The sequence below is a fragment of the Quercus robur genome, chromosome 11 (genome assembly GCF_932294415.1).
Source record: "Quercus robur chromosome 11, dhQueRobu3.1, whole genome shotgun sequence".
NCBI classification, from domain to species: domain Eukaryota; kingdom Viridiplantae; phylum Streptophyta; class Magnoliopsida; order Fagales; family Fagaceae; genus Quercus; species Quercus robur.
Window position 1 is genome coordinate 48,787,367 of NC_065544.1, and position 128,318 is coordinate 48,915,684.

Genomic DNA, 128,318 nt, shown 5'->3' on the forward strand with positions numbered 1-128,318 from the left:
TCATTTCATTTAAGATTTCACTTTCATTTTCATTTTTCAAATAAAGAGAGAGCGACTGAGAGAGTCAAAGAGAAAAAAAAAGAGAAGTTATGAAATACCTTGAGGTTGAGGGAGCACCGAAGCAAGTAGAACGACGAGTGACGAGCAACAGAGCAAGCAACGAGCGACGGAGCAAGCGACGTGACCGAGTTGAGCGACGAGAAATGGAGCGAGTGATGTGGCCGATCGGCGATCTCCGATCCAATCCAGTGAGTGATCTCCAATGCCCGAATCCCGATGCGATGTGTTCTGGACTGGAGCTCGAGTTGTGTTCGCTGACCGATCTTCGATGCAGCGATGCTCGATCCATCTGTTGGCTTGTGTTGCAATGTTGGCTACGTTGCTTTGTTGATGTTTTTGTCTTTAGGTTTGCTTTAGTGATATCTGATTTAGTGATTTGAGGTTTCCGATTTAGTGATTTGCAGTGTATATTGGGTTTTGGTTTTTTTTTTTTTTTTTTTTTTTTTTTTTTTTTTTTTTTTTTAATTTGAGAGTGTTTCTCATTTTGCTTGAGGGTGTTCCTCATTTTTTTTTTAAAGGTAAAAAAATAAAAAAAAAATTAATTATTATATATAATTTTTTTTTTCATGTCAGGGTGTCTAACTCCAACGTGGTGTCACCACTGCAAGTAAATATGAAATAAATTAAAGATAAAATTATGGCGTGTTACAAATTTTATCACAGCCTAAGGTATGAGGATCTTTGAATCATCTAATCTAAACTAGGTACCATTATAAGCAGAGAATGTGCCCGTTTGTTTCCACATTTTGAGCCCAAAAAGGGCTTTTTGAAAAAAGCCAGGCCTAAAATTGCGTTTGGTTAAGCCCAAAACGCGTACTAAACGCGGAGATTTTATGGACCTTTGAGGGTCCGTAAATGAAAACGCGCATTGCGCGTTTTGATGGGTTACCGTTGCTGAAGATAAAATTACGAAAATACCCATGAATTTATTCAGTTCTCTCAATGCCTAACCTCACGCCCCTCATCTCATCTCTCTACTACAGAACAAACACTACAAACACAACAATCTTTCTCTCAAACATCTCTAAACTCAAGCATAATCAGATTACCAGAATACAAACTCAAAAACAAAGTTTTAAAATTAATCAAATCATAACAATAAAAGCAAAAAAAAAAAAAAAAAAAAAAAAAAGACAAAGGACAGAAGCCAGCTGACCCATCTAGACTGGGTTGGGGAGGAAGATGAGAGCTCCCTGGAATGTTCTTAAATGAGGGAGAAAAGGAAAATTTTCTTATCACAGAGAGAGTTTTGGAATCAAGTAAAAAAAAAAAAAAAAAAAAGAGAGAGAGGGAGCTGGAGAAAGAAAGAGCTCCTGGAACGTTCTGATGAATGAGGGAGAATGAGGGAGAAAAGGAGAGCAAAAGAGGGGTAGAGATAGTGGAAAGTGTGTGGAGGAGAAAAAAAAGAAGTAAAACGTATGGTTGAAAGTGAAATGAAAAAAGGGAAAATAATATAAAAAATAAAAAATCCTAATTGAGAAATGCTACTGTAATATTTTCACAATATTTTCATAATAAATTTTAAGTAACAGATTATTATTAGTTAATATTGGTTAGTAAAAAAATAATTTTAATTGTGGGTTCAAATTAGAACTAGTAACAACTTTTCACATAAATTTTGTTGTGAAAATATTGCGAAAAATGTTGTGAACGTAACACTTCTCATAATAAATTTTACATAGTAATTTGTTATTGGTTCTCATTTGAACCTACTAATGACATTATTATTTTTCTTATCTACCATTAACAACTTGTCATATAGACTTTATTGTGAAATTTTTGTAAAAATGTTGTGTCCATAACTTGCATTAAGAAAAATAATTAAAACAAAAAATTCACTTTTATATATATATATATATATATTGTCCTTTTTGGTAATTTATAACTTAAACCTCCACTTTTATAAGTGCTAGCTAAATGCTCAGCTTTTTCAAAAAGCACTTTTTAACAGTTTTTACCAAACACTGAGCTTTTTAAAAATGCACTTTTTCAATGTGCACTTTTTTAAAACTCCATTTTTTCATTATGCACTTTTACAAAAAGCTTAACCAAATTCACCCAATAACGTTTTAGAAATCTCACAAAATGCACCAGACATATGTATATATGTCGGTACCTCGTCTTAATTGTCCCTTTCAAAGTTTTCCCAGTGATAAATATAGTTGAAATATTGGTTTTGGCTTTGTCTGGTCGATCTTATTCTTATGTCCAAGTTATCATGCGCTCGTTTAAATAAAGTGATGCAAACAAAGTGACAATGATGGTTTTGTTGCAAGGTGAATTGTAAGATAATAGAAAATGTATATATATATATATATATATATATGATATTTTTAAAAATCATATCATATCATGTACTATACTATATAATAAAAGTTAGGCTTATAAGCCTTGGTTGCAGGATTATATACATTATAATAAAAGTTAACAAGTCGTGATTGCAGAGATATATAGTCTATGAACTAATTTTCTAGCTAATTCATTCCATTTACAGAGATATACAGGTGATGAGTGCACGTTTCAATTTGCGGAAATTTCTATTGAAGGAAGTGCCAGTTAAGACTTAAAAAGATCAATAATCAAATTGTCAATATTGTTCATTAATTAATCTATTAAAACTATATTATTCCTAGATTACGGAAATTAAATATTAAATTAATTTTAATCACATTAATAACTATGTTGATCATGCCCATCTTCACTTTTCAAGAAACAACAACATGAGAATGGAAATCAGGAATCCAGCTTCGTTGCTCTTTGCACCGTCGATCTCACTGCTGATCATCACCAGCAACTTAATCAGCACAGCTAACGGCCACGATTTCACGATCGAAGAGGCGAGCATCGAGGAGATCCAACGAGAATTCACAGAGAACAGACTCACATCAAGGCAGTTAGTTGACTTTTACTTGGACCGAATCGAGGAGCTGAATCCGCTGCTTCGCAGCGTAGTGGATGTGAATCCAGACGCGCGGGATCAAGCGGACGTGGCTGATCGCGAGAGGGGAGTGAATGGTGACCGTTCGATGGTGGCGGCGTTGGGGGAGTTGCACGGAATTCCTGTGCTACTGAAGGACACGATAGCGAGTAAGGACAAGTTGAACACGACGGCTGGGTCGTACGCGCTGCTGGGTTCGGTGGTGGCTCGTGACGCGGGTATGGTGGAGAAGCTGAGAAAAGGCGGGGCTGTCATATTGGGGAAGGCTAGTCTTACTGAGTGGTAATCTTTTCGTTCTTTGGGTCATGTTCCTAATGGTTGGTGTGCTAGAGCTGGTCAAGGCGTGGTGAGTTGTCACCTCTCTTTCTCTCATTATTATTATTTTTTTTATTTGCAACTTTTCCTAGCATCAATAAAAGTTAAGAGTTAAAAAAATAAAAATAAAAAATAAAATAAAAATTGCGAACTTAATTGTTGTGTATCAGTTTGAGAATTTCCTATTTTAGCTAACTTATTTGTATAAAATGAGATTAAAAAAAAAAAAAAAAAGCTAAAAATTAACTTATTTTGAATTAGATTATTTGAAATAAAGTTAAGATAAAAAGTAATGTAAGATTCATAAATAGTGGATAATTTAAGCAAAAAACTAGTTTATAATTGGTTGCAAAAAGCTAACTTATAATTTAAGTAATATTTCTCTTATAAATATGGTGATAGAAAGATGATAAATATAATAGATGCACGCATGAGATAATTATTGCTAAAAATAAGGATGTGTATTTAATTATTTTTATAAGTCTTGACGGAAGCCAATGTCTTTGGATGGTTTGACTTTAATGTGGGTTAATGAGTTAAGTTAGGCTATATATTTTGTAACTTAGGTTGGGTTAGGTTCGAGATAGCAAAATTTTCAATAGAAGTGTTTGACCCAATTCATTTTATCAATAGTGTTAAAAAATATATGTATTTAAAAAAAAAATTATTGTTTTCATTTCATTTTGATTTTTGAAATTTAGTTCAAATATGTTTTTTTTTTTTTTTTTAATGATTTGTTTAAATATGTTACTAGTAGGCAAAAAAAAAAAAAAAAAAAAAAAAAAAAGTTACTAGTAATTGATATATTTTAGTATTTTGAAATTTAGAGCGCGTTTGGATTCGGCTGAAAAAAACTGCGTTTGCGTTTTGTTTGTTTTTTTTTTTTTTTTTTTCCACGCGTTTTGGAGCGTTTTGGGTGTTGCGGCTACTGTTCATGCACTGTTCAATGAACAGTAGCCGCAAACTTTGACTTTTCAAATTTTTTTGGACCAATCACAGCACATCGTGTACTGTTCACGGACCCACAAATTTCACTTTTCAGCAACTTTTTCATTAAAAATGGGTCCCACGATACTATTCACACATTTAAAAATTATTTCGCTACAGTGTTTTTCAGTTTTCAGTTTCAGTTTTCAGTTTTCAGCTGTATCCAAACGGACCCTTAGTCTTGATGAGGTTAGAATATTAGGTCATACTATGTACTAATTACTAATCATTTATGAATAATGAACTTAATAGCTCAAAAAAATAATAAGCTCAAATAATTGAATGAAAATCAATTTTTATAATAGTTCTTAAAAATTTCCATAACCTGATCACAAAATTCGACTTGATCCCTACAATTTGGATTAAGGATTGGTGCAATACCTAACTGGGTGCAATTGGTATCAAGAGCTAAGATTAAAAGTTAGAAATTAATTTTTCTTCTTTTTTTTACTTAGTAATTGGATTAGAAAAGTATTGCATCGGAGCTCAACCCTTACAAGTTAGACTGGGATAGTTTTTAGATCTACAATAGGTTAGGTTGTGGATTTTTCAACATGAGGAACTTGAATTGGAAAATACTCCAAACCTAATCCAATCCAATTCCTACATGTATGTTGCATTAGGTCAGACTGTAAATCAAGAGTACATTAGTACATGAATGTTGCATTCAAGTTGTTCATCCTAGTTTCATTTTATACAAGTGACTTGGATAGCCATGGATAGAAGATAATTTGAGATCATTAATTGAATCAAACTGATTTAGATATGGAACACGTGCAGAACCCGTATGTTCCATCAGGGAATCCATGTGGTTCGAGCAGTGGATCAGCCATTTCAGTAGCTGCAAACATGGTGGCAGTGTCACTTGCAAGTGAGACTCATGGCTCCATCCTCTGTCCAGCTGATCATAACTCTGTTGTAGGGTTCAAACCCACTGTTGGGCTAACTAGTCGAGCCGGCGTCATTCCAATATTAACCCGCCATGACACAGTTGGGTAAGATCATATGTGCTTGTCTAGTCAGCCTGCACACACTTCAATATTATAAAATATGATATTTGTGCTAAAATGGACTAGTTAATATGGTTTACTTATCATGTTGGAGTACATGTATGTATGAATTGTAACATCTGGATTGGGCTGTAATGATAATTGTTCATAATGGTAAAATTATAGGACAATAAGCAGAACAGTGTCTGATGCGGTTTATGTGCTTGATGTAATTGCGGGTTTTGATCCACAAGATTATGAAGCAACAAAAGAAGCAGCCAAATTTTTACCTGTTGGTGGTTATAAACAATTTCTTAACCCAAATGGGCTGGAAGGAAAGAGATTGGGGGTCGTTAGGAATCCATTTGTGAGCTCCTTAAATAAATCCTCTGTTATTGAAGAGTTTGAACGCCATCTGAAGACAATAAGGTATAAATTTAATTATTAAAAGCAAGCAATTCTTTGTGTTTTTCCTAAGTTAAGAAGCCTTTGAATAGGTACTCATCTTGTGGATAAATTCTTTGACATTCTAGACAAAGAGGTGCAACTGTAGTGGACAATCTTGAGATAGCAAATATTTATGTAATACTAAGTTCTAAACGAAGTGGTGAATTGACTGCAATGCTGGCTGAGTTCAAGTTGTCCTTCAATGATTACCTGAAAGACCTCATCTCTTCTCCAGTGAGGTCACTTGCTGACATTATTGCCTTCAACCAAAATAACCCTGATTTGGTAAGCAGTTTATTTTCATATTGTAATTAATACAACAAAGTAAATTATGAGATTGATTGACTTACAAGTAGTGTATCGGTACCAACTCTTTAAAATTTGCATTAGTTTTCATGTTCATTCTTTGTTCTTTTGCTTAATGTAGGAGAAGACTAAAGAGTATGGTCAGGCCACTTTTATTGCATCAGAGAAAACAAGTGGGATTGGAGAAAAAGAAATGCAGGCATTTGAATTAATGGAAAACCTGTCACGAAATGGATTTGAGAAATTAATGATGGAAAATGAATTGGATGCATTGGTGACACCCGGTACAGGTGCCATTCCTCTGCTGGCAATAGGAGGTCATCCGGGAATTACAGTCCCTGCTGGTTATGACAGTACCGGAATGCCATTTGGGATCTGTTTCGGTGGCATCAAAGGTACAGAACCAAAGTTGATTGAGATAGCTTATGCTTTTGAACAAGCCACCATGATACGGAGGCCTCCTTTTTCCAAATCATTTGAAATGAATAACGAAGTTCACTTTGGAAGTGCCTAGTAATTTTCGTGTTAGTTTGTAAAAAAGGTAATTTTTATTTATTTACCCAAGAAGAAAAATGTAATTTCTATTTGGTTCAACTGTGTAAGTAGCTCTATTAAGAAAGAAGAATTTAGCTCTGTTCTTTTTGATTTCCATGTGATTCTGGTGAAAGTTTGGATAAAATGGCAAGTGTTTGCATAGATGATAATGACTAACAAGGGCCTGGAAGAACTGCAACTGCAATCAAAATAGAGTGACCAAACATCTTATAGAGAATTGCTTTAGGGTGTATGCTTGAAGCCTTTTATATTACAGCCATGGCTTCTTTTTTTCTTTTTTAAACAAATATTTGATCCTGATAAAAAGATAAAGTAAAATATCATTACTATACAGAATTACTTATGGTTTCTATCAGACAACTTCCAAGTAAATATCACTTTAGCATTTTCTTTCTTAGTACACTTGGAAGGAAATAATTCATGCATCTCTAAAAAGATGATGTATGCATCTTCCGTTGAGTTTACTTTTGTAGTGGTGTTGGGGAACAATGTGCATATCGTACAGATATAGTCAACAATCGTGTCAGTGAAACTACTATCCCATCTCCAATTTGGTGGTTACTTTATCCTATAGTGATGTATATGATTAAAAAAAAAGAAGAAGATAAATACAATGGTTGATAGTGTGATCTGATAGTGGGGGTGCTGTTGGTGATTATGGTTATGAAGAATGTGACCATCTTGCATATGCATACAAAACCAATTCAACCCTTTCCACAGCAAGATGCATTGCTTTAATGGCTGCCAGTTCAGCACTAAGCTTCTCTATCTTCTCATCCCTGATTCTGATTCTTCTGCTTACAATACCATCTGGTTCATGCCACCAAATAAACTTCTCTATCAAAGAAGTCACCATTCATGATCTCCAACTCGCTTTCAAGCAAAACAAACTCACTTCAAGGCAACTGGTTGAGTTCTATCTTAAAGAGATTCGCAGACTCAACCCAATCCTTAAAGGGGTCATAGAGGTGAACCCAGATGCGCTATGTCAAGCTGATAAGGCTGACTATGAGCGCAAGGCTAAGGTTCCAGGGTCACAATCTAGGTTGCATGGTATCCCAATTTTGCTCAAGGATAATATTGCAACCAAAGATAAGCTTAACACCACAGCTGGCTCATTTGCATTGCTTGGCTCAGTTGTACCTCGGGATGCAGGCGTGGTGTCCAAGTTGAGGAAAGCCGGGGCCATCATCTTGGGGAAGGCAAGCTTGGGCGAGTGGTCCCATTTTAGGACTGCTAGGGGTCCGCTTGCTTGGAGTGCCAGAGGTGGCCAAGGCAAGGTGAGTCCAGGATCAGGTCCGTAACTTCTTAAGAAGTACTATAATTTTGATAAAAGTGGACAGGAGTCAAGTTTCAAAGACAATGTATCTATTGCATTTATAATATAAATCATGCCTCTTTTACTTTTTTCTTTCTTGCTGAACATATTAAATCATGCTCTGCTAGCGCAGAAAGTATTTCAATTTGGGTAAGCAGTTCTATACGACTTGGAAATTTAATTGTCAAGTAATTCTCTTTTGATACTTTTTCCTGCTTTCCTTACAACAAGTGGGGAGGGTGGATGTAAACCCAGATTCTCCCCATGGGAAGAATTGGAAGTATTACTGAACTACAAAACTCTTGGCGTTTTGATTTAATTACAACATGTTACTAATGGAGAAAATTAGATAACAGTACCTAAGTCCATAAGAATGGCCCTAAAATCTTTTCGAATACAAGCACCGGGATATGTTATTTGTTGATGTTTTGGAAGGGTGTCAACTTTAAAGTATATGGCTATTTAATTTCTACAGGTAAATTTTAAATCAAATAAAATTCTACTTGATCATTTCAATAAATGGATTATATAACGACTGGCATGAATTATACTTACAAAACAAGGACTATGTTTTTGTGATGGTGTGCAGAATCCTTATACATTAGGAGAACCTTGCGGTTCAAGTAGTGGATCATCAATATCAGTAGCGGCAAATATGGTGGCAGTATCACTGGGGACTGAAACTGATGGGTCAATTATATGCCCTGCCAGTTTTAACTCAGTAGTTGGCATCAAACCAACGGTCGGTCTCACTAGTCGGGCAGGGGTTATCCCTATATCTCCAAGACAGGACACTGTTGGGTAGGTGATCTATATGTATTTGTTGTTTTAAGCAGAACACAATGTGTTTCCAAGTTCTGCAATTGCTGTAAGTGACCTGCAAGTAACATATACACCTTTTATAACTTAGCGTTGCCAACATTTTCTTAGCCTTTTTGCCTTTGGTTTGTTTAATATTAATGTTGTCAAATTGTTCAAGACAGCTCTAAATTTCTATTTTATTATGACATATAGTTATAACCTCTCTAAGTATTGTTTTGGATGGAATAGGCCCATTTGTAGAACAGTATCAGATGCTGTTCATGTTCTTGATGCCATTGCTGGCATTGACAACAATGACAATGCAACTTTTAAAGCATCAAGTTACATTCCAAGTGGTTGATACGGGCAATTTCTAAAGGTTGATGGGCTTAGAGGGAAGAGATTGGGGATAGTGAGAAATCCTTTCTTCGATTTTGGGAACAATACTTACTTGAATCAAACTTTTGAGCTACATTTTGACACATTAAGGTAACATTACACATTTTCCATATTCCAAGGACCAATTTAGGCTTCTTTAGTAAACATGATACAAAGGCTTCCTGCAAATCAGGCAAAGAGGTGCAATTCTGGTAGACCATCTAGAAATAGCCAACATTGAGATGATCTTTGATTATAAAGCGAGTGGTGAAGAAATTGCATTGTTGGCAGAGTTCAAAATATCGTTAAATGCATACTTGAGAGAGCTAGTATCTTCTCCAGTTCGAACCATGGCTGATGTGATAGCCTTCAACAACAAAAACCCGAAATTGGTAAGCCTACAAGCATAGTTTCTCTCTTTCATTTATATTCATGTAAAAAGCTCACCCTTGATTATGACCACTTTGGTGGGGTGGCTATGTAGGAAATGATCAATGAAATTGACCAAGATCACTTTTTAAGTGCGGAAGCCACAAAAGGAATTGGAAAAGTTGAGAAGGCAGCATTGTCAAATTTAGCAAGACTGTCAAAAGATGGATTTGAGAAGTTGATGACAAATAATAAGCTAGATGCCTTGGTGACTCCTAGTTACTATGCTTCTAGTGTCCTTGCAATTGGTGGTTTCCCAGGAGTAAGTGTTCCAGCAGGATATGACACAACAGGGGAGCCATTTGGCATTTGCTTTGGGGGGCTAAAAGGTTCAGAGCCAAAGCTGATTGAGATTGCATATGGCTTTGAGCAAGCAAAAAAGATCAGGAGGCCTCCTCTATTCATGCCTTGAAGCTTGTGATCGAGTATTAGGGATTTTAAATAGTGATATGCCCCAAGACAATGTTAGTAATAATGGAGAATTAGGGATTTTAGTAAATTTATGAAGTGGGTATTCAGTTGAAGTAAATAATGGATCCGGCCGAAAGAAAGTTGGCACTAAGAAGTTGAATTCGATAAAGAAATGAGATTTTATATTTTGCTTCTAATAGAAGTAATGATAAGGATAAATTTACACTTTTTTTTAGTTCCATACCTATAATTTCAACCATGATCTATACTTTTTATTTTTATTTTTATATTGATGTTCACATTTAAAACATAAATTGGATAGTGAAGCCGCACCACAATGGCTTTGACATAACTACTCCAATACAACCGAACCGCCCTCTCCCTATTTGCCCCTTCTTTAATTAATTTTACTTTTGGGTGGGGGAGAATCAGTATCAAAATAATTCAACTTGAACGAAGTTTAGCTCCAAAAATATTTCCAACTCATATAGTGGTGATTAATTGATTATTACTATTTATGTATGTTATTAATTTAACCCATTAAGTGATGATTTTATGACTATTTATGTATGTTTTTTAAACAAGTAACATGATGATTAAAAAATTCATGTGGCTAAAATTATAGATAGATGACCTCTTCAATTGCCACATCCTTATTTCAATCTTCCACTATTGATCTTTTTTGCTTGATGATGAAGACAAAATGTACACACATTTAGTATTCTCAAAATGGAATTGTGACGTAATTAGTTTAATTTCAGCATAAGTGACCTTAATGTAATATGCTTTTAGACAAAAAGACAACAATCACACATTGTTTGAACAATAATTCATAGCTTCTTGAAGCTTTAATTATTGGCTAGACATTATAACTTCTTGCAAACCAATAGCAATTTTCTACTACAAAGTCATTCTTATAGTAAAGAATGAATCTTTGTTTTCTAAGGTAATACATTTTTTTTTTTTTTGAAACTTCCAATTTCATATTTTTTTTGAAACTCTAAGGTAATACAATTTGATATATAATATATAATTAGAAAAAAAGATATATAGTTTTTTTTTTTTTTTTTTGAGAAACCAATAAGACATATAGTTAGATGTCAACGAAACATATTTGGAATTTTTTTTAAAATCCTTTAGTCGTATATTATAATAGCATTTCTAATTTATTACTGTGCTACAATACACATATTCAACACATTTTAATGTCTTTTAGGTTATTCTAAAAAAATGAAAACATGCTTTTTAGGCTACCCAATAAAAAAAAAAAAAAAAAAAAAAAAAAAAACTAGGTGAAAAAACTTAAAGAAGAAGAAGAAATAAATAAATATAAAGTAGAAAAGAAATTTATGGAATACTTAAAAAGAAATGTTATGTTCACAATATTTTTACAACAAATTCTATGTAGCAAGTTGTTACGAGTTGTTATTGGTAGGGTAGAAAAGTAATTTCAATGGTAAGTTCAAATTAAAGCTAATGACAACTAACAACCTATGATTTGCCGGTTTTATATGTGTCATCGTTTAATAAATTGTCAAAAGAATACTAGATTGATTGATTGATTTGAGAGCTCCCAATAGATCACAAAGCAAATATCCAATGAAAAATTAAAAACCACCATTGATTATACATAACTGTATGAACTATTTGTGATAAATAAGCTATTAACCTACTGCAAACTAATTTGAATACAAAGCAAATATCCAATAAAAAATTTTACATAGCTCCATGAACTTTTTGTGATAAATTAGCTATTAAGCTGACCAAATCAAACTGGAAAGGTCCTACTAGTACTAGTGGAGACATGTAGCTCCACTGTCTGTCCATTTTCCTCCTCATCAATCTCTCCTGTCAATTCCTCCAACGATTTTCCCTTGGATTCTGGCACCAAGAAGGTAAACAACATTCCAAAGAAGTTGATGCACCCAAGCGCGATAAGTGAATTCCTCATTCCAATACCTGTTGGGTAACCTGCATCAGTTTTGGCCGGGTTGGTGCTTTGTGCAGCATACAAAAATCCAAAGGCCCCAACAATTGCACCAGCCTTTCCAGCTGCTGCTGATATTCCATGACATGTGAACCTAAGCCTTGCAGGAAATATTTCTGCTGGTATAATAAATGTGGTTGCATTGGGTCCAAAATTTGCAAAGAAGAAGGTAAGGGAGTACATGACAACAAACCCTATTCGGTTTTCACTTAGAGTCCAGTGATGGTAAGGGATAGCAAGAGCAAACATAAAGACAGTCATGAAAAAGAACCCCACAATTTGGATTGTGCGCCGTCCCAAATAATCAATGAAAGCCACTGTAAACCAATACCCAGGAATAAGACCACACAAAACTATTAGTGTTTGAGCTCTTGCAACTGTAAAAGCCTCTTTGAGAGCACTCATTGTTGGTGCCGCTGGAATCCAACCAATTGCGCTAAATATATCCTTCTGGAAAAGATTTTGGCTATAGAAGGCAATGTCCAACAAGAACCAACAAACAGTGGTTCCAACCAAGTGACGCCCGTGGCGTTTCATGAATTGCTTGGAGAACAAGCCAAAGGAATTCTTGCTTTTCTCTTGAGCAGGACCCTCTATATCTGTCCTGACTTGTTCAAATTCGGCTTGCAGATCCACTTGTAATACCTTTGACATGTCTTGTGCGGCCAGTTTTGCATCCTTGGCAACCAAGGCAGTATAACGAGCAGTCTCTGGCATTTTCATACGCCAATAGTAAGTGAGAGCAGCAGGGATAGCTCCAAACATTAAAATTATCCGCCAGACGTAATCAGCTTGCGGTGGCAATGAGGCTGCAGGATTAATATTATACGCAGGACCCCTGTATGCATGATCAAAGGCACTTGAAACTATCAAAGCAACAATCCCACCAGTCAAATTTCCAAATCCTTGCATAGCAAAAACTGCAGCAATGAATGCCCCACGAGTCTTTTTGTTTGCGTATTCAGACATGATTGTAGCTGAAAGGGGATAATCGCCGCCAATACCAAAGCCAAGCCAGAATCGGAAGAAACACAATGTGGCCATGACACCCTTTGCTGAGTGACCAAAGGACAGCCCTGAGGCTAAGGCACACACAACCATGAGAATAAGGGTTATTCCATACACCCTTTTGCGGCCTAACTTGTCACCAAGCCAACCAAAGAAGAGCTGTCCAGCTAAGGTGCCACAAAATGCAACACCATTCACAGCATTTGCTACGTTGGGAGGCAATGTTCCAGGCTTTAATGAACCTGGAACTGTGTAGTATATGCGGCCAAGTAACTTGGTTACCAGGGAAATGCAAAAAAGATCATATGCATCAGTAAAGAAACCCATTCCAGCAACCAGAATTGCCGTAAAATGGTACCATTGGGTCTTCGCAGCGTCCAGTGCCTTGAGAACTCCTAGTTGTTCTCTAGCCATTGCTAGAAATCTTCACAAGTTTTGGTGTCCTCTGTTAACAGTCGCTGAAAATTTTCCTGCATAAAGAAAAGAAAGATATCAACAACTATCTATCGACCAAAGAAAAGAAAGATACAAACTATATAGAAAAAAAATTCTCTTCGAAAAATGCCAATCGATCATTGCCCATGTATTTTCAAGTTTATTCATTAATAATATAATTAGGATAGGAATAATATTACAAGTGATAGGCAAGGAAGTAGAAGTCGTCAAAACAAACTAACAATTTGAATTAATAGTCATAAAAAATATTATCACCAAAATTACCAAACTTTAATATCAACAACAACACACACAAAAAATAAAAATAAAAACACCCAAAAACACAATTAAAAAATAATAATAATAACACACCAAAACACAATAAATTACTTGAAAAATACCTTCATTCTCTTTGAAGAAAAAAAACTACTAGACAAACTTCAAATAAATTTATTTTGGTATTCCACTAACATACTCTAAACCATACTAAAACTTTTCAAAACTAGTCAATTTGATCCGTAAAACCAACTTAATCCCTAATTAGGTAGTTATTTTTTTCTCATCTGTTATAGGGACTAAGTTGGCTTTGGGACCAAATTGATTAATTTTAAAATGTTTTGAACTTGATTGGCAATACCCAAACCTCATGATAGGTTAATGGAATTTACCCAATTTATTATTAAAAAATCAATAGCATCTTTTCAAATCTATATTCAACTTGTGATCCACTTCAAATATAATAATATTTTTTTTCTCTTGAAATATATGTAAACTCACCTATCTATGCTATTCTCTATATTTCACCGGCCAAATAAACCTGCAGCCTGCCCTTTATTTATATAAGGGCACTATATCTACTAATTTTAATTGAATTAGATATCTATTTTATGTGGTAACTTCTGTCTCCTAATTCTAATTGAATTAGGTTTCCATTTGATTTGTAGCTTCTTCTCCTAATTCTAATTGAACTTCTCTCCTAATTGAAATTGAATTAGGTTTCCATGTAATTAACACGGTTACAAATATAATTTTGCATTTTTTTTAATCATATCATTCTACTTAAGAATATTAAAATAAAAAAATTACAATGGGGATGAGTGCACGTTTCAATTTGCGGAAATTTGTATTGAAGGAAGTGCCAGTTAAGACTTTTTTTTTTTTTTTTTTTGGGGAAACAAGTGCCAGTTAAGACTTAAAAAGATCAATAATCAAATTGTAAATATTGTTCATTAATTAATCTATTAAAACTATATATTATTCCCAGATTACGGAAATTAAATATTAAATTAATTTTAATCACATTAATAACTATGTTGATCATGCCCATCTTCACTTTTCAAGAAACAACAACATGAGAATGGAAATCAAGAATCCAGCTTCGTTGCTCTTTGCACCGTTGATCTCACTGCTGATCATCACCAGCAACTTAATCAGCACAACCGACGGCCACGATTTCAAGATCGAAGAGGCGAGCATCGAGGAGATCCAACGAGCATTCACAGAGAACAGACTCACATCAAGGCAATTAGTTGACTTTTACTTAGACCGAATCGAGGAGCTGAATCCGCTGCTTCGCAGCGTAGTGGAGGTGAATCCAGACGCGCGGGATCAGCGGACGTGGCTGATCGCGAGAGGGGAGTGAATGGTGACCGTTCGATGGTAGCGGCGTTGGGGGAGTTGCACGGAATTCCTGTGCTACTGAAGGACACGATAGCAAGTAAGGACAAGTTGAACACGACGGCTGGGTCGTACGCGCTGCTGGGTTCGGTGGTGGCTCGTGACGCGGGTGTGGTGGAGAAGCTGAGAAAAGGTGGGGCTGTCATATTGGGGAAGGCTAGTCTTACTGAGTGGTACTCTTTTCGTTCTTTGGGTCATGTTCCTAATGGTTGGTGTGCTAGAGCTGGTCAAGGCGTGGTGAGTTGTCACCTCTCTCTCTCTCATTACTATTACTATTATTATTATTATTTTTTATTTGCAACTTTCACTAGCATCAATAAAAGTTAAGAGTAAAAAAAAAAAAAAAAAAAAAATCAAAATCAAAATTGCGAACTTAATTGTTGTGTATGAGTTTGAGAATTTCCTATTTTAGCTAGCTTATCCGTATAAAATGAGATAAAAAAAAAACTAAAAATTAACTTATTTTTAATTAGATTATTTGAAATAACGTGAGACTCATAAATAGTAAATAATTTAAGCAAAACGCTAGTTTATAATTGATTGCAAAAATCTAGCTTATAATTTAAGTAATATTTCTCTTATAAATATGGTGATAGAAAGATGATAAATATAATAGATGCATGCATGAGATAATTATTGCTAAATATAAAGGTGTGTATTTAATTATTTTTATAAGTCCCGACGCAGCCCAATGTCTCTAAATGGTTTTACTTTTATATGGGTTAATGAGTTAAGTTAGGGTATATTTTTTGAAACTTAGGTTGGGTTAGGTTCTAGATCGCAAAAGTTTCAATCGAAGTAGTTTGACCCAATTCACTTTATCAATAGTGTTAAAAAATATATGTATTTAAAAAAAATTAATTGTTTTCATTTCATTTTGATTTTTGAAATTTAGTTTAAATATGTTTTTATTTTTTTATTTTTTTTAATGATTAGTTTAAATATGTTACTAGTAGGCAAAAAAATCAGTTACTAGTAATTGATATATTTTAGTATTTTGAAATTTAGCCTTGATGAGGTTAGAATATGAGGTCATATTATGTACTAATTTTTAATCATTTATGAATAATGAACTTAATAGCTCAAATAATTGAATGAAAATCAATTTTTATAATAGTTCTTAAAAATTTCCATAACCTGATTTTGATCCCTGCAATTTGGATTAAGGATTGGTGCAATACCTAGTTGGGTGCAATTGGTATCAAGAGCTAAGATTAAAAGTTAGAAATTAATTTTTTTTCTTTTTTTACTTAGTCATTGGATTAGAAAAGTATTGCATTGGAGCTCAATCCCTACAAGTTAGACTGGGATAGTTTTTAGATCTACAATAGGTTAGGTTGCAGATTTTTCAACATGAGGAACTTGAGTTGGAAAATACTCCAAACCTAATCCAATCCAATTCCTACATGAATGTTGCATTAGGTCAGACTGTAAATCAAGAGTACATTAATACATGAATGTTGCATTCAATTTGTTCATCCTAGTTTCATTTTATACAAGTGACTTGGATAGCCATGGATACATGATTGTTTGAGATCATTAATTGAATCAAACTGATTTAGATATGGAACACGTGCAGAACCCGTATGTTCCATCAGGGAATCCATGTGGTTCGAGCAGTGGATCAGCCATTTCAGTGGCTGCAAACATGGTGGCAGTGTCACTTGCAAGTGAGACTCATGGCTCCATCCTCTGTCCAGCTGATCATAACTCTGTTGTAGGGTTCAAACCCACTGTTGGGCTAACTAGTCGAGCCGGCGTCATTCCAATATTACCCCGCCATGACACAGTTGGGTAAGATCATATGTGCTTGTCTAGTCAGCCTGCACACACTTCAATATTATAAAATATGATATTTGTGCTAAAATGGACTAGTTAATATGGTTTACTTATCATGTTGGAGTACATGTATGTATGAATTGTAACATCTGGATTGGGCTGTAATGATAATTGTTCATAATGGTAAAATTATAGGACAATAAGCAGAACAGTGTCTGATGCGGTTTATGTGCTTGATGTAATTGCGGGTTTTGATCCACAAGATTATGAAGCAACAAAAGAAGCAGCCAAATTTTTACCTGTTGGTGGTTATAAACAATTTCTTAACCCAAATGGGCTGGAAGGAAAGAGATTGGGGGTCGTTAGGAATCCATTTGTGAGCTCCTTAAATAAATCCTCTGTTATTGAAGAGTTTGAACGCCATCTGAAGACAATAAGGTATAAATTTAATTATTAAAAGCAAGCAATTCTTTGTGTTTTTCCTAAGTTAAGAAGCCTTTGAATAGGTACTCATCTTGTGGATAAATTCTTTGACATTCTAGACAAAGAGGTGCAACTGTAGTGGACAATCTTGAGATAGCAAATATTTATGTAATACTAAGTTCTAAACGAAGTGGTGAATTGACTGCAATGCTGGCTGAGTTCAAGTTGTCCTTCAATGATTACCTGAAAGACCTCATCTCTTCTCCAGTGAGGTCACTTGCTGACATTATTGCCTTCAACCAAAATAACCCTGATTTGGTAAGCAGTTTATTTTCATATTGTAATTAATACAACAAAGTAAATTATGAGATTGATTGACTTACAAGTAGTATATCGGTGCCAACTCTTTGAAAATTGCATTAGTTTTCATGTTCATTCTTTGTTCTTTTGCTTAATGTAGGAGAAGACTAAAGAGTATGGTCAGGCCACTTTTATTGCATCAGAGAAAACAAGTGGGATTGGCGAAAAAGAAAGGCAGGCATTTGAATTAATGGAAAACCTGTCACGAAATGGATTTGAGAAATTAATGATGGAAAATGAATTGGATGCATTGGTGACACCTGGTACAGGTGCCATTCCTCTGCTGGCAATAGGAGGTCATCCGGGAATTACAGTCCCTGCTGGTTATGACAGTGGTGGAATGCCATTTGGGATCTGTTTCGGTGGCATCAACGGTACAGAACCAAAGTTGATTGAGATAGCTTATGCTTTTGAACAAGCCACCATGATACGGAGGCCTCCTTTTTCCAAATCATTTGAAATGAATAACGAAGTTCTCTTTGGAAGTGTATAGTAATTTTCGTGTTAGTTTGTAAAAAAGGTAATTTTTATTTATTTACCCAAAAAGAAAAAGGTAATTTCTATTTGGTTCAACTGTATAAGTAACTCTATTAAGAAAGAAGAATTTAGCTCTGTTCTTTTTGATTTCCATGTGATTCTGGTGAAAGTTTGGATAAAATGGCAAGTGTTTGCATAGATGATAATGACTAACAAGGGCCTGGAAGAACTGCAACTGCAATCAAAATAGAGTGACCAAACATCTTTTTTAGGGTGTGTGTTTGAAGCCTTAACATATTACAGAAATGGCTTCTTTTTTCTTTTTTAAACAAATATTTGATCCTGATAAAAAGATAAAGTAAAATATCATTGCTATACAGAATTATTTATGGTTTCTATCAGACAACTTCCAAGTAAATATCACTGTAGCATTTTCTTTCTTAGTACACTTGGAAGGAAATAATTCATGCATCTCTAAAAAGATGATGCATGCATCTTCCATTGAGTTTACTTTGTAGTGGTGTTGGGGAAGAATGTGCACATGTACAGATATAGTCAACAATCGTGTCAGTGAAACTATTATTCCATCTCCAATTTGGTGGTTACTTTATCCTACAGTGATGTATATGATTAAAAAAAAAAAAAAAAGATAAATACAATGGTTGATAGTGTGATATGATAGTGGGGGTTCTGTTGGTGATTATGGTAATGAAGAATGTGACCATCTTGCATAGTCATACAAAACCAATTCAACCTTTTCCACAGCAAGATGCATTGCTTCAATGGCTGCCAGTTCAGCACTAAGCTTCTCTGTCTTCTCATCCCTGATTTTGATTCTTCTGCTTACAATACCATCTGGTTCATGCCACCAAATAAACTTCTCTATCAAAGAAGTCACCATTCATGATCTCCAACTTGCTTTCAAGCAAAACAAACTCACTTCAAGGCAACTGGTTGAATTCTATCTTAAAGAGATTCGCAGACTCAACCCAATCCTCAAAGGGGTCATAGAGGTGAACCCAGATGCGCTATGTCAAGCTGATAAGGCTGACTATGAGCGCAAGGCTAAGTTTCCAGGGCCACAATCTAGGTTGCATGGTATCCCAATTTTGCTCAAGGATAATATTGCAACCAAAGATAAGCTTAACACCACGGCTGGCTCATTTGCATTGCTTGGCTCAGTTGTACCTCGGGATGCAGGCGCGGTGTCCAAGTTGAGGAAAGCCGGGGCCATCATCTTGGGGAAGGCATGCTTGGGCGAGTGGTCCCATTTTAGGACTGCTAGGGGTCCGCTTGCTTGGAGTGCCAGAGGTGGCCAAGGCAATGTGAGTCCAGGATCTGGTCCATAACTTCTTAAGAAATACTATAATTTTGATGAAAGTGGACAGGAGTCAAGTTTCAAAGACAATGTATCTATTGCATTTATAATATAAATCATGCCTCTTGTACTTTTTTCTTTCTTGCTGAACATATTAAATCATGCTCTGCTAGCGCAGAAAGCATTTCAATTTGGGTAAGCATTCTATATGACTTGGAAATTTAATTGTCAAGTAATTCTCTTTTGATACTTTTTCCTGCTTTCCTTACAACAAGCAGGGAGGGTGGATGTCAACCCAAATTCTCCCCATGGGAGGAATTGGGAGTATTACTGAACTACAAAACTCTTGGCGTTTTGATAGTAAATTACAACATGTTAGTAATGGAGAAAATTAGATAACAGTACCTAAGTCCATAAGAATGGCCCTAAAATCTTTTTGAATTCAAGCACCGGGATGTGTTATTTGTTGATGTTTTGGAAGGGTGTCAACTTTAAAGTATATGGCTATTTAATTTCTACAGTTAAATTTTAAATCAAATAAAATTCTACTTGATCATTTCAATAAATGGATTATATAACGACTGGCATGAATTATACTTACAAAACAAGGACTATGTTTTTGTGATGGTGTGCAGAATCCTTATACATTAGGAGAACCTTGTGGTTCAAGTAGTGGATCATCAATATCAGTAGCGGCAAATATGGTGGCAGTATCACTGGGGACTGAAACTGATGGGTCAATTATATGCCCTGCCAGTTTTAACTCAGTAGTTGGCATCAAACCAACGGTCGGTCTCACTAGTCGGGCAGGGGTTATCCCTATATCTCCAAGACAGGACACTGTTGGGTGGGTGATCTATATGTATTTATTGTTTTAAGCAGAACACAATGTGCTTCCAAGTTCTGCAATTGCTGTAAGTGACCTGCAAGTAACATATACAATTTTTATAACTTAGCGTTCCCAACATTTTCTTAGCCTTTTTGCCTTTGGTTTGTTTCAATATTAATGTTGTCAAGTTGTTCAAGACAGCTCTAAATTTCTATTTTATTATGACATATAGTTATAACCTCTTTAAATTTTGTTTTGGATGGAATAGGCCCATTTGTAGAACAGTATCAGATGCTGTTCATGTTCTTGATGCCATTGCTGGCATTGACAACAATGACAATGCAACTTTTAAAGCATCAAGTTACATTCCAAGTGGTTGATATGGGCAATTTCTAAAGGTTGATGGGCTTAGAGGGAAGTGATTGGGGATAGTGAGAAATCCTTTCTTCGATTTTGGGAACAATACTTACTTGAATCAAACTTTTGAGCTACATTTTGACACATTAAGGTAACATTACACATTTTCCATGTTCCAAGGATCAATTTAGGGTACTTTAGTAAACATGATACAAAGACTTCCTGCAAATCAGGCAAAGAGGTGCAATTCTGGTAGACCATCTGGAAATAGCCAACATTGGGATGATCCTTGATTATAAAGCGAGTGGCGAAGAAACTGCATTGTTGGCAGAGTTCAAAATATCGTTAAATGCATACTTGAGAGAGCTAGTATCTTCTCCAATCCGAACCATGGCTGATGTGATAGCTTTCAACAACAAAAACCCGAAATTGGTAAGCCTACAAGCATAGTTTCTCTCTTTCATTTATATTCATGTAAAAAGCTCACCATTGATTATGACCACTTTGGTGGGGTGGCTATGCAGGAAATGATCAATGAAATTGACCAAGATCACTTTCTAAGCGCGGAAGCCACAAAAGGAATTGGAAAAGTTGAGAAGATGGCAATGTCAAATTTAGCAAGACTGTCAAAAGATGGATTCGAGAAATTGATGACAAATAATAAGCCAGATGCCTTGGTCACTCCTAGTTACTATGCTTCGAGTGTCCTTGCAATTGGTGGTTTCCCAAGAGTAAGTGTTCCTGCAGGATATGACACTACAGGGGAGCCATTTGGCATTTGCTTTGGGGGGCTAAAAGGTTCGGAGACAAAGCTGATTGAGATTGCATATGGCTTTGAGCAAGCAAAAAAGATCAGGAGGCCTCCTCTATTCATGCCTTGAAGCTTGTGATCGAGTATTAGGGATTTTAAATAGTGATATGCCCCAAGACAATGTTAGTAATAATGGAGAATTAGGGATTTTAGTAAATTTACGAAGTGGGTATTCAGTTGAAGTAAATAATGGATCCGGCCAAAAGAAATTAGGCACTAAGAAGTTGAATTCGATAAAGAAATGAGATTTTATATTTTGCTTCTAATAGAAGTAATGATAAGGATAAATTTACACTTTTTTTTCGTTCTGTGCCTATAATTTCAACCATGATGTATACTTTTTTTTTTTTTTAATTATATTAATGTTTACATTTAAAACATAAATTGGATAGTGAAACCGCACCACAATGGCTTTGACATAACTACTCCAATACAACAGAACTACCCTCTCCCCCTCCTACTACAACAAACTTGATTTGTTTCAACCCACTTTTCTCGAGGGGTGACTAAAAAAGTGCCGAAACCATCAACAAAAATTGGGATGGGTGGAGAAGTTTGATTAGCTTTATTCCGAGGGTCATTAAAACCCTCGAAATAAACCTATAAAACCCTCGGAATATTCTATTTAAATTAGGCGGGCTAGTGTGCTCCAGCGCTAATCGTAGCTCCAAATTTAAACATTTATCAACGCATCCTATCACAACCTTTGAAAAAAGATATCTCAAAATATCCAACCCTTGAAATAAAGTCCAAAATTAAAATACAAAAAGGAAAGCTCATTTTTGTTCTCGCTCCACAATCAGAAAATTCTCTCAAAATCGGAGCTATCTCAGAAAATTCTCTCAAAATCGATTTGAGCTCATCTCAGAAAACTCAAAGATCGGAGCTCATCTCATCTCCGACGGGTTGATTTGCGGTGGTCAGATATCTCATCTTCGACGACAAGCGAGCGGTTGATAGACTGAGCACTCTTCGCCACCCCATTTTCCGATTACAGGTCTGTCTTTCTTTGTTTGTTTCCCGAGAAATTATGGAAATTACATAGCAGAACTATCCAAACAATTTTTGGTATTCTCTCTCGTGTTCTCTCTCTCCATCGGTAGATATTTCTCTTCCTCACCATTGGTATAATTTGGGGGATATAGGATTTGGATTACATGTCCTTTGGTATAATTTGGGGGCTAGGGTTTGGATTACATGTCCCTTAGAATCTGAAGTATGGATTGGATCTAAGAGGCTTGAACATATTATATTGAAGAAATGCTTAAAAAGGAGTTTCTAAGTGTTAATGGTGTGGTATAACAAAGTATCAATTTAAGTATGGGTTGGATCTATGAGGTTTCTGGTGGTGCTATGTTTGTTATTTTTTGTTTTCCAGTATTTTATCTAAGAGTTTGAAGCTGATTTTGAAAATTCTATGTGTATGTTAATTATTGAAAATCAGCTATCATATAGGTTTCCATAACCATTTTTATTGGTTTTTTGTGTTATGGAGTATAAATTAGAGTTTTTTGAGTTCCCTAATTTTGAAAGGATCGGACCATGTGATATCAAGAAGTTGCTACAAATTTATAATTTATACATTTGAAACTTGTGTTAAAGAGTACTCTTTCTCTGTAGGAAATTTGGAGTATACACAAAGGCTGCCAAGTCCCAAGGCATCATAGTTGGGGCTTTAAATGTTATAAATCCCAGAAACCCAACAGGCCAGGTGTGCTATTAGTAGGTTTGAAGAAGTAGAGATTTGTCTAGCAAAGTACCTAAAGTTCACGTAAAAGAGAATGCATTGCTATGTGTCTATTTTTGTCCCTGTACATTATATGATTTTTCTGTTGTACCTGCAGGTTTCGGGTGAGGAGAACCAGCGTGACATTGCGGAATTCTGCAGGAAAGGTCTTGTGCTACTGGCAAATGAGGTTGGTAAATTCTTATTAGCAAAAGATGTTGAAACATCATGCAACTCTAGTAATAAATAGAGATTTGAGTACTTGTAGGGAACTAAATTTGGTTTTGTTTGCTCTTTATTGATTCCCTTTGCTTGCTTGGAGCCCTACCAAATAGATCTGATTTGATTTGCTATGTTAAAGTTACGACTTATGTCCAATGAACTTTATACAGGTATATCAGGAAAATGTTAATTGTGAATAGATCATGTGTAATGTATTTGATTTTTGTGGAATTTGAAATTTGGATTAAGTGTCAAGTGTTAATACCATGTTCTATTACTTGGAGATTTAAACTGTATAATAAGGTGTTCACTTGTTTGTAAACTTGGTTCAAAGCCATTATGATCTACTTAACAGCTGTGAAATTATTATTTTCTAATTGAATCATTTGTCTTTAAGATCAACAAGATTATTCTGGTGCTCATACATATGAAAGGATTGATGTGGAGGGATCTTTCCATACCGAATGGTTCAAGCTTTCCAAACAGTGTAAGATAAGTTTTGGAGGTATTCCACTTGAATGAAACTCAAAATAATCCTAATAAATTATGATGCATGCTGTTAAAGGTGTTGGGTAAAATAGTTTATTGGTTTCAAAATTCTAAAGTTAAAAATTACTATAGAATTGTTATAATGAATGCCTTAAGAACCCAGCTGCCCACTTAAAATGGTTTAGTAAAAGGAGGGGTAACATGTCTTTGTCCTGGGGTTCACTTCATTCATTGTAACTAAAAAAGTGTAAGTTTCTGATGGACTGGCACTCTGATAGGTCAACTGCTATCAGTGCTGCTAGAAAGATCCAAATTATAATGCACTATCTAAAACTAAGTACTTTCATATTTGATATGGAATGCACCATATATTTTTGGTAAATTTTAAAAAGATGTGGATAGGATCTAAGCTTATCATTAAAAATTGGTCTGGTCTAGTTGGTTAACAACTGGGAAAAGATGAATTATTTTTCTATGTATTACATTTATCAAATTGCTTTATATGTGACAATGTTTAACCTCTGTGATCATATGAGTACCTGTGTTCTACCCATATTTTTCTTCTCATTTTGTGCACAAAGGTGATTATAGCAGTTCTGTCATTGAGGTATACTGGTTTGTTATTTCAGATGTGGATTGGTTTCCCTAACAACTTGCTTCTTTTTAATGTTTGCTCTACTAACAGACAAAACAACTTGATGGGAATCTTCCATCTGAACTCGAGGAGTTCCTGAACAACAATCAAGGGGTTGAAATGGTAGTAAAGTTGGGTAGAGAGAATACTAATTGTCAAGTGATTCTGTTACAAAAGATCAGGGGCCCTATCCTTCAGCTAAAACCCAAGAAACAACAGTGGTAGGTCTTTTCGCTACAAATAAGCCCAAGGTATAAAACTTGATTGGACTGCCTCTTTGTATGTGTGAGTTTATATGGACATTAATTTCATCAATCAATAGTAGCCTGCATATGAAAGAAACCATTACATATATGTTTCTTGTTAAAATGGTGTGAATAGGTTCATCAGGTGAATGTAATCTTTGTCTGGATAATGGATGATTTTGGGGCTTTACTGTCTTGAGTGTATCACTAGAGCATTATGTTTCTTGTTTGCATCCTTGAATCAAGAATGTTGGTTGGTTTTTATTTTAAGAAGCAAGGTACCACAAGTATGTGCTTTTATGGTTCTTGTCCCTCTCAGGTTTCCAAATGCACTTGGGGCTTTTATGTATCCAATTTATGGCCATGGGGAACTACCACAGGCTTTTTGCCGTCATGCTTCTGTCAAAGGTTGCATTCATGTAAATTCTAGTCAAGGGATTCACAGTTTAGTTTTCTAAGAGCATCATCATTTGATAATTCCTTACCATTTTTACATCCTGCTGAATACTTGTTAACGTCTTGTGCATTTTGTTTATGAGGAAATAGGTATGTGCATGTTCATACTTGTCTAATCTTATTTCAAATATCCTCCCCTTCCTTCATTAATTTTACTTTTGGGTGGGGGAGAATCGGTATCAAAATAATTCAACTTAAATGAAGTTTAGTTCCAAACTTTTTTCCAATTCATTAAGTGATGATTAATTGATTATGACTATTTATGTGTGTTATTTAACCCATTAAGTGATGATTTTATGACTATTTATATATGTTTTTTAAACAAGTAACATGATGATTAAAAAAGTCATGTGGCTAAAATTATAGATAGATGACCTCTTCAATTGCCACATGCTTATTTCAATCTTCCACTATTGATCTTTTTTGCTTGATGATGAAGACAAAATGTACACACATTTAGCATTCTCAAATGGAATTGTGATGTAATTAGTTTAATTGCAGCATAAGTGACCTTAATGTAATATGCTTTTAGACAAAATGACAACAATCACACATTGTTTGAAGAATAATTCGTAGCTTCTTGAAGCTTTAATTATTGGCTAGACATTATAACTTCTTGCAAACCAATAGCAATTTTCTACTACAAACTAATTTGCATCCAAAACAAATATCCAAAGTAAATAAACAAGTAAATTTAAACCATTATTGCATATTTACATAGCTTTATGAAGTACTAGCTAAATTCTCACATGATGTAACTTATCATTAGTTTTCTCCAATATTTCAATAAGTTTTACTAAAAATCTTGTAGCTTCCAATAGAGACATTCATGATTTAGATTCCCCAACTATCGATGCATAAAAAAAAATTTCAAAAAATTTCATTGTAGTAATTGTAATCTTTAGTTATTTTGTAAACAAAATAGAAAGACACTAAGAGTAGTGTAGTCATTTTTTCCCTAATTATATATCTGAAATAAAAATTGATTATAAGGATTTTATCATGTGTCATTTTCATATGCTTTGAGAAAAGTAGATGTGTCATCATTGTATATATGCAGTCTCATATTTCCCATTTAAGATTAATTACATATTTCTAGCTTCATTTTATTCTTTCTTTTTTACTTGAACTACTAAAAAAGTTAGATTTTATATTTTCATGTCACTGTTATTATTATTATTTTTTATTTGGACTATGAAAAGTATTTACGAGAAGAAATTAACTGGTTTCACCATTGTCGTCCCATGGAATATAATATGTAATAATTCAAAAGAAAATGAATTAAAGATAAGATTTTTAGGTTTTTTTTTTTTTTTTTTTTTTTTTTTTTTTTTTTTTTTTTTTTTTTCGGCGGACATTGTCGATAATTAGATATATAAAACTTTCACTTATATTCTCATACACACACGAAATTTTATTTATAGTAATTATTTGATATTTACATAATTAAATCAAGATTTTAAAAGAATTATGTTGAAATAGAAAAAATAGAATATATATATATATATATATATGTTCAAAATATAAATTGAGTGGAAAGTTGAAATCAAGTGTGCAATAGTAATATTTATTATAATGGATAAAAAAATACAAATTGAATGGATGTGTTGAAGAAATTTATAGATTAAATTGTATGCATAATTCAAAAAGATAAAAGTAAAATTTTATAATAATAAATAAAATAAGATCTGCATTTATCTCAATAATCTGTTTTTGAATTCAATGTCCATTTGCTTAGCCAAAACTTTTTGGATTTTTATGTAGATATGGATGAAATTAATTAATAAAGAAGAAAGCTTGAAAATTTAGAGAGATAAAAGAGATAAGAAATAGGTGTTTAGGAAAAAAAAAATTAATTTTTTTTAAAACTTATTTGAAAGTAAAAATTTTATTGGTTAAGGTTCATTTTGTGAATGGCCAAAAGAAAAATCTTAACTTAATAAACTACCATTATTTTAAAGAATAACGAAATATTTATATATATATATATATATATAAAGATAACATAATTTATCATATTATTCAAACAAAATTTTAACAATAAATCATTTAAATTGGCCATCAAATATATGACATACATGTAAACATAGCTTTTGCAAAAACAATGAATTCAATTTGACATAATAAAAATAAGTTTACAAAAATGAAAGGAAGACACACCATTGAATAAATCTTTGTACAGGTTATGGTTTGCTCATATATATAGGTGAGCAAGAATGTAATTATTATTTGAATGGTTATTGTGACTTATGGATAACAATTAACAAATTAAAACCTAATTTTTTTTTTTTTTTTGGGAAAATAAAAGTTCATTCTTAGAGTAAAGAATGACTCTTTGTTTTTTAAGGTAATACAATTTGATATATAATAATATATAATTAGAAAATAAGATATATAGTTTTTTTTTTTTGAGAAACCAATAAGATATATAGTTAGATCTCAATGAAACACATTTGAAATTTTTTAAAAATCCTTTAGTCGTGTATTATAATAGCATTTGTAATTTATTAAGGTACTACAATACACATATTCAACACATTTTAATGTCTTTTAGGTTATTCTAAAAAATGAAAACATGCTTTTTAGGTTACCCAATGAAAGAAAAACTAGGTGAAAAAACTTAAAGAAAAAGAAAAAGAAAATTAAATAAAAATAAAGTAGAAAAGAAATTTATGAAATACTTAACGAGAAATGCTAAGTTCACAACATTTTCATAATATTTTCACAACAAATCCTATGTGGTAGGTTGTTACGAGTTGTTATTGGTGAGGAAGAAGGGGTAGGTTTAAATTAGAATCAATAACAACTAACCACCTATAATTTGCCAACTTTATGTGTCATTATTTTATAAATTATCAAAAGAACACTAGATTGATTTATTAATTTGAGAGCTACTAATAGCTCACAAAGCAAATATCAAATGGAAAATTAAAAAACACCATTGCTTATACATAACTGTATGAACTATTTGTGATAAATAAGCTATTAACCTACTGCAAACTAATTTGAATACAAAGCAAATATCCAATAAAAAATTTTACATAGCTCCATGAACTTTTTGTGATAAATAAGCTATTAAGCTGACCAAATCAAACTGGAAAGGTCCTACTAGTACTAGAGGAGACATGTAGCTCCACTGTCTGTCCATTTTCCTCCTCATCAATCTCTCCTGTCAATTCCTCCAACGATTTTCCCTTGGATTCTGGCACCAAGAAGGTAAACAACATTCCAAAGAAGTTGATGCACCCAAGCGCAATAAGTGAATTCCTCATTCCAATACCTGTTGGGTAACCTGCATCAGTTTTGGCCGGGTTGGTGCTTTGTGCAGCATACAAAAATCCAAAGGCCCCAACAATTGCACCAGCCTTTCCAGCTGCTGCTGATATTCCATGACATGTGGACCTAAGCCTTGCAGGAAATATTTCTGCTGGTATAATAAATGTGGTTGCATTGGGTCCAAAATTTGCAAAGAAGAAGGTAAGGGAGTACATGACAACAAACCCTATTCGGTTTTCACTTTGAGTCCAGTGATGGTAAGGGATAGCAAGAGCAAACATAAACACAGTCATGAAAAAGAACCCCATAATTTGGATTGTGCGCCGTCCCAAATAATCAATGAAAGCCACTGTAAACCAATACCCAGGAATAAGACCACACAAAACTATTAGTGTTTGAGCTCTTGCAACTGTAAAAGCCTCTTTGAGAGCACTCATTGTTGGTGCCGCTGGAATCCAACCAATTGCGCTAAAGATATCCTTCTGGAAAAGATTTTGGCTATAGAAGGCAATGTCCAACAAGAACCAACAAACAGTGGTTCCAACCAAGTGACGCCCGTGGCGTTTCATGAATTGCTTGGAGAACAAGCCAAAGGAATTCTTGCTTTTCTCTTGAGCAAGACCCTCTATATCTGTCCTGACTTGTTCAGATTCGGCTTGCAGATCCACTTGTAATACCTTAGACATGTCTTGTGTGGCCAGTTTTGCATCCTTGGCAACCAAGGCAGTATAACGAGCAGTCTCTGGCATTTTCATACGCCAATAGTAAGTGAGAGCAGCAGGGATAGCTCCAAACATTAAAATTATCCGCCAGACGTAATCAGCTTGCGGTGGCAATGAGGCTGCAGGATTAATATTATATGCAGGACCCTTGTATGCATGATCAAAGGCACTTGAAACTATCAAAGCAACAATCCCACCAGTCAAATTTCCAAATCCTTGCATAGCAAAAACTGCAGCAATGAATGCCCCACGAGTCTTTTTATTTGCGTATTCAGACATGATTGTAGCTGAAAGGGGATAATCGCCGCCAATACCAAAGCCAAGCCAGAATCGGAAGAAACACAATGTGGCCATGACACCCTTTGCCGAGTGACCAAAGGACAGTCCTGAGGCTAAGGCGCACACAACCATGAGAATAAGGGTTATTCCATACACCCTTTTGCGGCCTAACTTGTCACCAAGCCAACCAAAGAAGAGCTGTCCAGCTAAGGTGCCACAAAATGCAACACCATTCACAGCATTTGCTACGTTGGGAGGCAATGTTCCAGGCTTTAATGAACCTGGAACTGTGTAGTATATGCGGCCAAGTAACTTGGTTACCAGGGATATGCAAAAAAGATCATATGCATCAGTAAAGAAACCCATTCCAGCAACCAGAATTGCCGTAAAATGGTACCATTGGGTCTTCGCAGCGTCCAGTGCCTTGAGAACTCCTAGTTGTTCTCTAGCCATTGCTAGAAATCTTCACAAGTTTTGGAGTCCTCTGTTGACAGTCGCTGAAAATTTTCCTGCATAAAGAAAAGAAAGATATCAACAGCTATCTATCGACCAAAGAAAAGAAAGATACAAACTATATAGAAAATAAATGCTCTACGAAAATTGGTACACCAATCGATCGTTGCCCATGTATTTTCAAGTTTATTCATTAATAATGTAATTAGGATAGGCATAATATTACAAGTGATAGGCAAGGAATTTACCCAATTACAAAATCAATAGCATCTTTTCAAATCTATATTCAACTTGAGATCCACATCAAATATAATAATTTTTTTTCTCTAGAAATATATGTAAACTCACCTATCTACGCTATTCTCTATATTTCACCGGCCAAATAAACCTGCAGCCTGCCCCCTTTATTTATATAAGGGCACTGTAACTACTAATTTTAATTGAATTAGATATCTATTCTATGTGGTAACTTTTGTCTCCTAATTCTAATTGAATTAGGTTTCTATTTGATTTGTAGCTTCTTCTCTTAATTCTAATTGAACTTCTCTCCTAATTAAAATTGAATTAGGTTTCCATGTAATTAACACGGTTATAAATATAATTTTGCATTTTTTAATCATATCATTCTACTTGAGAATATTAAAAAAAAAAAAAAAAAAAAAAAAAAAAGACTATGAAATAAAGTCATCAGCTTTAATTTTAATTCATTAATAGAAAAAGTTTTGAAAGGTTTGGATTGAAAGTTGCTTACATAACTTTGAATCTAAATCCATGAAAAAAAATTTAATTTGAAAATAGTAAAAAAGTAAAGATTGTTGTGAGAGAATTTAACAGAATATGAAGGCATCTTTAAAGATTTTGCATAAGTACCAAGAAATATACTCACACATACTATTAAAGGAAAAACATACACAAACATAAACCATTAAAGGAAAAACATACTCAAACTACTATTAAAGAAAGAATTGCACAAACACAAACCATTAAAGGAAAAACATACCGAAACTACTATTAAAGAGAAGAAATACAAAAACTAAAGAAAGAAAGCGATGAAAACTAAAGAGAGAAAGAATTTACGTACCTTGGGGATGAGAAAGAAGTGTTTGTAGAAACAAAAGAATAGTTTGCAGTAACACAAATAGGTTTATATATATATATATATATATATATATATATAGAAGAGTAAGTTGGCACCTCCTTTATATGAAAGAGTTTGCATTGCATACAAACATGATTTGGAGACATCCACGGCCAATAAAATCTCATTCCTAATGGGAGTCTTAATACATGGACACCGGCTTTATTTGGGGTTAATCTAACTATATACGTATCTATATGATCTTCTAATATCTATCTATATAAGACTATTACCCTTATCATTTTAATTTGGTTTTATTTTTTATAATTAATTATTATTATCGTATTCTCAAAGAAATAGGAGTGGTCATTAATGAATTACGAGGAGTTGTTGAAACTGTGGAAAGCTTTGTTGAATGATCATTAGTTATGTTGTTTAAACTTGCCAGCTCATCATGGTTGAAAAATACTTAGAATCAGTAAAAAAAAAAAAAAAAAAAAAACTGATGATTTGCATTAGAATATATGAATATATAAGATCATGAGAATGGAAAGATTTCATTGGATCATGTTGACGAGGGGAAACTTTTGCATCTCGAGAAATTTTTTGATGAAATTTTGATTTGTGATAATTGGTTTTGGTTCAATAGGGGCCATATTTGAAGGCTAATTTGGGTTTGAATTTGAGATATTTCATCTGAATTCTGATTCTTTCAAATAAGTAATTTTTAGAATGTGTGCTTAGTCATGACTATTCTTGATTTAGGTTTCGAATTAAGGCAACCTCTGCTTCATTCTTTCCAACATGTATCCCATGTACCAAATCCTTTAAGTATTTGCGCCGAAATAATATGTATTTGACTATATATATACATACATACATATATATATATGATACATTTATGATTGCGAGTCAATTATTTGATCAATGTATTACAATTTGAAGCATCTTGATTTACTATGATATTCTATTATAGATTCGCAGAACCTTGTAACTTAGGGTTCAAATCTTCCTTCTTCCAAATAGAATGTCATGGTAAATCAAGATGATTAAAAAATTATCATTGTAGATATCATCAATATATTACTAAAAGCTGAAGCGTAGCGTTTAATGTTGCTGCGCTCACGTTGAGCCACGTCAACGTCCACGTCATCATATTTTTTTTTTTTTTTCCCATTTTCTTATAATTATTTATAATTTTTTTTTTTATTTCATATTTACACTTCTCCAACCTTTCTTCCTCCCTTACCTTTTCATCTCCCCACTACTTCTCTAACCTTTCTCCTTCTCTCATTCTCTCACCTTCTCATCTCCCCACTACTCTCTACATTAATATCATTCTTCATCTTTCCCTTCATCTTCCTCTATTTTTGTCTCTTCTAATTCACACTTTCTTACTATAAATTTGTCACTATCTCATTCATTTCATGCATAGTTTTTCCTTACAAAAAAAAGGTTCTCTCTCTCTCTCTCTCTCTCTCTCTCTCTCTCTCTCTCACACACACACACACACACACACACAATTTTTGAGTGGATTTTTATTTTTTATTTTTCTTGCATCTTCGCTTTAGGTTGATAATTTTTTATATTCTTTAATCTACTTTAGGTTAATGCGATTCAGTTCTCTCTCTCTCTCTCTCTCTCTCTCTCTCTCTCTCTCTCTCTCTCTCTCTCTCTCTTTGATTGTTAAATGTTATCCTATTGCATTATAAAGGATTAAATATAAAAATATAATATTATTCTAATACATAGCATGATTTGGATAATTTAATTTGGTAGTTACTGTAATTTGATAGCATGATTTTTATAGTGCTCAATTTAGATGTTAAACTATGAGACTTTAATCATTTTTGTTTATTTTTTAATCCTTTGTGGTAGACAAAGTACTCTATAATGCAATTTATTTAGAGAAAAGCAAAGGTTGGCTAAACAAAAGTTATTGGATGAGAGACAAATTTTATCTTTCGCAATTTTACTTTAATTATTATTATTATTATTTTATAACAATGCATATATAAAAATTTAATTCTTAGATTTTGCTAATAATTGATTATTTGATAATATGTTTTGGGTGGACGAAATTACAATTTCCGCAAAGAAAATAACCTTAGTAGATTATAAATAACAATTTTTTTTCCTAATTGGTTCAATTAATCATAGTTAAGTTTTATTAATTTTTTTAGTTACTTTTTTCAGTGTTTTGGATTGTAGGCAGAAAAAATAAGTTTGAGAAAGTTTGTTTAAAACTAAAAGAATAATTTCTAAATTTTATTTTCTTTTTAATGATTCACAAAATGTTATAAATAACTTTTATTAAAAAATAAATATTTTCGTTAAATTGCCTTTTGAATTTTTGAGAAAAATTGTATTTTTTTTCATTTTAGTACGGCAAAAATTATTAAATTTATGATTTATGATTGTTTCTATATTACATTTATGATTATTCTTATAATGAATAAAAATATAATTACAAAATACATTACTCTTTATTAAATTAGTTTAAATTGTATAAAAAAAATTTAATAAAACTACCATAAAAATAATTATCATGCGCAACGCGCAGGTTTGTGGCTACTCTATATATATATATATATAAAACCGAAATCTTTGGAGCTCCCACAATTTTCCACGTCATCACTATTTTCTTTTTCTTTTTATTTTAGATTCTTTTTATTTTTGGTTCAATTTTCCACGTCATCACTATTTTCTTTTTCTTTTTCTTTTTATTTTGGATTCTTTTTATTTTTGGTTTTATATCTTATCAAGTATTACAATAGTTTAGTTTAAATAAAATTCTATTAGATATATGTTTCAAAAGCTTGAAAATAACCTTTGGAACTCCTACAATTTTCCACGTCATCACTATTTTCTTTTTCTTTTTCTTTTTCTTTTTCTTTTAGATTCTTTTTATTTTTGGTTTTATATCTTATCAAGTATTACAATAGTTTAGTTTAAATAAAATTCTATTAGATATATGTTTCAAAAGCTTGAAAATTCTATTTCAATTAAAATTCTATAACAAAAATTTTCACAAATATAAACTTCTGCCAAGGTCGAAACCCTTCATACTCACTCAAATTTTCACAAAGAAAACACACATATCAAATTGAAGCCATAGCAGGAAGCAAGTTGATTCTTCAACAAGAACAAATCCTGTAGTACAAAGGCCACCTAATTGCTTTTAGTTTTGAACTCGATTGTCTTATTAACAACAAAGTCTATGAATTGCAGTGATGGACAGCCGTCCACAAATAACATCCACGCAAGGGCTTGATGTTCTTCTTAATTATCTCATATAATTCTAGGAATTATTTTATTTAATTTTTTTTGGAATTAATATATTTAGATGGTTGGCATAGCAGACAACGTAAAAACAATTTTCTGTCATTTATGTTGCCTTCTGCATAACCCTAAATCAATGTTGAAATGTTGTGTTTTACAACCATCTGACCTTGGTAACCAAACCTTGCACCTATGATTGTTTATGATTATTTTTGTTCATTATTTGTAGTTTAAACCCATTAAAACTTATTGGCTGATGGTATTTCATGGTTTTTTTTTTCCCTTTACTTTTACTTTCAAGGTTGCTAGGAACACAACCTAACATGTGATTTTTTTTCATTGTTTAAAGTTTAGACCCATTAAAATTTAAAACTAATTACTTTATAGGTTCATGTACTTTTTTCTTCTTCTTATTTTTCTCTTTTGAATAGTCATATTTTTTGTGTTAGTTTTTGCAATATTTGAACATGTTTAGCAGATTTCAACAACTATACCATGTATTATTCTTTTGAAGGTAATCAATTTTTCTTTTATATTTCTCTATTATAAAATCATATATATATATATATATATAGTTTTGTTTCAATAATTTATAGGATGTAAATCTTATGATTCCTTAATATTTTTTGGCCTTTTGGAAGTTTTAACATCTGACTTTTTGAGTTATATTTTTGTAATATCCAAAACTATCTGGAAAATTTCAATAATTATAACCATGAATTATTATTTTGAGTGTAACCAATTTTTCTCTTATATTTCTCTGTTGTGTAGTCACACACACATATATTTTTATAATTTTTAAGCTCTTAATCTTTTGATTCTTTTCAATAGTTATAAGTTTATAGTCATGAACTATTCTTTAATATTTTTCGTAAGTCATTGCACGTTCAAACAATGACTTCTTTATCAAATTGTAACACAAATTGAAGTTATACAAGAGCAATTCATGCAATAATATAGTTTCTTAATCAATTTAAAATTTTATAAAATCAATTTAGTTTACCACATAAATAGGTAGGTTCCCGTGCATAGCACGGGTTGGCGACTAGTTATCATAATGAACAAAACCTAAATATATCAATCACACACAAAAATACAATATAATGTATTTAAAAAACATTCTCTTGCTCTTTGAAGGAAAAAACTTCAAGGCAAATTCCAAATTAATCTATTATTATAAAATCGATAACAATATTGAGATTTCCACCAAATATAATAATATCTTTTTTCTCTAAAAATTTAGATAAACTCAGCTGAAAATCAAGTTCAGTAATAGTAAATTACTATCTCCTGAACTAGGTGCAGTTATAGTTATGGTGTTATATATACACGACAACGTTCCTGACCCATGAAAAACTTATTCTTTTAACAAAAAAAAAAAAAAAAGGTTAGCATAAGGAATTGTAGACTAGCTATAAGGAGACCGTGATTGCATGGTGCACTAGTTTTGGAGTGATGCAACCTATTCACGCACATTGAGTTAGTAAGTTTTCATTGATTCTTATTTGGACCTATTACTAATATATATATATATAAATATATATATATATATATATATATTTTATCTACCACTAACAATTTGCCTCATCAATTGGTGTCAAATTTTTTGTCAAAACTTTTGTATCTTTAGATTTTCTCATAGTTTTGAAAGATTTGGATTGAAAGTTGCTTTTGTATCTTTGGAGGTAATCCTTTGAATAAATAAATTTGAAAAAGAATAAAAAAGTAAAGGTAAAAACTTGTTGCATACACATTAATGCACACACTTTTACACAAACACAAAAAAGCAATTGAAAAAATGACTTAACATGTGTGTAAAACTAATAAACACTACTCAAAAGTAAAAATTGTTGAGAGAATTGCACTATGCTATAACCAAGTGGTATTGCACGGGATATCAATCCCCTCTAAGGATGTGTGTGGATCGATGATGTTTAAGGATGTAAAACTGTTTCTTAAAAAAAAAAAAAAAAAAAAAAAAAAGGATGTAAAACTCAATTAACTAGGGGCACGCATGGGTTGAGTTGGAGGGTTGTTTTTAATAAGAAATATTTTACAACCCAATCCAACCCACATTGTTCGAGTTGGGTAAGGGTTAGGTAGGGTTCTTGAGTTGTGCACTTTTATACATGTTTCATATCTTATAAACAAATTAGGAATTCTGTAAACTATTTCAGTATTTATTTTCAATAAACTATTATAATTCACATAATATACTTAAATTATATTCCAAATTTCTAAAATTATCAAAACTAATTCTCAAACAACCAAAATAAGTCTTACTGAAAAATGAAAATAAAGATAATAAAATAAACTAATATATATATAGTTGGATTCAAATTATACTTGGTGTAACTCTAAGTAATGTTACACCACACAATAATTTGTTATTGAATTAATATTTTGAAAATCTAATTGTTGAATTACATGTTCTATATGTTCTTAACATGTATGCCAATTTTCATATCAATCGGATGCTATTTACCATTTGATCCATAAACTCATCTTTTATGCATTATTTTAAACTACAAAAAATTGAATTTTAACAATTAATTGATGACATGGATATTAATTTTTGATCATTTTGAAATTTTGCAAGCATAAAGAATATACAAAGATAATGTAATCTAACTGTAGATTTGTCAATATTCTCATCTAATTAAAAAATATTGAGTAGTATAACATTACTTAGAGTTACACCAGTATTATTTGAACCCAACCCATATATATATATATATATATATAGTATCAAAGCCACTCTTTTATGGCCGGTGTTAGTGTTGTTGTGTTCTTTATCTCTTGTCCGTGTCTACCCGAACGCTTGATATTCCGTTGTTGTGTTCCCTTCTTACCGTCATTGGCGCCACCCTAGTCGTAAAGTGAATTCCTAGAACCTAGTTGTAAGGCCCGTTTGAGCCAAGAGAGGGCGTGTAGGGCATGAGAGGTATAAGGTTGGTTAGGGTATGTGTTACGAAATGCAACGGTTGTGAGAAAAACATGATAACTGAGTGTTGAACCTAGGTTAGTATGGATAAGTTGTGGAGATCCAACTCCTCTATTAGCTCCAGGACTAGTTGTCCTCCTGATATTGTAAATGAAGAAGATCACACTATTGATGATAATGAGTTGATCCCTGATTTTTGTAAATGGACTATTCCCAAAGTTGATACTAAAACTATTTATAAAACTAGTTTTGTTGAAAGTACTTTTCATTCTGCTTACAAAACTAGAACTGTTAAACAAATTTTCTTTATTTCAAGAGTTCATGAAAAATGCTGTTTGTTCACTAAAAAGAATATTAATGACTTCCTTGCTGCTAAAAAATTCAGTTATTTGCATATTGGTATGATTCAAGTTGCTATTAAACCGCTTACCCGAAAAGGTATTAATGCTTCTGTTCTCATGTGTTTAAGAGATGCTAGATTTAAAATTTTCAAAGATAGCATCCTTGGTATGATTACTGCTTCTATGTATGATGGTCCTGTTTATTTTAACTGTTATCCTGATCTTACTCTTGCTTTGGATGATCCTAATATTGTTAAAGCTTTGACATTGAATATTGCCTCATCTGGTTGTCACATGGAAGAGGGTAGTAAGCCTTTTGCTTTGATCTATCGCATTTATTATAAACTAATGGGTACTCAAATGAATCCTTGTGCTATGATTCCTAGAGAACCTTCAAGTAAAACCATGTTAATTCAATGTTCAACTCCTGATGCTAAAATTCAAGTTTCAAAAATGATTCAATGGCAAGATGTTAAACTTCCTAATGATTGGTTGTTAGAACAAGAAACCCCTCCTGCTAAACCCATTTTTGATGAACTTGATCTCATCCATATTCAACAATATCTTGATGGTACTGTTAAAATAAGTTTTCAAAACAATCCACCTTTGAGGATCAACGAAGGAAGACATTCCTTTGCTGGATCTGAAAGTATTTCAAAAAGAGATCGAGAGATCAATGAATTTTTGAAAAAGAATTTGGAAACATCCTCTGATTTAAAACTAAAAGGTATTTCAAGTGATAAATCTCAAGTTAGCTCTGTTTACTATTCTACTAAACCTGAAACTTCCTCTCCATTTAGTAAAACTGCTAATGAAGATGAGGAAGACTCTGTTTCTGTTACTCCATCTGATTTTGATTCTCCCCCTATTGAAAATCCTCCTGTTTACCAAAATCAATTAAGAGTTTTGACTGTTTTAAATGATGATTTTCAAATTGATTGGGATTCTCTGTACAATGAGTTTATGCTTGCAAAAAACATAACCAAAAGAAAATATTTCCAAAATAATTTTGCTCAGTCTGAAAAAGACCGTGTTAAAGGAAAATGGTTGGAAAAGATGAATCAATTGAAAAAACATATTTTGTTTTTTGATTTTCTTGAAAACTATTATGTTTCAGAAGATGAGGTTTCAAAACAACATTTAAATGTGATAAAGAAATCAAATTTTGTTAAGATAGATAAAACCATTATTAGGTCTAGTCATCCTCCTCTTGACTCAATTTTGATAACTACTAAGAAAGATGAAGTGACAAAAGAGGAAGTGAAGGCCTCTCCTTTCAAAATTGCTGATGATCAAACTCCTATTGTTAGCCTTATTGAACAAAACAATTTTACTAATCAATCTTTGCATATTATTGGTCAACAGCTTGACCATATTGAAGAAAAAATTGTTGAAAAATTTGTTTCTGTTTCTGAAAAATCTATTCCTGTTAAAACTAAGAAACCTTTGATTGATTTACCCAGTCAAAGGGAAAAAGTTATGTTTAAAACTTCTCAGTCCAAGACTCTTGAAATTGTTGAAAAAATGCTTTCTGACTTAAAGGTTAAAACTGAGGGTACTTCTACAAGTACTCCAACTGCTCGAACTATTTCCAAAAAAGAAATTGTTTCTGAAGAAAATACAGATTCTGATACTGTTTCTTCTGTTTCTGCAAAAAGAATCTTTGATGATGATTTCCCAGAAATTAAAAGATTTGTTGGGAACTCCAAACCCATGTCATTTACTAAAAACTGGTATTCAAAACCTACTCCTCCTGATATGCAGTTTGAAGAGAGATCTTTTCAAACACAGTTTTCTGTTTCTGCTGATAAGCTTTATGAATAGAATATTGATGGTTTGTCTGAATAGCAAATTATTAATAAAATGAGTCACATGTCTATGGTTGGTATTGCTTATCAAAATAACCATGATCTTGATCAACCTGAAATTGTTAATTTACTTGCTACTGGTTTTTCTGGTACTCTTCGTGGATGGTGGGGTTCATACATTACTGAAGAATCCAAAGAGTCTATTAAACATGCTGTTAAAAAGAATGATGAAGGTTTGCCTATTTTTTATGAAAGTATTGGTCGTGGTATTCTTGATGGTGTTAATACCTTAATCTATACTATTCTCAAACATTTTGTTGGTACTCCATCCAATATTTCATCTCGTGTTTCTGATTATTTGAATAATTTGAGTTGTCCAACTATGTCTGATTACAGATGGTATCAAGATGTTTTTACTTCCAGAGTGATGCTCCGAAAAGATTGCCATAAGCCTTATTGGAAAGAAAAGTTTATTGACGGTCTGCCTCCTATCTTTGCTCATAAGGTAAAACAAGAATTAATTGGTAAAAATGATTCTATTGATTATGATAATTTAACCTATGGTGATATTTTCAGTACTATTAAAAAACTTGGTATCAATATGTGTAATGATGAAAAATTGCTAAAACATCAATTAAAAAATAAAAGAAAAGCTAAATATGAAATGGGAAATTTCTGTGAACAATATGGTTTGCCCCCTATTGCTCCTTCTAGGCAAAAAGGTAAAAAAACATGATAAAAGCCATAAAAAATATAAAAAATACAAAAATAACTTTGTTAAACCTAATGATTTCTATGATAAGAAGAAAAATGTTTCTAAAAAACATGTTAAACAGAGATCAAGTAAAGGTAAATGTTTTAACTGTGGTAAACCTGGACACTTTAGCAAAGACTGTTAGGAAAAACTTGGTAAGTTAAAAAACAAATTTAACATGTTGATGATAAAGAGTAAGAAAAATTATTCAGAATCCTTGAATCAAACAACACGTCTGATTCTTTGGAAGATGATTTTTCTTCTTCATCTGATTCTTGCTATCAATCTGTTGATGATTCTTCTGATTCTCCTAATATTAAAATTGGTTGTAGAGATTCTTGTTGCAATGTTGTTAATACTGTTAATGCTCTCACCAAGACTGAAGAAGATGAAAAAATTAATAATTCAACTAATAAATCAAATTCAAAATCCTGAATTGCAAAAAGAATATTTGGATAAATTTAAGAAAAATTTGATAAGAGATGAAATTGGTAAAAAACCAAAATCAACCATAAGTTTTGAAGAAACTTTGGAAAGATTTAATAAAAAGAAATCTAAAGAACTAACTGTTAATGATCTCCAACATGAAATTCATATTGTTAAACAAGAGATAAATGAATTAAAACATGAATTTAAAAGCATGAAAAGTGATAACAATAATCTCAAACAAGAATTGACAATGTTAAAAATTGATAAAGATCTTAATAAATCCGGTAATGAACAAAATAAACAAAATGAGCACAGTGATGGAGATGAATCCAGTCAACAGGCTCTTCTTTCTGATAAAGGTACTCCTGATACTTTCACTAATCCCCAACTTGCTTTTGTTAATAAATTACTTCCTCCAAAATGGTTTACAAAAGTTAAAATTGTTGTTTCTCCTGATTATCATTTCACTGTTATTGCTATGATTGATTCTGGTGTAGATATGAACTATATCCAAGAAGGATTAATTCCTTCAAAATATTTCGAGAAATCTACTGAAAGATTGGTTTCTGTTAATGGTTCTCAAATGAAAATTAAGTATGAATTGAATAATGCTCATGTGTGCTATGATAATGTTTGTTTCAAGATTTCTTCTGTTCTTGTCAAAAATATGACTGATAAAGTGATCCTTGGTCTGCCATTTATTAATGCTTTGTATCCCTTTCTTGTTGAACATGATGGAATTACATAGCAGAACTATCCAAACAATTTTTGGCATTCTCTCTCGTGTCCTCTCTCTCCATCGGTAGATATTTCTCTTCCTCACCATTGGTATAATTTGGGGGCTATAGGATTTGGATTACATGTCCTTTGGTATAATTTGGGGGCTAGGGTTTGGATTACATGTCCTTTAGAATCTGAAGTATGGGTTGGATCTAAGAGGCTTGAACATATTATATTGAAGAAATGCTTAAAAAAGAGTTTCTAAGTGTTAATGGTGTGGTATAACAATAGTATCAATTTAAGTATGGGTTGGATCTATGAGGTTTCTGGTGGTGCTATGTTTGTTATTTTTTGTTTTCCAATATTTTATCTAAGAGTTTGAAGCTGATTTTGAAAATTCTATGTGTATGTTAATTATTGAAAATCAGCTATCATATAGGTTTCCATAACCATTTTTATTGGTTTTTTGTGTTATGGAGTATAAATTAGAGTTTTTTGAGTTCCCTAATTTTGAAAGGATCGGACTATGTGATATCAAGAAGTTGCTACAAATTTATAATTTATACATTTGAAACTTGTGTTAAAGAGTACTCTTTCTCTGTACGAAATTTGGAGTATACACAAAAGCTTTTGTAGCTGAACTTCCAAAAATCATTAACAATGTCATATCTAGCTCATCTCCTAGTGTAATCTATGATTAAATCACAAAACAATCTTCATTTGTTTGTCACACATGATTCAGATCATAGGCAAAGCCTTTTAGATTTTAATCATTTTGCCAAAAGATTAACTTATACAATATGGATAGATTATTTATGTTCAAAATATAAATTGAGTGGAAAGTTGAAATCAAGTGTGCAATAGTAATATTTATTATAATGGATAAAAAAATACAAATTGAATGGATGTGTTGAAGAAATTTATAGATTAAATTATATGCATAATTCAAAAAGGTAAAAGTAAATTTTTTTAATAATAAATAAAATAAGATCTGCATTTATCTCGATAATCTGTTTTTGAATTCAATGTCCATTTGCTTAGTGAAAACTTTTTGGATTTTTATGTAGATATGGATGAAATTAATTAATAAAGAAGAAAGCTTGAAAATTTAGAGAGATAAAAGAGATAAGAAATAGGTGTTTAGGAAAAAAAAAAAAAACAAATTAATTTTTTTTAACTTATTTGAAAGTAAAAATTTTATTGGTTAAGGTTCATTTTGTGAATGGCCAAAAGAAAAATCTTAACTTAATAAACTATCATTATTTTAAAGAATAACCAAAGATATATATATATATATATATAAAACAAAATTTTGACAATAAATCATTTAAATTGGCCATCAAATATGTGACATACATGTAAACATAGCTTTTGCAAAAACAATGAATTCAATTTGACATAATAAAAATAAGTTTAGAAAAATGAAAGGAAGACATACCATTGAATAAATTTTTGTATAGTTTATGGTTTGCTCATATATATAGGAGAGCAAGAATGTAATTATTATTTGAATGGTTATTGTGATTTATGGATAACAATTAATAAATTAAAACCTAATTTTTTTTTTTTTTGGGGAAAATAAAAGGTCATTCTTATAGTAAAGAATGACTCTTTGTTTTTTAAGGTAATACAATTTGATATATAATAATATATAATTAGAACAGAAGATATATAGTTTTTTTTTTTTTTTTTTGAGAAACCAATAAGATATATAGTTAGATCTCAATGAAACACATTTGGAATTTTTTTTAAATCTTTTAGTCGTGTATTATAATAGCATTTGTAATTTATTAAGGTACTACAATACACATATTCAACACATTTTAATGTCTTTTAGGTTATTCTAAAAAATGAAAACATGCTTTTTAGGTTACCCAATGAAAGAAAAACTAGGTGAAAAAACTTAAAGGAAAAGAAAAAAAAATTAAATAAAAATAAAGTAGAAAAGAAATTTATGAAATACTTAAAGAGAAATGTTAAGTTCATAACATTTTTACAATATTTTCACAACAAATCCTATGTGGTAGATTGTTACGAGTTGTTATTGGTGGGGAAGAAGGGGTAGGTTTAAATTAGAATCAATAACAACTAACCACCTATAATTTGCCAACTTTATATGTGTCATTATTTTATAAATTATCAAAAGAACACTAGATTGATTTATTAATTTGAGAGCTACTAATAGCTCACAAAGCAAATATCAAATGGAAAATTAAAAACCACCATTGCTTATACATAACTGTATGAACTATTTGTGATAAATAAGCTATTAACCTACTGCAAACTAATTTGAATACAAAGCAAATATCCAATAAAAAATTTTACATAGCTCCATGAACTTTTTGTGATAAATTAGCTATTAAGCTGACCAAATCAAACTGGAAAGGTCCTACTAGTACTAGTGGAGACATGTAGCTCCACTGTCTGTCCATTTTCCTCCTCATCAATCTCTCCTGTCAATTCCTCCAACGATTTTCCCTTGGATTCTGGCACCAAGAAGGTAAACAACATTCCAAAGAAGTTGATGCACCCAAGCGCGATAAGTGAATTCCTCATTCCAATACCTGTTGGGTAACCTGCATCAGTTTTGGCCGGGTTGGTGCTTTGTGCAGCATACAAAAATCCAAAGGCCCCAACAATTGCACCAGCCTTTCCAGCTGCTGCTGATATTCCATGACATGTGGACCTAAGCCTTGCAGGAAATATTTCTGCTGGTATAATAAATGTGGTTGCATTGGGTCCAAAATTTGCAAAGAAGAAGGTAAGGGAGTACATGACAACAAACCCTATTCGGTTTTCACTTAGAGTCCAGTGATGGTAAGGGATAGCAAGAGCAAACATAAAGACAGTCATGAAAAAGAACCCCACAATTTGGATTGTGCGCCGTCCCAAATAATCAATGAAAGCCACTGTAAACCAATACCCAGGAATAAGACCACACAAAACTATTAGTGTTTGAGCTCTTGCAACTGTAAAAGCCTCTTTGAGAGCACTCATTGTTGGTGCCGCTGGAATCCAACCAATTGTGCTAAAGATATCCTTTTGGAAAAGATTTTGGCTATAGAAGGCAATGTCCAACAAGAACCAACAAACAGTGGTTCCAACCAAGTGACGCCCGTGGCGTTTCATGAATTGCTTGGAGAACAAGCCAAAGGAATTCTTGCTTTTCTCTTGAGCAGGACCCTCTATATCTGTCCTGACTTGTTCAGATTCGGCTTGCAGATCCACTTGTAATACCTTTGACATGTCTTGTGCGGCCAGTTTTGCATCCTTGGCAACCAAGGCAGTATAACGAGCAGTCTCAGGCATTTTCATACGCCAATAGTAAGTGAGAGCAGCAGGGATAGCTCCAAACATTAAAATTATCCGCCAGACGTAATCAGCTTGCGGTGGCAATGAGGCTGCAGGATTAATATTATACGCAGGACCCCTGTATGCATGATCAAAGGCACTTGAAACTATCAAAGCAACAATCCCACCAGTCAAATTTCCAAATCCTTGCATAGCAAAAACTGCAGCAATGAATGCCCCACGAGTCTTTTTGTTTGCGTATTCAGACATGATTGTAGCTGAAAGGGGATAATCGCCGCCAATACCAAAGCCAAGCCAGAATCGGAAGAAACACAATGTGGCCATGACACCCTTTGCTGAGTGACCAAAGGACAGCCCTGAGGCTAAGGCACACACAACCATGAGAATAAGGGTTATTCCATACACCCTTTTGCGGCCTAACTTGTCACCAAGCCAACCGAAGAAGAGCTGTCCAGCTAAGGTGCCACAAAATGCAACACCATTCACAGCATTTGCTACGTTGGGAGGCAATGTTCCAGGCTTTAATGAACCTGGAACTGTGTAGTGTATGCGGCCAAGTAACTTGGTTACCAGGGAAATGCAAAAAAGATCATATGCATCAGTAAAGAAACCCATTCCAGCAACCAGAATTGCCGTAAAATGGTACCATTGGGTCTTCGCAGCGTCCAGTGCCTTGAGAACTCCTAGTTGTTCTCTAGCCATTGCTAGAAATCTTCACAAGTTTTGGTGTCCTCTGTTAACAGTCGCTGAAAATTTTCCTGCATAACGAAAAGAAAGATATCAACAACTATCTATCGACCAAAGAAAAGAAAGATACAAACTATATAGAAAATAAATTCTCTTCGAAAATTGGTATGCCAATCGATCATTGCCCATGTATTTTCAAGTTTATTCATTAATAATATAATTAGGATAGGAATAATATTACGAGTGATAGGCAAGGAAGTAGAAGTCGTCAAAACAAACTAACAATTTGAATTAATAGTCATAAAAAATATTATCACCAAAATTACCAAACTTTAATATCAACAACAACACACACAAAAAATAAAAATAAAAACACCCAAAAACACAATTAAAAAAAATAATAATAACACACCAAAACACAATAAATTACTTGGAAAATAATTTCATTCTCTTTGAAGAAAAAAAACTACTAGACAAACTTCAAATAAATTTATTTTGGTATTCCACTAACATACTCTAAACCAATACTAAAACTTTTCAAAACTAACTAATTTGGTCCGTAAAACCAACTTAATCCCTAATTAGGTAGTCATTTTTTTCTCATCTGTTATAGTGACTAAGTTGGCTTTGGGACCAAATTGATTAATTTTAAAAAGTTTTGAAGTTGATTGGCAATACCCAAACCTCATGATAGGTTAATGGAATTTACCCAATTTATTATTACAAAATCAATAGCATCTTTTCAAATCTATATTCAACTTGAGATCCACTTCAAATATAATAATATTTTTTTCTCTTGAAATATATGTAAACTCACCTATCTACGCTATTCTCTATATTTCACCGGCCAAATAAACCTGCAGCCTGCCCTTTATTTATAGAAGGGCACTATATCTACTAATTTTAATTGAATTAGATATCTATTTTATGTGGTAACTTCTGTCTCCTAATTCTAATTGAATTAGGTTTCCATTTGATTTGTAGCTTCTTCTCCTAATTCTAATTGAACTTCTCTCCTAATTGAAATTGAATTAGGTTCCCATGTAATTAACACGGTTACAAATATAATTTTGCATTTTTTTAATCATATCATTCTACTTAAGAATATTAAAAAAAAAAAAAAAAAACTTTATGAAATAAAGTCACCCGCTTTAATTTTAATTCATCAATAGAAAAAGTTTTGAAAGGTTTGGATTTAAAGTTGCTTTCATAACTTTGAATCTAAATCCTTGAAAAAAAAATTTTAATTTGAAAATAGTAAAAAAGTAAAGATTTTTGTGAGAGAATTTAACAAAATATGAAGGCATCTTTAAAGATTTTGCATAAGTACCAAGAAATATACTCACACAGACTATTAAAGGAAAAATATACACAAACCTAAACCATTAAAGGAAAAACATACACAAACTACTATTAAAGAAAGAATTGCACAAACACAAACCATTAAAGGAAAAACATATAGAAACTACTATTAAAGAAAAAAAATACAAAAACTAAAGAAAGAAAGCGATGGAAATTAAAGAGAGAAAGCTATGAAGAGAAATTTACATACCTTGAGGATGAGAAAGAAGTGTTTGTAGAAACAAAAGAATAGTTTGTGGTAACACACATAGGATAGGTTTATACATATATATAGAAGAGTAAGTCGGCACCTCCTTTATATGAAGGAGTTTACATTGCATACAAACATGATTTGGAGACATCCACGGCCAGTAAAATCCCATTCCTTATTCCTAATGGGAGTCTAATACATGGACACTAGCTAAGTGGGGTTAATCTAACTATATACGTATCTATATGATCTTTCTAATATCTATCTATGTAAGACTATTACCCTTATCTTTTTATTTTGGTTTTATTTTTTTATAATTAATTATCATTATCATATTCTCAAAGTAATTGGAGTGGTCATTAATGAATTACGAGGAGTTGTTGAAACTGTGGAAAGCTTTGTTGAATGATTATTATTTATGTTGTTTAAACTTGCCAACTCATCATGGTTGAAAAATACTTAGAATCGGTAATAATAATTAAAAAAAAAAAAAAAACTGATGATTTGCATTAGAATATATGAATATATAAGATCATGAGAATGGAAAGATTTCATTGGATCATGCTGACGAGGGGAAACTTTTGCATCTTGAGAAATTGTTTGATAAAATTTTGGTATGTGATAATTGGTTTTGGTTCAACAGGGGCCATATTTGAAGGCTAATTTGGGTTTGAATTTGAGATATTTCATCTGAATTCTGATTCTTTCAAATAAGTAATTTTTAGAATGTGTGCTTAGACATGACTATTCTTGATTCAGGTTTCGAATTAAGGCAACCTTTGCTTCCTTCTTTCCAACATGTATCCCATGCACCAAATCCTCTATTTGCACCGAAATAATATGTATTTGACTATATATATATATGATACATTTATGATTGCAAGTCAATTATTTGATCAATGTATAACAATTTGAAGCATCTTGATTTACTATGATATTCTATTATAGATTCGCAGAACCTTGTAACTTAGGGTTCAAATCTTCCTTCTTCAAAATAGAATGTCATAGTAAATCAAGGTAATTAAAAAATTATTAAAAAAGAAATAAAAATTACAATGGGGATGAGTGCACGTTTCGATTTGCGGAAATTTGTATTGAAGGAAGTGCCAGTTAAGATTTTTTTTTTTTTTTTTTGGGAAACAAGTGCCGGTTAAGAGCATCTCTAGCAGTCTCTCCAAATTTTTACCTAATTTTTGCCTGTTTAGAGAATGAACAGTGATATTTAGCTTTTAGCTACCCACTTTTTCAAATACACTTTCCAACAGACTCTCTATCACATTCTCTATCTCATTTAAATATTATATCTTCATTCATTCTTTATTCTTTTTTTATCATCATTTATTCTTTCTATATTCATTACCAACAATTATATTTTTCAATGAAAAGTATTATATTCACAACATTTTTCGTAATACTTTCACAAGAATCACATCAAAATCTTATGTGAAAAGTTGTTATTAGTTCTAATTTGAATTCACCACTGAAATTATATTTTTACTCACCAATATTAGCTAATTACTTAAAATTTATTGTGAAAATATTGCGATAGAATTTCTAAACGGTTATTTCTTATTCTTTTCCTTCCTTTCATCCACACGCTCCCTTTTATTTTTTTTATTTTTTTTTTCTCTTGGTTTTTCCTCCACCACACACGTATCCCACTATCTCCACCTACCCTTCTTTTTCTTTTTCTTTTTCTAGATCATTCCGGATCACTTGTGTGGTAGCCTCCAGAACAAGAGCATATCTCCACTTCTCCCTCCCTGTTTCTTTTTCTTTCTTTCTCTTTCTCTTACACAAACACACAAATTTCTCTCCCTCTATCTCACACAAACAAATTCTCTCTCATACACACATAGATCACCGGCAGAGAAGTGGAGATTGGCGTTCTACACAGATCGGCGTTCTACATTTTTTTATTTTATTTTTTGTTTGATTAGTTTTATTTTATTGCTCAGATTTCATTAGGCTTATGCGAAATATTGTTTTTGTGTTTCAAATCTTTCGATTGGGTTTTGTGTTTTTGTTTTGATTGTGGTATGTTACCGTTGAGATAGAGAAGCACGAGAGAGTGAAGAACGAAAGAGAAAAGGAATGAGAGAGAAAGAATTATTTTTTTATTCAACCGGGTATTATTTTAAGGGGAAATATTCTTTAGATGATGAACAGTGATTGTTACAGTGCTATCCATACCTGGAGAGCTACTGTAGCAACTCTAAAAAAAAATTTGGAGTTGCCGAGTCTGTTGGAGTGCTTATTTTGCGTGAATAGTGTCTGTTGCCCTCCAAAATTTGGCTTTGCCGAGTCTGCTGGAGATGCTCTAAGACTTAAAAAGATCAATAATCAAATTGTAAATATTGTTCATTAATTAATCTATTAAAACTATATTATTCCCAGATTACGAAAATTAAATATTAAATTAATTTTAATCACATTAATAACTATGTTGATCATGCCCATCTTCACTTTTCAAGAAACAACAACATTGAGAATGGAAATCAAGAATCCAGCTTCGTTGCTCTTTGCACCGTTGATCTCACTGTTGATCATCACCAGCAACTTAATCAGCACAACCGACGGCCACGATTTCAAGATCGAAGAGGCGAGCATCGAGGAGATCCAACGAGCATTCACAGAGAACAGACTCACATCAAGGCAGTTAGTTGACTTTTACTTAGACCGAATCGAGGAGCTGAATCCGCTGCTTCGCAGCGTAGTGGAGGTGAATCCAGACGCGCGGGATCAAGTGGACGTGGCTGATCGCGAGAGGGGAGTGAATGGTGACCGTTCGATGGTGGCGGCGTTGGGGGAGTTGCACGGAATTCCTGTGCTACTGAAGGACACAATAGCGAGTAAGAGCATTCCCATCAGCTCATGTATACTCTTCTAAAATAGAAAAAGGTGCAAGTTTTACACATTTTGAGCAAAATAACACCCACATTAGTGGGTGTAAAGTTGTGTATATTTTACACCCGACCGTGTAAATGAACAGTAACCGTGTATATATACACGGTTACTGTTCACCGTGTAAACCATTTTTTTATTTTATTTTCTCTCTCCTCTATCAAACTCCTTTCTTCCCCAACCATTACAACAACCAGCGCGCCAGAATCAACTGAAAATGAACCAAACACATCTACTGAAAATTAACCAAAATCAACCCAGTATCAACTTAAAATTAACCCAAAATCAACAGAAAATTAACCCAAACACATCTACACAGACAAATCTACACAGAGATAAACTTGCTAAAAAAAAAAAAAAACACAGAGAGATCGGAGCTTATCGGAACAATCAATGCTTGACTGGAATGATCAGAGCTCATGGGTCTCGCTTGATCGGAGCTCGTGGGTATAGGTCTTGCGTGCTTGTGGATCGGAGCTGTGGAGATCGGTGCTTGCCTGATCGGAGCTATGGATCGGTGCTTGTGACCGAGATGGTGTGGATTAGACCGAGACGGAGAGTTGATTCAGAAACTAGTTGAATATAACAGGACAAGTTGTTCTTGTTGATGGGTATAGAGATGGAGATCGGTGGATTGGAGAGGCGTTGTGGTGCTTGTGATGGCTGTGGTGTTGATGGAGTTCTTTGGTGCTTCCGGGTTTTGACCGTGAGAGAATGGTGTTGATGGAGTTCTCTGGTGCTTCTGGGTTTTGATCGTGAGAGAGGGTTTTGATCGTGAGAGAATGGTGTTGATGGAGTTCTCTGGTGCTTCTGGGTTTTGACCGTGAGAGAGGGTTTTGATCGTGAGAGAATGGTGTTGATGGAGTTCTCTGGTGTTGATGGAGTTCTCTGGTTCTTCTGGGTTTTGACCGTGAGAGAAAGAAGAGGAAGAAAAGAAAGAGGAAACGGCAGAGACAATGAAAAAGAAAGAGAGAAGAAAGAAAATGAGGTAATGGAAAAAGAACGCGTAGGTGAAATAATATTAAAAAAAGAATATAAAAATATTATTTATATAAAATATCTTGTATAATAGATGATCTGATGTGGGTGTTTTGTAAAGATAGATGTGTAAAATAGAAAAAGTAACTTTTTTCGTGTAAAATAAATGATGGATTTACATGAGCTGGTGTGGATGCTCTAAGGACAAGTTGAACACGACGGCTGGGTCGTACGCGCTGCTGGGTTCGGTGGTGGCTCGTGACGCGGGTGTGGTGGAGAAGCTGAGAAAAGGTGGGGCTGTCATATTGGGGAAGGCTAGTCTTACTGAGTGGTACTCTTTTCGTTCTTTGGGTCATGTTCCTAATGGTTGGTGTGCCAGAGCTCGTCAAGGCGTGGTGAGTTGTCACCTCTCTTTCTCTCGTTATTATTATTTTTTTTATTTGCAACTTTCGCTAGCATCAATAAAAGTTTAGAGTTAAAAAAAAAAAAAAATCAAAATCAAAATTGCGAACTTAATTGTTGTGTATCAGTTTGAGAATTTCCTATTTTAGCTAGCTTATTTGTATAAAATGAGATAAAAAAAATAAAAATTAACTTATTTTTAATAAACAAAGTTTAACTACAAAAATTTCCATAACCTGATCACAAAATTCAACTTGATCCCTACAATAAAAGTTAGAAATTAATTTTTTTTCTTTATTTTACTTAGTCATTGGATTGAAAAAGTATTACATCAGAGCTCAATCCCTACAAGTTAGACTGGGATAGTTTTTAGATCTACAATAGGTTAGGTTGCGGATTTTTCAACATGAGGAACTTGAATTGGAAAATACTCCAAACGTAATCCAATCCAATTCCTACATGAATGTTGCATTAGGTCAGACTGTAAATCAAGAGTACATTAGTACATGAATGTTGCATTCAAGTTGTTCATCCTAGTTTCATTTTATACAAGTGACTTGGATAGTCATGGATAGAAGATAATTTGAGATCATTAATTGAATCAAACTGATTTAGATATGGAACACGTGCAGAACCCGTATGTTCCATCAGGGAATCCATGTGGTTCGAGCAGTGGATCAGCCATTTCAGTAGCTGCAAACATGGTGGCAGTGTCACTTGCAAGTGAGACTCATGGCTCCATCCTCTGTCCAGCTGATCATAACTCTGTTGTAGGGTTCAAACCCACTGTTGGGCTAACTAGTCGAGCCGGCGTCATTCCAATATTACCCCGCCATGACACAGTTGGGTAAGATCATATGTGCTTGTCTAGTCAGCCTGCACACACTTCAATATTATAATATATGATATTTGTGCTAAAGTGGACTAGTTAATATGGTTTACTTATCATGTTGGAGTACATGTATGTATGAATTGTAACATCTGGATTGGGCTGTAATGATAATTGTTCATAATGGTAAAATTATAGGACAATAAGCAGAACAGTGTCTGATGCGGTTTATGTGCTTGATGTAATTGCGGGTTTTGATCCACGAGATTATGAAGCAACAAAAGAAGCAGCCAAATTTGTACCTGTTGGTGGTTATAAACAATTTCTTAACCCAAATGGGCTGGAAGGAAAGAGATTGGGGGTCGTTAGGAATCCATTTGTGAGCTCCTTAAATAAATCCTCTGTTATTGAAGAGTTTGAACGCCATCTGAAGACAATAAGGTATAAATTTAATTATTAAAAGCAAGCAATTCTTTGTGTTTTTCCTAAGTTAAGAAGCCTTTGAATATGTACTCATCTTGTGGATAAATTCTTTGACATTCTAGACAAAGAGGTGCAACTGTAGTGGACAATCTTGAGATAGCAAATATTTATGTAATACTAAGTTCTAAACGAAGTGGTGAATTGACTGCAATGCTGGCTGAGTTCAAGTTGTCCTTCAATGATTACCTGAAAGACCTCATCTCTTCTCCAGTGAGGTCACTTGCTGACATTATTGCCTTCAACCAAAATAATCCTGATTTGGTAAGCAGTTTATTTTCATATTGTAATTAATACAACAAAGTAAATTATGAGATTGATTGACTTACAAGTAGTATATCGGTACCAACTCTTTAAAAATTGCATTAGTTTTCATGTTCATTCTTTGTTCTTTTGCTTAATGTAGGAGAAGACTAAAGAGTATGGTCAGGCCACTTTTATTGCATCAGAGAAAACAAGTGGGATTGGAGAAAAAGAAAGGCAGGCATTTGAATTAATGGAAAACCTGTCACGAAATGGATTTGAGAAATTAATGATGGAAAATGAATTGGATGCATTGGTGACACCTGGTACAGGTGCCATTCCTCTGCTGGCAATAGGAGGTCATCCGGGAATTACAGTCCCTGCTGGTTATGACAGTGCCGGAATGCCATTTGGGATCTGTTTCGGTGGCATCAAAGGTACAGAACCAAAGTTGATTGAGATAGCTTATGCTTTTGAACAAGCCACCATGATACGGAGGCCTCCTTTTTCCAAATCATTTGAAATGAATAACGAAGTTCACTTTGGAAGTGCCTAGTAATTTTCGTGTTAGTTTGTAAAAAAGGTAATTTTTATTTATTTACCCAAGAAGAAAAATGTAATTTCTATTTGGTTCAACTGTGTAAGTAGCACTATTAAGAAAGAAGAATTTAGCTCTGTTCTTTTTGATTTCCATGTGATTCTGGTGAAAGTTTGGATAAAATGGCAAGTGTTTGCATAGATGATAATGACTAACAAGGGCCTGGAAGAACTGCAACTGCAATCAAAATAGAGTGACCAAACATCTTATAGAGAATTGCTTTAGGGTGTATGCTTGAAGCCTTTTATATTACAGCCATGGCTTCTTTTTTTCTTTTTTAAACAAATATTTGATCCTGATAAAAAGATAAAGTAAAATATCATTGCTATACAGAATTACTTATGGTTTCTATCAGACAACTTCCAAGTAAATATCACTTTAGCATTTTCTTTCTTAGTACACTTGGAAGGAAATAATTCATGCATCTCTAAAAAGATGATGTATGCATCTTCCATTGAGTTTACTTTTGTAGTGGTGTTGGGGAACAATGTGCATATCGTACAGATATAGACAACAATCGTGTCAGTGAAACTACTATCCCATCTCCAATTTGGTGGTTACTTTATCCTATAGTGATGTATATGATTAAAAAAAAAGAAGAAGATAAATACAATGGTTGATAGTGTGATCTGATAGTGGGGGTGCTGTTGGTGATTATGGTTATGAAGAATGTGACCATCTTGCATAGGCATACAAAACCAATTCAACCCTTTCCACAGCAAGATGCATTGCTTTAATGGCTGCCAGTTCAGCACTAAGCTTCTCTATCTTCTCATCCCTGATTCTGATTCTTCTGCTTACAATACCATCTGGTTCATGCCACCAAATAAACTTCTCTATCAAAGAAGTCACCATTCATGATCTCCAACTCGCTTTCAAGCAAAACAAACTCACTTCAAGGCAACTGGTTGAGTTCTATCTTAAAGAGATTCGCAGACTCAACCCAATCCTTAAAGGGGTCATAGAGGTGAACCCAGATGCGCTATGTCAAGCTGATAAGGCTGACTATGAGCGCAAGGCTAAGGTTCCAGGGTCACAATCTAGGTTGCATGGTATCCCAATTTTGCTCAAGGATAATATTGCAACCAAAGATAAGCTTAACACCACAGCTGGCTCATTTGCATTGCTTGGCTCAGTTGTACCTCGGGATGCAGGCGTGGTGTCCAAGTTGAGGAAAGCCGGGGCCATCATCTTGGGGAAGGCAAGCTTGGGCGAGTGGTCCCATTTTAGGACTGCTAGGGGTCCGCTTGCTTGGAGTGCCAGAGGTGGCCAAGGCAAGGTGAGTCCAGGATCAGGTCCGTAACTTCTTAAGAAGTACTATAATTTTGATAAAAGTGGACAGGAGTCAAGTTTCAAAGACAATGTATCTATTGCATTTATAATATAAATCATGCCTCTTTTACTTTTTTCTTTCTTGCTGAACATATTAAATCATGCTCTGCTAGCGCAGAAAGTATTTCAATTTGGGTAAGCAGTTCTATACGACTTGGAAATTTAATTGTCAAGTAATTCTCTTTTGATACTTTTTCCTACTTTCCTTACAACAAGTGGGGAGGGTGGATGTAAACCCAGATTCTCCCCATGGGAAGAATTGGAAGTATTACTGAACTACAAAACTCTTGGCGTTTTGATTTAATTACAACATGTTAGTAATGGAGAAAATTAGATAACAGTACCTAAGTCCATAAGAATGGCCCTAAAATCTTTTCGAATACAAGCACCGGGATATGTTATTTGTTGATGTTTTGGAAGGGTGTCAACTTTAAAGTATATGGCTATTCAATTTCTACAGCTAAATTTTAAATCAAATAAAATTCTACTTGATCATTTCAATAAATGGATTATATAACGACTGGCATGAATTATACTTACAAAACAAGGACTATGTTTTTGTGATGGTGTGCAGAATCCTTATACATTAGGAGAACCTTGCGGTTCAAGTAGTGGATCATCAATATCAGTAGCGGCAAATATGGTGGCAGTATCACTTGGGACTGAAACTGATGGGTCAATTATATGCCCTGCCGGTTTTAACTCAGTAGTTGGCATCAAACCAACGGTCGGTCTCACTAGTCGGGCAGGGGTTATCCCTATATCTCCAAGACAGGACACTGTTGGGTAGGTGATCTATATGTATTTGTTGTTTTAAGCAGAACACAATGTGCTTCCAAGTTCTGCAATTGCTGTAAGTGACCTGCAAGTAACATATACACCTTTTATAACTTAGCGTTGCCAACATTTTCTTAGCCTTTTTGCCTTTGGTTTGTTTAATATTAATGTTGTCAAATTGTTCAAGACAGCTCTAAATTTCTATTTTATTATGACATATAGTTATAACCTCTCTAAGTATTGTTTTGGATGGAATAGGCCCATTTGTAGAACAGTATCAGATGCTGTTCATGTTCTTGATGCCATTGCTGGCATTGACAACAATGACAATGCAACTTTTAAAGCATCAAGTTACATTCCAAGTGGTGGATACGGGCAATTTCTAAAGGTTGATGGGCTTAGAGGGAAGAGATTGGGGATAGTGAGAAATCCTTTCTTCGATTTTGGGAACAATACTTACTTGAATCAAACTTTTGAGCTACATTTTGACACATTAAGGTAACATTACACATTTTCCATATTCCAAGGATCAATTTAGGCTTCTTTAGTAAACATGATTCAAAGGCTTCCTGCAAATCAGGCAAAGAGGTGCAATTCTGGTAGACCATCTGGAAATAGCCAACATTGAGATGATCTTTGATTATAAAGCGAGTGGTGAAGAAACTGCATTGTTGGCAGAGTTCAAAATATCGTTAAATGCATACTTGAGAGAGCTAGTATCTTCTCCAGTCCGAACCATGGCTGATGTGATAGCCTTCAACAACAAAAACCCGGAATTGGTAAGCCTACAAGCATAGTTTCTCTCTTTCATTTATATTCATGTAAAAAGCTCACCCTTGATTATGACCACTTTGGTGGGGTGGCTATGCAGGAAATGATCAATGAAATTGACCAAGATCACTTTTTAAGTGCAGAAGCCACAAAAGGAATTGGAAAAGTTGAGAAGGCAGCATTGTCAAATTTAGCAAGACTGTCAAAAGATGGATTTGAGAAATTGATGACAAATAATAAGCTAGATGCCTTGGTGACTCCTAGTTACTATGCTTCTAGTGTCCTTGCAATTGGTGGTTTCCCAGGAGTAAGTGTTCCTGCAGGATATGACACAACAGGGGAGCCATTTGGCATTTGCTTTGGGGGGCTAAAAGGTTCAGAGCCAAAGCTGATTGAGATTGCATATGGCTTTGAGCAAGCAAAAAAGATCAGGAGGCCTCCTCTATTCATGCCTTGAAGCTTGTGATCGAGTATTAGGGATTTTAAATGGTGATATGCCCCAAGACAATGTTAGTAATAATGGAGAATTAGGGATTTTAGTAAATTTACGAAGTGGGTATTCAGTTGAAGTAAATAATGGATCCGGCCGAAAGAAAGTTGGCACTAAGAAGTTGAATTCGATAAAGAAATGAGATTTTATATTTTGCTTCTAATAGAAGTAATGATAAGGATAAATTTACACTTTTTTTTAGTTCCATACCTATAATTTCAACCATGATCTATATATATATATATATATATATATATTTTTTATATTGATGTTCACATTTAAAACATAAATTGGATAGTGAAGCCGCACCACAATGGCTTTGACATAACTACTCCAATACAACCGAACCGCCCTCTCCCTATTTGCCCCTTCTTTAATTAATTTTACTTTTGGGTGAGGGAGAATCAGTATCAAAATAATTCAACTTGAACGAAGTTTAGCTCCAAAAATATTTCCAACTCATTTAGTGATGATTAATTGATTATTACTATTTATGTATGTTATTAATTTAACCCATTAAGTGATGATTTTATGACTATTTATGTATGTTTTTTAAACAAGTAACATGATGATTAAAAAATTCATGTGGCTAAAATTATAGATAGATGACCTCTTCAATTGCCACATCCTTATTTCAATCTTCCACTATTGATCTTTTTTGCTTGATGATGAAGACAAAATGTACACACATTTAGTATTCTCAAAATGGAATTGTGACGTAATTAGTTTAATTTCAGCATAAGTGACCTTAATGTAATATGCTTTTAGACAAAAAGACAACAATCACACATTGTTTGAAGAATAATTCATAGCTTCTTGAAGCTTTAATTATTGGCTAGACATTATAACTTCTTGCAAACCAATAGCAATTTTCTACTACAAAGTCATTCTTATAGTAAAGAATGAATCTTTGTTTTCTAAGGTAATACATTTTTTTTTTTTTTGAAACTTCCAATTTCATATTTTTTTTGAAACTCTAAGGTAATACAATTTGATATATAATATATAATTAGAAAAAAAGATATATAGTTTTTTTTTTTTTTTTTTTTTTTGAGAAACCAATAAGACATATAGTTAGATGTCAACGAAACATATTTGGAATTTTTTTTTAAATCCTTTAGTCGTATATTATAATAGCATTTCTAATTTATTACTGTGCTACAATACACATATTCAACACATTTTAATGTCTTTTAGGTTATTCTAAAAAAATGAAAACATGCTTTTTAGGCTACCCAATAAAAAAAATTAAAAAAAAAAAAAAAAAAAAACTAGGTGAAAAAACTTAAAGAAGAAGAAAAGATAAATAAATATAAAGTAGAAAAGAAATTTATGGAATACTTAAAAAGAAATTTATGGAATACTTAAAAAGAAATGTTATGTTCACAATATTTTTACAACAAATTCTATGTGGCAAGTTGTTACGAGTTGTTATTGGTAGGGTAGAAAAGTAATTTCAATGGTAAGTTCAAATTAAAACTAATGACAACTAACAACTTATGATTTGCCAGTTTTATATGTGTCATCGTTTAATAAATTGTCAAAAGAATACTAGATTGATTGATTGATTTGAGAGCTCCCAATAGCTCACAAAGCAAATATCCAATGAAAAATTAAAAACCACCATTGATTATACATAACTGTATGAACTATTTGTGATAAATAAGCTATTAACCTACTGCAAACTAATTTGAATACAAAGCAAATATCCAATAAAAAAAATTACATAGCTCCATGAACTATTTGTGATAAATAAGCTATTAAGCTGACCAAATCAAACTGGAAAGGTCCTACTAGTACTAGAGGAGACATGTAGCTCCACTGTCTGTCCATTTTCCTCCTCATCAATCTCTCCTGTCAATTCCTCCAACGATTTTCCCTTGGATTCTGGCACCAAGAAGGTAAACAACATTCCAATGAAGTTGATGCACCCAAGCGCAATAAGTGAATTCCTCATTCCAATACCTGTTGGGTAACCTGCATCAGTTTTGGCCGGGTTGGTGCTTTGTGCAGCATACAAAAATCCAAAGGCCCCAACAATTGCACCAGCCTTTCCAGCTGCTGCTGATATTCCATGACATGTGGACCTAAGCCTTGCAGGAAATATTTCTGCTGGTATAATAAATGTGGTTGCATTGGGTCCAAAATTTGCAAAGAAGAAGGTAAGGGAGTACATGACAACAAACCCTATTCGGTTTTCACTTTGAGTCCAGTGATGGTAAGGGATAGCAAGAGCAAACATAAAGACAGTCATGAAAAAGAACCCCATAATTTGGATTGTGCGCCGTCCCAAATAATCAATGAAAGCCACTGTAAACCAATACCCAGGAATAAGACCACACAAAACTATTAGTGTTTGAGCTCTTGCAACTGTAAAAGCCTCTTTGAGAGCACTCATTGTTGGTGCCGCTGGAATCCAACCAATTGCGCTAAAGATATCCTTCTGGAAAAGATTTTGGCTATAGAAGGCAATGTCCAACAAGAACCAACAAACAGTGGTTCCAACCAAGTGACGCCCGTGGCGTTTCATGAATTGCTTGGAGAACAAGCCAAAGGAATTCTTGCTTTTCTCTTGAGCAGGACCCTCTATATCTGTCCTGACTTGTTCAGATTCAGCTTGCAGATCCACTTGTAATACCTTAGACATGTCTTGTGCGGCCAGTTTTGCATCCTTGGCAACCAAGGCAGTATAACGAGCAGTCTCAGGCATTTTCATACGCCAATAGTAAGTGAGAGCAGCAGGGATAGCTCCAAACATTAAAATTATCCGCCAGACGTAATCAGCTTGCGGTGGCAATGAGGCTGCAGGATTAATATTATATGCAGGACCCTTGTATGCATGATCAAAGGCACTTGAAACTATCAAAGCAACAATCCCACCAGTCAAATTTCCAAATCCTTGCATAGCAAAAACTGCAGCAATGAATGCCCCACGAGTCTTTTTATTTGCGTATTCAGACATGATTGTAGCTGAAAGGGGATAATCGCCGCCAATACCAAAGCCAAGCCAGAATCGGAAGAAACACAATGTGGCCATGACACCCTTTGCCGAGTGACCAAAGGACAGTCCTGAGGCTAAGGCGCACACAACCATGAGAATAAGGGTTATTCCATACACCCTTTTGCGGCCTAACTTGTCACCAAGCCAACCAAAGAAGAGCTGTCCAGCTAAGGTGCCACAAAATGCAACACCATTCACAGCATTTGCTACGTTGGGAGGCAATGTTCCAGGCTTTAATGAACCTGGAACTGTGTAGTATATGCGGCCAAGTAACTTGGTTACCAGGGATATGCAAAAAAGATCATATGCATCAGTAAAGAAACCCATTCCAGCAACCAGAATTGCCGTAAAATGGTACCATTGGGTCTTCGCAGCGTCCAGTGCCTTGAGAACTCCTAGTTGTTCTCTAGCCATTGCTAGAAATCTTCACAAGTTTTGGAGTCCTCTGTTAACAGTCGCTGAAAATTTTCCTGCATAAAGAAAAGAAAGATATCAACAGCTATCTATCGACCAAAGAAAAGAAAGATACAAACTATATAGAAAATAAATGCTCTACGAAAATTGGTACACCAATCGATCGTTGCCCATGTATTTTCAAGTTTATTCATTAATAATGTAATTAGGATAGGCATAATATTACAAGTGATAGGCAAGGAATTTACCCAATTACAAAATCAATAGCATCTTTTCAAATCTATATTCAACTTGAGATCCACATCAAATATAATAATATTTTTTCTCTAGAAATATATGTAAACTCACCTATCTACGCTATTCTCTATATTTCACCGGCCAAATAAACCTGCAGCCTGCCCTTTATTTATATAAGGGCACTGTAACTACTAATTTTAATTGAATTAGATATCTATTCTATGTGGTAACTTTTGTCTCCTAATTCTAATTGAATTAGGTTTCTATTTGATTTGTAGCTTCTTCTCCTAATTCTAATTGAACTTCTCTCCTAATTAAAATTGAATTAGGTTTCCATGTAATTAACACGGTTATAAATATAATTTTGCATTTTTTAATCATATCATTCTACTTGAGAATATTAAAAAAAAAAAAAAAAAAAAAAAAAAAGACTATGAAATAAAGTCATCAGCTTTAATTTTAATTCATTAATAGAAAAAGTTTTGAAAGGTTTGGATTGAAAGTTGCTTACATAACTTTGAATCTAAATCCTTGAAAAAAAATTTAATTTGAAAATAGTAAAAAAGTAAAGATTGTTGTGAGAGAATTTAACAGAATATGAAGGCATCTTTAAAGATTTTGCATAAGTACCAAGAAATATACTCACACATACTATTAAAGGAAAAACATACACAAACATAAACCATTAAAGGAAAAACATACTCAAACTACTATTAAAGAAAGAATTGCACAAACACAAACCATTAAAGGAAAAACATACAGAAACTACTATTAAAGAGAAGAAATACAAAAACTAAAGAAAGAAAGCGATGAAAACTAAAGAGAGAAAGAATTTACGTACCTTGGGGATGAGAAAGAAGTGTTTGTAGAAACAAAAGAATAGTTTGCAGTAACACAAATAGGTTTATACATATATATATATATATATATATATAGAAGAGTAAGTTGGCACCTCCTTTATATGAAAGAGTTTGCATTGCATACAAACATGATTTGGAGACATCCACGGCCAATAAAATCTCATTCCTAATGGGAGTCTTAATACATGGACACCGGCTAAGTGGGGTTAATCTAACTATATATGTATCTATATGATCTTCTAATATCTATCTATACAAGACTATTACCCTTATCTTTTTAATTTGGTTTTATTTTTTATAATTAATTATCATTATCGTATTCTCAAAGAAATTGGAGTGGTCATTAATGAATTACGAGGAGTTGTTGAAACTGTGGAAAGCTTTGTTGAATGATCATTAGTTATGTTGTTTAAACTTGCCAGCTCATCATGGTTGAAAAATACTTAGAATCAGTAAAAAAAAAAAAAAAAAAAAAAAAAAAAAACCTGATGATTTGCATTAGAATATATGAATATATAAGATCATGAGAATGGAAAGATTTCATTGGATCATGTTGACGAGGGGAAACTTTTGCATCTCGAGAAATTTTTTGATGAAATTTTGATTTGTGATAATTGGTTTTGGTTCAACAGGGGCCATATTTGAAGGCTAATTTGGGTTTGAATTTGAGATATTTCATCTGAATTCTGATTCTTTCAAATAAGTAATTTTTAGAATGTGTGCTTAGACATGACTATTCTTGATTTAGGTTTCGAATTAAGGCAACCTCTGCTTCATTCTTTCCAACATGTATCCCATGTACCAAATCCTTTAAGTATTTGCACCGAAATAATATGTATTTGACTATATATATACATATATATATATATATATATATATGATACATTTATGATTGCGAGTCAATTATTTGATCAATGTATTACAATTTGAAGCATCTTGATTTACTATGATATTCTATTATAGATTCGCAGAACCTTGTAACTTAGGGTTCAAATCTTCCTTCTTCCAAATAGAATGTCATGGTAAATCAAGATGATTAAAAAATTATCATTGTAGATATCATTATCATAATGAACAAAACCTAAATATATCAATCACACACAAAAATACAATATAATGTATTTAAAAAACATTCTCTTGCTCTTTGAAGGAAAAAACTTCAAGGCAAATTCCAAATTAATCTATTATTATAAAATCGATAACAATATTGAGATTTCCACCAAATATAATAATATCTTTTTTCTCTAAAAATTTAGATAAACTCAACTGAAAATCAAGTTCACTAATAGTAAATTACTATCTCCTGAACTAGGTGCAGTTATAGTTATGGTGTTATATATACACGACAACGTTCCTGACCCATGAAAAACTTATTCTTTTAACAAAAAAAAAAAAAAAAAAAAAAAAAAGTTAGCATAAGGAATTGTAGACTAGCTATAAGGAGACCGTGATTGCATGGTGCACCAGTTTTGGAGTGATGCTACCTATTCACGCACATTGAGTTAGTAAGTTTTCATTGATTCTTATTTGGACCTATTACTAATATATATAAATAAATATATATATATATATATATATATATTTTTTTTTTATCTACCACTAACAATTTGCCTCATCAATTGGTGTCAAATTTTTTGTCAAAACTTTTGTATCTTTAGATTTTCTCATAGTTTTGAAAGATTTGGATTGAAAGTTGCTTTTGTATCTTTGGAGGTAATCCTTTGAATAAATAAATTTGAAAAAGAATAAAAAAGTAAAGGTAAAAACTTGTTGCATACACATTAATGCACACACTTTTACACAAACACAAAAAAGCAATTGAAAAAATGACTTAACATGTGTGTAAAACTAATAAACACTACTCAAAAGTAAAAATTGTTGAGAGAATTGCACTATGCTATAACCAAGTGGTATTGCACGGGATATCAATCCCCTCTAAGGATGTGTGTGGATCGATGATGTTTAAGGATGTAAAACTGTTTCTCAAAAAAAAAAAAAAAAAAAAAAAAAAAAAAAAGATGTAAAACTCAATTAACTAGGGGCACGCATGGGTTGAGTTGGAGGGTTGTTTTTAATAAGAAATATTTTACAACCCAATCCAACCCACATTGTTCGAGTTGGGTAAGGGTTAGGTAGGGTTCTTGAGTTGTGCACTTTTATACATGTTTCATATCTTATAAACAAATTAGGAATTCTGTAAACTATTTCAGTATTTATTTTCAATAAACTATTATAATTCACATAATATACTTAAATTATATTCCAAATTTCTAAAATTATCAAAACAAATTCTCAAACAACCAAAATAAGTCTTACTGAAAAATGAAAATAAAGATAATAAAATAAACTAATATATATATAGTTGGATTCAAATTATACTTAGTGTAACTCTAAGTAATGTTACACCACACAATAATTTGTTATTGAATTAATATTTTGAAAATCCAACTGTTGAATTACATGTTCTATATGTTCTTAACATGTATGCCAATTTTCATATCAATCGGATGCTATTTACCATTTGATCCATAAACTCATCTTTTATGCATTATTTTAAACTACAAAAAATTGAATTTTAACAATTGATTGATGACATGGATATTAATTTTTGATCATTTTGAAATTTTGCAAGCATAAAGAATATACAAAGATAATCTAATCTAACTGTAGATTTGTCAATATTCTCATCTAATTAAAAAATATTGAGTAGTATAACATTACTTAAAGTTACACCAGTATTATTTGAACCCAACCCATATATATATATATATATATATATATGGTATCAAAGCCACTCTTTTATGGCCGGTGGTAGTGTTGTTGTGTTCTTTATCTCTTGTCCGTGTCTACCCGAACGCTTGATATTCCGTTGTTGTGTTCCCTTCTTACCGTCGTTGGCGCCACCCTAGTCGTAAAGTGAAGTCCTAGAACCTAGTTGTAAGGCCCGTTTGAGCCAAGAGAGGGCGTGTAGGGCATGAGAGGTATAAGGTTGGTTAGGGTATGTGTTACGAAATGCAACGGTTGTGAGAAAAACATGATAACTGAGTGTTGAACCTAGGTTAGTATGGATAAGTTGTGGAGATCCAACTCCTCTATTAGCTCCAGGACTAGTTGTCCTCCTGATATTGTAAATGAAGAAGATCACACTATTGATGATAATGAGTTGATCCCTGATTTTCGTAAATGGACTATTCCCAAAGTTGATACTAAAACTATTTATAAAACTAGTTTTGTTGAAAGTACTTTTCATTCTGCTTACAAAGCTAGAACTGTTGAACAAATTTTCTCTATTTCAAGAGTTCATGAAAAATGCTGTTTGTTCACTAAAAAGAATATTAATGACTTCCTTGCTGCTAAAAAATTCAGTTATTTGCATATTGGTATGGTTCAAGTTGCTATTAAACCGCTTACTCGAAAGGGTATTAATGCTTCTGTTCTCATGTGTTTAAGAGATGCTAGATTTAAAATTTTCAAAGATAGCATCCTTGGTATGATTACTGCTTCTATGTATGATGGTCCTGTTTATTTTAACTGTTATCCTGATCTTACTCTTGCTTTGGATGATCCTAATATTGTTAAAACTTTGACATTGAATATTGCTTCATCTGGTTGTCACATGGAAGAGGGTAGTAAGCCTTTTGCTTTGATCTATAGCATTTATTATAAACTAATGGGTACTCAAATGAATCCTTGTGCTATGATTCCTAGAGAACCTTCGGGTAAAACCATGTTAATTCAATGTTCAACTCCTGATGCTAAAATTCAAGTTCCAAAAATGATTCAATGGCAAGATGTTAAACTTCCTAATGATTGGTTGTTAGAACAAGAAACCCCTCCTGCTAAACCCATTTTTGATGAACTTGATCTCACCCATATTCAACAATATCTTGATGGTACTGTTAAAATAAGTTTTCAAAACAATCCACCTTTGAGGATCAACGAAGGAAGACATTCCTTTGCTGGATCTGAAAGTATTTCAAAAAGAGATCGAGAGATCAATGAATTTTTGAAAAAGAATTTGGAAACATCCTCTGATTTAAAACTAAAAGGTATTTCAAGTGATAAATCTCAAGTTAGCTCTGTTTACTAGTCTACTAAACCTGAAACTTCCTCTCCATTTAGTAAAACTGCTAATGAAGATGAGGAAGACTCTGTTTCTGTTACTCCATCTGATTTTGATTCTCCCCCTATTGAAAATCCTCCTGTTTACCAAAATCAATTAAGAGTTTTGACTGTTTTAAATGATGATTTTCAAATTGATTGGGATTCTCTGTACAATGAGTTTATGCTTGCAAAAAACATAACCAAAAGAAAATATTTCCAAAATAATTTTGCTTAGTCTGAAAAAGACCGTGTTAAAGGAAAATGGTTGGAAAAGATGAATCAATTGAAAAAACATATTTTGTTTTTTGATTTTCTTGAAAACTATTATGTTTCAGAAGATGAGGTTTCAAAACAACATTTAAATGTGATAAAGAAATCAAATTTTGTTAAGATAGATAAAACCATTATTAGGTCTAGTCATCCTCCTCTTGACTCAATTTTGATAACTACTAAGAAAGATGAAGTGACAAAAGAGGAAGTGAAGGCCTCTCCTTTCAAAATTGCTGATGATCAAACTTCTATTGTTAGCCTTATTGAACAAAACAATTTTACTAATCAATCTTTGCATATTATTGGTCAACAGCTTGACCGTATTGAAGAAAAAATTGTTGAAAAATTTGTTTCTGTTTCTGAAAAATCTATTCCTGTTAAAACTGAGAAACCTTTGATTGATTTACCCAGTCAAAGAGAAAAAGTTATGTTTAAAACTTCTCAGTCCAAGACTCTTGAAATTGTTGAAAAAATGCTTTCTGACTTAAAGGTTAAAACTGAGGGTACTTCTACAAGTACTCCAACTGCTCGAACTATTTCCAAAAAAGAAATTGTTTCTGAAGAAAATACAGATTCTGATACTGTTTCTTCTGTTTCTGCAAAAAGAATCTTTGATGATGATTTCCCAGAAATTAAAAGATTTGTTGGGAACTCCAAACCCATGTCATTTACTAAAAACTGGTATTCAAAACCTACTCCTCCTGATATGCAGTTTGAAGAGAGATCTTTTCAAACACAGTTTTCTGTTTCTGCTGATAAGCTTTATGAATGGAATATTGATGGTTTGTCTGAATAGCAAATTATTAATAAAATGAGTCACATGTCTATGGTTGGTATTACTTATCAAAATAACCATGATCTTGATCAACCTAAAATTGTTAATTTACTTGCTACTGGTTTTTCTGGTACTCTTCGTGGATGGTGGGATTCATACATCACTGAAGAATCCAAAGAGTCTATTAAACATGCTGTTAAAAAGAATGATGAAGGTTTGCCTATTTTTGATGAAAGTATTGGTCGTGGTATTCTTGATGGTGTTAATACCTTGATCTATACTATTCTCAAACATTTTGTTGGTACTCCATCCAATATTTCATCTCGTGTTTCTGATTATTTGAATAATTTGAGTTGTCCAACTATGTCTGATTATAGATGGTATCAAGATGTTTTTACTTCCAGAGTGATGCTCCGGAAAGATTGCCATAAGCCTTATTGGAAAGAAAAGTTTATTGACGGTCTGCCTCCTATCTTTGCTCATAAGGTAAAACAAGAATTAATGGGTAAAAATGATTCTATTGATTATGATAATTTAACCTATGGTGATATTTTCAGTACTATTAAAAAACTTGGTATCAATATGTGTAATGATGAAAAATTGCTAAAACATCAATTAAAAAATAAAAGAAAAGCTAAATATGAAATGGGAAATTTCTGTGAACAATATGGTTTGCCCCCTATTGCTCCTTCTAGGCAAAAAGGTAAAAAAACATGATAAAAGCCATAAAAAATACAAAAATAACTTTGTTAAACCTAATGATTTCTATGATAAGAAGAAAAATGTTTCTAAAAAACATGTTAAACAGAGGTCAAGTAAAGGTAAATGTTTTAACTGTGGTAAACCTGGACATTTTAGCAAAGACTGTTAGGAAAAACCTGGTAAGTTAAAAAAACAAATTTAACATGCTAAATATTGATGATAAAGAGTAAGAAAAATTATTCAGAATCCTTGAATCAAACAACACGTCTGATTCTTTGGAAGATGATTTTTCTTCTTCATCTGATTCTTGCTATCAATCTGTTGATGATTCTTCTGATTCTCCTAATATTAAAATTGGTTGTAGAGATTCTTGTTGCAATGTTGTTAATACTGTTAATGCTCTCACCAAGACTGAAGAAGATGAAAAATTAATAATTCAACTAATAAATCAAATTCAAAATCCTGAATTGCAAAAAGAATATTTGGATAAATTTAAGAAAAATTTGATAAGAGATGAAATTGGTAAAAAACCAAAATCAACCATAAGTTTTGAAGAAACTTTGGAAAGATTTAATAAAAAGAAATCTAAAGAACTAACTGTTAATGATCTCCAACATGAAATTCATATTGTTAAACAAGAGATAAATTAATTAAAACATGAATTTAAAAGCATGAAAAGTGATAATAATAATCTCAAACAAGAATTGACAATGTTAAAAATTGATAAAGATCTTAATAAATCCGGTAATGAACAAAATAAACAAAATGAGCACAGTGATGGAGATGAATCCAGTCAACAGGCTCTTCTTTTCTGATAAAGGTACTCCTGATACTTTCACTAATCCCCAACTTGCTTTTGTTAATAAATTACTTCCTCCAAAATGGTTTACAAAAGTTAAAATTGTTGTTTCTCCTGATTATCATTTCACTGTTATTGCTATGATTGATTCTGTTGCAGATATGAACTGTATCCAAGAAGGATTAATTCCTTCAAAATATTTCGAGAAATCTACTGAAAGATTGGTTTCTGTTAATGGTTCTCAAATGAAAATTAAGTATGAATTGAATAATGCTCATGTGTGCCATGATAATGTTTGTTTCAAGATTCCTTCTGTTCTTGTCAAAAATATGACTGATAAAGTGATCCTTGGTCTGCCATTTATTAATGTTTTGTATCCCTTTCTTGTTGAACATGATGGAATTACTACTAATCCATTTGGACAGAAAGTAAAATTCAAATTTGCTTCAAAGTTTGAAATTGATATTGATAATCTGTCTTATAAGAAAGATTCTCCCATGAATGAACTTGTTCAAGAACTAGTGATGAATTCTTACCAATATTTCACTGATGATTTTAAAGGTAATTTTCATAACACCAAAATGTTAAATACTATCCATTATCCTAACATTATCAATGATTCTTTGCAGGAATCGAACGATGATGCATGGATAAATACCACTAATAAGTGGGATAATAATAATATTCACATTTATACCACTAGTAAGTGGATTATTATGGAAAAGAAAAACAAGGGAAAAGCTCCTGCACAGGACTATTCTCAAAACAAAGGGTTCACAACGGGATGACCTTTTACAATGCATGAAAGCGCATCTTCTGGGGTAAAACCCAGTGGATCAGCATCCCTTCAAGGAGATGTCCCGGCAGAGGTGACATTCTCTAATGGTGATATATTAATTGCTTTATAGGAAGTATTGTCAAAAAATCTACAATTCCACAATGGAACCTATTCAAAATTACCAGATTTTATTAAATTCATTCTTGACAACCTTTAGTTTGCTTTTACCAAAAACCACTGAAATGTTTTCCAGAAAACCCTCCGAGCCCTTGAAATCCACCTCGTTAACCTTGCTACTCAAAATGAGGTTTATATGAGCCATTATGGTAACCTTATTCCAGAAAATAACCTTGCTACACATATTGACTTTGTTCCAGAAAATAACCTTGTTTCAAAAAATGGGGCTCTTGTGAGCCGTCTTAAAGCCTACACTAGTCAACTCTTTGGCAAAGAGGAAATCCATTCGATGGATAAAGAGACTATAATGGGCACTGATTATGCTAGATTGAGTCTTAAGACCCAATCCATGTTAAGAAGTGATGTTGCCAACTTGCCTTCAGATTTACAATCTTGTATTCTGGATAGCAAGGCTATGTTTAGGTCTTTTGACCTATGGTCCAAATATTTCAGGAAACTTGTTACTGCCACTTTTCCTAACCCTAATGAATTAGACGAAGGTGATAATGTCTTTATTCAGCTTGAATGGGAAGATCACTTCGGGAGAAGTCTCAGAGTATATGAAAAGAAACATCCATTTCCTGGTCTCCTTATTGATTTTGATGATGGTTCATATTTCACTGATGAAGATTCAGATGATGGTGATGATGATGATCCTAATCCTAGCTGGCTTTCCCAAATGTTCGAATATGGCTTTATTAGGTTCGTAAAGTTAACAAGCCATAAACAGGCCAGTCAACTTCCACAGATCATTCAAAATGCTATTAAAGGGTTTGAAAGCTCTTCCACTAGAGCTTTTGTTACTATTAGATGCTGGAGCACTCTGCCAAAATGGGAAAGAAATAACTGGATGAATGTTAAACCCTCAAAGCATCTCATTCTCATTAATGGCTACACTCACCAAGGGCCATGGTTTGAAGGAAATTCTCAATTATCCTTTAAAGACCCTTTTGATCTTGCAAATTGTTGGAGAAATTATTTTAATAATCAAATTCGTGAAGTTGCTCAAAATCTATGGAAAATCTATCATTTCATAGGAAGCACAGATAGAATTGCTATTTTTGGTCCCAAACCCTATGCTGATGCCCTTGTTCACCTGCAAGCAGAAGATCATCCTAATCTAAAAAGTCTTCTCATTCCAGGGAAAACTCCAAAATTTGAGCCAATTTTATATTGAGGATTCTGTAACAAGTATGCTATTTACCATGAGCATGAATGTGATTCTCCACAAGGTCCTTTTGATCCCTTTGCTGGTTATCCATCTGATGCTCCCTCTACTGATTGATAAGTATGAGGTCACTACTGTTACAAGACTGATGCTACTTTATTTGATTGGCTTGCACAAAAGCCAAAATATTTCATTGTCCTTGACGGATATGTTGCTGAAAATTTGGAACTGTTTCTTGATACTCTGAATTTTGCGGAAGATTTTGATTCTTGTGTTTGTCTGGCCTGCACAATGGCCAATGCTCCAATATTTACTACTGTTAGAATTTTGTTTCCCACGAATATGATGCTTTTAAAGGACTAGTGCTCATGTGAAGACAATGTAAGAGCATGCTTGTTAGTTCCTTTTATTGGTTTCTTTCTTATTGGTCTCTTTTGTCACTAAAGGACACCAATAATGAGGACTTGTCCCTAAACTTATAAGTCTATTGCTGATCTCTACGGTGGATTCATGCAATCTTGAAGATTCCCCACAATCTTAGGTCAAAAAGAGAAGAAAAATTCTATTTTACTATTCAATCACTATTCACCTGTCACTATTCATCTGTCACAATTCACTATTACTGTTCATGACACTGTTCACTCCGAATTTTGCCTATTTAAGGGGGGTTGTCCCTTATGTTTAAAGAGTTTTTTAAGTCAAGTTTGAGTTCTGATTTCTCTTCCCTTAGAACTAGCCTTCTTAGAGAGAGAACCCACTCTACTTCTACTACTACTACTACCTTGTTCATCCTTGTTCACTACAAACTTTGTAATCCTACAAACCTTGTAACTAGGACTAGTTCAAGCTTTGTAATTGTTAACCTGTAACTGTTGAGATCTTGTATTCACTATTACTACTGTAAGTGTTTATCCTACTTTCAATAATAAGTATTTTCAGTTCTATGTTCATTACTTTACTTGTTGCTACCGCCACCTTGGACGGATTACCGCCATACCGGACAGTTCTAAATTGCTTTCATTTACTTTGAACTATTATTCTCATTTACTTTGAGTTATTTTCATATATACTGCTTGGCTAGTTCTGCCGCCTTATTATTGTTCTTACTTTCAAGTTATTTACTTTCAAGTTACTTACATTATCTTCTTTATAATATTACTGTGCTTCCATCTCTTCCCATCAACTGTGCGTCCCCTTCCCCCTATATGGTGAGTTGGGTTAAGTAAGCTGGGTCAGAAAAACTATCAATCTAACTCCCATGAAAACCAACTCATTAAGTCGGGTTGGGTTGGGCTAGTTTCATTAGGTTGGTGGATTAGGTGCACACTCTTACAATTAACTATAATAATAATAATATATTATAGAGAAGTATAAATAATAAATATTATTTCAAATCGCCAAAAGCTTCAATAAAACTATTAAGTTCTTCCCATGATGAGAAACTGAGTTCATGACTTCAAATCCCCTTAGTTATTGTAAGGGAAAAAAAGATTTACTACAAATTAGTGTCATAACATTGTTCCTCTTAAAGCATATCTAATAATAACACAGTGAGGGATTACCGCATCTATTACAATTTGATTATTGCAAAGTGCGGTTTAGGATACCTTTGTATGTTTTTAACATTTGTTTCTTGAATTGTGGCTTCATTCTAAATGGCAGGCATGTGATCTATATCTATATATAATATTAAAAGCTGAAGCGTAATATTTAATATTGCTACACTCATGTTGAGTCACGTCAGCAACTATGTCATTTCCATTATATTTTTTTGTATTTGTCCAACAATTTAAAAATACTAAAAAAAAATAAAATAAATCCCACCCCTATCTCCACCATAAAACCCACTTCTTATCTATATCTCTCTCTCAACTCATCATATTCCTCTTCTCAAAAAAAAAAAAAAAAAAAAAAAAATCATCTTCCCACCAAACAAATTGCTAATGTTTCTCCTATTAATGACTTCACCATTAAATCTCAATTGCTTTAAATTCAACAATCAATCCCCTTATTTTATGGTTTGTGCTAGATTTTTTTTTTTTTTTTTTTTTTTTTACAATGTTGTAATACAGTGTTGTGTGTGTGTGTGTGTGTGTGTGTGTGTTTTTTTTTTTTTTTTTTTTTCACTTTTCAATTTTTAGTCTTTTTCTTTATATTCATGTTTACAATTTTTCTATACATAATTGCATTTTAACCATTAAAATTGTTCGTGTCTAAAAAATTGGATTGCATTTTATTGATTTAGTACACGTGAAATAATTAAGCTCTTTTTTTTCTTTTTTGGTTTGGCAATATTTTGTTTTGTATTGTCTGTTACTATATCTGGATTCCATAGATAGAAAATAAAGAGTATAGTTTTAATCTATATCTATATAATACTAAAAGCTGAAGCGTAGCATTTCATGTAGTTACGCTCATGTTGAGCCACGTCAGCAGTCATGTCATTTCCATAAAAATACTAATAAGTTTTTATTCATAAAAAATTTCAGATTTGTATTTAAAGAAAATACAAATCAGTTTTTTTATTCAGAAAAAATTTCAAATCTGTATTTAATGAAAATATAGATCTTTTTTGTTTAGAAAAAATTTCAAATATGTATTTAATAAAAATACAGATTTGTTTTTGTTTAGAAAAAATTTCAGATCTGTATTTAATGAAAATACAGATTTGTTTTTGTTTAGAAAAAAAAGTTGTAATGATTAATTGCAGATTTTGAAATTAAAGAAGAATTAAAACATGAACATGTTAATCAACTATAGAAAATTCCAACTAAACATATGGACATGACACATATAAATTGGGAACAAAATCATATTGACAATGACATCGGACACATATTCATTAAAAAAAAAAAAAAAACATGTAATGAACAACACAAATATACTAATTAAGAGAAAAAGAAAAATAAACATAAGAATGAAATTAAATACCTACTTGCATGAGTGTACCCTTCAATGGAAGAATACTTTAGAAATCAAAGAAAATTTCACTTCTTTGAGATGTAAAATATTTTACTTACAAAAAAGAAACTCTTAAAACTAAAACTTTCAGAACGTCTTTAACATAAGGGGAGTAAAGAAGTCAAAAAAAGAAGGGCCAGAAAAAGGGGTCCTGATTTTTGATCTTTTTCCTCTATTTATAAAAGTTGGATGCTTGAAAAATAAGTTGAATAAGATCAAATATGAATTGGAATGCGTCATTATCCTCAAAATTTTGAAAAAAGATAGGTTTTATCTTAGTTGGAAAGTTCCCGGGCTAGGCCTCAAGTTTGTGCAATTTGCACTTGGGAAGTCCCAATCGGCACTCCAAGAGTGTGAATTCGCCCTCTTGGATCGATGCCGAGTCCCTCTTCCAATTTTAAACAGATGATATATTAGGCTTTTCACAAATTAGGTTTTGCAATTTTTGATAGATTCAAGAGGTGTTGAAAGCCATCAATCGATTAAATATATGTCAAAAATCCTAAAACTTGAAACTCAAGTGCAGAACTTAACAATAGTCCTTTAGAAATAAACCATTAAAATCACTTACAAGATACATTTTGTTCATAGTTTGCCAATCAAAGCATAAAACCTAACAACATCCTTTAAAGTGGAATACTAAAAGTGGGTAGAATGACTTTTATTCACTAGTGACCTTATTCAAGTAAATGAATTAAAAAAAAAAAAAAACCATTATTTTTGGGGCTTTTGATGATATGACATAATTTAGACATTTTACTATAAATGCAAGATCGAGATTAAAAGAACTCTATGTGCTAGAGTTTCTTAGGAACTCTAAATGATCTTAATCTATATCTTTTTATTGGATTAATATATTATAAATTCCACTTACTCATTTTCACTCTTCTTAACACCCATGCAAAATTTCACACTAATCGGATATGTTATTTACTTTTAATTCATATACTCATGTTTTATTTATAATTTTTTTAAAAAAAAAATTTAAACATTTTATAGATTAGATAGTTAGTGAACTTGACCATTTTGAAATTTTATAAGCATTAAGGGCATACAGAGAAAATATAATAAAATAGTGAATTTGTCAAAATACAAATTCAATAAAAAAATATTATTGGGTGTTGTTTTATTACTAAAATTTAAAAAACTTACAACTTTGAAGTCAATCCTGCCAAAATTTGTGGAAATTTTCTTTTTTAGGCACTATAATATGAAACAATGATACAGATTCCCACATCCATACATGGGTTAAAACTTTAAAGAGAGTGAAGATGAAACTGTGGACCAGAAGTGTGGGCATGCTGTTGGACACATATTGGCAATCTAGTATCGATGCCTAGCACAAGTAGTTGTGTTTCGCCCGCATGCTATAAAGATTACTTTTTTGTGATTTCAAACAGCCTTTATTTGGATAATGGTCCAATGGATACCAATACAGCCTTTCTTTTTTCTGCAATAATGAAGGAAACGATTATTGGATCTCGCTATATATGAGAATTGAGTGTTTTGCACTGGTGGTGGACCAGGCGGCGACAAGTTGAAGGGTTCAATAAAATATCTTGAGCCTTGCTATAATTTGTTTTCTCTACCTATACTTTACATAAGCTCTCAAAATTAAATTTGATTGCACTCATAACACGTATATTAATTGACTAGTTATGGTGATGAAAATGAAAGTGCAAAATTGTATATTTTGTACAGCAACATATATGCATGAAAAAAGGTTGGTAGCAAAATTGTTACCCAAAATAATTGAAATATAATTTTAAGTCATGATTTCAAACTTGAAAACATGACTTAAAGTCACGATCTCAGTTATTTCAGATAATATGTGTATACATACTGGGTGTAATAACTGTTGGTCTAAAGGCATCCGTTAATATTTCCTATTAAATAAATGATTATATGCAATTGTACTTATGTACGGAAAAGGGTAGCAGCAACATTGTTACACTTACACTAATCAATAATCAATTGAATATGGCTATAAATAAATATCTTGTCCGACTAACGAATAAAGTCAACAATTGATTACACTAGCAAAATTTAGTCTCAATGAAGCAATCCAAATTTCAAAGTGCTCGTGTTTTGCGTTGTGGGCGATGATGGCAGTGAAGGATTCCAAATATGACATGCATAATAAAAGTGACATAACTTTTGTTTTTTATTTTGAGAGTCAAAAGTGACATAACTTTTACCTTGGAGTGGTTTCACACACTTGTGTTGGACAATGAAGTTAAGTGGCTCTTCACGAATTGGCAAGACACCCTTTTGGGTGAGATATTCCATAACATATTCTGTTGAAGAGATTAAAATTGAAAAAAAAATTAATATATATAGTTATATACACATGCAATTGGATAAGAATGATTGGGATTATGATCAAAAGTGTATGATCCATTCCCTTTCTTCCCTGAAATTACTAAGAAAGAAAAACAGATGGCCAATTTGAAATGTCCTTATACGCAGTTAAATGGAGCCATCATTTCTCCTAAAGCAGCATAATCTGTATGTTTTTACTAATTATAATACACAATGACCTTTTACTTCTTTCCCTTTTTTTCTTTTAATTATTTTCAAAATAAAAAAGTTGATTACAACTAAGGAGTATGGAAAGAAATTCGAGAGATATACAATGTTTAAAATCTATATATAACCATGAACAATACTTAAAAAGCAATTGGCTAGACCATATAGCTGCCCTAAGAATTACAAACCAATTAAATTTAAAGGACACCATTTTTTTCTCATCTTGTTATAGTGACAAATGTGAATGATGTAAAACCACTTTCACTATTTCACATACACCTATCACTGATTTAATTTTGTTATTCACTAATCATAATGTGACACATTGCAATTATGAAAAAAAAAATATAAATAAAAAATTTTCATAGAAATATTATAAAATTTACTACATAAGTTACATAAAATGACATTTTAAGTATTAAATATAAAATAAAAAGGTAATTAAAATCACCGTCTCAACAAAATTCACAATAAAGCCCAATTTGCCTATCTCATGGGTCCACTACAATATACAACCTAAATATTTTTTAATAAATAATATCTTTTGATAGGTAAATTGTGTTTTTTCATTTTTATAATTATGTTAGAATTTTGTTGTGGCTCTAACTTTACTTAAGATTTATTCATCATATTCTTGATATAACATCAATCGCATTTATTATCAAACGGTTTTCTAGTAAAATTGATAATAATTTAAAAAATTTCAATTGAAAAAGGAAATGTGCAATCTAATCTTAATTTATTTTACTTTTTGTTCTCGACCCTAATATTGTCAAAGCTTTCAGGTTTCGTTAGTTATTTGCTTTCTAAAGCTCCTTTTAGAAACCGCTATTAAATTGCCCATTAGTATCAAAAAATGATCGTCTCTATTTGATATGGATTCATTCCTTCTCATCAAACGAATAAGCCACAGTGCATGATATCTAGCTAGCTTTCAAGCAAAACCAACTGATCACCTCCAGGAACTCGTTGAGTTTTATCTTAAAACAAATAAGCAGACTCAATCTAATTCTTAAGCCCTCGTTTGGGAGGAGAGAATAGAATAGAATGGAAAGGAATGAAAAGAATAATTTTAAAATATTATTCCCCTCCCTTGTTTGGAAGTTTTAATGAAGAGAATGAAAAGTTCATTCCCTTGTTTAGGAATTTAAGTGGGAGAGAATGGAATGTATAAGAATAAACACTCATTCCTCTCTATTCTCTTAAAATCTCAAATTTTCATTCCTCCTAAAATTAGAAGGACTGAGAGGAAATAAAATTAGATTTAATGAACTTTTTACAAAAAAATCCCAAAATAGCCCTTTATATTTGACCATTTATTTTAAAATTGGGGTCTAATCGTAATATTGTCATAAAATGATTCCATTCCATTTCCTCTATGTTACTCTCAAACAAGATTACTTACATTTCATTTATTATCATTCATTTCTATTCCTTTATTTTAAAACATTCAATCAAGATTACTTAATTTTTTTTTTTTTTTTTGAGAAACCAGACTAAAAGTCTGGGCTTTTATTGAAAGGAAACAAGAAACAACAGTTCAGTGAACATCAAACAGAAGCAAAGACACTAAGTCATCAGGTGGGTCATTCAACCAGACCTGAGCATTCCTATAAGCTTTTGCTTTTTTTGCCATAGCATCAGCCACACTATTACAAACTCGACTGGTATGAGCAAAAACACATGATTCAAACACCAAAGCTAGACTGCGAATGTCTTCTATAACGACACCGTAAGATGAGAACCCAGCATCTTTAGCGCATTGATAACCATAGCTGAATCCCCTTCAACAATCACTCTCTGTAACCCAATTTCTGCAGCGAATTCAATGGCTTTCCGGCACGCTAGAGCTTCCATTTCAGCAACCGTATGAGTCAGCACCATTGGTGAAGAAACTGCACCAACAAAGTCACCTCTCCAATCTCGAACAACGACACCAATACCAGCCAAATGCGCCTCTCTGAACACTGCAGCATCGAAGTTGACTTTATGGAAATGTAAGTCAGGTTTGATCCAATGTTGCAGGGCAGGAGGGGGAGGGATTACTGGTTCAATCTGATGGGCTGCCAGAAAATCTTGCAGCAAGTTTCCTGCCATTGATAGGATTTGGTCCGTGGCTCTCACAGGACGACCGAAATAGATGGCATTTCGCCGGTTCCACAGCAGCGACGCTGCAATGGAGAACACCTCTTTTCTATAGTCCTCCTTAACCTGCAAAAAAAGGGAGAGTAAGTCGCTAAAACTTTGGGGTTGGGGGAGATTTGCTTGGTTAAAACAGTGGGATGAGCTCCAAACGGACTCCACTTCTCTGCAAGTCCAGATAGCATGCAACGGGTCCTCGGGGTAGAGTTTGCAAAGCTCACACTGGTCAGATGGTGTAATTTTTCTCCGGAACAGGTTACTCTTAGTAGGAAGGGCATCATTACACGCTCGCCAGATGAAATGCTTAAACTTGTTAGGAACTCGAAGCCCCCACACTGCCTTCCAAAACTGATTCAGAGCAGACCGGTTTGAAGGCTCTGCCTGGCTGCCTTCCACCCCAGAAACCAGAAGTTTATAAGCGCTACTTGTGCTGAAATCACCTGAAGGAGTACAGCCCCATTCAATTTTATCTGGAGGACAATGGTGACTCAGAGGAATACCCAATATGGTAGCCGCTTCATGTGGCAAGAAGAGCTGATTAACACGATCAGCTCTCCACACTCCCAGCTCCGAATTTATCAGTGTTTGAACCTTAGTTTCAGCTGCAACAGAGGTCAGAGGGGAGATAATGGGGCTCCCGGGGCTACCTGGCAACCATCTATCCTCCTTGATGCGCACATTCTGCCCATTCCCTATACGCCACACCATGCCCTTCCGAATCACATCTCTTGCACTAAGGATACTCTTCCATGCATAGGACCCCGTACTCGACTCTTTTGCCTCTAAAAATGAGCAATTAGGGAAAAATCTTGCTTTGAAAACCCGATGACATAGGGAATTGGGATTATTAATCATCCTCCAAGCTTGCTTAGCCAACAACGCATCATTGAATTTTTCTATCTCCTTAAACCCCATGCCCCCCATCTCCTTGTCTTGGCAAAGTTTCTTCCAATGGACCCAATGAACCTTTCTAGTACCGTCCCCATATCCCCACCAAAACTTACGAGTTAGCACCTCCAAGTCTTTAATCAAGCCTTTTGGGAGCTTGAAGCAACTCATGGTATAGGTAGGGATGGCCTGGATCACAGCTTTTATAAGAACTTCCCTTCCGGCTTGAGATAGGAGTTTTTCCTTCCAACCTTGCAACTTCTTCCAAACTCTTTCCTTGATGTAGACAAAGCTTTGTTTCTTTGCCCGACCCACAAGAGCTAGCAACCCCAAGTATTTCTCATACTGACGAATAGCCGGAACCCCAATAAAGCCTGGATTCGAACTTTCACTAATCAAGATTACTTAATTCAATTCTATTTCATTCCATTCATTTTCGTTGCTTAAATGCATTCTATTCATTTCCATTCCCTTATGATCATTCAATTTCTTTCCATTCTCTTATGATCATTCTATTTCATTTTATTCTCTTATGAACTCCCAAATGAAGGCTAAGGGTGTCCTAGAAGTGAACCCAAATGCACTGTACCAAGCTAATAAGGCTAACCATGAGCGCAAGTTTTAAAGCACCGGGGTTACTCTCTACATTGCATGGCATTCCCAATTTGCTCAAAGATAACGTTACAACCAAGGATAAGATGAACACCATGGCTGGCTCATATGTTGAGAAAGGCTGGGACTATCATATAGGGGAAAGCCAGCTTGAGCGAGTGGTCTCATTATAGGGAAGGTGATGTTCCCAATGGCTAGAATGCCAGAGGTGGTCAAGGGAAGGTAAGTTAAAAAGGATATTAAAAATTTGGTTCTCTTCTTGATCTACAACTACAATTCTATATTATTAGTAAGGACAGGCTTGTATCTAGTGGAAGTTATCACTGGACACGTCAGGATTCGGACACATGTCCGCAATCCAACGTGTCTAGTGATAACTTCCATTGAACACAAGCGGCACCCTTATTAGTATATACATGCTTATGTGATTTAATGTAGATGCACTCTTTGTTTTACTACTTTGTGTATATCTTCTTTTCTTTTTTTGATAAACTAAAAATTTGTAGGTAGACCTGGTTACTGCCGTCTTCCACCTAGGCGTGACCATAGTGATACCTTATCTGTTGGACCTAGGCCGACGGGAATAAAGAATCCAGAAGAGTCATAGCTGTGCACCCAACCCCATCGAGAATGCTAGTTAGCATGAGCCGAAAGTATAGAGTTATTTTCCAGGCACTTCCCATTGTGGGATTCAAACCTAGGACGTCCACCTCCCAAACCCTTAGGAGTGAGCCTATAACCACAAGATCAACCACCTCGATGGTTTAGTACTATGTATATGACTAGTCACGAGTCATGACTCTTTATTATTATGCCTTTGATGAGTCAAGGATAATTAATTTGCCCTATTCTTCAACTATTGAGACTATCGTATATTAGAGCACTCACAGCAGTGGTGCTAAATAACTATATTGCTATTTTTTAGCACCACTGATCACAAAAATCACGCTGCAGTAGTGGAGGCATAAGTAAAAAATTTAGATGTTCAACTACAGTGCACATCTATATATAGATGTGCACTGTAGTGCAAAGCTTAAAAAAAAAAAAAAAAAATTTATTTAACTTCTCTCCCCCTTTTCCATTAAAATATTCTCTCTCTCTCTCTCTCTCTCTCTTTGCCTTCTCTTTCTTTTCATCTCAGACTCAAAAGTCTCAGCCTCTCTCTTCCTTCTCTACCTCTTCACTATCTTTTCTCTCTTCTTTTCGCGTGATCGGCGATGGCATGGGTCGATGGGATTTGTGAATGGCGTGATCGGCGATTGGGTCGGTGGGTTTCATGGATGGTGTGATCGGCGATGGCGTGGGTCGATGGGTTTCGTGGATGGCGTGGGTTAGTGGGTCAGCAATGGCGTGGGTTAGTGGGTCGGCGATGGCGTGATTGGCGATGGCTGGTCTGGAGCATTAGATAAATAGTGGGTCAGCGATGGCGTGGGTGATGGCGATGGCGATGGCTGGTCTTCTCTCTCTCGATCAAGCTTAGATGGTGGGTTTGATGGTGGTATGGGTTTGTGTAGTTGTTGGTGGGTGGTTGTTCTTTGGCAGTGGAAAAGTGGATTGTGTTGTTTGTGTAGTTGTTGTTGGGTGGTTGTTCTTTGGCAGTGGTTGTGGATTGTGTCGTTTGTGGTGTTTTTTTTTTTTTGTAGTAGTATGTATTATTTTTTTGGAGTAGATATATTATTTTATTATAGTAGATATATTATTTTATTGTGATGTTTATATTATTTTATTGTGTTGAAAACTAAAATAGATTTACTGTTGCAACATGTATGTAGGTAAAATAAATAAAGTAAGTTTTGGTGGTGCTAAATTGCTAAAATTATAGATCCACTGCTGTGGATACTTTTTGGTTTTGTACTACACAATTTAGAATAAAAATGTAATTACTAATAACTTTCCATTTTGGACTTAAACCATCAAGTCAAACCACATAACCAAACCCCCCCCCCCCCCCCTTCCCCCCGGGCAGGAGGGTCTCTCTTGCTCTCTTTCTTTCTTTCTAAATCTTTTACTTTTTTTTTTCCTTTATTTTAACATATTTGTTTAAATATATATTTTTTTAAATAAATTATGGTTAGACCTTTACACTAAACCACATTTTTCATAACTTTTTTTTTTTAATTGTTAACATATTTTGTTGTTTTCCTTTAAAAAGAAAAAAAAAATTATAATTAAAGTAATATCACTTTTATCTGAATTTTTCCATTGATACTATTTTTATCATGTATCATTCACAATGATTTACCTCAATAATGTGAAAGGAGTGATAAAAAATTTGTATCCTAGACTAATGATTTCCACTATAGAAGTATAGATACATTCAGCAAGTTGCTTCGTCTAGTTTTTGCCACGGTGCACAGCAATACAAATCCTCTTTTTCAGTGTTTGTTTGTTTCAGATTCTGCTCACCTAACATATACATTTCCCCAACTTTCTAGTTCATAGAGGTTGATATACTCTTACGTAATTGGATTAATATCACTTTCACATTTATTTCACCATTTTATTATATATTATAATCACAGTTTCCTGTGTCAATAATTAAAAAAAAAATTATAAAAAAAATGTTATATCTCAGGCTTATTTATATGAAATTGATGATGATAAATTAATCAGTAGGGAATAACCTTCAACAATAATAGTCAATAGACACACTCATCCAAAAAAAGAAGAAAAGAAAATCCACTATAGACACTCAGCAAGATGCTTCATCTATTTCTTGTCACAGACAGTGACAGCACACAAAATTACATACATCCCACTTTTTTTTTTGGCATTTGTTTGCTTCGGGTCCCGCTTACCTAACACACGCATCCACAATCTTTCTAGTTTCTAGTGCCCTCTTGGCCTCCTCTAAATTCTGCCACTTGCAAGTGTACACATAAATAAACCAAAATTCAAAAAAGCTAGAAAAACAAGCATCTCTTTTCCTTGTTCATGTTTCAGAATTTACCCACCGTGACTTGATTCTTAAAATAAGATAAGCAAGCCAACTGTTGCCAATGCTTTTCCTTTTCTTTGCAGCCAATTTTGTAATATCAGAATAAATTTCATAATAGTTAGAGTGACAAATTATAATCAGAATGTAAAAGTAGTATTGTAAATTACAATTTGTCATCTCAACAGTTTATTGTATATGTAACATTGTTGATCTTGTAAATCGAACTCAAATCTTATTGACTTTACTATTTCGCCAAGTCTATCTATGATTGTTAAAACTTGCTAGATGTAGGTAGGTTATAGGGCCTATTTAGTAAAGTAATTCAAATAACAGTTTTTAGTGTTTAAACACTGATAATTGTAGGCCAAAAACAAAAGTGTTTGGTAAGGGATTCATTTAGGAGTATTTGAGTTATTCTCATTTTAGAGTGTTTAAACACTGAATTTAGAGAACTTCTCTTACTAGTTTTCAGTTTTCAAATAACATTACTTAATGACACTTTTGTAAATATTTAGAAAAGTGTGGGACTCACTTAATAAGACTTAATATAACTATGACTCTCTCTCTCTCTCTCTCTCTCTCTCTCTCTCTCTCTCTCTCTCTCTCTCTCATGCACACCTCATCTTTTTCTTTTCTTATTCTTTCTCTCTTTTTCTCCCTTCTCTCTCACATGTACTCCTCTAATAAATATTTAAAAAATAATTGTACTTGTTAGAAAGTTATCACTTAAAAACAAAAAAATACATACACATACAAAATACATAATTATATTTTTTTTTCACATTTTAAAATATTTTGTTTGAAACATGGCACCAAACATATTTTTTACATTTATTTAAACATGTATTTTCATAATATTTTTTAAATCACAGTTTTCACATCATTCTAAACAACACTACTTGAAAGCTACTACCAAACAAGCCCATATTTAGAGTTACAGGGGTATTTAGATAACACTACTCAATGTAGGTAGGTTAAAACATGTATTTAGAGAACCTATAAGGAGATGTATTCAACATTTAAGTTACAGTTATGAAGTTTATACCAAAAAAAAAAAAAACAAAGTTACAGTTCTGAATGACATAATTGCAAATATTGTGAAAATCATAGAACCCACACATAGTTAATTGATTTGACAAAACTCAATTTCTCTCTCTCTCTCTCTCTCTCTCTCTCTCTCTCTCTCTCTCTCTCTCTCTCTCTCTCTCTCAGCCAAGATTTCTCTCTCTCACAGAACGGCTCTTTTCTTTCTTGGACTCATCTTCATCTATTAGTCATGTATTAATTTACTTTAATATTTTTTTTTAATGTCTCTTTTTTTGGGTAGTTTTCTTCGAATCTGTACGTCTCACTTCTATAGGGATGATTCTATATATATTTGCTCTCTCCATAAAATTGTGGGAGAGAAGTTTTTCATAAACTTTGTTTCTCTTTAATAATTCATTGTGAATTTTCATACTACCTCATAATGCCCCTGAATTGGTGACGTATAGATTTGTGCTAGAAAATAAAAAGAAAAGGTAGAGCCAATAGGATAAGTTTGAACCAGATGAACCAATAGAAAAGAAGAGGTAGAGCCAATATGATAAGTTTGAACCCTAGTAGATGACTTTGCTCAGAATACAGAGTTTGAAGTTTGAACTCACCAAAATTGCAGCAACAGAAGATAAGGCTGAAATAGATAAGTATTTGGGAACCAATAGGAATTTGCAGTGGGTTGTTGGCGGATAAGATGGCAGCAACAGATAGGGTTGAATGAGTGAATGAGTGAAAGTCAACTTGGCAATGAAGCAGGGGAATTTGCAGTGGGGTGTTGGCCGCGATGAAGAGAGAATGCAGTGAAGGAGATGGGAGGAAGATGGAAATAAGAAACATCCACATCATCCACTAAGTAAATAAAAAGTGGAAATTAAAACATACTATTCACTTGTAATTGTGTATTTAAAATAAAAGGAAATTCTAGTTAAAAAAGTACTAGACTAAGTCAAACCCTAAAATAAATTATTTTTTGTTCATGTCAAAGAAATACACACTTTTTCTAAAAAATACATTCTCATACTAAATACACAATTATGAGTTTTTAGTTTTTAAAATATATTACAAAAATATGCTACCAAACACAATATTTACATTATGAGTACTCAAAAAAAAAAAAAAAAAAAAAAAACGTTTTTAATACAATTTTTAAATCACAATTTTCGCATATATATATATATATATATATATATATCTAAAAACTGAGACGTAGAATTTAATATTGCTATACTCCTGTGAAGCCACCTCATCAGCCACATCATACATTTTTTTTTTATATAAAAAAAATTATTATTTTTTATATAAAATAATTAAATATAGTTCATGGACAAACTTGATAATACACTCTATTATTATTCAACATGTTACTATTCATTTGTTTTAAATGCAAATGTTTGGCTATATTCATCCACCCAAAATGATTTCAACTTTTGATTTTTTTCTTTCTAATTTCAAGTAATTGTTAAAATTGAATATTTAAACTTTTCATCTTCCTATTCTTAAAAAAAAAAAAAAAAAAAAAAACTCTTATTCTCTTCCTCCAACCTTTCTTCTCCCTCTTTGCCTCTTTATCTCCCTACCACTCTTTACTTAACTGTTAAACTTCCTTCATCATTTCCTCTTTATTATATTTGAACTCTTCTTCTCCCCATCTTATTTTGTATAAATTTGATATAATTTATTCCGTTCAATCCATATTTTTTCCATACAAATTTGTGAGTACTCTCTCTCTCTCTCTCTCTCTTGATTTTTGTTCTTTCTTATAACTTTAATTTAGGTTATGGTTTTTTTTATTTAATTTTTTGTGTTGTATTTTTAAAATTTTCCCATAACAAATCACTCTTATAGCTTTGGTTGAATTTTAGTTTGGGTTAATATGTAGGTTTTTTTTCTTTATAAAATAGAAATTTGAGTTTATATCAAAATAAAATATACATGACTATGAATTTGAATGTGCCTACCAATGGACTTCCATTGAACAAAGATGTATTTACAATGTTTTTAGCTTCATATACTTCTTTTGTAATGTGAATTTGAGAAAGAGAAAAGGGTAGGCAAAAGATGTATGGTATTTCATAATTTTTGATGTCTTGAAAAAAGTGGAGGGCGTATTAGTCTCCCTTCTACTAGAATTTTGTATTGAAAACTTTTGCTATAAGTTCCTTGACTTTTTGTTATTTTATAATGAATTGGGACTGAAAGTTCCTTGATCATATTAGTGTTATAAAGCTTAACTTAGGAGTAATATTATACAAATCTCATTATTGCAATACTGACTACTTAGATTTTCTCATTGTTGCATTGTGTTTTCATACATATCTCACTATATATGACACCTAACTACAAAATATATTTTGTTTCACATTTAAAACATAATTTCAAATAATACATATTGAATTTTTAAAAATATACAACCTAATATATTAATTCAATAATTATCCAATAAAAAATAATCATATCAAATTTTCCTACGCATCGTGCGAATCTACGACTAATTGTTTTAAAAACCAAAACAATAATACCCCTATAGTCGTGCCAGATGGCCTAAACTTTTTTTCCCAAAGTGCTTAAGAGCTGTGCCCTTTCGGCAAAGTTGAGTCCTGTGCAGACTCAGGATGAGTTTGGATCAACTTTTTGATATTGGGCTTTTTGAAAAAGTGGGGGTTTAGAAAAGTGCGGTATGAAACTGGGCTTTTTGTAAAAACTGAATATTTGATAAAAGCTATTAAAAAGTGATTTTTGAAAAAACTAAGTGTTTGTCTAACACTTATAAAAGTGGTAGTTTGAGAGGTAAATAACTAAAAACGACAATATCTATATAAAGAGAATTCTTTGTTTTAATTACCTCTCTTAATGCAAGTTATAGACATAATATTTTCACAAAAATTTCACAATAAAGTCTATATGACAAGTTATTAATGGTAGGAAAAAAAATGTCACTAGTAGGTCTAGATAAGAACTAATAACAACTTACTATGTAAACTTTATTATGAAATTGTTATAAAAATATTCTGTCAATAATACTATTTTTTTTTAAAAGAAAAATAGTACTAATTTAAAAAGTTTAGAGATATAATAAAATGTCACAATATTTTCACAATACTAATTTTAAATTAAACTTTGTAAAATAAAATTTTATTAACACTTATCTTTTAAATGAGTTGTTCTAGGATTATACATGTACCCACAATTTTTTCTCCACCACATACTCTATAACATCACAATTGTGAAAAAGAAGTTGTGAAATAATCTGTGTTCCTACTTTCTATATTTTCTTCCACATTGCTTTACCTAAACCCAAAAACTCTTTTATTTTTTTTTTCTTTCACTTTTTTCTCATCCACTTATTCACTTCGTCTTCATCTTCTTATCTTCCTTTTCTTTTATTTTCCTCCACACAAAGCCCCACACACACACACACACACAAGTCTGAGCTCTCTCTCTCTCCTCCCTCTCTCTACTCCATATGTTCCATTTCTCATAAACTCTACCGAATTTAAAAGGTTTTTTTTGAGATTAGATATATAAGATGTAAATCCAAAAAAAAAAATCTATCGGCAAATTAGGAAAAAGAGAAAATCACTAACGGTAATATTTTTGTTTTGAGAAAACACGTTTGTGTGTTTTACAACTGCAGCTCAAAGCTGCCGTGCCAAAGTGTGAAAATTCTTTGAGCTAAAAAATGTGCTTTTTTATAACACACTTTTAAAAAAATTTACCAAACACGCATTTTAAGTTTTGGGCTAAAATACACACATGTTGCCTCCTTAAGGTCCGTTTAGATACAACTTATTTTTATTGAAAACTGAAAATACGGTAGCAAAATACAAAATAAAATAGATGAGCAATACAAAACAATACATGAACAGTAATTGCATAGTGTGAGCAGTAACTTCTGTTTATACAAACCGCACCAACAAGTGTTCTGTGACTTCTGTGCAGTGGACCCATCACCCAAGCTTCACACTTTAAAAAACAAGCACGGATATGGAATACTCTCAGCGACTTGAGCATGACTTCCATGGCTACCAAATATTCACCACTGAGCTTCACTGTCTTCTCATCCCTGCTCCTGATTCTTCTAGCCACAACATCATACAGTGCCCAAGCCATCAAGGCCGCCCATGGCTTCTCATCAATCAAAGAAGCCACCGTGCATGATATCCAGCTAGCTTTCAAGCAAAACCAACTCACCTCCAGGAAACTCGTTGAGCTTTACCTTAAACAAATAAGCAGACTCAACCCAGTTCTTAAGGGTGTCCTAGAAGTGAACCCAGATGCACTATACCAAGCTGATAAAGCTGACCATGAGCGCAAGTTTAAAGCACATGGGTCACTCTCTCCATTGCATGGCATTCCCATTTTGCTCAAAGATAACATTGCAACCAAGGATAAGCTGAACACCACGGCCGGCTCATATGCACTGCTTGGCTCAGTTGTGCCACGCGATGCTGGTGTTGTAACCAAGTTGAGAAAAGCTGGGGCCATCATATTGGGGAAGGCCACTTTGAGCGAGTGGTCTCATCAGAGGTCTAATGCTGCACCTAATGGCTGGAACGCAAGAAAAGGCCAAGGGAGGGTGAGTTTAATTGTGAAAACAATGCTAAAATCATGGTAAAATTAGGCCCATTTGTTAAAAATTATTGCGAGGATCAAGTATATGAAATTGATGTTGGGCTAGAAATTACAGTTTCCACTATAAACACACATTCTACTTGTTTTCAACGCAAGATTTCTTGTGGCTCACATAAGGTGCTTGATTAAATGTGAATGAAAGAGCTCACTCTCATGATTTTCAGAGAGGAGTTGTGGTATACTATGGTATATTTATACTTGGAAAAAGTGAAAAATACATTTGGGATTGCTATCTCTTCCTATTTTGTATTTGGGTTTTAGAGTTGGATGAATCTAATCTATAGTTAAGTTTGATTTTGCTATCTAGATAAACTTGATCTTCTTATTGTCTTTATCTTGGATTGCTCTTGTTTGAAGTTTATCATTGTCCTCTGATCCAATACACAGTACATACATCCACCTTTTAAATTTTTTTAGGCATTTTTTTCCCTCAAGTCCATCTCACTAAGAAGCAAAGACACAGACACGAACACAAACACAACATGATATGGTTGGGGATATGACATTTAACTAATTAATTAATTAATATCATTAGGCATATTGATTAATTCGGAGACCTTTTTTAAAAAAAAAATTTTTAATTTCAAAATAAATTACAACTACCAAAATCTTTAAGAAAATATCTACAATTAAATGAATTTTCTTTTAATATGAACTACTTTTTTCCTTCTCAAAACACTAAGGACTTGCATGTAGGAATGTCCCTAGTGTCTCTTACATGAACACCTCAGCGATTTGGTAGTGTCCAGACTTCTTACCTTCTCTCCTTAAACACATCCACCAGCATTCTACCCCTTCTATCATGTGCAAATTTACAGATAAATTAAGAAAAATACATAACTACAATAAAAAAGCACTCCTTGTACATTTTTCAGAAATTGGGTCTAGGAAACTGTTGCCAATGCCCTTCTTTTTTAGCCAATTTTGTAATATCTAGGTAATTTTAAGTACAGCAACAAATTCTACTTAATCATCTTAATAAATGGAGCTAAAAAATAAGTTTGATCTTATGTTCCATAAGATTGCTTTGCTATGGTGTGCAGAGTCCCTATACAATGGGAGATCCTTGTGGGTCAAGTAGTGGATCAGCAATATCAGTAGCAGCAAATATGGCAGCGGTGTCACTAGGGACTGAGACTGATGGCTCTATTTTATGTCCGTCCAGTAATAACTTGGTAGTGGGCATCAAACCAACTGTTGGTCTCACTAGTCGAGCTGGTGTCATACCAATCTCACCAAGACAAGATAGTGTGGGGTAGGTTTTCTCCGTCTCTTTTTATCATTGAACAGAGAAAATTTTATTCATAACAAAAGAGACAAAAAGCACTCATTCTTTCCACCTCCAAAACCTAATGAAACCCAGCATGCAAAAGAATCTGAAGGGACCATCTGTACAAAAAGCCCATGAGTAGCTCTAGCATCCTTGTGGACTCACTCAAAATAAAAACTTACAAAAACTCTATCTACGGTCACAATATCTAACACAATTTTCCAGTGGGAGGATAGCTTTAGACAGTTGATGGACTCTACAAAAGATAAAAAAAATCCCCTTCTACTACAACTTGAGAATAGCTTCGAGCTCTGTCAAAATATAAAGACCACCAGCAAGCCTCAGCTTCTTCCATAATTGGATACATGGTAGTGGCTTTGAAGGTTGCCACTGCTATGAGCTTCCCTGCACTATCTCTGGCAATCACTGCTAGAAAGGAGCAGTTCTTACCTATAGCTACGTCACAATTTACCTTTGTTTCGTGTTTATTCAGTTTAAGCCACGTAGCTGTTCTGTTTACCTTATAGGCATACTTTCAGGGCACCATAATTTCCAATGCATCTCTACTTCCTTGCAAATTTTCCTTAAAAGCTCCATGCTGCCAAAAAATTCCTTGAAATGCACCATTTGGTTTCTTACCCCCTAGATTTGGTCAAATGTTATAGCTGCAAACAAAACAAAAATTTTTCTGCTCTGGCGGTCCTCAAATTGGATAAAATAAGGTTCTAGGAGGGTAGTTGTAAGTTTCCTAACATGATTAACATGTACATGCTATACTTCCTTTTTCTTTTATAAAGCAATAGTTGGGGGAGGGGAGATTTGAATCCTAGACATTATTGTTGGATACATCAAGAAGTATCAATTGAGTTACAAGGCTCTTGGCATATTCTCTACTTTCTTACCATGTACATATCACAAGAATTTTAATCCATATACAATTTTTTTTTTTTTTTTTTTTGGGAATTGCAATGTAAGATGGTAAAATAACAATTACAAGTTTCTTTATTTCACTTTTCTGATATCTTCTTAGCTTTGCCATATTAACTGTTAGAGATGCCTTGTCAAGTTCTATGTCTATTCTATAACTCTATTCCAGGTTCATTGTATTTAATTTACTTGGAGTGTAAACAAAGTAATTCCAATCTTATTTTGTGCACAAACATCGTAAACCCAATCCTACTTATAGTGTAAATATTGTGTAAGCCTGTGTTTGAAATTAGCCTAAGATTAGACTACTATAATACCTTTCAATGAATTTATTGTAATACATAGAGCTTAATAGATAAGATGTAACCATTAAGGGATTTCTGCTATAGATGTAGACATCCACGTTAATTTTTGCATTCTATCTCTTTCTCTTTCACTCTATAGGTTCTTCCTAATCTGTTCTCAATAATGGCCAGCATAAAAGTTCTTTGTCACCATTGTTGTTATCTACTTTGCAAGCCCATCCTAGTGATTTCAATTGCATTCAATGGGCACAATCATCCTTCTTCCTTACTTGATCATTGTCTCTCCCTATGATCATGTGTCCTCAACCATCTTGGCCAAGTATTATGGAACACATTGATAGTTAGTCTTCTCTATTAGATTTCTTTTTGATCATGCGTTATCTATCATCTTCAGGCCACATTACTTAGACCATGCCTTTGATCAATAGCCTTCATTGGCTTTCTTGTTGGTCACGCATTTTCAAACATCTTAGCTAAGTATCATGGACCATGTTGATTAGTATCCTCCATATCAACTTTCCTTTTGGTCATGCATCTTTTATAGGAATCCCCTCATATTCAACTCCTCTTTTATAGGATTCCTTCTATAAAGGATTTTCTATGTGAGTGAGATAATTTTTAATGGAAGTTGGGTTTTCCACAGTGTATTCCACAACTCAGGTGAATATCATTTGCCTTGTTAATGTGGTTTCGATCTTCCATTTCCTTATACAAAAGTTTGTATCCTTGCTTAACACTGTAACTTCCAGATTGAGCATATGGCCATAATAGCTTATCTTTTGCGATGGGAGACTTGCTAAGAGGGATGTCCAGAACCTCCTTCATTTTATCCCTCTGGTAAAGTTTAGCAAGAAGAGCTGGCTTCCACGTTCTCTGGTCCTCATCTATGAGGTCAGAAACCTTACAATGTTTGAGTTGTTAGAGAGCTTTGTTGTTTCCACCTGTACCCCAAGAGGATGATCAATAGGAATATCTTTCTCATTCCCTATCCTCCATAGTGCTTGACCAGCCACGGATTCTCTGTATTTGAGAATGCTTCTCCATACCCATGATGTAGAAGCTGTAGACTTACATGAGAAAAAAAATGTTAGACTTAGGAAAATATTTAGCTTTGAAAGTTCTTGCCACCAGAGTGTTAGGATTTTGAGCAATTCTCCAAACTTGTTTGACTATCATTGCTTCATTCATGATCTTTGTTTTCCAATTACCTAGCCCACCTTCTTCCCTAGGTTGGCACAGGGTTTGCCTGTCCAACGCAATCTTTTTGAGTTGGTATCATGTCCCCAATAGAAAGCATTCACCAAAGAGTCAATTTTCCTGCAAACTGTGTCAGGCAATCTAAAGCAGTTAAAATTGTGGATAGGTAAAGCTTGTAACACCAATTTTATAAGGGTTAATCTCCCAGCTTGAGAGATCAACTTTGCTTTCCAACCCTGAAGTTTTTTTGAGCTACCTTCACAACAATGTCCTGAAAGCCGTTAATTCTTGTACCTCTAAGCTTAAATATGATGCCAACGTATTTCACAGGCTCATCTACCAGCTTAACCCCTAACTGTTGGCTTAACTACTCTTTGGTTGGTCCAGGAATATTGGGGTTGAGGAATAATTCAGATTTACCAAAATTTACTTGCTGCCTCAGAGGTGATAATAGCCAAGGAGAGTTTGTATAATTGTATTGACACCTTTGTCATTGGCTTTAAAGAAAAGGATTGAGTCATCAGCAAAAAGTAAATAAGAGAGTGTAACCCTACTTCTTCCCGCTCTAAAACCAGTTAGAGCTCTAGAAGACTCAGCTCGAATGAGTTAACAAGAGTGAATACTGGCACACAAAAGAAAAAGGTAAGGCGAGATAGGGTCACCTTGTCTCAATCCCCTAAAGGGTTTGAAAGTTGTAGAGGGACTACCATTGATTAAAAATTTTTAAGAGACACACTGTCTCCTTTATTTTTTTTTTCTTTATATTTTTCTATATACTTTACAATTATATCGTATCTTTTTCTTTCATTTTCTAACATAATATTAGTTATGTTTTATTTTTAATTTTTTAATATTTACACCAATCTTTTGTCAACAAGCATCATCATTGTATTTCACAAATTTGGTTGTAACTTTATTTGGATGGAACAGGCCCATTTGTAGAACAGTAGCAGATGCCGTTTATGTTCTTGATGCCATTGTTGGCATTGACCACTACGACAATGCAACAATTGAAACATCACAGTACATTCCAAAAGGTGGCTATGCACAATTTCTTAAGACCAATGGGCTCAGCGCAAAGAGAGTGGGGATAGTGAGGGACTTCTACAATATTGGGAATGATACTATTGCTGCTCAAATTGTTGAGCAACATCTTAAAACACTAAGGTAATTACTTTCAATGCTTAACCAAATGTATTTTAAAAAGTTACTCTCAATTTTATTGCAAAAGTTATACAAACTAATGTGATAATAAATATGCTTAATTACATCAAAAACATAAAAATTAATTTCTGAATTTTTTATTTTTTATTTTTTTATTTTTTTAAATCGTGTTTAAAAGTTGCATCAATTTGTAAGGCTTTTATTATAAAATTTGTACTAACGGTAGTATCACTTTTAAAAAATTGATGTGAATATGTCATGCAAATTTAGGAAACAAGGCACCATTTTGGTAGACAATCTGGAAATAACCAATATTGGCGAAATCTATACACCGAGCAATGAAGACATTGCATTGGCGGCTGAGTTTAAAATATACATTAATGCATACCTAAAGGAGCTAGTGGTTTCCCCAGTCCGTTCCTTAGCTGATTTGATTGCCTTCAACAAGAAAAACTCAAAATTGGTGAGTGAAATAAAATGAGGTTCTCTTGATTTATGTAATGTCCTACATTCATATATAAGATCGACACAAGTAACTAAGCAATGCTAAGGGCATAATTTTCAGTAAATTGTGATTAGAGCAATATCACTTTCACACAAATCTACTACCAAGTACTTTCATCTTTTTTGTTATATGCAATTATGCTAGAAAACATTAATAGTTATGAAAAAAGGGAAATTTTTTGTGTCATGAACTTATTGTTACTAAAAATCATACTCAATGATAGCTAATTATTGATTATTCCATGAGTGCCAATGCAGGAGAGGTTAGATTATGGACAAGACCTGTTTATAAAAGCTGAAGCAACAAATGGAATTGGAAATGCGGAGAAGGTAGCGTTGCTGAATTTAGCAAAACTAACAAGAGAAGGTTTTGTGAAGTTGATGACAAAGAATAAGCTAGATGCAATAGTTACTCCTGGTAATATTGTTTCTCGTGTCCTTGCAATTGGGGGTTTCCCAGGAGTAATTGTCCCTGCTGGATATGGCTCTGACAGGAAACCATTTGGCTTATGCTTTGGAGGACTAAAGGGTTCAGAGCCTAAGCTGATTGAGATTGCCTATGGCTTTGAGCAAGCGACAAAGATCAGGAAGCCTCCTAAATTGACAACTTAAGGCTCTATTACATCATTACAGCCTTTGTTCTAATTATATGACTTGTATTAATATCTAAAAATCATGAAGCAAGATTTGTATGTAATTAAGCTAGTAGCAATATCTATGCTGCAAAAATAAAAATTAAGCCTTTATGCTTATTTTAACTTCACTAATGTTTAGTGTCTTTTTTTTTTTCTTTTTTATTCCCCTTTTCTTTTACAAAAGTGCTAATTATACGTACCCTCTAAATATATCTCAATTTTAATTACGTCCCTAAGATTTAATTTATTTTTTTTTTTTTCCATCTTTAACACATGATACTCTTTTGAATGTCATTATTTTCATTAGGGGTGTGCATGAGTTGGGTTGGGTTGGATTAAGGGGCTTTTTTGGCCCAACCCACCATGATAGGTTAAAAATCCAAGCCAACTCAACCCAACCCATCACAGGTGTTCAACCCAACCCACATGGATAGGGTTGGGTTGGGTTGAATCTGTGAGTTGGATAATTTTTTATTTATCATTATTATTATTAAATTGAGTAGGAAAAAAAAAATATATCCCACCTGTCATCTAAGTTGATAAACAAAATATTTATGAACTAGTATCCTAACTCAATTATAAACAAATAGAAGTAGAGTGAGAGAGCGGGAGTGGGAGGCGGCAGAGAGAGAAATAACATTATTAGGGTTTGTGAGGTAATTGAGTTTTCTATAGGAAGAGTTGAATATGGGAAAAAAATTAAATAAAAAATTATTAATTATATATTATATTTTTAAATATATATAATAAATATTGTAAGGACACGATTTGTAACGACCCATAATAATGTTGGGTTCGCACGTAAAAAGGCCCAAACAATATCATTTATAGAGCGTGGGTTTGAAAGGCTAGGCCTTGGTCACCGGACGGTGGTTTTCTCGTGGTGTTCGTACATAATTAAATCGTGTTCGCTCTAGGAATCTTTCTCCTGAAGGCGGGCTGGGAGACTCTGGTTTTTGGCTATTTTTCCCAGCCCCTCTCTCCGGATTGCTTGTTCCTCTTTTTATATTAGTCTGCACTCCTTCTCCTTCGTCCACGTGTAGGATCGATTTTTCCACGACTGATACTTGTCCCATCAGTCCATACCCAAAGTGGTTGGGGGTGGTTGTAAAAGCTGAATAGCATGGTTCTGTCAGGTGCAGAGTGTTGAATGGCAGTAATGGCAGCTTTTCTTTTGTCTTTGGTCGTTATACTATCCAGCGTCTCCTTCTTTATTGACATAGATATTTTAGATTTTTTTCCGAACTGTTCCTATATCTTTTTTACCCTTCCTTCCAGGGGGACCTCGAATATGCCGAGGACAGAATCATCCTTGGCTGTGTCTCAAGACTATTTGGGCTTTTATTACCTATCCTCGACCATATTCTTCCTCGACTCGAGCCTTGGGCCCCAATGCAAAAATGGGACAGGGCCACAAATTATTGGACCCCACAAATACATATAATTTAAATTTTAAATATATAGGTGGGTCGGGTCTAGTTAGGCGGGTTTGTGATTGTTATGACCTGAACCCAACCTGACCCACTTTTAAAAAATAATTCATAATCCAACCCAACCCACCAACCCCTAAAAATCGACTGGTTGGGTTGAGTTAGGTTTGTTTTGGCAGATTGATAGGTTGACTGTACACCCATAATTTTCATTAATGACAATTGTTAAATGTCAACCAAACTCAAAGCAAACTACTAATTTTGTGCACATAAAAAAAATTAATTTTTCTTTCTTTTATTTTGTTTTTAATTTATTTTTGGGTAAATTACATATTTGGTTCTTATCTTTTATACCATATTTCAATTTAATCTCTAACATTTCAATTGTGTCAATTTGGTTCATAACTTTTTAGTGTTGTTTCAATTTAGACTCTATAGTTATTATTGATTGAAAATTGCTGATGTAGCAAATAGTCAAAAAAAAAAAAAAAAAATTTGTTTATTGACACAATACTAAAAGTTAGGGATCAAATTAAAATATGATATAAAGAATAAGTACCAAATATATAATTTACCATTTATTTTTCATATTTTATTGTCATGAATCCAAATAATTCAATTAGTGATAGATATTTATTTAATTACTATTGTTTGCACCAAGTTCAGAACTAGATCCTTTAAAGTTCTTAGGGTACTCTACCACATAAAATTCTTTTAATCTGAACCATTCATTTTATAATAAATGGTATAGATAATGCCACATCATTATTTTATTTAAAAAATCAATAAAATATGAGTGACACTTCGGCTATATGGAAAAACAAATTGACACATCAAATTTTAAATCATAAATTAATTTTATTATTATTGAAAATAAATCTAGAAACCAAGATCTATTACCATCTCTCTCCATTCTATTCTCACTGGCATGCCGGAATAAAGAAACTAGATCTAGACCTTTCTGCTCTCTGCGTTATCAACTAGCTTCCATATTTCTAACGGTGGAAGCTCTTAAAATTCTCTCAAAGTCTAATTTTTCTCTCTAAGATTTTCAAAGCTAGAGTTATTTTCCATAAAATTATAGAAAACAACTTCATCTGTGTTGTCTTCCATTATTAAGCTCACATTTATCATCTAAGAGTTGTGTTGGTTTCTTAGACGACGCCCGAAAGCACTAGTTCACCAAAATTTAGGCCAAGCTGTTGTTAAATCTATGCAAACAATTCCAATATTGTGTAATTAACAGTCAATGTAGCAGAAAATGCAAAACACAATATAGTAACTTAGGCAAAACGAATGCAGCAACCTGTACCAAAGTAAAAAGCACTAGGGAGAAGGGGAGGGGGAACATTCTTAAAGGCAATCCATTATAGTAAAGCGAAGTTTAAAATCTAGTATAAAATCTTTGTTCCTACACTCTACAATCTCAGTAGATGAACTTACCGCACAAACTATCTATAGTTTCCAAACCTTTGAACCCTTCTACTATATGAAGGCTCTATGGATGATACATCTGCAATCTCGACTAGAATCTCAGACCTACTCTAAGAATCTCTTAAAACCTTCCTTCACAATGGCAACATTGTGGTGGCAGCATGACTTTAGCCTTGATCACCAATCTCCAAGAATATTGTCTTCAATTGATGGTGAACCAAATTAAGAGAAATAAGGTTTCGATCTTATCCATTCGGAAAATATCTCTTTGGTCATCCCTAATGTGTGAGAAATTATAAGATCCACATGTCGGATAAGTGATGTGGTCCACCATTCTGCTAAAAAACTTTCAATTGTTTAAAATTGTTAGTTAGAATTTTTTTTTTAAACAGAAATTAATTAGAAATTTTTTTTAAACAGAAATTAATTATTAACTCAGCAATTTTAAATAAGTGGAAGTTTTTTAGTGGAATGGTGGACAAGTGACGTGGTCCACCAAAGGACTCTATAATTTCTCCTAATGTGTTCTTATATAGTTCATCAAGTATGGCATGAATCTAGGCTTAAACAGATGATATATTAGGCTTTTCATGAATTAGGTTCCGCAATTTTCGATAGATCTAAGAGGTGTTGAAAGCCATCGATCGATTAAACATATGTAGAAAATCCTAAAACTTGAAACATAGTCCTTCTTTAGAAATAAACTATTAAAATCACTTACAAGATATATTTGTTCACAGTTTGCCAACGACCTAAGCATAAAATCTAACAACATCCTCTAAAGTGGAATACTAAAAGTGGGTCAAATGACTTTTATTCGCTAGTGACCTTATTTAAGTAAATGAATTTAAAAAAAAAAACCATTATTTTTGGGGTTTTTGATGATTTGACATAATAATTTAGACATTTTACTATTAATGAAAGATCGAGATTAAAAGAACTTTACGTGCTAGAATTTCTTAGGAACTCTAAATGATTTTAATCTATATCTTTTTTATAGGATTAATATATTATAAATTCCACTTATTCATTTTCACTCTTCTTAACAACCATGCAAAATTTCACACTAATCAGATATTATTTACTTTTAATTCATATACTCATGTTTTATTTATAATTTTGAAATGAAAAAAAATTAATTTAAATATTTTGTAGATGAGATAGACAGTGAACTTGACCATTTTGAAATTTTATAAGTATTAAGAGTATACGGAGAATATATAATATAATAGTGAATTTGTCAAAATAAAAATTAAATAAAAAATATTATTGAGTGATGTTATATTACTAAAATTTAAAGAACTTACAACTTGAAGTCAACCCTGCCAAAATTGTGGAAATTTTCTTTTTTAGGCACTATAATATGAAACAATGATATAGATTCCCACATCCATACATGGGTTTAAACTTTAAAGAGAGAGAACATGAAACTGTGGACCAGAAGTGTGGGCATGCTGTTGCATACATATTGGCTATCGAGTATTTGTGTTTCGCCCGCATGCTATAAAGATTACTTTTTTGTGATTTCACACAACCTTTATTTGGATAATGGTCCAATGGATACCAATACAGCCTTTCTTTTTTCAGCAATAATGAAGGAAACGATTATTGGATTTCACTATATATGAGAATTGAGAGTGTTTTGCACTGCTGGTGGACCAGGAGGTGACAAGTCGAACGGTTCAATACAATACCTTGAGTCTTGCTATAATTTTTGTGTGCGTGCGTGTGTGTGTGTTTTTTTTTTCTTCTTCTAATTATGCTTTACATAAACCCACTAATATTTGATTGCACTCATAACACGTATATTAATTGACTAGTTATGGTGATGAAAGTGCAAAATTGTATATTTTGCACAACATATATGCATGAAAAAGGTGGGTAGCAAAATTGTTGCTCCAAAATAATTGAAATTGTGATTTTAAGTCGTGATTTCAAATTTGAAAATATGACTTAAAGTTACAATCTCAATTATTTTGGACAATATGTATACACACACTGTGTATAATAAACACTGCCCTTAAATGAAATAAATGATTGTCTGCAATTGTACTTGTGTATGGAAAATGGTAGCAGCAACATTGTTACACTAGCAAAATGTAGTCTCAATGAAGAAATTTCAAAGTGCTTGTGTTTTGCGTTGTGGGTGATGATGGCAGTGAAGGAATATTGCAAGGTATTCCCATTCTGCTCAAAGATAACATTACAACCAAGGATAAGCTGAACACCACGGCCGACTCATGTGCACTGCTCCGATCAGTTGTGCCACGCGATGCTGGTGTGGTAACCAAGATGAAGAAAGCTGGGGCTATCATATTGGGGAAAGCCAGCTTGAGCTAGTGGTCTCTTTATAGGGACGGTGATGTACTTAATGGCTGGAACGCCAGAGGTGGTCAAGGGAAGATGAGTTAAAAAGGATATTGAAAATATGGTTCTCTTCTTGATCTACAACTACAATTCTCAATTCTATTTTATTAGTATATACATGCCTATATGATTTAATATATATATATATATATATATAAGCTAAATTAAAAATGGGTAGAGGGCGACTTGAGTCGTTGGCGTCTTCTATTTAGGTGTGATCATAGTGATACCCTACCCACTAGGTCCAAGTTTGGAAGAACAAGAAATTTGGATGAGCCATAGCCGTATACCCAATCCCATTGAAAATGCTAATGAACATAAGCCGAGAGCATAAAGTTATTTCCCAAGTACTAGATTCGAACCTGAGACCTTCACCTCTTAAACCATTAAGTGTGAGTCTATGACCACTAGTCCAACCACCTCGGTGGTTTACTACTAACCACTGTGTGTATATGATTAGTCATGAATCATGACTCTTTATTATTATGCGTTTGATGAGTCAAGGATAATTAATTGGCCCTATTTTTCAACCATTGTTTCTATCATATATTAGGTTCTTGTAATACACAATTCAGAATAAAAATATAATTACTAAGACTTTCCATTTTGGACTTAAACCATCAAGTCAAACCACTTAACCAACCTCCCCCCCCCCCCCCCTTTCTCTCTCTTTCTCTCTTTCTAAATCTTTTTTTTCCCTTTATTTTAACATATTTGTTTAAATTATTTTTTTAATAGAAATTATGGTTAGACCTATACACTAAACCACATTTTTACACAACTTTTTTTTTTTTAATAATTATTAACATTTTTTGTTGTCTTTTTTTTTTTTTTTTTAAAAGTCTATTATAATCGAAATAACATCACTTTCATCTGAATTTTACCAATGATACTATTTTTATTATATATCATTCACAATGATTTACCTCAATAATGTGAAAAGAGTTATAAAAAATGTTGTATCCTAGCTAGACTAATGATTTCCACTATACATTCAGCAAGTTGCTTCGTCTAGTTTTTGTCACGGTGCACAGCAATACAAACCCTTTTTTTTTACAAGCAGAGACAGGTTTTGCCGGCAGATTATCGTTATTGAAATAAAAAGACATGTTGGAGCGTATAGCAAGCTTTGCTACTGTATGAGCCACAGAGTTGCATACCCGCTTAACCCAAAAAAAACTTAAACAAAGACCAGACTCAATATACTAATAATATTACAAATGACGTTACTTATGTCCTCTTCTATGTTCTATCAGACTATCACATGCAAGTGTACATATAAATGAACCAAAATACAGAAAAGAAAAATAAGCTTGTCTCCTCCTTGTTCATGTTTCAGAAATTACCCACCGTGAGTTGATTATTAAAAAAGATAAGCAAGCCAAATGTTGCCAATTCCTTCTTTTTGTAGCCAATTTTGTAATATCTGTAAAAATGTGTTCCCCCCTAGATTGAGGGTTTTACATAGAGTCGCCACTTATTTAATTTAAAAAGGAAAAACAAGAAAACCTTTAATAAAAAATACTTCTGTTGTATTAATGTATATGACAATTTACATCGAATTTTGTAACAAAAATTTACAATGCTTTTTGTCCCAGGTACAATCTAAGAAAAGTAAATTACATTGCTTTATTTCCTAGTTACATTCTAAAAAGGGTAAAATTGTATATACAAAAAAATTGTCTAGAACCCTTGATCTTGGTTCGGAGGCTAATTTACGAGATGGGAAGGGATTAAGCACCCATTTCGCCCGGTAAAACCGGTCTCCTAGGTTAAGGTGGCCAATGTCATGTCATGTCAAACAAATACAAAGAATATGTCATATAAACATGTGATTTGCAGGAATTGTAAATAAATATGTGTTAAGGGAATTTGACCTAAAGAGAAACAAACAAAAAAAATAAAATAAAACATGTTAGATAACAATTTTAATGTAAAAAAAATGAAGGTAATGGCATGTTCATCCAAGAGATCAATATAAATAAAGAATTCCTAACCTAGACATGTTCATCTAAGCATGTGAAGGAAAAACAAAATTGTCATGTTATTTGTCATCAACATAATTGCAAAGAGAAACAAATAAAAATAAAACCTTTAAGCATATTTGATCATCCAAGCAATTATGAAGAGAAGTAAAGGAAAAAACCCTAGACATGTTTATCTAGACAAAATCAAAATACTTTGACATGTTCGTTCAAGCATTTAAAAAAGTAAAACAACTACCTTGACATGTTCATCTAAGTATTAAAGAGAAAAGTTGTGTTTTAGCCTAGCTAGAAGTGCTCATCTAAGCATTCAAAAGAAAATTGTGTATTAGCTTAGAAGTGTTCATCTAAGCATGTAAGAGAAAAACAATAAGACATATAGGCATGTTCATCCAAGCATAACACAAAAGAAGTGAATAATGATTTGTAAGCATTTATTCTAGCATGTATAAAGAATTTAAAAAAAATTAACTACTTACCAACATAAATTAAAAGGGGAAGTGATCACTTAAAGGGCTAGGGAGAAAGCAAGGAAGTACTAAATTACAACCAAAGTAAGAACAATGGTTGTTCAATAGCTTTTCTTTTCTGCTTTCTCACTAGCTCTCTAGAGGGAATTCCGGGGTCTAGAGAATAGAAGAGGTCTTCTCTATTTATAGGGGAAGGGATGGCTTAGCTTTAAAGCTAAGTTATTAGCTTTCTTCTAAAGCTGAGGGAGGAGATAACCTGTTTAAATGAGCTGGGGACGGATTTGGTGTTGATCCCCATTCAAATTTTGAAATGATGCTGCACCTGCTTCGTATTTTGGCTCCAATTTTCCGCTCAAAATTCCAATTGATTCAAGATGGGTGTTTTTTGAAAGGAAATTCAATTATCTACAACTTTTTCAGAAATAGAGAAAGCCAAATTTCAACGTTATCCATGCCAAAAATGTGTTTCAAATTGCTGCTGAAAATAGTAACGTCTTTTGAGCATTTTTGAATTTTTTCATAGGCTGTATCTGTTTCTTTACCCATTTTATTTTTCAAAAATATTTCTTCTGAAGCAAAGGGAAATGATAAGTCTATTAGATAGGCTTGAACAGATTTGACGTTGAACTCATTTGAAATTTTGAGAGAAAATTGAAGATAATGCTGAATTTGTGTTGTCTTCTGCACCTGTTTCGTATTTTGGTCATAACTTGCTGCTCAAAATTCCAATTGATTCGGGATTGATTTTTTTTGAAAGGAAATTTAATTCTCTACAACTTTTATAGAAATAGAGAAATCCAAATTTCAACGTTTTTCTGACCAAAAATGCGATTCAAGTTACTGCTGAAGATAATGACGTTTTTTGAGCATTTTTTTCTTTTTCTTTTTCTTTTTTATTTTGAATTTTTCATGGATCATATCTCTGGAATTTTTTTTTTTTTAAAAGAGCAAATAAGATGCCATAAAAAAAAACATTTTTTATTATTTTCTTAAAAAAAATGAAATAAAATGAAATCCAATCAAAAATCACACTTGATTAATTTTAAATTAATTCTTGTGAGAACCAATCAAAATTAAGTGTTTAGAATAGGACGCGATCAGGCCCATCGTGTAGGCAAGCCATGATCATTGAAAATTGTTTGTATGATAACTTTTGATCAGGTGGTCCGATCAAAACCCATGACATACCATTATGATCGTTAGAACATCAAGATTTGTTTTGTATCACAAATCTAAAGATCTACTGGTTGGTTAAATGCAAGTTGTAAAATGGGATGTCTACAATATCATAACAAATTATAATTAGTATACAGTAAAAACTTGGCAGTGGGCATCAAACCAACGATTGGTCTCACTAGTCAAGCAGGAGTAATGCCAATCTCACCAAGACAAGATACTGTGTATATAGGAGTAATGCCTGTATTAAGTATTAACTTGAAATCTTTTGAATATTTATAATATTTGTTGTTTTTTTAAGGCTCATACTCCAATTTCAAATACCTATTTTGTCTGTATTTTTCAGCCAAAAACTAAAGAGTTTGGCCAAAATAATTTCAATTCTATACTTTTCAAACTGCTAATTAAGAAACGAGGAAAAAAAAAATTGAGCACAAAACTAAATGGGTGGCCTACAAAAAGAATTAATTTAAGGCTCAATTAGTTCAAAATTAACATGGACTAAAATGGAATGAATGGACCGACGTGATCCATAGTGGACCATACAGACTAAAGTGGACTAAATGGACTGAAATTGGCCAAAATATTATATTGATTGATATGGCTCAAAATGAGTATAACAACTAGAAACAATAAATACTATATTTCAGTTTTTAGTTATTATATAGTTTTGTAAGACTTATATATAGTAAAATTTATACTAACTACAATATCACTAAAAAATAATTACAAATTATTTTATTAAGCTATTGATGTGAAATTAACCAATCATTTCATATTGTAAATTTTTTAGTTAGTAAATGATAGCGTTTAAATATTCTTTTTACTATTAAAATTTTAAATTAAACATTCATAAGATGCATTATTTAAAAAACCTCATTGTTTGATTAATATTAATTTAAAAAATGCTTAAATGACTTCATGCACTAATAGATTTGAATAAATAATTAAATTAAATCATTTAATTATTTACTAATAAATTTTACAATTGAAATGGCGATTGAAAATTTTGCTGCCATCACTGGGCCGTACTAAGCCACCTTATTAGGGCTTTATTTAAAACACATCTATTATCTGCCCCATAGACCCATTCCCCACCAAATAGCATAATCATTTACTCAAAGGCTTAAAGCATCTCCTTTTCTTTTTCTTTTTCTTAAAAAAAAAAGAAAAAAAAGAAACTTTAGTCAATTCTCAATTATGCCAATGCTTCCTCTCTTCCCATCACTGCTTATTCTTCTACCTATATTATCATATGGGTCGCACAATACTGTCACAGGATATGGAGTTCTCAATCGAAAAAGCAAGCGTATATGACATACAACTTACTTTTAATCAAAACCAACTCAACTAAGGCAACTCATAGAGTTCTACCTAAAACTAATACTAGCTTTTGTTTTTCTGTTCTTTTGTGGTGATATAAGATTAGTAAACTATACTTTACAGTCCATAAGTATTCATGTATTGTCAGGCCGGCTCAATGAATTTGGGACCAGGCAAAATCTTTAAATAGGGCATTTTATTATATTTAATTATAAATTCATATATTTTTTTTAATTAAAATTTATTTTTCTTGCTTTTTGAGAGGCAAAATTACTAATTAAATTTTTGCATTCAAGTTCCGTTAACATTTCTTTTTCAATTGGTAATATGGCTAATCCACTTAATCTTTCTTGTGACATAGTTGATCTTTTTTTTTTTTTTTTTTTTTTTTTTTTTTTTTTTTTTTTTTTAGAAACCAGACCCATCATACATAGTTGATCTTAAATAGGATTTTATTAATTTTAATTTTGAAAAACTTATTTATGCGGAAGCAACTGTAACAGGTATAGTTAGTAACATTCTGAAAGCAATACATGCATTTGGAAAAGATTTTAACCTCTTTATATAATTCAGTACATTAATTGGAGAGTTTTCATTTATTTGCAAAACTTCTTCTAAAACTTTTAGTTCTGAAAATAAATCTAAGCCATCAATATCGGAATAAGTTTCATGTGTGAGAAAATATTCAAGATTAAGATAATTTTTTTTCAAACTATACAATTTTTTGATGGGATATTATATAATATATTATTACTATTTGGAGGCTTCTTTATCAGTGGGGGCCTTAGGCCACTGCCTAAGTAGCCTATAGCTACAGCCGGCCCTGTGTATTGTTTAACTTGGAATATGTAAACTTAGGATTTTATGTATTTTTTAACAGCAATTTTTTAGTTTCTTAGTTTTTTTAATTTTTGCTCCTGGGCATTGAAAGGAGGACAAAACAATATAATTAAGTTTCTTTTTATTTTATATTTTTTATCAAAACAGATACGGGTCATACCAAGATCAACCTAATTTAACCCTTAAAAGATCAAGTCAGGGTAATAGACTTGACAACCCATTTTTGAAATCATGAATTCGATTTGTGTTTTTTCTTTTCGTGGTGAAAAAAAAAAATGTCCATGGTCATTTAAAAAAAAGTCTGAGGTCTTTTTAAAAGCAACTACTTTATTCATTTTACAATACTAAAAGGCCATTTTATCTCATCAAAAGTCCATTTTACAATACCAGTTTTACAACAACTCTACATCATACATCATATTAATTTTTTTTTTCCTCAACAAATTTTATCAACTAATCACAAAACCCGAGAAACAAGAGAGAATAAAAAAGAATAATTTTTTTAACAAATTTAGCACTAGAGTAAAATCTGATAGATATATATATATATATATATATATATAAATGTTTTGCATAACCTAGCCAATATAATAGTTCATCGCCCAAATCTTTGGTTCAAACTACTTTTAAAAAGAAATTAATATTTTTTTTAAATAGTTATAATATGTTACTAACCTATAACTTAAACTTTTCCTCTCTCTTATAAATACTTCGTGTACAAAAAAAGGCCAATTAAAAAACGAGGCACTCGACAAGGTTGAGTCTAGTATTATATACTTATATTGGAGACTCAATACGGAGAAACGTGCAAAATTAATCACGTTTTCCTTTATCCATCAAATGTTCTGTGACTTTAGTGGATCCAAGCTTCGCTCTTTAAAAAAGAAGCACGCTGCACGGATATAGAGAATATTCTCAGCGACTTGAGTCTTGACCATGACTTGAGAGTTGAGACTTCCATGGCTACCCAATATTCACCACCGAGCTTTACTGTCTTCTCATCACTGCTCCTGATTCTTCTAGCCACAACATCATCCACTGCCCAAGCCATCAAGGCCGCCCATGGCATCTCATCAATCAAAGAAGCCACAGTACATGATATCCAGCTAGCTTTCAAGCAAAACCAACTCAGCTCCAGGAAACTCGTTGAGCTTTACCTTAAACAAATAAGCAGACTCAACCCAGTTCTTAAGGGTGTCCTAGAAGTGAACCCAGATGCACTGTACCAAGCTGATAAGGCTGACCATGAGCGCAACTCCAAAGCACCTGGGTCACTCTCTCCATTGCACGGTATTCCCATTCTGCTCAAAGATAATATTGCAACCAAGGATAAGCTGAACTCCACGGCTGGCTCATACGCACTGCTTGGCTCAGTTGTGCCACGTGATGCTGGTGTGGTAACCAAGTTGAGAAAAGCTGGGGCTATCATATTGGGGAAGGCCACTTTGAGCGAGTGGTCCAATTATAGGTCCAATGGAGCACCCAGTGGCTGGAGCGCCAGAGGTGGCCAAGGCAAGGTGAGTGTTAGAATATTACTTAAAACTATTGAATTCATCATTTTCTAACAGTTTATACTTTTGGGACAAATTCATATTTTCTAGTTATATCAGAGCTGTTGTTGTTGAGTTCGATTTTACATATTGGGTCACTTAGCTACAATTCTATTTGACTAATTTAAGACGTACTTTTAAAGAAATCATATATGGATATGGTCAAGTAAATGAGATTGATGTTGGAAGAGAAATTGAGCAGGAGAGACTAACATTGCAACTTGCAAGTTTTTATTTTTGCGACTTCACTTCAATGCATGAATAAAAAATAACCATTTGATACATCTCCGAACAGATAATCCCTTTTCTTCTTCTATTTCTTGTCTCAGTGCACAGTGTTAAGCATGTCAGGTGTTTGATTAAATGTCAGACACGATACAGGCTGAATGAAAGGGCTAACTCTCATGATATTGAGAGAGGAGTTGTAGTATATTTATAGTTGGAAAATACATTTATGTTGGATGAATCTATTCTAAAGGTAAGTTTGATCTTGCTGTCTAGATAAACTTGATCTTATACTCTGATCTGATACTCAGTACATACATTCACTTTTTAAAAAAACATTTAGGCATTTTTTGTTAGAAAAATAGTATGGAGTGAATAAGAAACTGACTCTTAATGTGTCCACTTAAACATTGAATTCAAGTGGTGAAAATCCTTAAGAGTCCCACGTAGGAAAGGAACGAGGAGATAATATATGAGTTTATATTCTCATGGGCTGAACATTGGGTTGTGCTTTGGCATATGTGGATTGGGCCTTTTGTCCAAATATCGAGTCAGTAAGTCTGTGCAGTCCCTCAACTTTGTCCTTGAGTCTATCCCAGTAAGAAGCACACGCACAAACTTGACACAATATGGGTGTGGGATATATACGAAATTTATTTAATTAGTTCCTGAAATTGGGCCTACCCAACTGTTGCAAATGCCCTTTTTTCCTTTTATGTCAATTTTGTTATATCTAGTTAATTTTAAGTATAGTACCAAATTTTACTTGATCATTCTATAAGAGGAAAGGAAAAAAAAAAAAAAAAAACTGGCCTTAAGTTCCTTTAGACTGTTTTGCTATGTTGTGCAGAGTCCTTATACAATGGGAGATCCTTGTGGGTCAAGTAGTGGACCAGCAATATCAGTAGCAGCAAATATGGCAGCAGTGTCACTAGGGACCGAGACTGATGGCTCTATCTTATGTCCATCCAGTAATAACTTGGTAGTAGGCATCAAACCAACTGTTGGTCTCACTAGTCGAGCTGGAGTCATACCAATCTCACCAAGACAAGATACCGTGGGGTAGGTTTTCTCCCTCTTTTTTTTTCCCTTGAACAGACAAAATTTTACTTGTAACATAAGAGACTAACAGCACTCATTCTTTACACCTCCAAAATCTAATTGATCCTAGCCCACAAAAGAATGCACATGAGTAGCTCTGTTAGCATCCTTGTGGACCCATACAAAATTATAACTTACAAAAACTTTATCTACAAAGCTCTTGTAGCTCGGCGAATAGTCTTGTTCTTCAACTAACACCTCCTAGTGTAAACTCCAGGGTTAAAATCCCCTATCCCCAACTATGAATTATTTTTTAAAAATAAAAATTAGCTAGTCACAATATCAAACTCAATTTCCCAATGGGAGGGTTGCTTTGGACAGTTAATGGTTTCTACACATGATAAACAATCCCCTTATACTACAACTTGAGAATAGTTTAGAGCTTTGGCAAAATTCTTAGACCACCTACAACCTCAGCTATTGCTATAATTAAATATCCGTGGTAGTGGTTTTAAAGGTTGCCACCTCTCTGAGCTTCCCTGCCCTACCTCTGGCAATCACTACTACAAAGGAGCAGTTCTTGACCATCCCTACATCACTATTTACCTTTATTTCATGTTCTTTCAGTTTAAACCACTGCACCTGTTTTGTTTAACTTGACTAATGCATCTCTACTTCCTTACAAATTTTCCTTAAAACCTCCATGCTGTCAAAAGATTTCTCCAGGTGCACCATTTGGTTTCTTGCCCACCAGATTTGGTCAAAAGCTATAGCTGCAAACAAAACAAAAAGGTTTCTGCTCTCACAGTCCCCAAATTGGATAAAATTAGGTTCTAGGAGGGCAGATATAAGTTGCCCAACATCATTAGCTTGTATATTCTCTACTTTGTTACCATGTACAGATCATAATAATTTCAATCCATGTCCAAAAGTTTTTGAGTTGCAATGTAAAATGGTCAAATGACAGTTACATGTTTCGTAATTTCAATTTTATGATATCTTCTAAGCCTTGCCATTTTAACTGTTGGAGATGCCTAGTCAAGTTCTGAGCCTGTTATATAACTCAGTCTAGGTTCATTGTATCTAATTTACTTGGAGTACAAACAAAATAATCCCAATCTTATGCGGTGCACAAACCACGTAATCTTAATCCTACTCGTAGTGAAAAATATTGTAAAAAACCTACCTTAGTTTATAGTTAGTTTAAGATTTAGACTGCTATAATACCCTTCAATGGATTTATTGTAATGCACAAAGCTTAGCCATCAAAGCTTTCTGCTACAAATGTAGGCTTCCATGTTAATTCTATCTCTTTTATTTTTTCACATTGCAAATTCTTCCAAATTTATTCCTTATAATGGACAGAATCAAGGTTCTCTATCACCACTATTGTTATCACATTGCAAGCTCGTCCTAATTTATTCCCTAACAACCTCATACGCATCATTCTTAAACACAATATTTCATGGCAAGACAATCTTGGATTTCAACCATATTCAAGGGGCAGGTACATCTTTTGTTGGCTCTCTCTTTGATCATGTGTTGTGACTCAAAAAAAAAAAATTAGTCAAGTTCAAGGCGACTAGCCTACTAGTACGTGAGACAGAGAGAGATTTGGGTTTAATTCTTCTTGCTTTCTTTATATCATTCCTTGCTTAAATACAAAATACAATGCTTGAGAAAATTCAAAATAAATATTGAAGATTACAACAGGATACTCAGCAAACCTATCCTATCTGATAAACCTTACATCTAAGCAATCCTTATTGAAGTAAGTAGTCAACAACTGATCAACTAACCACTCCTATCGAAGTAATTAAATGAACAACATGACAAGCATTATCTTAGCACGGTAAACATTATCATCCTTCACTTACCAATATCCTTGTAGAGTCCATGCAATCCTCGCAACCTTGCACACACCAATCCAGGTTCATTCAGACAAGCTTGCTTCATAGCAACGCATTCTCAACCATCTTAGTCGAGTTTCAGAGACCATGTTGATTGGTATCCTTTTCTATTGATTTTCCTTCTAGTCATGCATCTTTATCATCTTCAAGACGTGTTATTTGGACCACACCTTTGTTCAGTAGTCTTTATAGGCCTTCTTTCTAGTCACACGTCTCTATCTTGTTCATGTAGTGTTTTGCAAACCATACATCTGATCAGTGGCCTCCACATGTATGATTTGCACCATTCAAGCCTCAATCATCATGAGCATATCACCTTGTTTCAACTTGTCATACGTGCTTCATTTAATGCAGTCCTACTTGGTCCATCTCCTTTATTTTCTTTTTTATATTTCCTTATATACTTTATCATGATATCATAACTATGTCATACAATTTCTAACCTAATACCAGAGTGATGTTTTATTTCGTCTAATATAAACACAACTTTTGTCAACAAGCATCATTAAACTGATCGTAGCTTTATTTGGATGGAACAGGCCCATTTGTAGAACAGTAGCAGATGCCGTTTATGTTCTCGATGCCATTGTAGGCATTGATCACTATGACAATGCAACAATTGAAATATCACAATACATTCCAAAAGGTGGCTATGCACAATTTCTTAAGGCTGATGGGCTCCAAGCAAAGAGAGTGGGGATAGTGAGGGATCCATTCTACAATTTTGGGAATGATACTATTGCCACTCGAACTGTTGAGCAACATCTTAAAACACTAAGGTAACAAAACGTGATCTCATGTATTACTTTAAATGCTGAAAAAAAATACTAAAGTTGCTACAAATTTTACTGCAAAAGGTTTACAAATTTTACTGCAAAAGGTTTTTTAACTGATGTGATAATGAATTTGATTTGTGCTACATCAAAAACATAAGAAGTAAATTTCTGGAACACTTTTTCTTTTTAAAATTTCTTGTTTAAAAATTGATGCATCAATTTGTAAAGATTTTTTTTATTAAATTTGTTATAACTATAGTATAACCCTTTAAAAAATCGATACATATACTTCATGCATATTCAGGAAGCAAGGCACAATTTTGGTAGACAATCTGAAACTAGCCAATATGGTCGAAATCTATAGGTCAAGCGATGAAGGAACTGCACTGGCGGCAGAGTTTAAAACTTACATTAATGCATACCTAAAGGAATTAGTGGCTTCCCCAGTCCGTTCCTTAGCCGATTTGATTGCCTTCAACAAGAAAAACTCAAAATTGGTGAGTACAATAAAAGGTTCTTTTGATTTATGTAATGCCCTGCATTCATACATAAGATTGGCACAAATAATTGAGCAACGCAAAGGACATAAATATTTTTTTTCACAACTTGTTAAAGTGGTTGTGATTTGAGCAACGTCACTTTTACATAAACCTACCACTAAGTACTGACTTTACTTTTATCATACGCAATCACAGTAGGCCACATATAAAAAAAGTTGTGAAAATTTTATGTCATAAACCTATTGTTACTAAAAATTAAAGTCAATGATGACCAATTATAGAATATTCCATGAGTGCCAATACAGGAGATGTTAGAAGAATATGGACAAGACCAGTTTGTAGAATCTGAAGCAACAAATGGAATTGGAAATTCAGAGAAGGCTGCGTTGGCAAATTTAGCAAAACTGACTAGAGAAGGTTTTGTGAAGTTGATGACAAAGAATAAGCTAGATGCATTAGTGACTCCTGGCAGTAGTGTTTCATCTATCCTTGCAATTGGGGGTTTCCCTGGAGTAATTGTCCCTGCAGGATATGACTCTGATGGGGTACCATTTGGCTTAAGCTTTGGAGGACTAAAGGGATCGGAGCCAAAGCTGATTGAGATCGCCTATGGATTTGAGCAAGCAACAAAGATCAGGAAGCCTCCTAAATTTAAATTTTAAAGGCTCTATTGCATCACCACAACCTCTATTCTAATTTATATGACTTGTATTAATATCTAATTATCATGAAGCAAGATTTGCGTTGAAGCTAGTAGCAATATATATTCTGCAAAAATAAAAATAAAAATAAAAGTAGCCTTAACTTCACTTACGATTTTTTTCTCCAAAAAAAAAAAAAAAACCTTCACTTACGTTTTTTTTTTTACAGAAGTACAATTTATACCTTCTATATTTAACTCAATTTCAATTTACGTACCTAAATGTTGAAATTATCCAAGTGTCCCCATCGTATACCATCAACATCAACGGCACGATTCTAAATTCTCTACGAGTTGACCATGACATCCATGGGCACCAAATATTCACCACTGAGCTTACCTGTTTTCTCATCCCTACTCCTGTTTCTTTTATAAAATTCTTTTTGCACCACATCTTTAGCATCCTTTCTTATTTTTTGTTTTTTGCAATTTTTATTCGACTCCCTTTATAGATTAAAAACTTTTTTTTCCTTTATATTTTCTTAAATTCTATAGTTTTACTTTGTTCAACCTTTCATCTACTTCCACTCTTCCTCTTCCATCTATTTTTTTTATAAATTTAATCTTCCTTCATCTCCACCTCTCTCCCTTATTCCTACAAAGTTGTCCATGACACACACACACACACACAAAAAGAAAAAAAAAAGAAAAAAAAAAAGAAAGAAGAAGAAGAAGAAGAAGAAGAAGAAGAAGTCAGTACTCTCTCTCTTTCCCCAATTCTGCTTCTCTTTTGGTGGATTTATTTATTGTTTCAACCAATTTCTTTTTTCTACTAATGGTTATTTTTGTTATTGTTTATTTAATTGTTGCATCTCATTTGTATCTACTTTTATGCACATTTAGGTATTTTGATATTTCAATTCCTAGTAACAATTTACCTTTGTTTTGTGTTTTTACAGTTTAAGCCATCGCAGCTGTTCTGTTTACCTTATATGCATACTCTCAGGGCACCATAACTTCAAATGCATCTCTACTTGCGTGCAAATTTTCCTTAAAAGCTCCATCCTGTCAAAAGATTTCTCGAAATGCACCATTTGGTTTCTTACCCACTAGATTTGATCAAAAGTTATAGCTGCAAACAATATAAAAAATTCCTGCTCTAGCAGTCAAATTGGATAAAATAAGGTTCTAGGAGGGTAGATATAAGTTGCCTAACATGACTAGTGTGTACATGCTCTACTTCCTCTATATATATATATATATATATATATATAAAGCAATAGTTGGGGGAGGGGAGATTTGAATCTTTGACATTTTTGTTGGAAACATCAAGAAGTGTCAGTTAAGCTACAAGATTTTTGGCATATTTTCTACTTCCTTACCATGCACATATCATAAGAATTTCAATCCATGTCCAAAATATTTTGGAATTGCAATGTTAGATGGTCAAATAACATTTACAAGTTTAGTAGTTTCACTTTTCTAATATCTTCTTAGCCTTGCATGTTAATTATTAGAGATGCCTTGTCAAGTCCTATGTCTATTCTATAACTCTAGTTAGGTTCATTGTATTTGATTTATTTGGAGTGTAAACAAAGTAATTTCAATCTTATTTGGTGCACAAACAATGTAATCGTAGTCCTACTTTAGTGCAAATATTGTGTAAGCATGTGTTTGTAATTGGTCTAAGATTTAGACTGCTATAATACCCTTTTATGAATTTATTGTAATACACAGAGCTTAATAGGAAAGTTGTTAACCATCAAGGGATTTTTGCTATAGATGTAGACATCCAAGTTAAGTCTTTGCCTCTTTCTCTTTCACTCTGTATGTTCTTCCTAATCTGATCCCTACAATGGCGAGCATAAAGGTTATCTGTCTCCATTGTTGTTTGCTACTTTGCAAGCTCATCCTAATTGTCTATAAAAACCTCATATGCATTTTTCTGAAATATGCTTAGCGATTTCAACTGCATGCAATGGGCACGAGCATCTTTCTATCTTCCTTGATCATTGTCTTTCCTTATGATTGTGTGTCCTCAACCTTCTTTGCGATTATTATGGAACACATTAATAGTTAATCTTCTCTATTAGATTTCTTTTTGATCATGCGTTCTCTATCATCTTCAGGCCAAGTTACTTTTTGGTCATGCGTTTTCAAACATCTTAGCCGAGTATCACAGAGCATTCTGGACTAGTTCAGGTCCTCCTATTTCCATGATGTCTTCCAGAATTGGTGAAACTCTCCGAGGCCAGTTTTTTTTGGTTTTGCAGCGAAGGTCGTGCTTGATGTTAGTAAAATGACTTGGATGAACCCAGCATCCTTAGCCTTTGAGAGAGCTTCTCTAACAGCCATAACCTTGCTATTCTCTTATCAGTGCCTCTGAAGCTTCTGCTCCCGCTGAAAACTTTCCTTCCCTTTGTGTCAATTACTTCGTACCCCATACTGCACCATTTACCTTTCTTTACTTTTGTTCGTTCAACTTTTAGCATTAGTTGCCATCCACTCGTTACTCTTCGATCAACATGCTGACTTAGATTGCTGGAGGTATTCTTCCCTACTCTGCTCATAAGCTGAGTTATACCTGTTCAACAAAGATCGACTTGTAGTAATGAAGTTGTTGTGTCCACATGTTGTTGCTCATGAATCATTTTGTTTCTCTGGTTCCGAATCACCCAGAGTGTAACCATCATGAGCTCGATAATTCTGCTCTGATCAGACTGTCTATTGACAGAAGCAGTGAGAGTTCTCCCAACCCAGTGTTGCAGTGGGCTTCCTTTGATGTGATCAGTTGTTCCCCATTATTGCACATTACACAAGTAGTGTCACGTTGAATTCCCTCCTATTCAACTCCTCTTTTACAGGTATCCCTCTTTGAAGGATTTTCCATGTGAGTGAGATGATTTTTAATGGAAGTTGGGTTTTCCACTGTATTCCAATTTAAAGAGGGAAAATTCTCGATCTATTACAGATTGACACATCATACTACCAAATTCATAGAATACGGTCAATTACAAAGTTTTAAAGCTCTTCCAATTTGGCTGTAACATGTGTCATCAATCAGACTCCACCACATGTCACTCACCCACCCCCAAACTCCTATAAATAGAAGCCTTCCTAAGGCATTTTAACACACTAAGATAACTTGGAGGATATCTTGGAAGACACCGACAAACCAAGGCATCCATGCTACAAGCAGCATCAAAGAAGATTCAAAAGTATAGAAGCTTTGTTGGAGCGTAGCATTTATTGTTGCTACACTCCTGTTGAGCTACCTCATTCACCACCTCATTAGTTTTTCTTATATTTATTTTTTAAATTTAACTTTTACAATATTAATTGTGGTTACACGATTTTCCTGGCCCAACTTATGTTGATTAGGCCCTGGCCCAAAGCGCAACCCACAATAATTATTTGTAGAGGATGGGTCAAAGAACTTGGCCTCAGTGAACTTGTTCGGTCTAATGCATGGACAGTATGGTTTGCAAAAAGAAAATAGAAAACACCAGAATGGATCTTTCTCAAGTCTGATTTTATTTCTTTTTGTTCCTGATACAGTTCTCTCGTCCCCTTCTTTGAGGGACTCCACTACATTATATATTCTTCTTCTTTTCATCTCAGCCTTACACCTGTTAATCATCCAAGCATCCACTTGAGCACCTGTCCTATCAGACGCCCTCATCAGACCCTTTGTGAGTTGCAGAGGCCAAGGCGGTACTGTTCAGGAGTCTTTTCCTCATTAATGCGGCCAAGAGGGTGGTTGGGGCGCAATTAATGTGGTGGTAGCCTTCCGTGAGATATTTTGGATTTAATTCATTTTATATGTTGGGAAGATGAGCTGAAATGGATGGGGCAAGTTCCTCGTCTGGGCTTCGTGATGTCCGAGGAGGAGTTACTCCTCGGACAGGTTTCCTTGGCACTATTGGGCTTGAATAGCGCTTCATATGAGGCTTTTCTTTGGACAGGACGCTCCTCGGACGGGCCTGAGTTTGGAATAGCCCATCATTTTTGGGCCGGGCCCCACAATAGCCCCTCAAAACTCCGGTTTTTACCTCCCTCCGAGGGGAAAAGCGGGGTTTTGATGTTTGTGAATGGAGGGAAATAAGGAGATCGTGGGGCGCGCGTGCGGACCGTTACTTTTGACGCGCTACAATTTACGAGGCGTGGCCATTAACTTCTGGAGGCGTTATGTTCCCTTCATCCAACGGCTTGGCGTGGATCAAACGGCCATCGTTTTTTCCCGTATTTTTAGGCAGGGATGATCTTTTCTCTCTCCTCCCGGCTATATAAGACGTCAGAGGGGTTCAGTTCCTTCTTTCATCTGCATTTCACAAACCTCAAAAGACTCCAGAGAACTCCATCGAATCCCAGAGATATACGAACACTTGCGTCCGTTACGCCGCCGTAGCCGTTTTTGTGAAGCGTTTCGTCCAAGAGAGATTTCCAGGCGTCCCCTTGAGCGTTTTGTGAAGGTACCAGTACATTTCGCTTTTCTCTCCGTTTCAATTCCCTCATCGGACTTTACTTTTCTTCGTGGTCTCTACTTTCATTTCCCCCTTTCAGTTCAGATGGGTAGATTCGAAAAATTAGTAAAAACTCCAGCCGCTATGGAGGCCTTTAGGGCTAAATATCACATTCCCCCTGGGGTTAGGCTGCGGTACTGTCCTCTGGAAGGAGTATTGACAGATAGAGTTGTGGGAGAAGTCGTTATCCCCATGATTTCTTTCATAGAGGAAGGGATGACACTTCCCATGCGTAGGATCACGAGGGAATACCTGTTCAACCATAGGTTGACGCCGTATCAGTGTGCCCCGAATATGTTCAAGATACTAGGCTGTGTAGATGTCTTAAACGAGCGGATGAATCTAGGCCTTACTTGGCACGATGTGGCTTATCTGTACGAATGTCACCGCCTCGGGGATGATGGGTATTATCTTAAATCCCGGAACGAGGACGTTAGGTTGATCTCTTGTCTTCCAGTTTCCAATAAGACCGTGAAGAATGACTTCCTCATTGCTTCTGGGGAGTGGTTCGACGGTATTCATTGTCCAACTCGGGCAGGAAACCCAGGTGCGGCGCTTTTAGGATTGATCCTTTTTGGGGAAAGGATTTAGTGTTGAGGGGTTATTTTTCTTGCTTTCTTTTTAATTGGAAAATTTCATGGTCTAACCTCACTTTTCTTGGTTTGTTTGCAGACAAAAGTCACGTTGCTCCTCGGATAAGCCTTGTGAACGTGCCAGCGCTGAACTATCTTCTCAGGTCGGAGATTTATGTCGCCCAGGACGGACAGTTGCGTGCGGCCCATCTGGTTCTGGGTTACCAACCTCTGAGCAGCGCTTTTCAGGCAGTCGGTCACGCTATAAGGGCTGGCAGTCCGAGGCTGGCTAGAATTGACGTGTCCCAGGACGGATTCCTAGCTGACCACGATTTGCCACCAGTTGTGTTGCCAGGTGTCAGAAATCCCTACTTAGCAGAGTAGTTACCTCCGGTAAACGAGCCCGGTGCTGCTGTTTTGGTTGAAGAAGAGGCTGAATCATCTCGTCTTTCCCTTGAGGAAGAGATAGATAAGTTTTACTTCGAGGAGGAAATTCAGCAAAACCCCTTGGTGGAGCTTTCTAATCCCGAAGCAGAGCAGGACCAACATTCCGCAGTTGGTATTCCCCCAATCGTTATCTGCTCGGACGATACTTCAGACGAAGAGATAGAGCCCATGGCAGGAAAGGGAAAAACTCTAAAGGAGCTGATGTCCTCCCGAGGGAAAGGTCAGTCATCAAAGGTTCAGTCATCGAAGGGACCAAGTCCATCAAAGGTCAAAACCCTTCCCCCTGTGGTCCCCCAGGGCATCTCGGACCCTGGCCTTAAGGTTAATCCGGACCTGAAGAAGAAGAGGCCGGTTGACACTCCTGAGGAAGGTGAGGTGACTGCCCAGCCGACCAAGCATCAAAAGACTACGCGGGCGCCAAGGAGCAGAAGGGGTAACTCCTCGGAGAGCCGGGATGAGGAGAACCTTGCTGACGTGCGCGCCTCCCCTCGTGGAACCCCAAGCTGGAGCTGGATGGGGTTGCCATCTCCTACAATGCTTCGGTCCGAGAGTATAACCGAGGCCGAGCAGGGTACGTGGCTGACGCCTTAGAGCAACCCCTACTCCTTCCTCGGGACATGGAGGCTTATAGGCGGTTCTCTCAGCACGAGCTCTTCCTATCCCTAAAAAGGGATCTCGCGTTGGTAAGTAATCCTTTTACTGTTTTATTAATTTACCTATCCCTGCTAGATTTCTTTAACACTCTTGTTTCGTTCACAGATTACCCAACAGGTGTTCGTGGCTGATGAGTTTTGCCACGATAGCCGTAGTCGGGTTGAGGCTGAGACCCAGGCTCGGGCAGAGATGGAGAAAGCCTTGGGGTCCCTCAAGCACGAGCACCTTAAACTCACGGACGACTTCAAGGTGTCGGAGAACCGGCGCAAAAGTGCAGATGCTGGTTTAAAGAGTGCTGAGACCCAGGCGGAGGACCAGCGCAAAGAGCTGTACACGACGTAGCTTAACCTCATCACCGAGAGGCAGGCAATGCAGGATCTCAAGATTGCCCTGCAAAAAGTAGAGGATGAGCTGAGGCAGGTAAAGGAGGAGGCCCAGCTGATCCGAGAGGTTACAGAGGCCGAGAAGAATGCTGCTCGCCAGCTCGGGGCTGAAGAGACGGAGGCCAGGTTGTCTGAGGAGATTCCCGAGGTATGCAGGGAGTACTGCGGCATTTCATGGGCTCATGCTCTCGACGCTGCAGGAGTTCCTGCGGATTCGGAACTAAGACTGCCCGAGAGCATCTTCAATCCTCAGGAGATCCGTGCGAATCCTGAAGACGCTCAAGTGGCTTCAGAGCAGGAACTGGCGGTGCCTGATGCCGTCCTTGTGTCTGATATGGCGGAGGATCCTGCCGCAGACTCTACCATCGAGGTTCCTCCTCTTCAGCTCGAGCAGAAAGAAGATCCTCCTGCTCAAGCTTAGCCTTTTAGGCTTTCAGTCTCTGTAAATAGTTTTTTTTTTTTTTTTTTTTTTTTTTTTTTTTTTTTTTAAATGAGAGTTATCCTACTTTTCCCTTTTTTGTAAGGACCTCTCTTTCTAATGTACTCGGAATATTAATATAAAATGTTCGTTTTGCCTAATACGGATGTGCGTTAGTAGCACTCTTCTTTAAACATTTACGATCGATGTGGATATGGGTAATCGGTCAAAATAAAATGGGTTTTTGGCGCTGCGCATTTGACGATTGCAATGGTACTAAACTGAGCGCACGCATTAAAATGATTTCCTTGAAGTAATAATCTCCCAATCTATCACAAGTAATAATCTCCCCAAAAGTCTGTGGTCCGAGGAGCCAGGCAGGACTTAGGTTCTACTTAAAACTATGAATTGTCATGAGTAATAATTTCCCCAAAGTCTGTGGTCCGAGGAGCCATGCAGGACTTAGGTTCTGTTTAAAACTATGAACTGTCATGAGTAATAATTTCCCCAAAAGTCTGTGGTCCTAGGAGCCATGCAGGACTTAGGTTTTGTTTAAAACTTATAAATAGTTGGCTTAAGTATTAATTTCCACCAAGTCTGTGGTCCGAGGAGCCATGCAGGACTTAGGTTCTGTTTAAAACTTATAAATAATTGGCTTAAGTATTAATTTCCCCCAAGTCTGTGGTCCGAGGAGCCATGCAGGACTTAGGTTCTGTTTAAAACTTATAAATAATTGTAATGTAGAATGGCAAGCGACAAATAGTCATAAAAGAAAACGTATGCTAAGCCATTCTTATTAATAATAATACCTCCTGAGGTTATTTACATTCCACGGTCGAGGTACAACTTTTTCATCCAAATCTTCTAGGTAGTAAGCGCCTATTCCGGCCACGGATGTGACACGGTATGGTCCCTCCCAATTGGGCCCCAACTTGCCCCAAGAGGGGTTCTTTGCGCTGCCAAGAATCTTCCTCATCACGAGATCACCTGGACCCAGAGGCCGCAATTTGACGTTAGCATCATACCCTTGTCTTAGCTTCTGGTGATAATAGGCCATGTGAATCGTGGCCTTTTCCCTTCTTTCCTCGGCTAGGTCCAGACTTCTTCCTAGCAACTCATCGTTATCGCTTGGGGTAAACGAGCTAGACCTCAACGTGGGGAAATTGTTCTCGATCGGAAGCACAGCCTCAGCCCCATAAGTCATTGAGAAGGGGGTTTCACCGGTCGAACGCCGCGGCGTTGTCCGATAGGTCCACAAGACGTGCGGTAGTTCTTCTACCCATCTCCCCTTTGACTCATCCAGTCTTTTCTTCAATCCGTTCACTATGACCTTGTTTACGGCCTCGACTTGCCCATTTCCTTGGGGGTATGCGGGGGTGGAATATCGATTACTGATCCTAAACTCATGGCAATACTCCCTAAAATTCTTGCTGTCAAACTGAAGACCATTGTCGGAAATGAGTGTTCTCGGAGTTCCAAAGCGGGTGATAATGTTCTTCTAGATGAATTTTTGGGCGTCCACGTCCCTGATGTTGGCCAAAGGTTCAGCCTCCACCCGTTTAGTGAAGTAATCGGTTCCGACTATTATGTATCGCTTGTTCCCCGCAGCCTTGGGGAAAGGCCCGACAATATCAAGACCCCATTGCGCGAACGGCCATGGACTGGAGAGTGGGTTGAGAACCCCTCCGGGTTGGTGGATATTTGGGGCGAATCTTTGGCACTGATCGCACTTCTTAGCGTATTCCTGGGCCTGTCTCTGCATGTTCGGCCACCAGTATCCTTGGGTGAGTGCCCTGTGCGCCAGCGATCTTCCTCCGGTGTGACTTCCACATACTCCCTCATGCAACTCTTCAAGAAGAGACTCGGACTCTTCTGGATGTACGCAGAGTAAGTAAGGTCCAGAGTAGGAGCGCCGATAAAGTTTGCGGTCCTCTGATAGCCAAAAACGAGGAGCATTTCTACGTATCTTCTCGGCTTCTAGTTTTTCTTCCGGTAAGATATCGTCTTGGAGGAAATTCCTTATGGGGTCCATCCAACTGGGGCTCTGTCTAATTTGATGGACTTGGGTCGGGTTTCCGCTGATGGGAGCGGCCTTGACTAGATCTTCCACTAAGATCATTCGTGGCAAATTACGTGCCGAGGACGTGGCAAGAGTGGCCAGCGAGTCTGCATGAGTGTTTACGCTTCTGGAGATGTGCGTCAGACTGAAGGATTCAAAACTCATCTGTAGCCATTTGACTTGTCCCAGATACTCTTGCATCCTAGTATCTCGAGCCTCTAGCTCTCCCATCACTTGTCCGACCACTAATCTGGAGTCCGAGAAGGCTTCTATTACTCTTCCACCCAATCTTTGAACCATTGCCATTCCCTGAAGTAAGGCTTCGTATTCGGCTTCATTGTTCGTAGCCGAGAATCCGAGTCTTAATGATTTTTCAATGATAGCGCCGTCTGGCGATATTAAAACTATCCCAACTCCTGATCCTCTCTGGTTGGCCGCGCCATCCACGTAGACCTTCCAATGCATGGTCTCCCCGGCTGAAACTGCGCCAACCAGTTTTCCACCCAGGTCTTTCTTCTCGGTCATCGTTTCTATAGAGGGCTCAGCAAACTCCGATACCAAGTCTGCGAGGACCTGTCCTTTGACGGAGGGTCTGGGCATATATTTAGTATCAAAAGCCCCCAAAAGAGCACTCCACATGGCGATCCTTCCTGTGTAGTCAGCGCTTCGAAGCACGGCTCGAAGGGAAAGCTGAGTCAGAACGATGACCGTATGCGCCTGAAAGTAATGAGGAAGCTTCCGGGTTGCATGCACTATCGCCAGAATTGCCTTTTCTAAGGGTAGGTATCGCACCTCGGCCTCATGTAGTGATTTGCTCACATAGTACACCGGTCGCTGCACCCCATTATCATCCCGTATCAGTACCAGGCTTACGGCGTGGGGAGCTACGGCGATGTAGGCAAACAGCACCTCGTCTGCCTCCGGACTGGACATGATGGGTGGTCGGGACAGGTAGTCTTTAAGCTGTTGGAAAGCCTGAACGCAATCCTCCGACCATTTAAACTCTTTCCACTTGTTTATCAGGAGGTAAAAAGGCCGACATCGATCCGCCGATCGCGATATGAACCGGTTTAATGCCGCAATCATACCAGTGAGCTTCTGCACCTCCTTCGGGTTCCGAGGAGTCTGTAGACTGTTAATGGCTTTGATTTGGTCGGGACTTACTTCTATTCCCCTATGGGTGACCATGTACCCTAGGAATTTCCCAGACCCGACCCCGAATGAACATTTGGAGGCGTTCAGCCGCAACCGGTGCTCCCTTAAGATAGCGAAGACTGTTCCAAGGTCTTTCACGTGCTCGGACACCCTTTTACTCTTCACAACCATATCGTCTATATACACTTCAATGATCTTGCCCAGTTGTGGCTCGAACATCCGAGTCATCATCCTTTGGTAGGTTGAGCCCGCGTTCTTTAGCCCGAATGGCATCACCTTATAATGATAATTTTCAATGGGCGTCATGAAAGCCGTTTTCTCTTGGTCCTCTAGCGCAAGGGGTATCTGATGATAGCCTTGGAAGGCGTCCAGGAAGCTCATTCGGGGGTGCCCCACGGTTGCATCCACCAATCGATCGATTTTGGGTAGAGGGAATGGGTCCTTGGGGCACGCCTTGTTCAGGTCCGTGAAGTCCACGCAGACCCTCCACTTCCCCGTCTTCTTCCTTACCACCATTGTGTTCGCCAACCATTCGGGATAAAAGACCTCTTTGATAGCCCCTGCTCTTTTCAACTTGGCCACCTCGTCTCTTACGGCGCTAGCGTGTTCCTTTGAAGGGCGTCGGGGTGGTTGCTTCCTCGGAGTGGAAGAGGGGTTGACGTTCAGGTGGTGGCAGATGAGGCTGGCATCAACTCCAGGGGCATCGTAGGCGTCCCAAGCGAATACGTCGACATTTTCTCTGAGAAATCTGACCAGTTCCTCCTTTTCTTGAGAGGGCAATTCAGAGCCAACCTGAAAGAACTTCTCCGGGTCATTGCTGACAGCAACCTTATCTAAACCTTCACACCTTATCTCCTCGGCTAGCCCCTCATCTTGCTTCGCCGAGGAGGCTGGTTGCTATAAGCTCTTTGGGGCCGAGGACTCGACCAAGGGCCGATGTAATATGGCGGCCACCACACACTTCCTGGCCACGGCCTGATCTCCTCGGATCTCTTCCACTCGTCCTCTGGATGGGTATTTCACTTTCTGGTGAAGTGTGGAGGTCACGACCTCTAGGCTGTGGATCCATTGCCTTGCAACTATCGCGGTGTAGGGTGAATAAGCGTCGACCACGATAAAATTCATCTCCACCACTTCCGCCCCAGTCTGTACGGGCAGTCGGATTTGCCCCTTTGGCGTAACAAGCTTCCCCTCGAAGCTGAGGAGGGGGGAGTCATAAGCTGTCAAATCTTCCGGCTTCAAATTCAGCCCCTTGTATAGGTCGGGGTACATTATCTCCACCGCACTTCCAGAGTCTACTAATACCCTTTTCACATCGAAACCCCCAATCCGCAAGGTGACCACCAAGGCGTCATCGTGAGGTTGAATTGTTCCTCTCTTATCCTCATCCGAGAACCCCAGTATCAAGGAGCTTCCCTTTTTTAACTTTTTGGGCTCCCTTTGCCTGCCTTCGGAGGGAAGGCGATCCACGGCTAATACCCTGGGGATGGGTGGCCCAGTTCTTCCCGGTGCAGCGAGGATGACATGTATCGTCCCGGTGGGGGGTCTTAAAGACACGTCCCTTCGAGGTTCTTGTGTTGCTTGGTCGGGATGGCCGCTCGATGGGTGCAGCAGGTGACGTAGCTTTCCTTCTCGGACCAATTGATCCAGGTGATTCCACAGATTCCTACAGTCCTCAGTGGTATGCCCGTGGTCCTGATGATAGTGGCAATACAAGTTCTGATTACGTCTGGCAGGGTCTCCAGCCATCTTTCCCGGCCATCTGAAATAGGGTTCATCCCTTACTTTCTCCAGTACTTGTTGTACCGACTCTCTGAATATGGCATTCACTGTTTGCGGGTTGCTCTGCCCAGCCTGTCGCGGAAAATCTCTCCTCGGCTGACCAGGATTGTGACGTTCCGTCCTGAAATCATTTGCTTTAAGGGGGACAACCTTCTCCTTTCCCTTCCCTTGCAGCTGATCCTCCTCCACTCTCTTGTACTTGTCGATCCTATCCATTAGCTGTTGGACGTCAGTAACGGGTTTTCCGGTGAGGGATTTCCTCAAGCCATGCCAGGTAGAGAGGCCGCTTTTGAACGTGCTGATAGCAACATTATCATGGTTGTCATCCAAATCGTTATACACCTCCCAATACCTATCTGAGTATGCTTTCAGAGTTTCTCCTTCATGCATGGACAAGGACAGTAGCGAACTGAGAGGTCGAGGGACTCTGGTGTTTGTAATAAAACGGGAGCAAAAAGCTTGAGTGAGCTGCTTGTAGGAGCCTACGGAGTTTGTCTTCAGGCTGTTGAACCACCTCATTGCCATCGATCCCAAGCTGGATGGGAAGATCTTGCACATTAGGGCTTCGTTTTGCGAATAGATCGCCATTTTTTGGTTGAACTGACTCACGTGCTCTACCGGGTCGGTTCTGCCGGTATAGATGGCGAATACCGGTTGGTTGAAGCGTCTTGGCAGCTTAGCCTCTTCGATTCTACTCGTGAAGGGTGACCTTGAGACCTGATCCAACGCCTTCTTCATGGCGTCGCTCCCCGAACCTTTGCTGGATGGGCTCTCATACTTCCGTACTGGGCGTGGTTCCTTTTCGTAAGAAAAGGTCTCACTTGGGGGGGTCCTTGACCTTCGTCTGTAACTCATGTCCTCCGCATTAGAAGACTCGCCTGAGTCAGAGGGAGATCGTCTTCGCTGTACACGTCGTAACTTCCTTTTCAAGTCATCTATCTCTCGCTGCATGGCCTGGTGACTATTTCGCCTCTGAGACACATGACTTCCTGTCTGAGTGTGACTCTGGCTCGTCTGGATAGTATGCACACTTCCCTCACGATTCCCCCTACCGCCTGGGTTGGTTGGGTTATTTTGCCTCTGGGACTCGGCGGGTCGTGTCCGTTGGGAGTTAGCTTGGTGAGGATCCTCCTGGTGTGGATCTAGTTCTTCCATGCTCGACCGTTGCACTAGCTGATGCCTTAGCTCTTCCCACAGACGGCGCCAATTGTGGTTACACGATTTTCCTGGCCCAACTTATGTTGATTAGGCCCTGGCCCAAAGCGCAACCCACAATAATTATTTGTAGAGGATGGGTCAAAGAACTTGGCCTCAGTGAACTTGTTCGGTCTAATGCATGGACAGTATGGTTTGCAAAAAGAAAATAGAAAAAACCAGAATGGATCTTTCTCAAGTCTGATTTTATTTCTTTTTGTTCCTGATATAGTTCTCTCGTCCCCTTCTTTGAGGGACTCCACTACATTATATATTCTTCTTCTTTTCATCTCAGCCTTACACCTGTTAATCATCCAAGCATCAACTTGAGCACCTGTCCCATCAGACGCCCTCATTAGACCCTTTGTGAGTTGCAGAGGCCAAGGCGGTACTGTTCAGGAGTCTTTTCCTCATTAATGCGGCCAAGAGGGTGGTTGGGGCGCAATTAATGTAGTGGTAGCCTTCCGTGAGATATTTTGGATTTAATTCATTTTATATGTTGGGAAGATGAGCTGAAATGGATGGGGCAAGTTCCTCGTCTGGGCTTCGTGATGTCCGAGGAGGAGTTACTCCTCGGACAGGTTTCCTTGGCGCTATTGGGGTTGAATAGCGCTTCATATGAGACTTTTCTTTGGACAGGACGCTCCTCGGACGGGCCTGAGTTTGGAATAGCCCATCATTTTTGGGCCGGGCCCCACATTAATTATATAAATATATTGACTTTACAAATTCATTTAATACGGCTTTAGCTTTACAAATTCATTTTAAGCGGTTTAAACTTTACATATTCATCTATTTTAATTTTGATGTTATAAATAAATAATAAATCAATGGAAAATCAAAACAAAAGTGTTGTCTAAATATATTCTTCTTGGGTGGTTTTAAATTTAAATATTATTTTGCCCTTTTATCACCTTTTATCACCTTTTAAATTTAAATATTATTTTGCCACTCTCTTCTATTCTATGCACATTTTCCTATACAAAAAAGGTCCCCTCTCTCTCTCTTTCTCTCTCAAAAATTTTTTTTTTTCCATTTTTTGTTGGATTTTATTATTATTATTTTTATTGCATTTCTACCTTAGATTGATGAATATTTATGTTTTTTAGAATTCTACTTTTGATTTTTTATAACTGAAAAATGAAATCAATAAAGAATAAAAATATTCACAAGTCTTTCTTAATCATTGATGGTAGAAAAAATACAACCTAGTAGCTGCCCATAGGAGGATCTCTCAACTAGAGGTTTGTACCCTCATTGTCCTATTATTGACTAATTGATATGTGTTCCCTGATGCAAATATTTTTTTTTATCATTTCATTTACAACACTAAATACTTTTAATGAATGGTGTTTATTGTTGATCTAATTTGGGGGGGGAAAAAAAATCATATTATAATATGTTATATTTTGAGCCAATGAAGAACAATTAGTTTAGTTGAAGACGATGGTCTTTGTGCAATTTCCTTTCACTATTTAAAAATATTTTGTTGAACAAATTAGTAGTAAATTGTTATGTATTTTTTATATGATGTTCTTAGATGCTTGAATAATTGTTTTAAGTGTTTATGAATATTTTATGTTATTCTTCATCTTCCTTATCTTATTAGTGTATTCTTTGAGATTTTTAAGAAAAAAAAAATCAATTTTGTGTTTAAAATGATTTATTTATCTAATTTTTTTTCACATATGAGATTAGAAGTTAGATTAGATTATGACAGCATTAACACAATACTTCTTCTTTTTTTAAAAATTCTTTACTTTTTCCCCCTTTGGAATTGTACTATTTGGTTTTTTTAAAAGTAAAAATGGTTACAATATTTTATTTTTCCCTTTATTTTTTATTTTAAATTGTTGTTTTGATGTGTTTTATAAATTTTTTTTAGTTACATTTCTTGGTATTTTTGATTTTATGGTAGAAAAAATTGGGTTTGAGAAAGTTTGTTTAAAACTAATAGAATAATATCCAAATTTTATATACTTTTTGATGATATACAAAATATTAAAAATGACTTTTATTAAAAAATTAATATTTTCACTAACTTACCTTTTGAATTCTTGAGAAAAATTGTATTATTTTGATCTTGGTACAACAGAAATTATATATATTACATTTGTAATTATTGCTATAATAAATAAAGATATGATTATGAATTATATTATTATTTATTAAATTAGTCGAAATTGAAAAAATATATGTATCAATTAGAGCATCTAAAAGTATTATCACGCGCAACGCGCATGTTACCAGACTAGTTATTGCTGTAAAAAGAAAGGCTGCATTGGTATCCATTGGACCATTATCCAAATAAAGGTTGTGTGAAATCACGAAAAAGTAATCTTTTATAGCATGCGGGCGAAACACAACTACTTGTGCTAGGCATCGATACTCGATAGCCAATATGTGTGCAACAGCATGCCCACACTTACGGTCCACAGTTTCATCTTCACTCTCTTTAAAGTTTAAAGTTTAAACCCATGTATGGATGTAATAATCTATATCATTGTTTCATATTATAGTGCCTATAAAAGAAAATTTCCATAATTTTGGCAGGGCTGACTTCAAAAAGATTGCATTGGATAGCAAACCTTGTGCCAACCTAGGGAAGAAGGTGGGCTAGGTAATTGGAAAACAAAGATCATGAATGAAGCAATGATAGTCAAACAGGTTTGGAGAATTGCTCAAAATCCAAACACTCTGACGGCAAGAACTTTCAAAGCTAAATATTTTCCTGAGTCTGACATTTTTTTTCTTTCATGTAAGTCTACTTCTTCTGTATCATGGGTATGGAGAAGCATTCTCAAATACAGAGAATCTGTGGCTGGTCAAGCACAATGGAGGATAGGGAATGAGAAAGATATTCCTATTCATCATCCTCTTTGGGTATAGGTGGAACCAACAAAGCTCTCTAACAACCCAACATCGTTAAGGTTGCTGACCTCATAGATGAGGACCAGAGAGCATGGAAGCCAGCTCTTCTTGCAAAAATTTACCCAAGGGATTAAAAAAATTAAAAAAAGGAGGTTCTGGACATCCCTCTTAGCAAGTCTACCGTCGCAAAAGATAAGCTATTATGGCTTTATGCTCAATCTGGAAGTTACATGTTAAGCAAGGATATAAACTTTTGTATAAGGAAGTGGAAGATTGAAACCACATTAATAGGGCAAGTGATCCAACACCTAGAGTTGTGGATGTGGATGACTAAATTTCTGGTTCAAAATAAATCAAGCAAGTAAAATAGTTTCACAAATGTGAATTTGTGTTAATGAATGTGTGATACAATTCTATGTGATTACAAAAAAGCGATTCTCTGATTCGATTTCCTTGAAAATTTTGTTGATTGGAATTGTGGTAATGTGATTTTGATTCGAACACCAAATATACTTTAATTTGGCTAAAGAATGGATAGAAGACCATTGAAATGAAATTACAATAAATCTCTGGCTATGAGCTTGTTAGAAATCATTTGTTCTTCACATTCTTCGTGTTCTTTGTGCGTTCTTACTTGCTCACTCCCAAGTGCAAGAGATTGTAGTAATATAATTCTTGAAGTACTGAGGTCGAACCGCAAGAAGCGAGGTATATTCAAAGATAATGTAATTAAAAAAAAAAAAACAATTTTGGTGAAGATGAAAAATAATTTTGCTTGGTGATTGTAAACAAGAATAACAATGATAATTGATTTAAGTCAATAATGTAAATACCAAGGTATCGGGGTGTTTTCCAATATCGATATGAACTTCTTGTGATCTAAGAAAATATATATTTCATAATTGATAGTTCTTATACAATTAAAAACTTATGATTTGGTTGAACTAAGACAATAGCA

The 128,318-nt window shown here is 34.4% G+C and overlaps 8 protein-coding genes, 2 long non-coding RNA genes and 4 pseudogenes across 12 annotated transcripts; 11 read left to right on the forward strand and 3 right to left on the reverse strand.

Annotated features, from left to right (window-relative positions):
* The first annotated feature begins 2,685 nt into the window (after positions 1–2,685).
* On the forward strand, positions 2,686–6,740 carry LOC126707569 (probable amidase At4g34880; annotated as a pseudogene).
* Positions 6,741–7,226: 486 nt separating this feature from the next.
* LOC126707576 (probable amidase At4g34880) lies at positions 7,227–10,169 on the forward strand. The gene is made up of 5 exons (XM_050407296.1): positions 7,227–7,877; positions 8,505–8,716; positions 8,966–9,205; positions 9,288–9,486; positions 9,579–10,169. Exons 1-3 carry the CDS (start codon positions 7,335–7,337, stop codon positions 9,075–9,077), a joined length of 867 nt encoding a protein of 288 aa, XP_050263253.1. The 5' UTR covers positions 7,227–7,334; the 3' UTR covers positions 9,078–9,205; positions 9,288–9,486; positions 9,579–10,169.
* LOC126705149 (probable amidase At4g34880) lies at positions 9,337–9,935 on the forward strand. Its single transcript, XM_050404089.1, has 2 exons — positions 9,337–9,486; positions 9,579–9,935. Exons 1-2 carry the CDS (start codon positions 9,337–9,339, stop codon positions 9,933–9,935), a joined length of 507 nt encoding a protein of 168 aa, XP_050260046.1.
* A 1,533-nt stretch (positions 10,170–11,702) lies between the features above and the next one.
* Positions 11,703–13,343, reverse strand: LOC126707567 (probable inorganic phosphate transporter 1-3). The gene has a single exon (XM_050407290.1). The coding sequence runs from the start codon at positions 13,341–13,343 to the stop codon at positions 11,703–11,705; it is 1,641 nt and encodes a 546-aa protein (XP_050263247.1).
* A 1,277-nt stretch (positions 13,344–14,620) lies between these two features.
* Positions 14,621–18,233, forward strand: LOC126707568 (probable amidase At4g34880; annotated as a pseudogene).
* A 538-nt stretch (positions 18,234–18,771) lies between these two features.
* On the forward strand, positions 18,772–21,671 carry LOC126707578 (probable amidase At4g34880; annotated as a pseudogene).
* A 183-nt stretch (positions 21,672–21,854) lies between these two features.
* Positions 21,855–24,975, forward strand: LOC126707579 (uncharacterized). 3 transcript variants are annotated; one of them, XR_007648988.1, is made up of 5 exons: positions 21,855–22,392; positions 23,016–23,106; positions 23,240–23,311; positions 23,741–23,848; positions 24,518–24,975. It is a non-coding gene; the product is annotated as an uncharacterized LOC126707579 (long non-coding RNA). The 3 variants fall into 3 exon arrangements; XR_007648986.1 differs by having other exon boundaries at positions 21,860–22,392; positions 23,741–23,830; XR_007648987.1 differs by lacking the exon at positions 23,741–23,848 and having other exon boundaries at positions 21,861–22,392.
* A 3,281-nt stretch (positions 24,976–28,256) lies between these two features.
* Positions 28,257–29,897, reverse strand: LOC126707566 (inorganic phosphate transporter 1-1-like). The gene has a single exon (XM_050407288.1). It carries the CDS (start codon positions 29,895–29,897, stop codon positions 28,257–28,259), a length of 1,641 nt encoding a protein of 546 aa, XP_050263245.1.
* Positions 29,898–43,623: 13,726 nt separating this feature from the next.
* Positions 43,624–59,970, reverse strand: LOC126707570 (probable inorganic phosphate transporter 1-5; annotated as a pseudogene).
* Positions 49,296–53,380, forward strand: LOC126706947 (probable amidase At4g34880). Its single transcript, XM_050406538.1, has 7 exons — positions 49,296–49,656; positions 50,326–50,414; positions 50,890–51,081; positions 51,721–51,935; positions 52,116–52,358; positions 52,463–52,661; positions 52,804–53,380. The coding sequence occupies exons 1-7, from the start codon at positions 49,296–49,298 to the stop codon at positions 53,194–53,196; spliced, it is 1,692 nt and encodes a 563-aa protein (XP_050262495.1). The 3' UTR covers positions 53,197–53,380.
* On the forward strand, positions 53,867–56,809 carry LOC126707573 (probable amidase At4g34880). The gene is made up of 5 exons (XM_050407293.1): positions 53,867–54,517; positions 55,145–55,356; positions 55,606–55,845; positions 55,928–56,126; positions 56,219–56,809. The coding sequence occupies exons 1-5, from the start codon at positions 53,975–53,977 to the stop codon at positions 56,573–56,575; spliced, it is 1,551 nt and encodes a 516-aa protein (XP_050263250.1). The 5' UTR covers positions 53,867–53,974; the 3' UTR covers positions 56,576–56,809.
* A 26,986-nt stretch (positions 59,971–86,956) lies between the features above and the next one.
* Positions 86,957–93,763, forward strand: LOC126707571 (probable amidase At4g34880). Its single transcript, XM_050407291.1, has 5 exons — positions 86,957–87,577; positions 88,677–88,888; positions 92,263–92,499; positions 92,767–92,959; positions 93,259–93,763. The coding sequence occupies exons 1-5, from the start codon at positions 87,011–87,013 to the stop codon at positions 93,610–93,612; spliced, it is 1,563 nt and encodes a 520-aa protein (XP_050263248.1). The 5' UTR covers positions 86,957–87,010; the 3' UTR covers positions 93,613–93,763.
* An 11,744-nt stretch (positions 93,764–105,507) lies between these two features.
* Positions 105,508–111,471, forward strand: LOC126707572 (probable amidase At4g34880). The gene is made up of 5 exons (XM_050407292.1): positions 105,508–106,177; positions 107,286–107,497; positions 109,926–110,165; positions 110,467–110,659; positions 110,968–111,471. The coding sequence occupies exons 1-5, from the start codon at positions 105,620–105,622 to the stop codon at positions 111,322–111,324; spliced, it is 1,560 nt and encodes a 519-aa protein (XP_050263249.1). The 5' UTR covers positions 105,508–105,619; the 3' UTR covers positions 111,325–111,471.
* A 15,150-nt stretch (positions 111,472–126,621) lies between these two features.
* LOC126707580 (uncharacterized) lies at positions 126,622–127,739 on the forward strand. The gene is made up of 2 exons (XR_007648989.1): positions 126,622–127,156; positions 127,253–127,739. It is a non-coding gene; the product is annotated as an uncharacterized LOC126707580 (long non-coding RNA).
* The last annotated feature ends 579 nt before the right edge of the window (positions 127,740–128,318 follow it).

Coding starts and splice junctions, on each gene's coding strand:
- LOC126707571 (XM_050407291.1), top strand. CDS start 87,011: ATGACTTCCATGGCTACCAAATATTCACCACTGAGCTTCACTGTCTTC. Junction 88,889..92,262: donor CCAAGACAAGATAGTGTGGG/GTAGGTTTTCTC, acceptor TGGATGGAACAG/GCCCATTTGTAGAACAGTAG. Junction 92,500..92,766: donor CAACATCTTAAAACACTAAG/GTAATTACTTTC, acceptor ATGCAAATTTAG/GAAACAAGGCACCATTTTGG.
- LOC126707573 (XM_050407293.1), top strand. CDS start 53,975: ATGGCTGCCAGTTCAGCACTAAGCTTCTCTATCTTCTCATCCCTGATT. Junction 54,518..55,144: donor CCAGAGGTGGCCAAGGCAAG/GTGAGTCCAGGA, acceptor GATGGTGTGCAG/AATCCTTATACATTAGGAGA. Junction 55,357..55,605: donor CCAAGACAGGACACTGTTGG/GTAGGTGATCTA, acceptor TGGATGGAATAG/GCCCATTTGTAGAACAGTAT.
- LOC126707572 (XM_050407292.1), top strand. CDS start 105,620: ATGGCTACCCAATATTCACCACCGAGCTTTACTGTCTTCTCATCACTG. Junction 106,178..107,285: donor CCAGAGGTGGCCAAGGCAAG/GTGAGTGTTAGA, acceptor TATGTTGTGCAG/AGTCCTTATACAATGGGAGA. Junction 110,166..110,466: donor CAACATCTTAAAACACTAAG/GTAACAAAACGT, acceptor ATGCATATTCAG/GAAGCAAGGCACAATTTTGG.
- LOC126707567 (XM_050407290.1), bottom strand. CDS start 13,343: ATGGCTAGAGAACAACTAGGAGTTCTCAAGGCACTGGACGCTGCGAAG.
- LOC126707566 (XM_050407288.1), bottom strand. CDS start 29,897: ATGGCTAGAGAACAACTAGGAGTTCTCAAGGCACTGGACGCTGCGAAG.
- LOC126707576 (XM_050407296.1), top strand. CDS start 7,335: ATGGCTGCCAGTTCAGCACTAAGCTTCTCTATCTTCTCATCCCTGATT. Junction 7,878..8,504: donor CCAGAGGTGGCCAAGGCAAG/GTGAGTCCAGGA, acceptor GATGGTGTGCAG/AATCCTTATACATTAGGAGA. Junction 8,717..8,965: donor CCAAGACAGGACACTGTTGG/GTAGGTGATCTA, acceptor TGGATGGAATAG/GCCCATTTGTAGAACAGTAT.
- LOC126706947 (XM_050406538.1), top strand. CDS start 49,296: ATGGAAATCAAGAATCCAGCTTCGTTGCTCTTTGCACCGTTGATCTCA. Junction 49,657..50,325: donor ACTGAAGGACACAATAGCGA/GTAAGAGCATTC, acceptor TGATGGGTATAG/AGATGGAGATCGGTGGATTG. Junction 52,359..52,462: donor CGCCATCTGAAGACAATAAG/GTATAAATTTAA, acceptor TTGACATTCTAG/ACAAAGAGGTGCAACTGTAG.
- LOC126705149 (XM_050404089.1), top strand. CDS start 9,337: ATGATCTTTGATTATAAAGCGAGTGGTGAAGAAATTGCATTGTTGGCA. Junction 9,487..9,578: donor ACAACAAAAACCCGAAATTG/GTAAGCCTACAA, acceptor GTGGCTATGTAG/GAAATGATCAATGAAATTGA.